Here is a 144,179-nt window from a genome sequence, read left to right on the forward strand (position 1 = left end):
CCTAATTGTTCAGCTCCCCACGAATTACAGAAAGAACTTTCAACTATCAAACATCACATGAGTGTAAATAGCTTCTGCCAAAAAAATCTACACAACATCTGTTCGATTCCTACAATCCAATCACGAACAACAAAGAATCAATACGTCGAGTTCCAATTCCATGTATTTCCGGAATATCAGAACCAATTTCAAGAATTCTTTATAAATATGATTTAACAGACACTTATATCCCTATTAACAAAATATCCAGGGCCGACGGAAGCGGACTTGCAGAGCATGCGGGCGCCGCTACGTTGGGGGCACCGCCGCCAGGGAACGGTTCATAAGTTAATTTTTAAGAAACAAGATTTTTATCATAAAAACAAAAAAAGATCTTAGAATGATCAATATTAAAATAAATGAGGCCTTATGCACTGAATAAAAATTAAAAAAAAATGTGTATTGCCGCCTCTTTGATCAGCCGGCTGTTTACAATTTTGCAGCGAGAGCAGGCTAAATGCTTGCCTGCAGAATGTTGTGTCTACTGCAGTCTATCTAAAGTGAAACGGTGAACAGTTTTTATGCGCAGAAACGAATTGTCGTACAAAACATTTGTTGCTAGTTAACCAGTCATATGGTACGCATCTCAGTAGGCTACTGACAGTAGCGCAGTGCGGACTATTATTTCGTCTCTTGTGTTTTGTGTAATAATTTCTTGTGGATATAAAATAGAAATAGAATCTATTTTATAATTGATTTTTACTTGCATTGATCTATTCTGAAGATATGAATGGATTAGATGAACCATTTATAGTGAGATACCGGCTGAGATAAGTTTGTGTAGGAGTCCAAAATGCCAGATTTTGTCAAATGCTTTGGATAAGTCTAGGAAAACAGCGCCTGTGCACTGGTGCCAGTTGTAGCTGGTAGTGATGTATTCCACAATTCTGTGGATTTGCTGAGTAGTACTATGGTGTTGCCTAAAACCAAACTGTTCTTTAGGGAGGATGTTTAGGTCATTTACTGAGGTTTGGAGTCGTGACAGGATGACCTTCTCTGCAACCTTACCCAGATTTGAGATAAGACTGATTGGACGATAATTTTGCGGTAGGTGTGGGTCTTTGCCGGGCTTATGTATAGGAATTACGTCAGCCAGTTTCCAGGTGGAAGGAAAATAGTGAAATCTTAAAATTGCATTTATTATACTAGTCAGGTGCACTACTGCATTTCGGGACAGAAGTTTAATCACCCGATTAGTAATGCCGTCTGGCCCAGGAGCTATTTTGTTCTTTAATTTTTTAATAATGTCATATACCTCAGCAGGTGATGTTGGTGCAATATGGTCAGTGCTGGAGATAGGAAGTTTGAGAGAGTGTCTGACCTTGCTGTGAATCTTATATATGTGGTCAAAGTCAAGGTTTCCATACGAAGGCCTGCATTGCTCCTCTAAGTTGTGTGCTATAACTTCTGTCTACATCTGTGTAAGAAAGGCCCTGGTCAGAGAATATTGGGGAATCTCTCTTTGTTTTTGATATTTTTCAGTAGTTCCCAGATGGAGTGATCAGTAAGTGAAATGGAGGATAACTTTTCATCCCATACTTGGTCTCTGTGGGCTTTGAGTGCATCTCTTACTGCCCCATTTAATCTGTTTAGATTTATTTTATCTTGTGGTACACACGTGTTACAGAATCTTTTCCTAGCTCTGTTTTTGTCTCTGATCAAGTTCATGATGTCATCAGGCAAACGATCTGGCTTGTGGGCAGATTTGTAGGAGGAAGCTACCTTTATAGCAGAATTAATTTGTTGTGTGAGATTTGTAACTGCAGTTTCTACTTCTTCTTTGTGCGTATGTGAGGAACAGGTCCAATATAATGCTTCAGTGCTGCTGACAGTCTTTCCCACGCAATGTAGGAGTGAGAAGGAGGACATAGGTATTCTTGATTTCCCAGCTGTAGTAGAATTGGATTGTGATCGGATGATAGTTCATCCATAGATATGATGCTGAATTGAAGTTTAATATCCTGAAGGATAGCTATATCCAGGATATCAGCAGTGCCGAACGTACTGAGATGAGTTGGTTCGGTGGGGCCTGCCACAACAGCGTTGCTTGATCCTAAGTAATTGTAAAGGATGCAACCATTCTTCTTGGTGGTTGTACAATTCCACGCAGGATGCTTGGAATTCAGATCCCCAGCAATAATGGTGGGCTCTCTGGTGGATAAGATGGCATTTAGATCAGAGCGAAGTAGAGATTTTTGTGGAGGGTTGTAAGCTGAGTAGATTTTCAGTTTGCCAGTGGAGCTGGTGACTACTTCCACTCCTGTAATCTCAAGGTTAGTGATTGAAGGAATGCTCACAGAGTGGTGCTTAATGTAGTTTTTAATGAAGATGGCAGTGCCGCCACCTCTGTAGAGTAGTCTGTCATTTCTGTATAGGTGATAGCCCCTTATTGTAGGATTGTCTGAGGGTTTTAAATGAGTTTCACTGATTAAAATAACATCTGATTGATACCTAGATGTGAAGTGTCGGAGTTCCAGAATTTTAAGGCCATTTGCGTTCCAAGCAAATGGCCTTAAAATTCTGGAACTCCTTGAGCTTGTTACTATTCATTTATGAGAGCTGTGAGGATGACCTGTGTTTCACGAAGAAATCTTTTAGTGGAGGTTTCAGTAGAATTTGATAGGCTGAAATTTTGTAGCATGTTTGCTAGTGAGGCCGTAATAACAGCTGTTAGGTTTTTAGGTGCTGTTGGTTGATTTTGTTCTGGAATTGGTCTAATTGTAGTGGTCACATCGGCATAACTTCTTGTTTGTTTTTGGGTGTCTCTATTATTGGAGGTCTCCGACTGTGGCCGCTGTGTCTCCGGTTTTGACGCCTGGGCCTCTGGTGTTCTTGTGCTGAAGGAGGAGGGCTGATTGATTGCCTCCATCCGTCTGTTCTTTGGGTGCTGAGTACATCCTTTGTAGTTCGCAGGATGAGGGCCACTGCAGTTGGCACATTTGGCCGAGGTAGTCCTCGGCTTTGTGCAGGTATTGGTTGGGTGGCTGTCTCCACATTTTAAACATCTATATTCCGCTCTGCATAGATTCTGGGCATGGCCAAACTTCTGGCACCTGTGGCACTTCCCAGAAGATGATCTTTTACGCAGTGGTTCCGGTGTGACGATGAGACCACAGACTGTTTTTAAGTTGTAAATATCCTTGTATATTTTATGAATCTCGACAAGGACTAATGGCATGGGAGTCTTGTCTGCTTTGTACATTCTGCTGACTTTGACTGGAGGCAGATCCCGGATCTTAAAGCTGCCCACTTATGCTTTTCTCTAAGGATGATCGGAGGCACCTTTTTTGGGAGAAATAGCGGCGTCCGAACCCTGAGAATCCTGTTCCATTTCAGTATTGTCATTGTGCGGTTCATCTGTTGTTCTTCGCTTTTTGCGTGCGCGCACTTCTACAAAGTCTGGAGGAGTAGATTCTAAATTATCTTCAGCGACAACGTCTGAGACACATTCGGGGGGAAACGTGTCATACAATTTCACTTTTCCCGGCCAATTATCACTCAGCAGCTTTCCCAGTCTGAGGAATTCCTTGTATACTTCCTCGAATTTGGTTTCATTCACATATCAATCAAATTCACAATTCATCATCAATAATACACGACACTAAACACTAACACACGAAATAAATTGACTTAAAGGGGCGAAGCATGTATGCTTTTCATCTTCCCCGTTATCTGTAGATGACAGTGTAGGGATAAGGTGTTATTGAGCTATTAAAGCTCTGATCATGGCAGTAGGGTAACAGCAATAGCCAGGCCTCAGTTAGAACTTCATTGGCTACAGCATTGCCATCCATTACCCTCCAAGGGTATTGGTTTGAATGAATCAATCATCGCGTCTCATCGGTCGATTGATCACCTAACCTATCCAATTCTCGAATCCAAGAATATGCAATTACAAACTTATTATTATTAATCAACGAAAGTTATGTGAGTAAAAATAAGGTGTCTCTTAGCAAAGCAGAAGACACTTAAAATATTTGTTTTATTTGAAATTTCATAAGTATAATATTTTGCATAAATTTCAGTTATATATATTATAAAATAATTAGTTTTTAAGAATATGATTTCATGATTAACTTTCTCGGTGTAGATTCATCAGAAGAAATATTTAACACTGGATTAAAATGTTTTTGGGCTTTTAAACTCATCCTTTCTCCCCTATGAAGAATGTTCATTGATTTTCAGGAGAGAAGGTTTTTCCTTTTTCTAAGTAAGACCGAATTTCTTTTAATCGTATGCACTTTGTGTCTTATATGTTAAATTCGAAATATCTTAACTCGTGATTGCCTTTATAAGTATATGTTTTCGCAAGTGATTTCTTAGAATCGCTTGACCACACTAAATTGATAAGAATAATAAATAGTTTTTTTCGTTAAAATTAAATGATTCTTTGCATCTAATGAGGTAACTTGTTTATGTCGCACTACCAAAATATCCTTTTCCTATGAACAGATATTAATCCGCTTATCCGTCGTCTACTGCTCAGGCATTTATGATGGTGCTCCCGTAAAGCTCCCTAAAATAGTCCACGCAATAAAGAAGAGAAATATTCTGAGTCATCAAACACCGTTTAACGACTCATCTCTTACCAAGTCACTCAAATCACACAGTCGTCTACTGAATGCATCTTCTGTAAATATTTCCAAGATTAATGTTCTTCAGGACTGTCATCAATAATTCTCTCCACGAAATCCATTAAAGCACGTGCAGTTGCCATCAACTCCATACTCATACAAGTTTCTCTTCCTCGTCTTTCTTTCCTGCCGCACTCCTCTACATCCTCCCCTCCCTTGTGTTTCACAAGGAATGCAAATCATTTACAGGCCTTCAAATCTAACGTGAACACGTTCCTCCTTTCCAAACCTCATCCCATACGGGGGACTACTGGATCTTTGACTGAACAACCAGCCAATCGAGTATGGGCCAAGGATAAGAAAAATCCCGTGATTAGTCCGATATCAAAAACGACGCCCCTCTTTTATCGAGGTGATCTAATAAATGGAAAATACCAATCCAAAACTAGGGGGTGGGCTTCATTATGTTAATAAACACAAGCGGATATTAGTTTGTGTGGGGCGGATCCATTTCTTTTCTGGGAGAAAACAAAATAAGTGTCAAGATGCTAATCCTTATCATATCGGTCTCCTTTCAGAATATTTTTTTTTTTTTTTTTTTTTTTTTGCCACATCCTTGTGATAATTAATGATGTCGCGTTTTCTTTATTACGCAATCGCAAACTGGTTTCTTCAGGAGATTTTTATTATTATATTGGATCCATTGCAGGAATAAGTCAACATCAATCCTAGCAAAAAGTGATTTCTGTGTTTTCTATCTCCACTAGTTAAAATGCGAAAGAAAAAAAAAAAAAAGAAACGTTTTGCATTTAAATAAATATCCCGCAGGTCCATTCCACAAGAGGGAATTGCAAACACTGTCATCAATGAAAATAATTTGCGTTTAATGAAACATGAGTTTAAAAGAAAGAAAGAAAAACAGTTACTACGAACGAAGTTAATAATCATCATGCAGTCTTTCACCCTTTCCTAAGTTTATGTGGGAGAAACCTCTTCTCATGTCTAAAGATTTCTTCTACGAAAGTCAAAGAGTGAGGTTTGTTTTCTTTGGCAATTTGTTAAAAGTTCCTGGGATTTTCGAGTAATCATTTAGATCCGGGTCCTGAAGATTGCCGAGTGATTATGTGGCAGTCTGTGAGAACCTTCTGAAAGTCGGAAATCAGTTTTACACTTCCGGCACTGAGAAGGCAGTCGCTTAACGTGCATCCCTCGCCTTTATACCTGATGTCACGAGATTTTTCACTAACACTCATTATTCAAAACAAACAAAAATTGATTTAGAGATCGACGCTTCTGTTTTGCATACAGCGAAATGCAAATTTTAAATAAATCTTTAAAACGACACTAATAACGATATTGCTCCTATATTTCTTTAGTTTTCTCAGATAAAGATTAATTTCAAGAGAAAGTCAAGTAATTATTTGGTTCGAATTGCTTACCGCAATGAAGAAAAACAATTAAAAAAATAACTCAATACTTTGAAAATATTCCAATACGAAGAGCTGAGTCAACCAACACTTGAAAAACGAGACATAAATGAATGTTCATCGTCTTTCACTTGACAATATAAACCAGCTTTCTGGTGAAAAGTATTGTTGTTTGAAATGTACGGAGGCTTTTACAGAAAGAATCAATTTGCAAACTGGGTTCAGGCCTAAGGAAATAAGCACGTTCAAGTAGAGTACGTTTAAAGGAAGTTTGGAAAACGTTATCATCAGAAATAGTTCACGTCTTTCACCTCATCATCTGCATCTCCCATAAAAGCGATTTTTCTGTAATTAAGGAAACTTATCTGGGATGTAATAAGTAAGACGCTTTGATCATAGCGATGTGTTCCTAGTTACAACATACCTTACTTTACCATTTCTTTCCTACCTGGTTTTCATTCTACAAATATGATTAAACATTTTTAAAACGAGTTCCTGGGACACACCCGTAAACGGATTTTTAATCTATTTTTTTATTTTGTTTAAATATCAACGACATCGCAATTCCCTCCAATATTCTCTTACTGACTCTCTCGTATAGACATTCCAGTTGGATTCATGAGTCAAGATCACGTTATGATACTCTTAATTATACGGAGTTCGGCCGTAAATCTTGCGTCACCTTTCAACCACATTCAGACAACGTTATTTCTGCAGTAATCTGCTTCAATCAGTTTTAGTCTCGTAGCCATGGAGATATTTGATTGCTTGAGTTACGTGATTTCATTTTAACAATTAAAACTAAATCACGTGGAATCACTCGGGCTGCCATTTCAGCGATTCAAACAAAAAATGTACACGCTGGATTCGAAGTTACAAAATAATCACTGGGATTAAAAGATAGTAAAAAGTAAAAGCTAGTTGAATATTTTTTCTTTCAATACCTGCAGGGAGACATAAAATTTTAAACTTTAGAATCCAAGCCATAATGTAAATTTTGCAATAATAAAATATGTATTTTGTACGTGAATTGATCGCTCCAAAATTCCAGGCGTATTTTAAGTTTTTTTTCCTCCATACAAATACCGCAACCCACAAGAAAGGACGGAGTTCTTAAGGTGTATTCAAAATATCTTTCAACTGAACTTAACATGTAGAAAACACGAAGATGGAAATAGAACTCGACGCTTCAATCGACATCGTCCTGAGGAACACTCAGGTAAGAATCTCACTTAAACCACCCTGCTTCACATTTCAGGATGCAATAGGTCGCCTATTATCGCTCAGGAGGTCATTTACGTATTTCAAAAGGGATGACAATCAATTTGTATATCGACGAATCAGCATTGTCAATTACGGTTAGGTTTAGGAGATTAATTTCTTCTACTCCATAGAATTGGTGTTGCTAGAACACCATCTACAAGTAGGGAACTATAGGGATAATCTCGAAAGACTAGTTTCCACTTTTATTTCGTTGAAGGTCCCTAACAAACTGACGGATCTAACGATTTCCCTCACGGGTTTAATCAAGTAGAAACGAGCTAAAATTCTACTCTGTTGATCGGTCTGTACTTTCGTTTTGTGATGCTGTAGTATAGTTACTTATTTCTATTCCTACATATTCATCTTAATTGAAATAATTGCTATTTACACATTATGGTTTTCTTGAAAACGAGAACTTTTATTATTTCTTGGAGATATTTCCATTTCCGCATACACTTTTTGCTGCATTACTGAATTTTGTAATCGTTATAATAGCTACTGAACATTTACGTCAGGCGTATGCATAATTATCAACCTGAATAAAGTACTTTTAAATAAAGTTAGTAATTCAAAATTTATGTTTTAAGACGATAAATTGTATTTTTACGATATTATCAAAATTTTAAGGTATTCGGTTAGTTTTAACAATATCTTTTATTTATTACAAAGCAAATTATACTTAATAACAATTTATTAAAATAAATCTTAATTATTTGCAGATCTTTTTGATCTTCGGGTGATAGTGACAATATCTGCTCCTATTGCAGAGCAATTTGAAACGTACTTCGTATAGCAAGTGAGATTAACGCATCAAGTGAAGCAGCGAAGTTAAAAGGACTTCTGATGGAAATTCATTTTTATTTTATGACTGAAGCTTTGCGATTGCAGCCACGAACAAACTAAAGTATACGATGCGAAAGGTTAGCTATACTTTCAAAGTAAGTGACGGGTGGGTGTTTGTAAGTGACTGCCTTCAAACAACTTCTCGAGATATTAAAAACATCAAAGCGAACGGAATTGACCGTTTGGATTGGGAGATAGGAAGCATTAAATATCTTTCTAAGAAAGAGTATTCCTATTCAAAGGAGCCTTTCTACTAACAATTTCTGAAGTATTATGAGAAGAGAAAATATTAAAAAGTTCTAGTTTTGGAGTCATCTCCTCTATCCCCCCTCCCTTGCTTTCTAAGCCACCCCTCAGTTTAGATTCTGTATAAGATGTATTGGTATAAAATCGACTGCTGTGACAAATCGCTTTTCCACAACATCGAAAAATGCAAGTTAATTCGATTTAAGAAGCAAAATGTCTTCACCATGACGGACCCACTGAGCACAAACACTTAAGGGAAAAAGAGAAATCTTAACTTAAATAACAATATTCTTCATTTGATTTATTTCATAAATTAAAATTAATTTTTATAGAAATAATAAAACAATTACGTAATTATATTTAAATTTTTTCATTGATATAGTCAAATTTAAAAGTACACCTTTTATTTGCTAACATGACATTTATATTATAATATAATTTTCCTCACATCGAGGGATTGGGAGTAAATATTGGATTCATTCAATCCAATACCCTTGGAGGGTAACTGATGGCACTGCTGTAGCTAATGAAGTTCTAACGGAGGTTTGGCTATTGCTGTTACCCTCCTGCCATGATCAGAGCTTTAATAGCTCAATAACACCTTATCCCTGCATAATCCTCTACAGATAACGGGGAAGATGAAAAGAATTCTTGCTTCGCCCCTTTAAGCCAGTCCTTATAAGGACTATCAACATAAAATTACATGATATATCATGTATTCCCGTGTGGTTGCCGGGATAAGGATAGCTCCACCGCAAATCCATGCGTGTCGTAAGAGGCGACTAAATGGACGCAGAGATTCGAGAGTTTGAGTGCTCTCTTAAGGTTTTTGAGGGAGCAATTTAAGTATCCGGGAGGGTATTCTCCAGCACGGACCGGTGAGGGGCTTTGTCGGTGATGGGGTGAGCCTTCACCGAGTTGGACGGTCTTTCGGTCACTATGGAGTGGTCTAGGAATCGTCCTAATTTTTTGAGGGTGACTTTTCTAATAATCTCACCCCACTGATTTGATCACGCTACAGTTTCTGCCACAATAAATCCAAATATGGATACTGTATAAGGAATATTGACCCAGGAATAAACGTGGCCTCTGAAGTGAGTACATGATATACTAAAATGTGGACCAAGAATTTTTTATTAATTTTTAATAGTACGGCCCCCGTGCTCTAGAGACCAGCCATGGAATATATTTTAGCCACTGCAGGTCTCCGAATAAATGGGACGATGATCTAACACCGGGCGATAAAAATCATATACCATACAAACGCCATCACAAACATCACTGCACTCGTCGGGATTCGAAGCAGTAGCCTGTTGGTTGGTTGGAGAGTGGATACGCACCACTCGACCAGCGAAGCTTTACACATACAGGTGATAACCTTGAAACCACGTTAAAATTTAAGAAATAAAAACCTTACGCCAGTAGTTTAAGCAAATCTTAATGCTAAATTAGTTCGTTTCGTTCAAAAATAAATCTGAATGTCAATTACATGCCTGCACATTTAAACAATGCTTCTATCAATGAGGGCGATACCAAGGCAAACTCGTACCAAAGTTGGTTAAAGAGGAGTGCATTTAGCAAGACATTTAACGTCGATTTCTTATATTTCTTTGTTGAAGAAACGTGTATTTTTATTTTGACTGAATATTTTGTAAAATCTATTGAGCTGAAGTCTTCTTCGCATATTCTTTAAACAAATTCTTTTGAAATCCCTTCGGAGTGAATCCCACGAAGTTGGATTCACTTCGAAGTGAATAAGCTTCGAACTCTCGTTTTGAAACGAAAAATAAACAAATCGAAATACATATTCTCACTTAAAATTACAAAAATAACAGATACTTACATAATTTCATTATTTAACAGCATTTAACATACTTACATTATTTCATTATTTAATTTTAGCAATGTGTAACATGTGAAAGCGCTACGTTTACTAATTTATAATATTTCGTAATGTTTAAACCTTTATCTAGAATATAAATAGGGTAGTTAGTCTAATGAAACATGCATGTCTGCTGTTAAGTTATTTGCTATCTGAAACTATTATATCCTTTTACTGAGTATATTAAATATCAGTCATTATTTTATAGCAGAATAAGAGAAACACGAAAGTTTCGAATTTTATCAGAAACAGTTATGTTTTATCAGCCTTATCAAGGCGACAATATGGATACCTGCGAAGTGCTTGTGTTTTAAGTAGTGCAAGCTAAGGCACCTCCCTACAGAGGTTTCTATAAGCTCTGTGGTCAATATTTATAACAACTAATTTTATATTGACTATAAAATACGGATGGATCTTTAATATTCTTCACTTTAATGTAATTTAAAATGGCTGAAATAAACCTTTGGCTCTAATTTCGATTATTACGTATATCATATGTTTTGTATGCTATTGAGCATGACATATTAAATATTCAAATCAAGTTTATTAAAGTGATGTACACTGATTAACGAATAACATTTACATAACATAAGAAAAGTATATATTTCATATTGAATACAAAATAAATTTATTACTGATTAAAATTTCTAAAAAAACTTTTAATATGATTACATTTTTGTTATTAAAGACTTTTGGAAGAACACCTTTTTTCATAAAACAAATGATTAATATTAAATTGAAGTGTGAAAAGTGATAACTATGTTGATCAAACATTTCAAAATTACAGAGAATCCAAAACAAATGTCTTAGGATGATCTTGGATGCACCGTGGTTCGTCAGAAATTCACCGAGAAACCGGACATCTCCTCCCTTCTTCGTGATCTTGCAGAAAAATTCTTCGTGAAGTCAAGCTCACATTCAAACCCACTAATAGTACAAGCTGTCAATTACAACGAGACTGATCACTATGAACACAAAAGACCGAAGGCTATTCTTCTCTCAATTGATCATAGCTAACATAGCTGCCCTCAGAGGGCGAGCTTAATTACTCACAAATCTCCCATTCCCAAACAACTCTCATTACAGATAAAGGGGAATATGAAAAGCACTAGTGCTTCACCCATCCTGTCAGTAATGTTATTGGTGGTATTGATAAGTATGTTTTCTCTTGCCTACTCTACTCCCATCTCATGGGTTAATAAAGAGAAAGAATTCTCGTTCAAGCATTATACGGCACCGGCTTGTTTTTATGTCGACCTTTTCTAGCACGAATATTATTCGACCTCTCTCAATTATTAGTCGAGAGGGAGTCATTGAAATACAAAAGAAGCTCATCAGGTATCGGAGCAGGCCTGTCATCATCGTGTTTGACACGTCATTCAAACATATCTGCGGAACTAATAAACGAACGAAGTATTCAAGGAATGGAAGGAAAATCCCAACACATCATACGATCAATAATCATATACAGAATCGGCATATCATAAAGAAATCTCCAAACTTAAATGTTTATATTCGTACGTCATCACCCTTAAATGTACTGATCGAAATCTTTGCTAATACGGAATTTGGTATGAAAATAACATGTTCGCATTTTCGACGTCATAGATAATTGCAGTGTCTTTAATATACAGTATATATTTAACTCTTATAGTCCTTATAATGACTGGCTTAAAGGGGCGAAGCAAGAATGCTTTTCATCTTCCCCGTTATCTGTAGAAGACAGTGTAGGGATAATGTGTTATTGAGCTAATAAAGCTCTGATCATGGCAAGAGGGTAACAGCAATAGCCGAGGCTCAGTTAGAACTTCATTGGCTACAGCATTGAAATACATTACCCTCCCAGGGTTTCATCAATTTTTTTTTCATGTATATTTAACCAATCATTTATTTTCTTATATAATCAATAGATCCAATATTTAAAGTACTGTTTTAGTATAAATAATGATAAATGAAAAGAAAATTATATAAAGTAAAATTAAATTGAATTTTTAAAAACTAATTTGTGATGTAGGAAAGTTTTTTAATTTTATTTAATAGAAACTTGAAAAGATTAAAAAATTCTAGATTAATTTATTTTGTTAATTTCGTTTTCGAAGTTTAAAATTCAGAGAATCCGAGAAATTTAAACTAAACAAAAGAGAGAAGAATTGAGATTGTATTGTGTTTATGTTTAAATTGAATTTTATTTTAACGCTCCTCCCACAGAGGAAAGGTTTTTTAAACCTATAGTACATCACTATCTCGGGAGGGGGGGGGGGATAATTTTTATATCTTTGTATTGTTAGTATTTTTACACGACCTGGAAAGTTTGCACTAACGACCAAACAGGCTGCTGTATCGGTTATGCAGGCGAGTCACACTAAACTGAAAAACCAATTAACCAACTAAAAACAACCAAATTACAAATAGAAATCCTAAACAAATGCATTTCTGTTGCAATAAAAAACTGCTCTTTGGAATCTCCGGAATCAAACAATCCACTGCTTTACCCTGAATATAAATGTCATCGTACAGCTTGTTATGGAGGTTCACCTTTTAAATTAAATAGTTTATTTCTTGTATATTTAAGGATATCTGCAATTCTGAAGGAAATTAAAGCACCTTTTTTCTTTATCTATAGAACACCACGGCGATTACTTCAATTACAAGAAAGTACATTTTACAGTCATAACAAACTCCGTTTTGAAGGCAAACATCGCTTCTTTTTAATGACAGAATTTGCTATTAATAATAAACAGTTGGGGAAAAATATTTTCCCCTTACTAATCTATCGTAAATTTCATTTAAGTGGTAGAATGCTTCCTCTTAATTTTCGTTTCATTCTTAAATTAAATTTCTGTTCTTTACTAAATCACTGTTGCATGAAATTTAAGGAAAATCCCGGTTCTTTCTTTGTTTATAAAAAAATCTATCTTTTTTGCCACAATTAGACTTCGCGATAAACTCCATACTAAACTTCTATAACATCCTAGAGAAGTTTAAAGTGTCGGGGGATAACATCAAACCCCGATAAAACCACGATCAAAACGTATGGAGCCTGGGACCTGAACAACATCCCTGCAGGTCTCGTCCCTACTACCGACCCACTCACCACCTTGGGGGTCCAGTTTGAAGAACAGTCCGTGCTCAACATAGAACATCTCGACAACAACACCTTCGTGAAACTCAAGGACTGGAAAAATGGACAGCGGTCACTTTCCTCCAAGGCATATGTCATCAAGACCATCATATACCCTGAGCTTCAGCACGTCCTGAACATTACCAACATCAGCGAGGATCAGGAAATCCGGCTTTACAGGAAGCCCCTCAAGTTCTTCTGGCGCAATCAACGCCAGGAAGTTGACATCAAGATCCTTCGACTTCCGGAGAAGCTGGGGAGCTGCGGCCTCCCCTCACTTAACACCAGATACCTAAGCAACACCGCTTTCCATCTAAACAGGGTACTGCAGACTAAATATCCCTGCAGTTATCCTGTGCGGTATTTCTTGGGTTTCAAGCTTCCCCTTTTTGGGATCCCAGTCCACCAGGGTGCCAAGGCGGACATTGTTCCAGAAGATTACAACAGACTGTGCCAGCTTATGCAACAACTCCGCTCGTCGGGTGTGAACATCGCCGGGATCCGGAATAGTTATACATGGTACGAATATTTCTTTAACATCCTTCGTACCGACGTTCCGGTACGAAGGATATTAACATCCTTCGAAAGATGTTAAATTTTGAGGATCTGGGGATCAACAACAACGAGATCCTCTTCGGCCACCTCTCCAGACATCGAGCTACCCGTCGAGAGAGGACCTGGCATGGAGGATTGCGTATGGACACCTTCCAATCAATATCTGGCGGTTACACAACACCCGGAACCCATTTAGTAACTTCTGCGGGAACCTGGACACCGTAGAGCACGCCTTCTACCGGTGTTCTGTTTCCATCTTCATCTGGAGGAGACTAAGCGACGTGCTCCGCATCTCCCTCCTACTGCAGGAGCAAGCCATCTTCCTGCAGTTCGCTCCCCCAGCTAACAACAAGCAGAAGTTAGTGGTATTTTTAATTAATGAGCTTAAATACCACATCTGGAAGATATGAAAGAAATTTTCTAATCTTCCCAATCTGTTGGATCGCTCTTGGATCGTTTTAACAAGTTCTACGGTTCCTTAAGAAGGTTTTTACATCTCGAAAGGGAGGCTCTGGGTGACAACACATTTAAGAACAAGTGGTGTTCACCTCCAATCCTGTTCAATGTCAGAAATATCACCAGGTTCTGCCTGCTGCTGCTTTAAGATCTCCATCTGCAGCAGCAGCTCCACTTCTAGTCATTTCCTTGGTCTCTGCGCCCCCCCCTGAGGTCTGTTTTGTTCCCTGGTCTCCCACGGAGGTAGTTCGGACGAAAAACCCAGGCAGCGCAGGCCTACTCGAGGCGGGCTGCCCTGAAAGGGTAGGTCACCTGGGCACTGGCTACCTCCGTGGCCTTTTCGATCTTGTGAGCCAGGCGGTGCGTAGGGGTGAAAAGTTATCATCTGATAGCGTGGAGCTAGCAAGATGTGTGATATGAGCTGAGGCCTACATTTCCTTTTCCCTACTCCCCACCCGCCCTTCCCATCCTATTCCCTCTCCCATCCCCCCCTCACTTCCTCACCTCAACCTCTCTGTCACTTCCCCTCCCTTCTTTCTCTTCTCTACTGTGGCACTCTGACCCCGACTTTTTTTTACAGTAGGCCAATGATGAGATCCTCTTTACTTTCACCCCTTACGTGAGCCCGCTTTGTTAGTCAAACACTATTATCGGCGGAACAATAATGTGAGTGCTTGTCTTTGTGATTTTCGGCCTATGAAAAATTTACGAAAAGGACCGATTAGCGTAACAAACGAAAACTGATTCGGCGATTTGAAACTAGTGGAACTCTAGCAGTGCAGGTAGGCAGGGGACGCAAACCAATCAATCATTAACAAGTTGCAACTGCTATTGTGGAACAGGAAATGACGAGTGTGCAGGGTACCCAGCAGTGCACGAGCAATATCCCGACAAACGGATATCGCATACACAACGGTGTGGAAAATCCTACTTCAGATGTTGAAATTTTACTCCTATAAAATCAGTCATGTTCAAGAATTGCGCCCTGGTGATGCCACCACACGAATCGACTTATCTTTGAGATTCTTAGCGCGCATGGAAGTGGATGATGCATGGCCATGGCAGATTTTATGGAGTGACGAAGCGCACTTTTATTTGAACGGCGATATTAACACAGGCAACTGTCGCATTTGGGCTGCAACTAATCCACACGTGTCTCTGAAGATGCCTATCCACTCGCCCAAAGTCAGTGTGGTGCGGATTTACGGAATCTTTTATCATCGGCCCATACTTTTACGAGGAAAATCGCCAAAATGGACCAGTGACCTGTTCCGTCAATACTAACAGATATGCCAATATGCTACAGAACTTTGTGGTTCCACAACTGCAGCAAAGTGGATGTCTCGATTTCACCATCTTCATGCAGGATGGTGCGCCACCCCACATCGGACTTCAGGTGCAGCGTGTTTTGCGACAACATTTCTCTGACAGAAGAATCATTAGTCGTGCATTTCCCACGCCATGCCCACCGAGATCGCCTGATCTCAATCTTTGTGACTTTTGGCTGTGGGGATTTCTTAAAAGCATTGTGTATCAATGACATGTACCCGATATTCTAACTTTGAAATATCGAATAACGTTACACGTGAGACAAATCAATTCCGATATGTTGCGAGCCACCGTGGAAAATGTCGTGCACCGTATGCAGTTCCTGGAACATCAGAATGGTGGTCATATTGAACCTCATTTGTAATTAACAATAAACGTCATGAAATCGATTTGTGCTGTCTCTCATTTGCCATTTAGTCATTTATTAGTCACACCTACTAAAATTAATTTGGCAGCTCCAAACTTTCCCCTATTGGCGACTTTTGGTACTATTGTTTTCAGTTGAATCGAATCCCCATGTTCCACTGTGTACGTCTACCGAATATTGGTGTGTTTCGTCCAATACATTACTCGCTAGAGGGCTCTGAACACGTGACGTTATTTTATAATCACCCTGTATATCATAGCTCCTGACACTTTTTCCCTATATAATTCGATCTTACCTAATCCGAATGTTGAAGTGACGTCATTACTTGTTTTTAATAAGAAGAGCAAAGAATCCTATGACTGTCCATTAATTCCACTTACAAACCACGTTCATTCTCTCAAATGGGAACTTGCATCCAACACTTCTTTGAAACGAATCTCTCCGGAAGGATGTTTCATCCAACTGGACTACATCACCTGTCCTCAGTAATCCGCTACGAGAAGTGACATTCGGTAATGGCGACAGCCCAGTTAAAAATCTCTGCTCGTCACTTAATCTTCCTTTTCGATATTAGGGGGGGGGGGTAAGGATGAAAGAAATAATTCAAGCAGAATCCCTCTCTTTAGGGGGCGACACGAACAGACTTTTTCTAACAATCGGAAAACTGCACACATCGTTTCTCGCACGTGCTCTGCTGATTTCCACACACACACCAACCGTCGTAAAATCTTTTAGCCACGTGCGCGCGCGCGTTTCAGCTATACCTTACGTTTCCTGCCTGTTGAGGGAAAGCAGAGCTAATGTGGATGAACTTTCACAGAGGTGACGTTTCGGAAGCTTTCTGTCCGTAAGAGATTTTTCACAGGATTATGTTTTTTTTTTTTTTTTTATCCCAGACATAATCTCGAGTAAATGCATTTTCTTAAGAATCGAGATGATCTGTATGTATGATATTTTATATTTTGTCTTCACTTGAGAACCCGACTCCCCTACTCTTTTACTTTGTAAAAGAGTAGGGGAGTCGGGTTCTCAAGTCCACCCCCTCCTGTGTGGACTTAAAGACTGTACAAGGAATTGACAAGGTCTACTTCCTCTTGTGTGTTGTCAAATATTTCATCTGCCAACCTACCACCCTTGGCCAAAGTTATCATGTGGAGAGTTCTCTAGAACGCTATTCCTGCCTCTTCCTCTATATCCAGAACTCCTGTTATCTGTTCTGGAGTGACCTCACTTATGTCTTCTATGTATAGGTCACCCCATTTCACACTCACAATTTTAGATCCTTTTTGGCCTGTGAGCATGAGTACAGGATCTTCTATTTTTGCTATTGCATTCTTGAACTTTTCTGATAACACAGGGGTTTCTTTTAACAGATGCCTTAGCGTCTTTCCTGCTTTCGCATTAGGGGGATCTTGGTGGGCAATATCTGATTTTGTTTTTTTCGTTTCCATTTCCTCTGGACTGATTAGTCTTTTGAAAGGGGAGGTGTTGTTTCTCCATACTTTCTGTTTCATCTTCTTTCTCTTCTTCTTCTGCATTGGTTTCATCATTTGTGGCAGCTTGTTTTTTGGCTGTTTCTTTTTCGTGTGTGCCTCGCTTCTTTTCTTCCTTAGGTTTGGATGCTGAGGTTTCTGTGGAGGCTGTCTTCTCTTCTTCGGCCGTTGTTTTTCCGTATGACTCTTTTAGATTTGGAAAGTCTGGGTTTCCCGACTCTTGTTGGCCTTATGATACCTCCCATCCTTTCTGCGTGGGTTCTGGATGGGCAGGTGTCCACTTTGTGGTCTACGGTACCTCATTTGAGGCAAACTGCTTTACATTTATCTAGTGTATGGCCTGTTTTAAGACAATTTTTTTACATTTTAGTTGATTGCATTCTGCCCCAAGATGACTGAAGGCACCACACCTGAAACATTGCTTTTTCACGCCAGGGTAATTTATCATTACCTTGGCAGATCCTATGAGAATGAAGTTGGGAACTTAAATTTTCATCTCAACGGAGATGTTAATAAATATACTCTATATCTATAACAAAAAACGAAATTTGAAATTTTTTTATATGTCACGTTATTTGTTGTCTACTCTATATAAAATAAAAAGGTGTTAGAAGATTTATTTAGTTTATTTATGATTATGCAGGATTACAAATATTTACTGTACATATTCATGAAATTATTTTTCTTTGTTTTTCTTTCTTTATTTATTTTTCTTCCATTAAAGTTCTTTAAATTAGAGTTTCCCAGGAATTTAAGATAAGCCGAAATTTGAAACGTTTTTATGTCACGGATGTGACATAAAAACGTTTCAAATTTTCAAAACGTTTCAAAAGGGTTGCGTCTGTCCGACAAGGGTCGTAATAAACGAAAAGGGTGCTCTTGTAAACAGCATTTCCCGTCCGTTCAATTTTGTTGACAACGTTTGATTGGGGCAGGAAACAAAGTTATTCAGAAAGTCGTCTTGGAATAAATAAGAACTCTAAGCTATTTAAAAATAACTTTACAAATAAAATATTAATAGTTTAAATTTGAGTTAGTCGTAGAGAAGTAATCTATGATTATTTCAGAGACGTCAAACGTCAGAAGGATTCACGTGATTAATATGGAATGTACTGTCTTGACGTTTTCATAACGAAAAAGTGCGACTTGCTCTGAAAGTACGAAAGAAAAAAAAATCCATGAAAGTGGCCTGTGCTTAATCGCTGTTTTTTTTTCATATTACCACATATTTGAAACACAGCAAATTACACAAGAAAAAAAGATTGAAAAAAAAACACAAGAGAAATGCGATACAAATTAGTCTGAGAATTCAACCTTAAGAAATATTAAAAACCACACAAAATGTGTCTAAAATAAACCTTTACGTAAAAACCCGAAGAATGAAATCGGCTCGTAATCTCGTATTTGAAAACTAAAATTCTACTTATCGCCAACAGGAATCCAGATTTCACTTGCTAGACAAAAGTAGGCCGCTCAATCAACAACTAATAGACTTCCAGATAACGAAGATTAGATTCTCTCGAATGCAAGCACGTTCAGGTTAGAATAGGAAATAAATCTGATGAACAGAATTTGATTTGATCTAAATAAGATAAATCGAATTCATTCGTATTCATTTAAAAAATGCGAAGTTTTAAAAATTATTTGATTCATTTTGGGAAAAAAGTATAAAAGTAAAAAATACAATTTTCGTTTGTGATTATCCAATTGTAAGATTTCGATATGAAATATTTAATGGTGTTTACTGCATTCTTCAATTTATGATAAATGCAAATGTGCGTATTGCATGTATATATATAAATCAACTAAACAGCTATAAAATCATAAAAAATGACTCACGAAAAAAAGATAATCTACAATTACAAGACCCTCCACAAAAGAATGGACCAATCACTACACCCAGCTTCTAAACAATAATAATCAAATTGAAATAAAACAAGCAGTAAGTCAAGAAACAAATGAAGAACCAATACAGTTAAATGATCTAAAAAATATTGGAAAAACTAAAAAAAAAATAGAAAAGCTACAGGAAAAGATGGAATAAATTCAGAACTATACAAATACAGCTCTAAACCATTTCAATTAAGATTAATTAAATTTCTGAACAGAATATAGGAAGAAGGAAACATCCCACAAGAAGGGAAGACAGCAATAGTCAAACATATCCTAAAAAGTAAATAAAGGACTACAGAGGAATATCTCTATTAAATACATGCTATAAAATACATCTAGATATAATTAAAAGTAAATTAACACCACGGGAGGAGGAAATTATTTGAGAAGAACAATGGGGCTTTAGGAATGGATGATCCTGCACAGATCCCACATTTACACTCAAACAAATTATAGAAAAAAATAATAGAATTTAACCTGCCAACATATATGGTCTTCCTAGATTATGAGAAAGCATACGATCAAATCAACAGAAAACAAACTTAATCAATATACTGTACGAATTAAAAGCTCCTCTCATACCACCAAAGCAATAGCAAATATAATGGAAGAAAACTATATTAAAATTAATAATGAAACAACCGAAAATATCAAAACCAATAGAGGTCTCATTAAGGGAAGTGGATTATCATCAATACTATTCAATACATATGTGGGAAAAAGTTTTTCAAGAGAAACAAAATCATAGGAATTAAAATAGGAAATAAAGAATTAACCAGCCTATTGCTGACGATGAAGTTATTTTTGCTGAATATGAAGACCAATTACAGAAAAATCTGCACGTATTGAACAAAACAATAGAACGGTATGATATGGAAATCTCAATAAATAAAACTAAATCAATAACATTTCAAGGTAAAGAATAAAAGATGCAAACTAGTCATCCACAACAAAGTAAAAGAACAAGTGAACAAATTTAAATATCTAGGAAATTACATAAGCCCCAATGGAGAAATTGACATTGCGTATAAAAAGCAAAAATTCCTAGCAGTGATTGGAACTTTGAACAGACACTTCAATAAACAGATGTCTAGAACAACCCAAATAAAACTATATAAAACAAGAGCCAAACCAATTCTGAAATATGGCAGTGAAACTTGGACTTGGGGAGAACGAGATAATAGACAAGTGGAAGTTGCAGAAATGAAGTTCCTAAGACCCTTTGCAGGCTATAAAATAATAGACAAGATAACAAATAAGAAAACAGTTATCAATAATTAACATAGAAGATATCCCAAACTATAGAAAGAACTGGAAAAACCACATAAAGAATGAATGAAGACAGATGGCCAAGTATTGTCTGGAAATATAAACCAAAAGGGACACCGATCAAGAGGAAGACTCAGGAGGGGATGGTCAGAAGACTTTCTAAACCATTGAAAACGTTACAGGCAAACAATTGTCTAATACGGGAAGCCAAGACGACGATATATATAGATATATATGAGAGAGAAAGAGAGGGGGAGCAGAAGAAACAAAACGCAATGAAAGAACATTAACATCGAGTAATGCTTTACTAATAGAAGAAAATCAATGAAAGTGTAACACAAATCTTAATAGAAAATTCGCTTCCCTCGTTAGTTAAAGTTAAGAATTTGATCGCAGCAGGCCAAAAACGTTTTTTTTTTTAATTATTTTATTGTTATAGAAGAGACAAACTAAAGAATTTAGTAGCGCAAGTGAAGGATGCTCAAAAACATATTGGAATTTTTCGACAAGTCGGAATTAGGGGAGAAGCAATTATTTTCAGGGGACTATTGCGTGCACTTTCTGATGGTTTTGTGAATTCTTTTGGAATGAAAATCAAGTGAGAAAAAAAATATTCCCAACTTTCGGATGGACTTCGAACTCGGTTATAATCCGTCTAGGATATGAATTCATTCCTCCCTCAACGCTATAAAGGCATTTTGTCGATCTAAATCTCCTTTGAGTCGCGAAATATTTGATCCGGTACAAGGGGGACAACGTGCATGTGAAGCCCTCAGGACTTTCCCATATTCACCAACTCCTGGTTCTGTTCTGCCCTACTACGCACGCACACCCACCTAACATTACGAAACCTCCCTCTGGTTTGGAGGGATACCTGAGCGATGAAGCATTCACAGGCTTATTCACGAAGACACGCGTTTTACGTTTTGTATTTTTCGATCGGGATCTCACTTCCTCTGACTTCTCGTAGTTAATGAAATATCCCCTTTCCTGACCACAATATGAATTCTTTCACGTCATTTACAAGCGGGAAATAGCACGAATGAATGAAACATTACAGAATTTATTAATTCAGAAAACACGATGTAGAAAAATTAATTTGAACATAGCTGAACATTTGGTAACAACATCGACCGCATGGTGGCGTCCTTTGCTCGTGGAAGAAGAATAAAGCAGAAGCGAACAGAAGAGCAGTTTGGACGTTCTACTGGTCATCCCACTTCTCGTCGGTAAAATTAATTCAACGTGTATCAATGTAAAATAGGCCATTTATTTTAGCGCAGTGTCGGCGTCTTGGTTCGCAACTATGTTTAATTTGCTATACAGTAAAAGTGAAGGCTTTCACCCCGATTTTAAAATTGATTTTCAGTTTATCTCGAAAACGATGTAAAGTTCCACTAATGGAATATGGAAAGCAAAATAAATCTGCATTTCAATGCATTTATTCCGTATAAGAAGGGCATTATTAGGTGTAATAAATCTCACTGGAAAGTACCAACATGAAAAGCTAAAAATCCAAGGTTTCATTCGATTATTATATCGTTTAATGGAACCTTCATTATATGCTGGATGTTTCTAAATATTATCCTCTCTTTGAAAACAATTATTCAGAGACGATTAAAACTAAAATTAGAATATGATTTTACGTGAGGCGTCGTCGATTCTCCAGGGCTTGATGTTTCATGACCGCCAGCATACACAGGCGAATATTATTGGGGTTCTTGTAATTTAAAAGAATTATTTAATACATTTATGATTCAAAATTACTAAACCTTTAATATAAGAGTTGGACTTGTATAAAGAAGTCTTCTTTTATACTATGAAGATTCCCATGACTTATTTTATATACTCATATCTTTCAAGTCTTTGTTACTGTCGAAGAAAACAATCCACTGTAGAAGAAGTGTCATCATCCGATCACAAAACTGGAAGATGTTATTTAAAAATTGCTCTAGAAATTCTTATAGCATATCTCCGAAAAACTCTTAACAGAGAAGCAAGTATATATATGACCTATATGACCAAGAAACTTTGCATACCACATATGTAAATATGACCTATATATATATATATATAAAGGGTGTCCCAAAATTCACACAAGAAGTAATTTTGATAGAAAACACAGGTTTTTAATTAAAAATTGTAATTTCTTATTGATTCATAAAGTATACAGTATAGGGTTATGCATGGAATAGCATAGCGGGTAAATGGCCTCCACGGCTTTGCTGGCACATACGCACTCTTTTGTCGAAATTTTCCATGCCCGTTTTGCATAAATGTGGCTGAATTTCGTTGATACAGCGCTCAATTTCCTCGGCATGGGTGGTCGTGGGCTTGTTGGCCTAAACCTTAGACTTCAAAAAACCCCAAAGAAAAAAGTCCAACGGCGTTAAGTCACATGATCTGGCCGGTCAATTCTGATCACCAAAACGGGAAATTACACGACCAGGAAATGACTCGTGCAGTAATTGAATTGTTTCTCGGGCTGTATGGCATGTGGCACCGTCTTGTTGAAACCACATGTCGTCCACATCCATATCTTGCAATTTAGGCACAAAAACCTGGATTATCATGTCGCGATAGCGAGCACCATTAACTGTTATTGCCTTACCAGCCGCATTTTCGAAGAAGAATGGACCGATGATGCCTCCAGCCCAAACTCCGCACCAAACAGTGACACGTTGTGGATGCATTTGTTTCTTAACAATCACTCGTGGATTTTCTGAACCCCAAATGCGACAATTCTGTCGATTAACGAAACCATCAAGATGAAAATGAGCCTCATCGCTGAAGATGATTTTGTTAGAAAAATAAGCATCCATTTGTTGTTGTTCCATAATCCATTCAACGAACTCTCTTCGCTGTGTGTGGTCAGTAGGCTTCAGTTCTTGAGTCAATTGAACTTTGTAAGCATAAAAATGCAAATCTTTCGTGTGAATACGCTGTAGAGAGCTTCTCGAAATGCCCAATTCAAGACCACGATGCCGAATTGATGTTCCTGGATTCTCGGCAAAACTCTCACGAACTGCTTCGATGTTTTCTGTTAAACGACTTGTTGAAGGACGGCCAGAGTGTATAAGATCACTAATTGATCCAGTTTCCTTGAATTTTTTAATTAATCTTTTCACAGTTGATGAAGTTAAATCACTATTCCGACCATATTGTGTACGAAAATTGCAAACTGTAGCTGCCAAACCTTCATTATTTTTAAAATATTGCTCAACAATGAAAATGCGTTGTTCTTTCGTGTAGCGCTCCATTTTTAATAACCCTGAACTGTCAGCTGTCACGATGTCTTTTTTTTCCTCGTTGGCAACACTTACCGCACAAATGGCGCTAAATTTAAATCTTGCGTGAATTTTGGAACACCCTGTATATATAACCAAGAAACTTTTCATACCACAAATGTAAATATGACATATATATATTACCAAGAAACTATACATATGTGACCAAGAAACTTTGCATAGCACATATGTAAAGCACCAAGCATCTTATAGTCCTTATAAGGACTGGCTTAAAGGGGCGAAGCAAGAATGCTTTTCATCTTCCCCGTTATCTGTAGAAGACTGTGTAGGGATAAGGTGTTATTGAGCTATTAAAGCTCTGATCATGGCAGGAGAGTAACAGCAATAGCCGAGCCTCAGTTAGAACTTCATTGGCTACAGCATTCCCATCCATTACCCTCCAAGGGTATTGGATTGAATGAATCAATCACCGACTATGTAAGTAAAGGTGAAATCTCAAAAATACGGACGATCTCTAGGCCACTCCATAGTGGGCGAAAGACTGTCCTAATCTCAGTGTTGGTTCCACGCAGTGACGGGCTCCCCGACCACTGAGCAGAACCGCTCAAATTCCGAGGAAAATAATTCACCGACAAAGCCCCTCAGCGGGCCGTGCCGGAGAACACCTTCCCCGGAGACTCAAAGTGCTCCCTTAAGGGAGCGAACTCAAAAACTCATCGCCCAAGTGGGTAACAGCAACAGCCGAACCTCAGTTAAACTTCATTAGTACAGCATTGCATTGTTGCCATCCGTTACCCCCAAGGGCATTAATGAACCAATCGACCGCATCTCACGGTCGATTGATTCACCACCGCTCAGCACCAAGCATTCCTTTGCTGAAAATTTTTATATCTTTACTTTTTAAAACTTTTATGGTGTTGAAATGAAATCTGACGATAGTTTTTGAAATTTGCTTAAATTACTTTATAATTATTTAAAATCTCTTAGAAGTTTTAATTTAAAATTTATTCTTAATGAATTAAAAAATATTCCAAATATTATTTCTTTCTGTCAATGTTTTTAAGACACAAACCCTGTATTTCCATAACACTGAATGATTTATCAATAGAATTAATGCAACACTTCTCTCCGATAAATTCATCTTTTCAATCCTGAGTTTCTCGCGTTAAATCAACCATCGTCTTAGAAAATGATTCAATTAAGTGATCTTATATTCGATTTAAACATAAAAAAAGGAATGTTCGATAGAAATTATTCGATGATTTGTGGAAGTTCAAATAAAGGAATATTTCTGTTAATAAGAACGCACATCGGGTGGAGATTGAAGGCGAAATGCGATTCTCAACGGAAAACTGCAAAATCCCAGTATGCGATGTACAAAGAAAGGAATAATCGGGAGATTTCGTGTTTGAAAGAGGAAAAAAAGAGGAAATATATTGTGGCAGTAAGGAGAGATAAGAATGCAGGACAGAATAGAACTGAAAAAGAGATTTAAGAGAAAATTTATCGTATTCCCGATCTATAAATCAGTTGCATAAAATGGCAAAGCGGAGCAAACAGTGTAATAGATTTCGAACTAGAATTGCCCAAAGAAAAAAAACTTGGGGGCGAATGAAATACGTCAAATGGATTATTCTGTCATGAATCTTCTCCAATGAACTGTGAGAAGTGTTGCGGAGGGCAAGAGTCCGTTGCGGTAGTTCCTTCATCTGAAATGTCAATAAAATAATAAAATATAAATAAAATAGCGACTTATTTATACGCCATTTCTCAACACAACGTTCCCCCATGCTTTCAATATATTTTCTCCGTATTTGACCTGCTCGCCATTTTCAAAACGGATAACCTCGATTAGAAGTCTGATGAAACCATATTGTTGGAAAGAACGGAATCGCTAAAATCTAATCAATCCTTACAAATCACTCGAATATAAATGAATCAAGGCGAATGAATTGCAGTTCTCACATTCTCAAAGGATAATTAAATGCTGAAGAAAGTTAACGTTGGAAAACAGAATAGAAGAACAAAGCGTGTAGTCAGCATCCTGAAAGAGAAGATGTAATTTTTTTTCTTTTATGTTGAGCCCATACGCGAGAGGTTGGTTGATCAACTTATAGTATTTTATTATCGTGTATGGGTGGTGGGTTGGGAAAGGAGAAACATGTTCACATTTGATTTAATAGTCTGTATATTGTATTACTTGGGAAGCACATCAAGGGGAAGGAGCAGGTAAAGAAACTCTTTCTATGGGTTTCAAGATGCATCGTGAAGGGATGTTGAGCAGCAGCGACAAGTGTTCCAACGAGCTTAGTACTGGGTGGCGCAATTCTTGATGCTATTTCAGATGAACATTTCTCCCCGAAATATTTGTAGAAAACACGGTGCAGAGACCGACCGTCTGTACGAAAGTGCGGTGGGGGAGGGAGTTAGGTCATTATTAAGTCTGATTGATCTCCTCTGTATTGAGTCGAACATTTTGAGGAAGCTCTTAAGGGCCCCACTCCAAATGTAAGAGAGCCGTATTCGATAGATGGGCGGATTTGTGATTTACATAAGGTTAACAGCTGTTCAGAGGTGAAGTAACTTCTTGAATGAAAGAGAAATCCTAGTGTTTTAGAAGCGGAGGATGCAATGGTTGTTAAATGTTTAGCCCAGGAGAGGCTTGATGTCAAGGTAATTCCAAGATGAGAAATCTCGAGTTGTCTGGAAATGTGGGTGTTGTCGAAAATAATACTGGGAGAAAATGGCTCTTTTTATGAGAAATAAGACAGAACTGGGTCTTATTGGCATTGAAATTGACTAGATTATCTGAACCCCCATTGGAAGATGGTTTGGAGATCACAATTTAGGGCTGTGGTGGGTGATGCTCTGTAGGTTGAGGTGAGTTGTGGAATAAAGTTTGTCATAAGAAGGGGGGAGTGCAATGTGGTGTCGTCTGCAAAGCTATGTATTGGGTAAACTAAAGTAGGTCATTGATATGGAGAAGGAAGAGGGTCGGTGAGAGAACTGAACCTCATGGGACACCAGCATTAGTTGAATGGTGATAAGATAAGGAACCATCTACCACCTCACATAGTGTTTGTACAGACAGAAAGCCAGCAATTCAACTACAGTGGTCTTGAGATAGACCAAACGATGGCGGCTTTCCTAGTAAGCCTTTGTGCCAGATCCAATTCGAATTTCGAATTAGTTCAGATCCAATCTGAACTACTTCGAAAGATTCCGAGGTCTGTGATCTAAAAATAACTCGATAAAAATAAAATAACGATTCCCATAACTAATGTTTCACTTGTAAATGGCGGTTGATGATTTTCACCTGCCCGTGTGAGACCATCACCCTCTTTTGTAGAGATTCAATAATATGAGAAAAAGCGTGCGTACCCAAGATGATTAAAAGGTAGGTGTACGAGGGGAAGTGGAAATTTCTGATAAACACCGAGAACAAAAGTGATATTAAAGCAACTGACAGAACCACAAGAAAGAGGATATAAGAACAAGTTACTTTCATAACTCTTCTACTAGTGTGTTCTTTCTCGTGGTTCTATCAGTTGCTTTAATATCATTTTTGTTCTAGGGGTTTTATCAGAACTTTACGTACCTCCCTTAATTAAAGAGTGCAAGACTACTAAACTCTTAAAGATGAAGAGATACGAGTCCATGGCAGAAGATATTTAACTTTTCTGATTGATTCTAATCGTGTTAAAATTCGCTCTTTCATTTTATTATTTTATTTTACGTGCAGTCCTCGGCGTCTCTCTGGTATCCGACTTTGCGAGCCTTCTGTGATCTCGTATTGACTTGCCGGAATACATTCCCGTCATTGCTAGCCAAAACACATGAACGCATGCGCAAGGAATACATAATTTAGAAATATTAAAAAAAAAGAAAAACAGATTCTTGTATAGATAAGTGGTGGTGGTAATCTCGCTTGATAATCTTTACTGTTTGTTTACTTACTAATTTCTGTTTTTGCATCTGTAGAAATCCTTTGGATTAAAGTAATTACATATTAATATTGTTATTATTCCGATTAACAATTTTTAATTAAACCGTAAAATTACATGAAAAAGAACATTTTCATTAGTAGTTTTTCACCTTCTTTTTAAATGATTTGAAAATAGTCAGTGGGTCGTCTGTGGATGTTTCCCCTGATGTATATTAATCCCCACACTCTTGTTAGCAGTAAATATTTGCAACAGCGATAGTCGTGAGATATCAAAAGATTTTATTCTCGACACTTCCTTTGTAAAAGGAAATAAAAATTCAGAAAGTTTCTAAATATTACACGAGAATACCTCATACTGTGTTAACATAAATTTTGTGGAGAAAATGAAATTTCTGCTTAAATACAACTGTTGGGAAAGAATAGGCCTTTGGAACATTTTGTAAGCTTTCCTAATGAAACGATGACGAAGTTGAAGAAAACGTGCTTATAATACTAAGAACTAAAGAACCAATTATTGGTAACAGTACTAAGAATTTCGATGAATCAGTGTAAGAAAGTTAAGCCGTTCCTCCATGCAGATGTCTGGTGAAATCTTCAAATTTCAAAAGGCAAATCCGGGTATCCTTAAGTACAGCTTCACTGCGTCTAGTGAAGCAAATGTGCACTCTCGTTCTTAAACTTGAAACTATATTCCTCCAAGGATACAGCAAAGAAGAAATATCTCTGCTACGCGTGCTGTAAGTATTATGCATTTCCTTCCCTTACATGGTTCCAAGGTAACCAAGAGAAATATATCCTCAAAAGAAAACTTAATTTACTCTTTTCTATTCTCTTAAAGCACGTTTGGTTTCATGATTCCCCTTTTGAAAGAAGTAATTAGTTTCACGTCATAGTTAATCACAGCAATGATCCTCACTTCTATTTTAAAATCAGCCTTTCATACTATTCTAAAAACCATCATCTTTCTTCCTTACATAAAAACTGATTTGTCTTTCCCCTTTCCTTCTGAAACATTCTGGACACGAATAATTCATTTGTAGGCCGGTAACCTCCGTAGGCTGACAAATGATATTCTCACTCTTAGCAATTACGTCTCTGAACTTCGGTACCAAAGCAAAAAATTGAGTAAAATCGAAAAAAGTAACAAAACGATGAGATTCTCTTTTACTGACAGTTACGCACTTCACGATTAAGCATATATCACAGTTTCCAAAAAAATAACTGAACGTGTAAATGACCCATTGGCTGGCAGTTGTAAATTAAGATAAAAGTAAAATAAAACTCGTACATGTCAAACAGTGTTATTTGTCATAAAAGTGTCAATATAATCATTCTTATAAGAATGATCTTATCTTCATTTAAAATTATATCACAGCAATGATAAAATAAATGACACCAAATAAAATAAATATGACACAAACGATCAGTTCTTAGCTAATTAAATCATATACGAATGCACGTGGAGACGAGAGAATAGTCTCCAAGTTGGGAATTATGAGATCCAACCTGCTGGACAGTGTTGATAGTCCATAGCTTAGGATGGGATATCGGAAGAAGTTCAACGCCTTCTCCGCAGGATGAGTTCTACTAGCAGGTCATAAGGCATGATACACGGCCCGCGTGAATGTGTAAATGAAATAATAGAATGGAACAGCGCACATAACTTCTGTTTTCCTACACCCTATTGCAGTATTAGTACGTCTGATTAAAATAGGTTTGCCTCGGAAGCGATTTCACTAATTTCTCTACTGAGTGTGAACGATGATCGAAAAAGTAATTAGGAAGAAGATTTAGTTCGTTAGAAAGATAAGGCAATGTTTAAATTAAAAGAAAATTAAATTCTTCCTGACTGACGTATAAATGGTGTTTGTTTTGTACTCCACACAAGCTACCAGGGGATTCAGTGGAATTACCAAACTCATGGCAAATTCTCAGGCTGTTTTTAAAGTATTCTTCAAAGAACAAAAGACAGTACTTGGTATTTCTTCGTACAGTTTTAAAATCCGTAAAACTCGCTTTCAATTCAGGGAAATCTTTTCTCTAACATTCGCAAAAATATCAATTAAACGACCCTAAAACAAATCTTTGAAGAATAAGCAATACAAAACAAATTCCGCTTTTAAGTTATTCTGAGGACCACCAGTAATAACGTCGAATGTATAATTTCGTGTCGGGGATCAAAGATTTCAGTGCTAGCTCCGACTAACATGAATTTAAGTCAAATTGTTTGGAAGAACGACCGAAGCAACTTAATCTGCATGCAACGCATGGCAGATGTTTTAATGTTTTGAATTAAATTCTTCAAAGCTCATCCGTTTTGAAAATAACATTTAAAGATGAATTTATCTATGAAAAATTGTGTTTGTGACATCACTTATTTTTATATTTAAAACGTTTCTAAACATCGACGTGTTTGAGAATGTAGTAGGCAGTAACGGATCACTAATTAGGAAAAATACCTAGGTCATCCTATTATGACCTAGGAATTTTTCCGTGTCTTTCACAGAGGGGAAACATTAAGTCAATGATAATAATCCACCATTACAGCATTTGGTATTATCACACAATATATGATCCACTGAAGGCAACATTAATATAAAAACAGTCATCGGTTTTCTAATGTTCCTCTATTTTCTGCAATGCGAATAAATTTGTTTTTCTTTATCGAGTGCTTGGAAAGTGATTGTCTTGAGTTGTGTTCGGTCGCTACTGCAGTAAAGGATCGAAGAAGCTGCTATATCACTATTGAAATAAAAAAGTAAGAAAGATGAATAATTAATAAAATTACAGAAGAGGTAACAGGAAGAGATAGTACAGCTTTATGCTTTTATTATAAAGTGATTTTATAAAGTTTTAAATATTCACCATTTGATACTCCACTTTGCTGAATTCAAGATTTGTTTTTGTTTGTAACTTTCGAAATTTGTTTAATATTGTTTCACCTTAAGTTTTTATCTCAGTGCTTTCATCGATTTCTCTAATTGCTGTAGTTGTTGCGCATGGTTCAGATGCACATCAGTACGCGGGGCGATTACTCCTTTGTAGGTTCTTAGTTTTGTTTCTTTATGCTCATCAATGAGCATAAAAATCTTCTCGATGAGAGGTTGAAACCATCGGATATTTTACCACATTTTATTGCTTGTTCTTTTACTTCATTTCCTGCGATGCCACAGTTTATTTCTATTCCCAGAGTATTTTATCTTCCTACCTTGGTCAATTAGTTTCCCTTTCAGTACTAATTTTAGATCTTTTGGGTTCCTTGGGAGTTCACATTGTTTTACGTTTTGTTTTTCCGTTGATATCTCTATTCTTTTACGCTGAATTATTTCAATTTAGTAATTTTAGGTCGTCTTCATTTCTTGATAGTAAAATTACATCACCGGCATATCAAATTCTTAATTTTTTTTGTATTTATTTTGAATCCTTCATTTTCTCGTCGTGTCTAATTCCTTTGGTTATTTTAAATTCTTCAGTCTTTCTTTACTCTGCATTTATTATAGAACTTATCTGCATAATATATTCTTCATTAGTTCTAAACCCAACAAGAAAATGTTTCGAATATTTGGTGAGAAATCGCTTTTCTGAAGAGGGCTTACAGTTCCGTATACGGTCATCTATCTAAGCTTTTGCTTCATTGAAGGTCTTTCTGGATAGGATTAGGTAATTGTTTGAAGAAAACGTCACGAAAAACGCGAGAATTGGCGATGATCCTGAACGAGGTGAGCATTTACCTCAAAGTTTATGAAAATTGTAACAAATTAGGTACGAGATAACTTTTAACTTTAACTAAACATCTAACTAGACCATCCTTCCTTCTGTACTAAAGCACGATAGCCTTAGCCTTTCGTGGAGAGAAAATCGTTGACATTAAACTCGTATGAAACGACCTTTGCTTGGAGGGATTATAAAGAGGTGTGACTTTTTTTTCTGATGTGAGCTGTACTGAGTAAAGCTCTCAAGAAATTTCCACATTGCAGATTTTGTTTTAAATATAGGGAACTTATAGTGGCTGTACGTAATTATAGTAATACGATTATAATTACTCGTTTTAATCGAAACTCCACGAGAGAAACTATTGTAGGATAACTGTCAACTAATTGAATTGTTAACAGTAATTTTGCGACACTAATAATAAATTTACTTCGAGTTTCTCTAATAATTCCAATGACGACGCAAGATCCGCATCCAACTCTCGATAGAAGAGAATTTGTCTTTTGACATTTACATTTGCTGCTTGCAGTAGAACGTGAACGTCTGTTTGTGAGCTATTTGCAGATGTCAGAGGAGTTTGTCCACACGTGCCTTCTTTTAATTCTCGTCGCTAACAATTCAGGAAATTGGAGTGTACTGAAAATGTAGGCTTTCATATGAGAGAGGACAAGGGAGCTTTTGGATGCGAAGCAATAAAATCGGTGACTCATTTCTTCAGGTTTAGCTGATCTTCCCTTTTCTGGAAAAAAAGGAAAAACAAATAGCTTCGTCATTTAGGAGTAATTATAATCAAGAGACGTCGAGCGACTATTTTCACATCCGATTAAAATTATAATTGTCTTTAAATCTATTTTACAGTTCAGGATGCTCGCAAAGAGTAGTCAGTAAGACATCTTCATTGTTTTTGAAAAGTTAACGAATTGTACATTAAAAGAGAACCTAATTCTTCCGTTTGACGGTGCAGCATAAATCCTGCTTGCTTTTTACCCCGAAATGGCTACGATGAAATGTTTTAGGAATATCTTAAATGCGTATAAAGAAATCTTCTGAAAACAAGCGTACTTGATATTTTTCATGCAGTTTAAAAAATTGCAGAAAAACGAATGCATTCTTTTAGTGGTATTCACAAGAACGTCACTTAAAGAGAGGATCCTGAAGATGAATCTTCTTGTAGAAAAGGTTCTATTGAGGAACCACAAATTCACGTAAATAATCTCCCAAATAAAGAAGATTCTTTGAGGATCACGGATTTGAGAGCTATTTGCAACTAATCCGAGTTCAATTGGACTATTCTGAATTACGATCAAAGCAACTGAAGATGGGAGAGACGAGTGTTTTGCTTTTAAGGAGAATTCTCGTGAAAGGCCTACGAACATTTAGTACTGCGGATTGGTTTGGAATTAGACAATGTGGAAATCTTCTACACTAATCCGATGTGGAGAAATGCAACTCTCTCCCCTCAAGACAACCATTTATACCACTGAGGGACCAGAACCAAAAACCATCTGAATCGAGGGATGATAGGACACGCACTTGAACAACCTTGTAAAGCACTTTAATTTTTCGCTTGCCAGACGGGACTCGAACCAAGATCTTACACACCACACGGCATTTTCGATACCTTCTGCTGAGTCCATTAATCAACATGTTCCGGTTTCGTATTACAGAGCGGCATCATTCAAAGGGGCTCGCATTTTGGTCGTGAAGTATATTTGAAGGATATTTAAAGGATAATACAGCTGAATGCAGTTTTATTAATTTCTTTTTATCATTATAAAATGAAACTGGTCCTGAATTACATCGTTTAGTTTACCTTCAAACGAGTGTGAAGATCAAACTGAGAGTAACATCAGAAAGGCGCGACAACTTGAGTTTCACGCGTTACAAGCATCGAATCTTCTTTTCTGTCTTTTCTGAATGATCAATTACTCTGTTAGCGGATTTATTTAATGGAAGACTCCTTCAGTGACACGCATGCTGCATTCTCTCTCTCTCTCTCGAATTCGGATAACCGTGATTTCATTTGTCGTACCTTAAAATGATTCAAGCTCACCACACATCTAATTGTTTCAACTCTGATCTCCTCAGTATCCCATCAATGGGGAGGTGGGGACTGGAAAGTCGATGCTATCAAAATAGAGGTCTTATTTCCTAAGGAAAAAACTGACTTCACATCCGCTGAATATTAATATCCAATTAAGATTTAGAAAGTCTGTTGTGTCTTATAACAAACTATAACTTGCGACAATTGGTGGAAAAGTTAAAGAGAAACTGCGGGAAACAAATCATAACGAAGCTCCTGTAAAATTGGACTTCTTTTGGAGTGAGAATAGACCTTTTAGCGTTTTGAATTTGTAATTATTAAAATTACTAAACAAAACAGTAGCGGGAAAATTCTAAGGCTAACGTTAAAGATATTTACTTATATTTTTCCTTAAAAATTAACGTACGAAGGAGTAGAAAGTCTCGAACAAACGAACAAGTCATTTTAAAATACAAATGTTTCCCATTGACGAAATATTATTATTATTATTACTATTATTACGGGCAACTCCAGGGAGTCATTAGACTCATCGAGGGAGGCCCCAAATCATATTCATCACAACTATTTGACATTCATACAGCATCTATCATACCTCGCCTTAAACTCATTCACTGTCACAGCATCCACTACAGGCTCAGGGAGCGCATTCCGCTCATTCACTACTCTAAAAGTAAAGAACCAGCTCTAACACCTTTACTAACCACACTTTTGCCCAGTTTCCATGGATGTCCCCTAGTCCTCCCACAACCAGCCCTGTTCTCAAAAATATCTTCTGAATTAATTTTATAGAAACCCTTCAGTAATTTGAATGTCTCAATCATATCTCCCCTCCTCCGCCTATCAACCAATTTTTGCAACCCACAAATCCTCAACCTGTTCTCATACGGTTCATTCCACAGACCTGCTATCATCTTGGTCACTCGCCTCTGGATCCTCTCCACCTCCTCCCCATCAAGAAGAAACCTAGGTGACCAAATCTGAGCACAGTAGTCGAGATGGGGTCTTATCAAGGCTCGATACAGAGGAACAATAACCTGCTTGTCTCTGCTTGTCAACGTATTCTTCAGCAACCAAGTGATTTGATGAGCTGTTTTGGTCACTTTTGCAATGTGTCCCCTAAATTTCAATTTCTTATCCACCAACACTCCTAAATCTCGTGCCTCATCAATTTCCTGGAGCAGGGTTCCACCAATGCAGTAAACTGCCGCCAATCTTTTCACCTCAAAATGCATAACCTTACATTTTGCCACATTAAACTGACATCCATTCTCCTTAGCCCAGACCTCCAATCTATCCAAATCATCCTGCAAAAGTTTGACGTCATCTGCATTCACTATTGCCCTACCCAACTTCGCATCATCCGCAAACAAATGAACTGTTCCTCTCACATCATTTCCTATATCATTTATGAACAAATTAAACAGCAGTGGTCCAAGAACAGATCCTTGTGGCACACCACTAGTCACAGGCCGTCTTGTGGACTCCACTTCCGAGTAAACCACTCTCTGATATCTCTCCGTCAACCACCCTCCTATCCATCTCGCCAACCCCATGTCCATTCCCATATGCTGCAATTTACTGATTAGAATTCCATGTGGAATCCTGTCAAAGGCCTTGGCAAGGTCCAGCAGAATCACCGTAAACCCATTACCCTTATCCAGTTCAGCCGTCACTGTGTTATAATACGTGAGCAAGTTACTGAGGCATGACCTACCCTTCACAAAACCATGCTGTCCCCGATACAGTATCCCATTTTCTTCTATCCAATCTTGTATTTTCCTCTTGACTATTTTCTCTAAGACCTTGACAATGATTCCTGATATGCTAATCGGTCGGTAATTTACAACAGCAGTCTTGGAACCACCTTTATGCAGTGGAACTATTTTCCCCCTCTTTCCACCCGCTCGGGACTAACCCAGACCCGAGACTCAAATTAAACTAAAATATCGCTAAAAACGAGCGAAGTTTAGAATTCTGTATTGAATTAACGTTATTCTGAAATAATCTGCGAATAACTGTTCTCTGAATAAGGTGACCATCTAAAGAAAATGGACTTATTCAACAAATAATTCGCGAACTTCCCTTCTGTTTTATCTAGATATCGACAACACGAAACCTTTGAGGTGATGAACTTCATCCCTTTAATTCCAAGATGCATCGTCGTAGCAGAATAATTCGGAGTGAGGCCGACAGAATTCTTTCTTAGCATTCATTTTTCAGTTCTCCGGATGTATGTTATAATAACACACTTAGTGAGAGAGAGAGAACGAACCAATTGGAGTTTCGCATGGAATGCCAGTCTAAATTCTACACAAAGACGACATCCGGGTGCTATTGATTCATATTCTCTGTCGAACGTAACTTCGACAGAGAATATGAATCAACAGCAACCAGAATCAACAACTGGACGTAACTTCGGTCCCTGGTTGTTTGCGTTCGGGGATTCAATAAGATTAAACAAGATTTGTTTCTTCATGTGTCTTCTCAGTTGCTGGCGCTCAGTACGTCTCGTATAGCAAAAAAAAAAAATAAAATAAAATAAACATTTCAAATCTTTAAATTCTAAAACAACCTTAAACTAAAAAAAAAAGTAAACATTTCAAATCTTTAAATTCTAAAACAACCTTAAACTAAATTCAATACAAGTCTTTCTCCTTTTCCAAAAGTTTATGTAAGATTAAATCCCGTCTCCTTTCAGAGTACGAACTCAAACAGAGCACTACGAGAGGGTCTTACAGTGACAAATACTGTTCGTTAAAGGTGTCAGAGAACGACTTGACATCTTTTGACTATTACAATATCTTAAAGCTGAACGAGAGATTTTTCTTTTAGATGTCCGATACATTTAGAGGGATAACGTAAGAAAAGGCGAATGACAAAGCAATACGACTTAAGGGCAAGAAAAACAGTATCTTTGGAGGGCACCAAAAGTAGAAAGATGAGATTTTATCGCTAGCAAAGTGATTTGTGACCTTCACACTGCATTAAATTCGCGCTAACTGACAGGACACGTGATATTAAATTTCCAAGGATGAGGCAAAATCACTCTGTCGACGTGCCTTATTGGCAAAGAAAGCCCCACGCGTATCCTCTCTTCTCCCACGAACAAAACAGTTACATCGCAGGTGTGGGCGGTTGCTGTTGACGTGAATATTAAGAAAATGAGCAGGGCTTGGAGGAAGCGACAAAAGATTTAAGAGAACCAGCTAAGGAAGTGAACAGTGAAGATGTTTTCTGGGAAGATGATTTTCGATTTTTTTCTCCATATACATTGACCTTTCTTTGCGCCTTTTGGGACTTCGAAACGTTTTCTGTTAAAAAAAGCTACCAATTAACATTGCAAGCGACTGAATAAAGTGGATGAGAAACAGACGAAGGATCTGGTTAGTACTAACACCCGAATTCGTGAAATCTGCGTGTTGTACTAAGTTCTTCCAAGGACGTTAATTCGGGTTGTCACACAACGGCCTACTTCGAAACTTCTCACCCACCCACCCACCATTTGCAACTAGAATGCCGATTTCCTTTCTGTTCATTCTGAATATCATGCTGGATGACTTCGATATTTCTCCACCAATACAAGAGCATCCCAGCGATCCATTCTTACACGCACGCGCAAACACAGTTTCTCCTATTCGTAAATGACCTTTTACTAAACTCAAAGCTTGTCCATTGTTTTTCTGATAAGTTCACACTCTTCGTATTCATTCAGCAATTCTTGCAATGTCCATGCCGCCCAACTACACGATCTTCCATAATTAGTACTTCTACACATCAATTTCCGTACTATATTTAGTGGGATGATGAAAGACCATCAACGTCAATGGCATCAAAACAAACTCTTGTCTTATTTCGCCCAAGAAAAGTAGCAGACGACTTCACACCTCGCCTCTGATAAAACCCAGTTATGGACGCCAAATTAGATTCCTTCTTACACTGACTCATCTGTAGTCTCTGCTGCCATCCCATTCCTAGGTCCTCCCTTTCCAAATAACCAGATTCACTTTTCTATTTAAGACTTTTTTTCACTTGTGCACCTCTTAACAAGCCCCAATTCTGCCATACCCAAAATTCTGTTCTTACATATGGGGATGGTGCAGAAAAATCTCCGTGAATAATGCTCGATGGTTCAAGACAGCAACTGGGAGAATTCGCGACTTAACTCTCACAGACGCACTGTTTTCGCTTCGACTCCTTGCACAAGAGGCATCTTCATTGAATACTTCCTGAAGTAATGGCTACCACCATTCAACATTCCTTCCCACAAACACACGATTAGCTGCTATCAACAGGAATTCATTATCTAAATCCAAACGTACCTAAATAGTTTCTTGTCCTCATCCTTTGCCATTCATCATCATCATTCATCACCATCATCTGCCGGAAGAGAGATCAACCAACGTTTTTGCGATTCTTACAAATTCATTTTACAACTGACTTATAGATAAGTTCAGTTTTATCCAGGAAACTGTTTTTAACCTTGAATCCGAATAACATCAACCGTATCATACTTTGGGAGAGTTTCTTGTCCTCATCTGGGAGTATAAGATGGAGACATTTGCTGCTCCTACGAGGACTGGTTCCGATTCAGAACTTAGCATCGCTCGGTGCGCGAATATACTTAAGGAGATTGAATCGTTTCGTATGGGAGTTTTCCCTCTCCCCTTCTGTTTTCTCCAAGAACTGAGTCTGTACAAGACTGCTCGACGTGGATGCAGTTTGTTTTTTTGGACATGCGATGCGAGAAATCCAAATGTTAATTCATTTCTCTTTCACCGAAAGCAGAAAAGGAAACTTGATCCAAACAAAACCAGCAACTCCATCTGTCGACACTACAACGAACTGTGATAATTGCAACGGTAAAGAATAAATAACATAATCGGATTAAAACTTCCTGTAATACCACTGAGGTGATGAATTTTCTAACATCGCTTCCCTTTCAAGCAGTTAGTTTGAACTTAAATGTATTTTTCCTCGAGTTAAAAGTTGGTAAAAGAAGACATAAAACGACAAATTAACGACACCTCTTCCTTATCTCAAAGTCACGCTATCGGCAATGTGTCAGTCAAGTGAAAGATTCTTAAAAGGATCTTTTGTTTAAGTGCAAAGGAAGGGAACAAAGACGTGCGTTGTTATAAATGAATTGATTAAGACATCCGTAGGCAGCAGATGACCCATTCATTTGAAAGAAAACCGCTAACAGTTTCTAATATAAGCTATCCAAGAATAGGTTCATCTTTTTAATCACTTAAAAACAAAGTGACGGGGATAAAAGAGGATGTCGTAGGCCTCCAGTCATTGTTATCACAATAATTACTGACAATGCATTCACACAAGACAAGAATGCAAAAAAAAATGGGATAATGTTAACACCAAACGGCTTTTTTAAACAATCGCACAAAATATTCAGTCAATGTATTCATTTGTTTTTATGTTCTGTAGTAGTTGCAGTATAACAATTGCGTACCAAAACTCACCTTGCTGACGAAAAATAATCCTCGATTGTTAAACTACGCAACAATACCCTATCTTCATGTCATTGATCGCAGTAGACAAAGCAGATAACTGTTCTGCTGACGTAACAATATCGAACTTGTCTGCAGTTGAACGCTGTCATTTCACATATCGTTTTGAATTGTACAATTTATTGTTTAAATCTATGTTCAAGTAGTTAAACATATAAAAACAAGCGATTTTCATAAGAAAATCCGACTTAAACCGTGCATTCCGATAATTCTAATTTTTTTTTGTTTATTCATTTATTTATTTTTAAAATCTATTGAATTTGTGGTCACTGCTGTTGTATGCATGAATTTTACGTACTGACTTGCAAAATTTCAAGATCTTACAGTAAGCCGAAGTAATCGAACAATTCCATTAAAATAGGAATTTTTATATTTAAGGAAATATAAAAATTCCTTATTTAAGGAAATATGTTCGGTATTTATTGCAGTTAAAGACACTGATGTCATTACAACAATAAACAAAATATTACTTCAAGGCAATCACTTGACCTATGGTACATTATTAAACTGAGCATTTAAAAGTTTAAATAATGCTGTCTTAAAACAGAGGAAAACCGAAACCAATTATATCAGTCGTAATCAAATTAACGTTGAAAACAATGAAAGTTGGTTAACATCGCAACCAAATACTCAAACAATGTCGAGCCATTAAACCAATCATCACAGACAACAACTTACAGTATTTCACACCTTTCAGACTAACATCAATCGTCAATAATCCTTCCCAATAAATCATTGGTTTATTTATCGGTTTTATTTCAAAATTACAAACTTAATTCGGAATAAATAAGGATATTAACATGGAGGCGTCTTTTGTTCATTCCATTAAAATATAAATGTATTCTTTAATAAAAGGATTCAAATATTGCTTTACACGCGCATGCGGCAGCTGACAATGCTCGTTGAGATTCCTCGGAAATGTACTTCCATGAATTTTACAGGAGAATGAATATTGGATTTTCCACTGTGTCAACTTCTTTGTTACAATTAAAATAAAAGCAACAATTAAAATCCATGTCATGTTCAAACAATCCTCAGCGAAACGATCTCGTCATTGTTTAACGTCCGCATCAATGGCAATTGCGTTCTATTTGTAACTGCGAGATGTTCAACCCCAATGACACTTGAGAAAATTATCGAAAGCAACCGTGGGGAGGACATCAAGTGTTACAAACTTATTTTGATATTATTGCACGCGGCAATAATTAAAATAAATACACTGCACTATATTGGATGCAATTGTAAGGAGAGATAAACAGCATGATTATTTCAAATTTCTAAAGTGACAAAACTTGTTTTTATTTTGTTTTATCGTAAGAAAGCGTTGCTGTCAGATGAATTCGAAATTTACGTCATTATCAAAGAAACGTTTTCATTATGAAAATTGGGGGAAAAACTCGTGAAATCAAAAGGGATCAGCAGCGGAATATGCAGAAAAAAATATCCACAGCTTTCTCATCTCCAAAAGAAAGTCAATTTACAAATTAAACTGGCGTAAGTCTGAAACGAATGTTCGGGATTTAAAAGCTACTTTAAATCTTGAACTGAACAAAATGACCTTCAGTTAAATAGTCGCATGCATTTGGTATATCAACTGTCTCGATTTTACTATCGGAAAACAATAAAACATGAATGTGACGTCAACATGTCAGAGGTTGATCAAGTGTTAGGTACCCTTCCTTCTCTTAAATTGGCGTGGATAGTCCCGTCAAAGAATGTCGCTTTGAAAGGATTTTTTTAAGTAAACCCACCTCTAATAACTAAGACGAAACCCCGGACCACTCCCTACGAGTAGCCGAAAGACCGTCCAACTCAGCGTTTCTTCCACTCAGTGACGGGCTCACCCCACCAATGAGCAGAATCGCTCATATTCCAGGGAAAAGTATCCACCGACAACGCCCCTCACAGATCCTCAAAATGCTCTCATGGCAACATCCCCGAAATCTAAGCCCCCCCCCCCCCCTAACCGGAAGCAAAATTTCTGAAGAAACCTAGGAGAGCGAAACTCGTCCCATTTTAGTCTTCTTACGACATGCATGAGTTGCAGTGGAGCTATTATTACCGGCCACCAAAAAGGCTGAAACCGGTCTGGGTAGTGACCTCCCTCCATAATGTAATAACAGCATACATTTCCTAGGAAATGAGTTTTTACATTATGGAAAATACCTAAGAATAGCGATCAGAACTTCACCACCTTTGCAACGAGTTGCCGGAGATTGTACTACGCACTAGGACTACTTGCATTTGCTCACGCTAGTAATCGCCGATATTTTTATAGTTGACTATATTCGGCAAGGAACTCTCTGATTCCAATCTTCGAGTTTCTTATTTGGTTTTAAAACAATGTGGGATTTAATATCCCCTTAATTTAAATAATATTAAAATACTATTAAATACTCTAAAATAACAAAAGAATATTAACTGTTATAAAATAATTGTTAAGTATATTAAGTATTGTTATTAATAACAATAAATTTTATTTCTTATTAATAATAATATTTTTTCTTATTTATATTTAAAATTATGATTTCCATTAAACTGGGGCAGTATTATATTTCGTTTATTTCCAATTTAATTGACATCCATTTAATAATGAACTGGAAGACAATGCACAAGCTCAACGTTGCAGGTTTCTTTACACGACAAAAAAAATCTTACAATACGATAATTTCTACGAGTTTTTTTAATTAATTTTTGTCTTTTTTTTTTTTTTTTTTTTTAAATTCCGTAATAATTCTTGGGATCAGATTGAATTATTTATCCACAAAATATTTCAGATTGGAGCTTGAAAGGTAAGAAGAGAATCGGTGCATTAAGCTGACAAGTGCGAAACTAAGATGGCCGAGAATGTCTTCGGCATTTTCCTTTCTTACTCGCTGCTTGCTAATAAATAATCTCTTAACTCCATCTTGTCTGTTGTGCAAGATGAAAAAACGTTTCTGGAAATTAAAGCCTTGTGAAACTGCAGACGTTGATTTATTAAAACTATTCCAATACCAAACTCGACTGTTTTATTGCTGACTTCAAAGTACACCATCGGATAATCCGATTAGGTAATCGCAGTTTCAGAGACAATCTGTATTTTCCAGATCCCATGTCACATTAAATTCCGTGTGTCCTTTTCAAGAACTAAAAAAAAAGAGTCTTCGTGGGAAATTGGTATTTTTTCTGTCTGAAGGAAAAATGCAAAGAGATGAGAAGATAAGCGAACACTTCCTTCTTGAATCCCGTTTAAGAATGCACTTTTACAAAGACGAAAATTTCTTTATAAATAAAAAAAGACATCTTCCGAAAATGCATTATTTTTTCATTCTTAAGTTATGAAATAATAAGTTAAAAATATTCCTTTTATCGAAGGCTTTGTTGAAGATCTCGTTAAATTCATGTTTTTCCAGGCTATCATAGTTAGGATTAAACATGAGAGTTCACTGCTTTCGTCTGATTGCAGCTTTTATGATCTAACAATATCCACCGAACAATGAAATATTTGCAATAAATAAAATGAGCAAAACAACGAGAAAGCTTTTCCAGTAGGCTGCTGTTCTTTCTTCCATAGCTAAGAGTAAACGCGCCTCTGTTCGCTCGGGTAATTCAGAAATAGACAGGACATCAAGTCGGGATCGTCTCAAAAGTAACCACGTGTCTATTCAATCAATAACAATTTGTGGAATGCTTAAAGAGAGACTAATTTTTATATGATGAAGTAAATTGAGAACATCGTCGAATTCCTCAGACTTACATTCGTGTGTGTGTGTGGGGGGGGGTCTTTTAACACTGGTTTGCTGTTCGGTGTGAGTATTCTTGTCACGTGATTTTATCCTGTGTTAGAATAAATGTCGTGAGGTAGCTTATACCCATTGAGTAGCAAGTGTAACCCCACAAGTGTTCTGACGGTGGGGCTTTCCGTGTCCCTTTCACGAGTGTCATGTTTACGGATCAGCTTCTTACGAAAGCGTTTTTAAATTTAAGAAAATTTAAATTTAAGAAAATGTTAAAAGGAATTATGTTTAAGAACAATACAGCTTAATCTGCATGAATAGAATCGTTTTGATTGGTTAATTTCAGATGGATGTGACGTAATGCTTCATGTTACCATAGCAACAAATTACGTTGTCGGGAACTGAACAAATGATCCATAACTGACAGGCTGTCACGATTCTTAGAAAAGCTACGGGTTCGAGTCCAGTTTACGTGAGAAATGAGTTGGAATTAAGGAACAGAAATAAACTGCAGCGAATTCTGCGGCGAAACTTGAATTGAAAAACAAATGCTCAAATGGGGAACTTTTGCGCTATACGGAGTGGGAGGGTGGCTGAAAGGTTGTGATAATCACCTAGAACGTAGTTCTACCTGAACTCCTTCATGGTGATTATCACAATATTTCGGTACACCTTCGTGTGCCTGAACTCGAATTTCCTTCTAAGTTTTGAAATATAAAATTCCGAAGAATCAACTCGCTGCTTTCTCTCTACCATGAGGACTCTCTAAGAGTTACGCAAGTGGGAAGAGAATGGGGGATTGTGTTCTTCAGTAATTATAACGACCCTTCGGATTCAGAGAAACTAAAACCGGTTATCTGAGTCCGTTTCGCAACACTTGAGAACGATCGATTGCGAATGTTTATTTGCATGTATTAAAAAAAAAAAAACCGAGTTCACTTCTTGAATCATGACGTCACTATACAAGAATGCGATTTGCATTGTTGGTCGACAGACGATCGTCTTACTGATCAGTGCAAAAACGATACAGCAAATAGCCAAGCCTTTTCTTCAGTTTCATAAGATCTTGAGAATCGCTCGCTATATTGCAGAGGTTTTTGTGGGTGTGAAATTGCGACCCGACGCAAAAGGTTATCTAACAATAAATTGGATAAAAGTATAAAAAAAGAAAACTTTTTTGATAATATTAGGAGGTTAAGCAGAAATTTTTAAAGGGATCGAAAAAGTGATGATCCCCGATTATAAATTCATAAACGTATTCAAATATTTAAATAACCTTAACAAGTACATTCTAACTGGTGTAATGACTTTGGTCCTCGCCTTAATTTGATGACCAATTTAGTGTAGGAGAAGTTTCTTTCATAATTACATCATTTGCAACAACGACGAAGGGTTGTCTTCCTTCGTTAGTGATCCTTCCTTTCCGTGTGATGGTACAGTACCCCCCACCCTTTTTTGCGGGAATGTACAGCACCATCTGACTCCCCCCCAAATTTTATCCGGGCTCCGAAACCGGCATAGGCTGACGAGTCAAGCCAATGGTTGGGTCAATATTCGATAAAAATGGGAAATAAAACCGTGAGCACAAAACTATCTACAAATAGAACTTGACAAGCAATTCAAACTTCTACTTTCCCTTGAACCCATAAAATTACAATCAGTTTACGCCTTCTTACCTCTAATAAACAAGGCATTCACATAAAGGTTTATATTTTTCTGCCAACATCAGGGTTCGATTTCTGATAGAAAGATCTACCTGGTACAAGAAACGCGAACGAGAGTTCTACACAGCTGTCTCTCATCGAGGGTCATAACACTATGAGTGGGGGACTGGGAGGAGTGTTATAATATTAAAATTACACAGTTTACCGTTAGAGCGCGCTAAACAATGTCACTTCCCCTCTCTAACAAATCAAAAGAATGAACACATTGTTACGTCAAATACGATGACGTAAAAATTACCAGCAATAATAATCATAACAGATATTCAACGCACGATTGACGCTGTTTTAAACAAATTGTATTAATGAACGATTGTAATTTTGAAATTTATCAATTAAAGAAAAAATTACAAATGAAAGACGAATTAAGAGAGAATTCTGTACACTAGTTTTTAACTGTCGAAGATATCGATTGACTTTGCTGTATGTAAAAAGAAAACGATGAGTAAAGAACTACGTTTCGAAGACTTAAAAAAATGTGCATCTTATTTCCAAGTAACGGGAAGGACTGTTAATGAAAAGGAGAATATAAACAATAATTAAAATTAGGGGGGGGGACTTACTGAACAAGGTTTTAATCAAAAATTGAGTATTTTTTTAGGAATTTGATCTGGATGTGGAAAGTGGATTTATTTCAAAGTGAATTTCTTTTCTTCTTAGAAGTGAGAAAACATAAAAATATTTAATTAAAATAAAAATTATTAAATATTTAAGACATAATTAAATATTTAAAAGAAACTTGCATACGTAATCAACTTTTGAGAGAAATGTTAATACACCACTATTAAAATCTCATATTCTTAATTAAATTATTTCTGTGAGAAAAAAATGCCATATTTTGGTTTAATTTTTTTGTGAGAACTGTGGAAAGCTCAGTGGATAAACTACTTTTAACTTACATTTTAAAAATGAAATAAATAAAACCTATTTTCTGTAAATTTTCAATGAAATAATCCTGTTTATTGGAATAAAAGTCTCAAATCCACAAGTGAATTGTAGGCGAATTTTTATTTAATATTTTCATCCATTATTTAAATAAATCCCATGATGTCTTTTTATTCCTCAATAGTTTTTCCTCAGGAAATTGGAAAGCATCCGATATTGACCTTTAATCACCACCCCAGCTGAGGTGGTGTGCGAGCTAAGAAAAACAAATACCTAAACCTATCTCTTTTTATTTATTTATTTATTTTATGTAAGAGTAATGGTATAGCGGGTGTATGGTCTGTTCTTTTTAAATGTAATTATGAGCTCCACTAAGCCTTTTTTTATGTAGAAAAGGTTTAATATTACGATCCATTTACCTAAAGACGTTCTCTTAAATTCAATGTATATTAATTCGATTAATAACAGAGAAATGTTTGTGCCAATTTCACTTTACATCACGATAAAAAAAAAAGTCAACATCTGAGATTCTAGAAATCGTTTACTGGGAGGATTATAAACAGGGTGAAGGTATAGACTACTCATACTGGTTGTTTGAATTTTATCCCCGCTAATCTCGAGGTTGATAGTTTACAGATTCGCTGTGCGCCATATTTACGCTTGGCACAGCAGTGCCTTCTCCGTCCGATCTACGTTTCAGTTGATCCGCATTACCTTCGAGTTTTTCGTAAGGTTTCAGCCGTAGGTATGAGAGGGATGTTCCTGTCATAAAATAATCGAAACTACGACAATCAGACATCGTTTAAGGTTGACTGCAAATACCTCATATCGATGTTGACCACAAATAAGTTCATTTATACGATTATTAATAACATTTTCTACTTCTGTCCAGCAACCTTTCACTGGTAGAATGAGGTAGGCCTCCGCCGTTTTCGTCTTTTGTTGTTGTTGTTCTGCTGACCCGTCGGAAACTTTCAGTCTACTTCCTTCCTTTGGTTTGCTTCAGAAGTGAAATGTGGTGAGGTTTACAATGAACTACTTTGGATATCAGTAAGTAGAAAATGCGCGGATTGGGAGCTATTTGACGTCCCATCCAGCATCGGTCCAGACACTTGGGTTGAAGCGACTCACCGAGTTTTTTTTTTTTTTTTAAGTAGGATGAGAGGCTGTTCAAACTTACCAACTTTCCTCTGCATCTAAGATTTCCCATTAGATTCCTTGAGAACAAAATCACACTAACCTTGGGAAAATAATCTCACCTCAATAATAAATTACATTACAAATATTTGTGATGAAACATCTCGCACACCTCAAAAACTTTAGCAACAGTGCAAAAAAATAAATAATCACTAACCAGAATGACTCATCGATCGTAGCCACGCAAAAATAGTCCTTATAAGGACCGGATTAAAGGGGCGAAGCAAGATTGCTTTTCATCTTCCCCGTTATCTGAAGAGGACAGTGTAGGAATAAGGTGTTATTGAGCAATTAAAGCTCTGATCATGGCAGGGGGGTAACAGCAATAGTTGAGCCTCAGTTAGAACTTCATTGGCTACAGCATTGCCATCCATTACCCTCCCTGGGTACGAATTTTAGTCGCCTCGTACGACATCCATTAGCTACTTTGGTGCTATTCTTATCCCGGCAACCACACGCGAAGCCACGCCAAAAGTCCTTATATAAGGACTGGCTTAAAGGGGCGAAGCAAGAATGCTTTTCATATTCCCCGTTGTCTGTAGAGGACAATGTAAGGATAAGGTGTTATTGAGCTATTAAAGCTCTGATCATGGCAGGAAGGGAACAGCAATAGCCGAGCCTCAGTTAGAAGTTCATTGCTATAGCATTGCCATCCATTACCCTCCAAGGGTAATGGATTGAATGAATCAATCACCGACTATGTAAGTAAAGGTGAAATCTCAAAAATACGGACGATCTCTAGGCCACTCCATAGTGGGCGAAAGACCGTCCTAATCTCAGCGTTGGTTCCACTCAGTGACGGGCTCCCCGACCACTGAGCAGAACCGCTGATATTCCGAGGAAAATAATTCACCGGCAAGTACCCCTCAGCGGGTCGTGCCGAAGAACACTTTCCCCGGAGACTCAAAGTGCTCCCTCAGGGTAAAACCTAAGAGAGCAAACTCATTAACCCAGGATAACAGCAACAGCCGAACCTCAGTTAAACTTCATTGGTTCAGCATTGCCATCCGTTACCCTATATGGGCATCTTATATAAAATCAATCACCGTATGTGTAAGTAAAGGTGATATCTCAAAAATATCGGACGATCTCTAGGCCACTCATTCGTGGGAGAAAGACCGTCCAAATCTCAGCGTTGGTTCTACTCAGTGAAACTCGAGTACCGAGCAGAACCGCTCACTTTCCGAGGAAAATAATTCACCGGCAAGTACCCCTCAGCGGGCCGTGCCGGAGAACACTTTCCCCGGAGACTCAAAGTGCTCCCTTAGGGTAAAACCTAAGAGAGCGAACTCATTTACCCAGGATAACAGCAACAGCCGAACCTCAGTTAAACTTCATTGGTTCAGCATTGCCATCCGTTACTCTATATGGGCATCTCATATAAAATCAATCACCGCATCTCATGGTCGATTGACTCATCTTTTGGGAATTCCAACCACGCGAGAGTTCTTAAAGTTCTTAAAAGAACTGGGCGATGGACTGAGTCCTTGACTCTTTATCCCGTCATCTGAATGAAGAATATCTGTGTGGATGGAGTGTTATTGAGCTAAAAAGCTCTAGTCATGGCTGAGTAACGGCACTAGCCGAGCCTCAGTTAAAACTTCATTGGCTACAGCATTACCATTTGTTGCCCTGGAAGTCCTAAAAAGGACTTTCAACCACGCGAGAAATGCAATTAGAAATTTAATCAATGAAAGTTATGCGAGCCAAAATAAGGTGTATTAGCAAAGCTGAATACGCTTATGAGATTTCAAATGAAACAAAAATTTAATTAAAATATTTTGTATAAATTAAATTTATATATTATAAAATAATTAGTTTTTAAGAATATCATTTGATATTATGATGAGATTATGGTATGATAATATCAACGGAAAAATCAAAAACTGTGGTCTTTAAAGGACAAGATCCAGCAAGAACTAAAATAGTAATAGATAACAAGTACTAAAATAGTAATAGATAACAAGATCTCAGAACAGGTGAATTCATTTAACTACCTAGGATGTGTGATCACATATGAGAATGAAAAAGATATAAACGAAAAATTGCGAAATATTTAAAAATAACAGGTGTAATTAACTCTATATTTAAACCAAACCTAGTTCAAAAACAAACCAGACTAAAAGTATACAATATATTAGCCTTACCAGTCTTAATGTATGGAAGCGAAATCTGGACAATAAAACAAAAAGACAAACAAAGATGAACAGCAGAAATGAAGTTTATGAGAAAAACTGCAAGGTATACCCTATTTGATCACAAAAGAAATTAAGAAATTATGAAAGAATTAAACCAAGAACCAGTAATGGAAAAAATTAAAAAATATAAACATAAATGGATGGAACACGTTCAAAGAACGAAAACAGAAAGATTACCAAAACAAGCCTTAAAGTACAAGCCATTTAGGAAAAAGAAAACCAGGACGTCCTCTTAAACGATTCAACGATAACTTCTAAGGCTGGAACAGGCCATGCTGGGCCTAAATCCTTGATGCACATGATGATGATGATTTGATAATTAACTTTATCAGTGTATAATCATCAGAAGGAATATTTGATCCTGGATTCAAATGTTTCGGCGTTTAAACTCATTCTTTCTCCCCTATGAAGAATGTTCATTGATTTTCAGGAGGAGGGTTTTCCTTTTTCTTTTTAAGAAAGACCAAATTTATTTTAATCTTCTGCATTCTGTGTCTTATATGTTAAATTTGCAATGTCGTAACTCGTGATTGCGTTTATAAGTTAATTTTGTTTGCAATTGATTTCTTAGAAATGTTCGGTAACTAAATTGGTGATAAGAATATTCTGGTTTTTTTTTCGTTAAAATTAAATGATTCTTTGCATCCAATGAGGTAACGTTTTCATGTCGCACTACCAAAATATCCTTTTCCTATGACCGGATATTAATCCGCTTATCCATCGTCTTCTGCTCAGGCATTTATGACGGTGCTCCCGTAAAGCTCCCTAAAATAGTCCACGCAATAAAGAAGAGAAATATTATGAGTCATTAAACACCGTTTAATGACTCATCTCTTACCAAGTCACTCAAATCACACAGTCGTCTACTGAATGCATCTTCTGTAAATATTTCCAAGATTAATGTTCATCGGAACTGCCATCAATAATTCTCTCGTTCTACGAAATCCATCGAAACACGTGAAGTTACCATCCCATTCCATATTCATAGAAGTTTCTTTTCCTCTTCTTCCATTCCTGCTGCACTCTGGTACATCCTTCCCTCCTGCGTGTTTCGCAAGGAATGCAATCATTTACAGGCCTTCAAATTATTAGTAGTGTTATTGGCCGAACAACCAGCCAATCGTGTGGGAGCCAAGCATAAAAAAATCCCGTAATGAGTCCAATAGTAAATATGACGCCTCTTCGTTTATCGAGGTGATCTAATAAATAAAAAATATCAATCCAAAACGATGGAGTGTGCTTCATTATGTTAATAAATAAACACAAGACTATTACTTTGTGTGTGTGTGTGTGTGTGTGTGTGTGTGTGTGTGTGTGTGTGTGTGTGTGTGTGTGTGTGTGTGTGTGTGTGTGTGTGTGTGTGTGTGTGTGTGTGACACATACTGATTTTCTATGTTTTCTGTCTCCACTAGTTAAAATGCGAAAAAAAAAAAAAAAAAAAAAAAAACGTTTTGCATTTAAAATAAATACTCCACAGGTCCATTCCATAAGAAGGAATTGCAAACACTGTCATCAATTAAAAGAAATTTGCGTTTAATTCAATACGAGTTTAAAAGAAAGAAAGAAAAACAGTTACTATGATCGAAGTTAAAAAAGTATCATGCAGTCCATCACCCTTTTCTAGTTATGTGGGAGAAACCGCTTCTCATGCCTGAAGATTTCTTCTACGAAAGTCAAAGAGTGAGGTTTGTTTTCTTTGGCTTCGGTTTGTTAGAACTTTGAGGGCTTGTAGTGAATTTTCTAATTGGACAATCTTTAAGATGATTTTAATCTTTCTGAATGTGCACACCGCGCCAGTAAGTATACAAAAACCGAATGATTTGAGGTAAAAAAAAAAGTGTTTTAGCAACATTCCTGTATGTGATAAGGAGTGACGTCAGCCATCCCTCATCGCAACAGCTGAGGGTTTTGCTCACCCACCCACCCAGTCATTTATAAACGTATAATTCTAAACATTTCCTCTAATTTCAGCAGTACAATCAGTTACGTAAAAGCCAAAATTCAAATAACTCAGTTGAGAAAATCCATGAAAAGCGAGGTTGTGCAGTTCATCACGAAATATTCTGCCAGGAAATCTGTTACATCAGTGAATGTCCACAACTGCTGATTAAATCTACGGCTATCATTTTAATTTCGTTTCTGTGGTCTGATTCTTTTCACCGAACCAGACTTCCATATTTAATTATGTCATTTGCCACTAACCTTGGATTCTCCAATAATCCATTACATCCGGGTCCTCAAGATTGCGGAGTGATTCACATGTCAGTCTGTGAGAACCTGCCGGAAGTAGGAAATTACTTTTACACTTCCGACACTGAGAAGGCAATCGCTTAACGCGCACCCTCGCCTTTATACCTGAAGTCACGTGATTTGTCACTAACACGCATGATTCAAAACAAACAAACAAAAAGGATTTAGAGATTGACGCTTCTGTTTTGCATACAGCGAAATGCAAATTTTAAATAAATCTTCAAAATGACACGAATAAAGATATTGTTGTCGCATTTGTTTAGTTTCCTCAGATAAACATTAATTTCAGGAGAAAGTCAAATAAATCTTTGGTTAGAATTGTTTACAGGAATGGAAAAAAATTAAATGCACAATAAAGAAAAGCAAATCACTGAATACTTTGAAAATATCCCGATGCGAAGAGCGGAGTCAACCAACAATTGAAAAACTAGGCATAAATGAGTGCTCATCGTCTTTGACTAAACAATCTAAATCAGCTCTTTGGTAGAAACTATTATTTGTTTGAAATGTACGGAGGCTTTTACAGAACGAATCAATTTGCAAACTGGGTTTAGGCCCAAGGAAATAAGCACGTTCAAGTAGTGTACGTTAAAAGCAAGTTTGGAAAACTCTTTATCTTCAGAAATAGTTCTTTCCTGTCACCCTATCATCTCTCCTAAAACCAATTTTTACATAATTGTAGCATGGGTTCTGGGATCTTATAATTAAGACGTTTTTATGATAGCGCTGTGTTAACCACTTATTTTTTTTATCTCGTAACCATGGAGATAAAATTTTGATTACTTGAATTACTCGATATCATTTCAACAATTAAACACATGGAATCACGTGTGCTGCCATTTCAACAAATGAAACAAGAAATGCACACGTTGGATTCGAAGTCACGAAATACTCACTTGGAATAATAAATAACGATAAAAGATCACCGTAAAAAGCTAGTTGAATGTTTTTTTTTTTTAAATATCGACAAGGAAGATACAAAATTTGAAAGTACATAATTTCTTAATATTGCCTGGAATACAATTGAGGAAGTGGGCCCTGAAAGGGAGGAGGAAGTGGGCTCTTAAGGAAGTCAAACACGACATTTTTGATTGCTGGTGAAACAAACATCATGTTTGAAGCGTCAACCATTCGGCCCCAAATATCAATCAGAGCACCCTGTTTTTTGATGCACGGCGTTGGTATGTTCATGCGGATAATTCAGCAAGACAACAATCCAGATTGTAAACCTCAGTTAACAATCGGTTCCAATATTTCTGGCTGCGCGCGCATATCAACAATGTGCATGTATTTCTGTTCATCATTAACATACTATACACATTGAGCCACCTCATTTGGAAAGTTTCAAAGATAAAGAAGTTTACGCCTGTGTGTGTGTTAATTCTTCTCAATAGTATGCAAATTACTTTAAAAACAACCTCGTGATGCTGTACCCACGGGAATATTTTTCCCTTTGGGAAAATTACATACAAGAAAGAAAGAAAGAAAGAATAGAATCTGACGTTCATGGAAAGACTATCCAGGTATTTTAGTTTAGTTGAGATATAAATGAAATGCGACTTAGTTATTATTATTATTATAAAAACAGTATTCCAGTAAGGTGAGCACTACACCGACGATCTTTGATATTGAAATAGCAAACACAGCTCACAAGGCAATGCGTCTTAGTGCAGAGCAAGCTAACATTAGAATCGTGATCTTTATAATCACATCAACGTAGAAAAGGCGCAGAATCCAGTCAGAGAGATATCAAAAGAAACATCCGTAGAACCGTGATTGCTTTCTTGTAAATTATGAGACTATGAAGATGAGGGAAGAACGCACGGGAAATTAATTTTCCCGATAGTTCCTTTTATTTATAAAAAATTGAGGATTCAAGCCTACTGATCTCAGACTTTATTGCAGAATAAGAGTTGGGATTTTAAATTGATCTAACGACCATGAAGGGCAATGGTAGTGGTGTGGAGTTCAATGTTTCCAATACTGACAATCCGGTCCCTCAAAAGAGATAACAAGAAAGAGCAACAAACGTGCTTTTCCGTAATGTCTCTCCTGCAGATGGCGACACTTGACTGTTAAGGCATTCAAAGCGATATTCCCTTCTATGAGGTCTGCGAAAGGAACAAAGTGACGAGTATTTCTCTCCGTCAACATACTGCTTGAGACGAACGTCACCTTGTGTGGTATTCTGAGACCAGAACACCTTTCATTGCTTCTATGGTAGACGGATGCAGACAAGAGATCCCGTGTTCGGAATACCGCAGTCGATGCACTGATGAAAAATGTTTTATTATTATTATTATTATTATTATTATTTCTTTCAGAGGCTGAGGACACTGGTCTCAGGCACAGGGTAAAAGACAATGGAATCAGCATAGAGAAACACAGGCTATTATTCATTTCTTTAACAAAAAAAATAAATAAATAAACAGAACCATCCGGAATTTGTGTTTTTTTCCACAAGTTATACGTAGATGGCGCTTTTGTGCTCTTCATATAACTATTCCACGTTATTCCTTGAACAAAATCAATAATGTTTATTACAGGCATCCTTCATAAAACTAATTCATCTCTCACAATAAATAAATAAAATCCTAAAAGCACTTTGAACGTTTATTTCAATGAAATAAATTACTCCAAACCTTCTTCATTCTTTCGGTTAGACCTTTCTCTACATTAAACATACCGATGGCGAATGGACTTGTTCAAAATGTTCACGGACGTACACACAAATATTTCACGTTTATTTTTAGAGCGAAGTCCTTTTTAACAAATGTGCGAATTGACTTCAGTTTTGGGAAGTATATGAAAGGAATTAAATTAATCAACCCGAAATACAGAATATGTACTGGGAGAAGTGTTAACATCATCATGAGGAGGTAATGAAATTACACGACTGGAAAAGATGTCGGACATCAACTGCCATTAAATTCTTTCTTGCAACGAACTTAAATTTCTGATTCGCTTTTATGCGTGGGTTCTTACTGGACGTTAGAATAAGTGCGTCTCAATAGGATTCAACCAATACGACTAAAATCTAACACAAAAGAATGAAATTCCTGTGGAAGAACTAACACGCATACCAAACACATCAAGAAAGAAGTTCTAAGCAACGAGCTTTGAAAAGGAAGACATTTTTATTCACGTTTCATTTGCTTTAGAAGAGACTCGTGACGATGTCCTGATCACAGGTCGAGCACACGTCTTGATACGATTATTGTACAGCGTGGCAGAAGTCACTCCGGGCATTCGACATCGCCTTTGTCTGCGATAGCCGAGAACTGTTGCTGTAAAGAATTACAGGTAACGATTAACGCAGTACTTATACAACGAGGTCTAAAAACTGTAGTAACCCTTTATCTTTTCATATATTTTTCGCCGCGTGACTTAAAAATCAAATTTTATCTTCGTTAAATTTGCTTCAGTCCGTATCGCTCATGTAGTTATAAATAGCGAATTTATATTAGGGGAAATACCCTTTAGCACGCATGTACGTCAATTGTTTACTAAAGTGTTTATTGTTGAAAATTGTCTTCGTTTTTTGCCAGGAAAGCTCACTAAAAATCATAAGTGGGTATGTTAATCTCAAGCTCAGCACTTTATTTTCTGATGAATTACATACAATATGTAATGTTTTTTTATGTAAAAATTTTATTTTATAGTAATCGACATTTAGAGGTCTTCTGCGATATGGTTGAAAACGAAATTAGTGAATTAATTGATGGGGAAATAGATTTAAATTAGGAGGAACTGGTACAATTAATAGATGACGTCGAACCAAATGGCGGGGAAATATACGCGATAATTATCAACCTGATAAACTACATTTAAATGAAATTGGAAATTAAAAATATAACTTTTAAGAAAAATAATGGTGTTTTTACTATATTATCAAAATGATAATTATTCAGTTAGTTTGAACAATTTTTTTAAATTTATTACAAAGTAAATTACACTTAATAAAAAATTTATTATAAAATGTCTTAATAGATATTAAATAGCTGATGATCTTTTTGATCTACGAGTGATAGTGACGGGATCTTCACCGATGCATTAATCATACTTCGTATAGCAAGTCAGATTAACGCATCAAATGAAGCAGCGTAGTTAAAATGTCTTCTGATGAACTCTGTGAATTTCATGTGTGGAGGCCAGACATGGAATTTCTTTAAGCACTTCCAAATAAATGGGACCCTGGTCACACACGGACGATGAAATTCATCTACCACCTAAACAATCACAAACATCCATGCATTTGTCGGGATTCGGTTGAAGAGTGGATACGTTAACCAACCGACGCAAGCTATTTCACAACAATGATGTATCCCAAGGTTTATAAATTCCGCGCAAAACTACACTTTTCAGCCATTCTGTCTGTTTGGTTAGTGTAATAAAGTCGAAAATAAAGTTATAATTGTCTCATATTGAAAAGAAAACTTAATAATTCAAAATATCTAATGTCATTGAAGATGCAATTATAACAAAAGCTATATAAATCCATTACTTCCCAGTGACATTATTATATCTTTTTAATTTTATTTATGTTTGAACGCTACAAATTTCTATATTTATATTTATTTATATTTAGAAATTTAACCTTTTTGTAGTTTTGAAATCTTTCCCTAGCATTCAAATATTTAAATTTTGTACTTTATAAACAGGAATCAAATTACCCTAGTAACAGGTATGGAAGGTCGACATACAGCAGAAGTCGATAGTTAATAAAATTCACCATTCAGATTAATATAAATGATTTATTATTATATTTTTTTGTTCTTTTAACACTAGTTAAAATCAAGCCAAATAAATATTTTATTTCAGCAATTCTAAATGAAACTAATAAAGGATATTAAAGATCCATCCTTATTTTATAGTAGAAATAAAAATGATAGCTCCGAAAACTGACCAGACAGATTATAGGAATGCAAACCTCTGCATAGGGAGTTGCCGTAGCTTGCACTACTTGAAACAAGATTTAAATTCGGTTAAAATTCGAAACTTTCCAGTATCTGTTATTTGACTATAAAATAAGTATGTAAAATATACTCAATTAACAAGGTACAACAGCTTCATAAATAATTAAATACTGGATGCAATTTCTTTAAAATGATGCACATTGGTCAAGAAATAGCATAAGAAAATTATATTTTTCATATTGAATACAAAATAAATTCATTACTGATAAAACAATTATATAAAAATATTAGTATTGGAATAAACCTTTTTGTTATTTAAAGAATTTGAGAACACTTTTTTATAATAAAATATAAATGATTTATATCAGTCTGAACTGTGGAATTTAATGATGAGGATTATTTGATAAGTTTTCGTTCGTTTTTGAATGCGTCTGTTTTTCTAAAATATTCACCGACGTACATATACACTCACAGGGGAAAATGCTGGTCTTGAAATTCACGCTTGCTCTTGTCATCATTCAGGGAGTGAGAGCTGTGATTGAAGTCTGATTAGCGGAATAATGAATTACTGACCATTTAAAACTATATATTTAGAAATTTATGTACATTTAATCACACAAATACAACATTTATTTTACAAATGATATTCTATCTTTTTCAATTTAGCTACTTGAATGCAAATTCTACTCTACGGTTCTTCTTTATGAACTGTTCAATAACATCGTAATAAAAAGTTGGTTTTTACTTAATTTTCCCAAGCAACACGCACACTTGTAAAGGTTGACTGAAACTCACTGGCTAGACCTACGTGGACTGCGTATGGCCTGTGTTTAAGAAGACGTGAAGGGAGCGGAAATGGCTATGCGCGCGCATGCAATCACAGTGCTGCTACGAGGACCTGGAAGCTCCGACAACCGAGCAAGCCAAGGTAGCTTTGACTAGCCGAACAAGCATTGGCCTTCGATACACAACGCAAAGCTCAATTATTGCCGCGCAAGCTTAAGACGTCTTCTGTCTACAAAAATAAAAGCCTAAATGGAATGCTTATAAATGCATGCATTTATTAACAAATAAATATTACTTCTTTCTCAATTAATGAACTTGCGTAGCAAGCATGGAGAATACGCCCCTGTACACACACACATGTATATCATTTGTCGTTTATTTTTATGGAGAGAAATCAGTCCGCATTCGACTTTCTTTGGGACAGCAAGGAACTGGTGCTGTAAAGAATTTAAGATTAGTGTTTGGGGAAGCTGAGGATCAGTGAATTGATTTTGTTTTATATACCAGTCGGAATTCGCTTTAGACGTTTCACGTGCTTCTAGCTCAACCTGGTTTTAAAGAGAAGCTTCGAAATAACGTCACACTTACATTCTTTCACTCCCCACACCTTTTCTTGGATCATTTCAATTGGTGAATAAAATGGCTGACAGACCATCCGTTTTTAGAAATGCTTTGATTCCTCCATCTCATTTTTGGAGTTCTTGCACGTGTTTCTGTAAAGTATGTTAGTGCTCGTGGTTTCTACACGTTTTGATTCTTCCGCATAGACGACACCGTTGAGCCATTAATATATTCTGCTATTTTTTATTGTTTGTTCTCTTATTTCATGTAGTGTGACGCGATAGTTATTTGGTTTTATTCTTGAACTTATTTATATTACTAATTCGATGAATTATTTTTCTATTCATTTCTATTGAAATCTTATACGTTTACGTTTTTCATCATATTCTTCACTGCAAGGAAGATAGTCTTCACTAAGAATATTCGAATTATTAATTCAAATTAATGATCTATTATCAGAAGACTTGTATGGACTTTTTTGGGTGGAAGGAGATGGACTGAGTCCTTGACTATCCCTTCATCTGATTGAAGAAAATGTGTGGATGGGTTGTTATTGAGCTATAAGCTCTGGTCATGGTTGGGTAACGGCTAATGGCCGAGCCTCAGTTAATACTTCATTGGGTACAGCATCGCCATCCGTTACCCTGAAATCATCTCTACCGACCAGTCTATTATGTATGGACTTATTTTTTTTTTAATTTTATTTATTTATTTATTTTTATTTTTTTGGCTATATGGGTGAAGCAAAAATGCTTTTCATTTTCCCCGTTATCTGTGAAAGTTCTTATATGTAAACGTTTGCGTAGATAGGGCGCTGAAATATTGCTAATTCGCAACATTCTCCATTAAACGATACCTACCATAGGAAAATCTCGCTTAACGCGCTCTAAGCGAAATCGCGCTAAGCGAATACAATAACCAATAGGAATAATTACAATTCATCCATTAGTTAGCGTAAATTTGGAAAACAAAAATAAAAGTATAAGCTATATTGGAGGATCAAATCATCAAAGTTAATAAAAATCAATTGCTTAAATTTTTATTTAATGTCTAAACATTTGATCGAGCTACTTTTTCCAAAAAAAAATTGAGTACAGAGGTTTGAATCTGCTTAACCTTGTCATCTTGTTATGCAATTTACGACTGCTGGCGATCGCTCTATCAAGATTTCGGGGGTTCGTTCCATGTCAGAATCAGCATCAAATAAAATTCCCTTAGCATACTCAATCTGATTGAAAACTAGCTCAAGTTCTTATGCAGTTAGCTTCTTAGTCGTAACATTCTCTTCTTATTCGCACTCCTTATCTTCTTCATATGCATATTGTTCGTCTTCTGAATGGGAATCGAACAAGTTTCTGATATCTTTATTATCCAGTTCTTTTTCAATTGAGCCGATTTCTTCAATAATGTTAGATCTTGGATTTTGCGCACAATAAATTAACATAGGCTTGAGTTTAAAGTCGCCCTTCTGCATTGCCTCCTTATAAAAGCGTAAGACGATCTTTAGATATTTTGTATCCTACTTGAGATGATTTCGTTTTAGCTAGGAAAGTTTTTGTCAACATACGCTTCGAAAAGAGACCAATTTCGTCGAGGATGAATATTTGCCGATCGTCATTATCACCTTCCTGAATTATTCCTTGCAATTCTTCAGGAAACTTGGCTGCAGAATCTTTATCAGCACTAGCAGATTCCCCAGTTATTCTTACGTTATGCAGTCCAGTTCTATTTTTAAAACGGCGAAACCATCCTAAACTCACAGTAAAGCTTTCGCATTCCTCTTGAAATTTGGTCTCTTTCGATGACGTAAAAATATTGAGAGCTTTTGCCTGAATATTTCCTGTATCGAGAGGTATTCTTTTTTGGGAATAATCCTCAATCCAGAGGATTAAAGACGCTCCATCTCGATCATTAAATGGCTTCTATTTCGAGTGATCTGCATGTTTAAAGAACCAGCAGCAACTTTCCTTGTTCTTTGTATGCTTTGCTCTTATTTAATAAAGTACGAAATGTATACTCCCTCTATTCCAGGTCTCGCACAATCATTGTATTACTAGCAGCACTTTCATGTCTCTCAATGACTTCCAGCTTTTCCGTTCGCTGCAGATAGGCGACAAAAATATTCGCATAGCGAAAAATTCCGTAACGTAAAAAATCGCATTAACCGATTAATCGGCTTAAAGCGGGGAATAGTATCGTTTCGCTCAATTGCGCTAACTGATTATCGCGTATATCGAATTCGCGTTGAGCGAGGTTTTCCTGTATGCCTAATAATAATTGAACTTTTTTTTTCTTGGGAGATGGACTGAATCCTTGACTCTTTATCCCGTCATCTGAATGAAGAAAATCTGTGTGGATGGAGTGTTATTGAGCTAAAAGCTCTAGTCATGGCTGAGTAACGGTAATAGCCGAACCTCAGGACAACTCCCTACGCCTTAGGTGATCTCCCGGACAACTTCCTACGAGTGGCCGAAAGACTGTCCAACTCAGTGACGGGCACCTCCACCACTGAGCAGAACCGCACATGTTCCAGGGAAAAGGATCCACCGAGAGGGCCAATCTCGTCTCAGGCCACGTCGGAGAACACCCTTCCCCAGAGACTCAGAATGCTCTCTCGGGGCAAACCTCCGGTAATGTAAGCCCCCACCTCACAGGGAGAAACATTTCGGAAGAAACCTAAGAGAGCGAAACTCCACTTCCCAGGGTAACGTCAATTGCCGAGTCTCAGATAAAGCTTCGTTGGCTACAACATTGCCAACCGTTACCCTCTGAAAGATTGGGTTACAATTGAACTTTTCTTTCGTCTTGATTCCTATTAGATTATTATGATAAAATATTAATGAAGGTGGCTGATATATTTTAAGAATTTTCTAAATAATGTAATTTATTTTAGAAATATTTCATATATATTTAAGAAGATAAAAAAATATTGTATTATTTCTTATAGAAATAAAATTTTATTAAACCGAGAAAAAGCATATGCATTTTAATCCAACTGACATTAACGAAAATAAAGGTTTGTGTTAGAAATATAAAGTAAATGTCTTCATAAACTCTTCGGAATTCGATGTTGAGTGTTTTGAATAAAAAAAAAAAAACGATTTTGATGATGATAATAAAACATTTTACAATGAAAACGGGAAATGCTTTGAGTATCTCATTTCGAAATCTTTCGAAATCCAGCAGTAGAGTGGATGTATAATCAAGCAAGACCAACATTGTGACATCTTCCCTTCTGTCTCAATTCATTTCTTTAGCCGAAGACTCCATCAAAGGAGGAAGAAGTGAATTCTCTCTGATTTCACATTGAGACTCTTGACATTTCTTGATCACTTGCTTCAAAGTGTTCTGAGCAAAAATCCACCACAATTACGATCTGTTAAGTGAAAAAAAAATTATGAAACTATTTCTACTCCCGAGTTAAAGTGTTCAGCGGGGAAACCTCCTCAAAGGGGAAAATCAGTTTCTATGGCTGCTTACTTCAAAATGCTTTCATTTGAAGGCCTAAATAAATAATTGGTGTGCCTCATTTCTAGCCATGCACGCTTCCTGCTTGAAGGTGGTGTTGTTTTCAATGAATGCTATCACCAAGTTACAGCCTCTTCCCCCCCCCCCCCCCAAAAAAAAAAAAACTGTAATGTGGAAAGGGACAGCGCCTCAATTAATGAATCGACAGATCAGAACTTTAGACAGAAGAATACAGGAAGAGCGCCACCACTGGTTATGTGCTGAACTACGTCATTAATATGAAATTAAATCATGCATGTTGACATCTTATATCACCCCGTTTGGAATTTGATAATAAAGACGTGGAATAAGAATAAAAAATAAAATTTAAAAAAATGCATATTTAAGCTGCGCACGCTATTATGATCACCACTTTATTAAATTTGTCCAATTTTCTATGCTTCTGTAATGAAAACATGATTCAAAAAATAAGAACTGGATCTTAAACTTCATCCGTAAAAAGAATCCAGTTTAGAGATTAGTATGGAGGCAACTAACGAAAGAAGAGTTCAAATCTTGCCACGTTTGTGTAGATATTAAAACCGGAGGATCCAGAGGAAACCACCATACAAAATGGGTTATTACATACTCAACGGGAAACCTGGGTCCATTTCCTTGCTTCTTTCACAGAAGTTAAACCCAGGTCTTTATGATTCCCGGAAGATTATCTCAAGTTTCTTAGTTACTCAAGGGCTCCTCCGAGGTCATAAGGCCGTATAGCCTTAAGCGCAACAGTAGCGATAGAACCTTCTGGCTCTGTGTTGTTAAATTAGTGGCATTTATGGGGATTTTTTTTACTGACGATTCGACGGCAGTTTCTCCTAAATATGAATGTGCAACTTCCGCTCAACGTACTCATTCAAAAACCATCACGTGTCCTGACCGAAGTGGCGTTAGTACATCTGTCGGGGTTAACGAGTGTTCAGAAGCCTACGGAAGAGAAGAGGGGGGGGCCCTCGCCGTACGTGCATGTTGACAAGCCAAAGTCTTTTGTTGCATTTAATGAAGACCCTGAAGTGGAAAGGGAGGACGGACGGAAATCTGCGAATGAACAAGATCGACACCCATCGGCTGTTGTGCTGCTGCTGACGGAAATTATTCGTCGCTAAACCTTCCGCGTTTCACTTCGGAAATGTGTCAACACAATCCCCACGCATTCAAGTTCCGTTATCTTATTTTATTCTCACCTTCCCCCATGCAAGGAAGTTTGAAGCTGCAGAGCGAAGTGGGGATGAGTTCACGAGTGTTCAGAAGCCTACGGAAGAGAAGAGGGGGGGGCCCTCGCCGTACGTGCATGTTGACAAGCCAAAGTCTTTTGTTGCATTTAATGAAGACCCTGAAGTGGAAAGGGAGGACGGACGGAAATCTGCGAATGAACAAGATCGACACCCATCGGCTGTTGTGCTGCTGCTGACGGAAATTATTCGTCGCTAAACCTTCCGCGTTTCACTTCGGAAATGTGTCAACACAATCCCCACGCATTCAAGTTCCGTTATCTTATTTTATTCTCACCTTCCCCCATGCAAGGAAGTTTGAAGCTGCAGAGCGAAGTGGGGATGAGTTCACGTTCGTCCTTTTCGGTGCGATAATCAAGAAATGGAACGGAAAGGTCAGTGAAAGGTCATGAATCAACTCTTTTGTTGTCATTTCATGCGACTGTTCCACCCGTGTTGGTTCGTCCCAAATATTTAATCGCAGCGAAGCTTCCATTCGCGGTTTCCTAAAGAAACTTCTTAAAATAGCGAATCAATTTTAAGTCGTTCAAGCGAATAAAGAAAGCAATTTGACGATCCCAAAGTCTCAAGGATTTTTCTTTCATTTAAACTGCGTACCGCATGTTGCGAAGTCTGGTGCTTTGCCTCACGTACAAATGTGTTGCATGCAGTTATCCTTAAGAGGTGCTCTGGTCTCAATAATGAGAGCAATTACTTGCAAAGAACACGATTTCTAGAACCAGTTTGTGTGTTCGTTGACAGCACACTCGATGACAATGAATGCGTGTTTCAACTATGAAGTAAACAACACTACATCTGACGGTGATCAATGGGTTATACTGGGCAGTGTGGACGGATCGGAGTTCAATGTGCCTGTTTCGGATTGTCATGTTGTCATGGCAGTAACGAATAATTTGGATAAGGGACAGGCAAATGGTGCTCTTTTTCAAGGGGTTCGGAATAACATTCTAACATCAAGATGGCCGAGAGTGTTCTTTTATCCACTGTTGCTGCTCGGTATTTTCCCCGCTCTCTTTCAAGAACGCGTCATCTTCGAAGCATTGTCACGATCCCTGCAATCTCGAGAGATTTGAACTTGAATGCTTGAACTGTTATTAAAAACATTTCGAAGTCGATTTCCGGGATGCTCAAAATGTCTTCGTCCATCTTCATTGGAAAGCCTTAACGTTTTATTTCGAGCCGAATTTTGTTCAATTTCAATGCAGGCTGTCATGAAAATCGAATTTTACGACTTCATTAAGAATGGATCTTGCGATATATTTTTTCTCGTGTTTTTATTTATTATTTTTTAACTGTTTCTTTTCATTGTCAACTACAGCTTAAAGCTGCTAATTTTCTAGTGACGTTATTTTCAGATTTGAATCGTCGCTTCTTTTGCACTTTATTTTTTTTCTTCGTTTCTTAAAGTGCAGAGAAAAAACAAAAACAAAGGGAAGACGAGAATCCCCGATTAAACTTACAACCGATGTCTGCAAGATAATCTCGCAAATAAAATACAAAATGAAAGTCGAAGGTCAGCGTTACAAAGTGACAGCTCGTGGTGAAAAATATTCCAGATTACAGATCAAAAAAATACTTGAATCAATCACGTGTCGTGTTCCATAATCATAAATGCTGTCACATCAATAAATACTTCGAAAGAAGCCACACAGATTTTTTTTCTTTCCTTTAATCCCGCCTGAAAAACTTTTCTTCTTTCATATATTCTGAATTAATCCTTGAATCTTTGAAAGCGTATTAACAAAGAAAGTCGTTGTTCTCCTATTTAGTGACTTTCTTCTATTAAGAAAAGATTAATTTGAAAGGAAGGTGTCACAATGGAAGATGTTTAAACCACGATATGCACTTAAACATGAGAAGGTAGAAATCTGCGGACTGGGAAGGTCAATCAGACATCTTCCTCTTTAAAACAATGCTTTAATTCGAATAACAGCTTAAGGGACAGAAATAAAACAAAGCTGGAAAATGTGTCACGCTAGCGTAATCAGACTGCTTTAGATAAATGCTTAATAAGTTAAATTAGCTCGCGTAATGATGGCTTAGAGAAGACTTCATTAGTTTTCGCATTTTGAACAACTTCAGTGATCAAATGAGGGACAATCGGGTCAAGCCTCTTCCCGATAAAATATAGTTTTCCAATGCTGGAAAACTATATATTTTCATATTCCAAGTGTTGCGTCTGTCCGACGCAATGAGATCAATATTCCGTAATGAACAAGGAAAAGGGTGTTCCTGGACAGTATTTTTACGTTCCTTCAGTTTTCTCGAGAACACTTGAACTTGCTATTCTATGCGGATAATAAGATGAAATATTTTCGACTTCCTCGTGCGATTACGAAAATGTTTCTTATGTTCATCTGATGCTGTAAAATTGTTAAGATTTGTTTTGAGAACTACAGATCTTAAGATATGGAAAGGGCACCTCACTGCACATGCCAAAATACAGCTGGGTTATTGTTTAGGAAACAAACCAGAGTTGTTAAAGAGGTCGTCTTGGAATAAATAAGAATTCCAGCCTATTTTAAAAATAAAACAATACTTCAATTGTGAGTTATTCTTACAGAAATGGTACGTTCTACGATCAATTTATAAGCGCTAATTATAAATATCAGAAGATTCGCGTTATTAATATGCAGCGCCCCGTTTTAACATTGTTATAATGACAAAGGGCGATATGTTCTAAAAGGACTTAGAAAAAATTCCATAACATCAGCCTGTCTTTACAGTCTGGGTTAGCGCAAGACCACTGAGCACGCTAAACGGTCCCAGTATGCCAAAGAAAATGTAAATCACGGTATACATAAAAACCAGACCAGAATACGCAAGATGAAATTCCAGATAGACCGATAAAATTCAACATCTTATCTAGGCATCTATCTAGGCCTGGTGTTTTCCCGAGCTTTAGTACTTCATAAGTCCGAGTAACCTCTTCCAGAGTTTTACTGCTGATTATGAAGGTAACCCAAATAATACAATATTACAAATGTTTAATTTTCATCGTATCAAAACTATGGCAAAAGTACTTGAAGCACACAAACTGAGCAATATATTATTGTGGAACACCAAATCTAGCAAAAAAAACATCAAGGAAATGTATCAGCTTTAATTGAAAAACCAGAGGAAACCAATGGACCGCATGGACTCGCTCCAAATAAGTAAAAATGAAATAATTTCATTTCTTAAGACATACGATTTTCTTCCTTTTAAATTTCTTGAAATTCCCAACTAAAAGGGTATGTCGGTCGTATAATTTGGCCTCACATAATGCTGAATGCCTCAGAAAAATGAATTCTTTCTCCGAAATATTACCAAGCAATGTTTCTCTTTGCTTACTAATTAGCATTTTTCCTTGCTGAAGGATTTTGTTGGGTTTGCTATTTTACAAGCGGGATTTCTATGCGAACCGAGTCGAGTGGCGTTGGTTTTATTTTAATTCCCCCCACCACCACCACCTTCCTCAGCAGGAGAGGAAAGTCGTCTGAAGAGAGTTATAACATCGAGTTTTCCTGAAGCGAAAATTAAAAATTTAACGCAAGTAATTCAAAAACAGAAACGAAATCGTATTTGTTGTAGGTACGAACGATTTAACTGGCGATAAGCTCAGTTTGAGAAAGGACATGAACCGTTGCTGAAAGAGTGAGAAAGTGAAAATCGTTAGTATTTTAATTCGCTATCATAAAAATGAATTAAAAAGAAGGGCTTTGATGGCAAACGATTCGATGTGTAGGCTGTGTAGAAGGAATGGATGCGAGATTTTGGATGTGTGGAGTGAGTTTGAGGGAAGATTGGATTTGTTTGAGAAGGATGGCCTACACCTGAATGCGTTTGGTATCAGGAGTCTGGAAAAAGTAATATCTGGTAGGAGAGCTAACAAAGAGAGTCAGAGAAACTAAATTATAAAGGAAGGAATTGTGTGAATGTGAGTGTAAGTGCCACAATAGTATATAGCCGTGTTAATGACTGATCATTTCGTGTTGTTCGTGGAAATGTTGAAGAAGCGAGAACGACTCCGGGTTTGTGTTCGTCCAGTTCGGACCCATCATATCTAAGGCATTAGAGAAGAATGGAGATCTGCAAGTTGTCCAACTGTGTCAGGCAGACTGCAAAGAATAGTATACAAAAGACCATGCAGGTAGATTATTATATCGATATACGAATGCTAGGAGTATCAGAAACAAAGAGATGGAGTTTGGTACCTTAGACCAGGGATTCTCAACGTATGGTACGCGTACCACTGGTGGTACGTGAGTCACTGCCTTACTGGTACATCTAATATCTTGAATTAAATATAGTGGTACGCCACTGGAAAAGGTTGAGAACTCCTACCTTAGACAATATGTTGCGATCTTAGATTGTAGGAATTAGTGAGAGCTGGCTATCAGAATCAGAGCTACTATCTGGTATAGACTGTCATGGATACTGTATTTTTAGGAAGGATATAGTGGGTAGGAGAGGGGGGGCGTGCTGCTAATGGTATTGGATGGCTTGAATCCAATTAGAGTTGAGACCTATGAATGTAGTAATACTACTAACAATATTTCATGTGGCAGTGAGTTTGGAGCCATCTGGTGTGAGGTGGAATCTAACAAGACAAATTACATACTGTAGTGGGATGTTGTTAGAGACCTGGTGGATCGGTTGCTGGTGATGAAGAAATGCATCACCAAATAGAGAAGGTGAGCGAGAAAAGAGTAATCATAATGGGAGACTTTAATTATTCAAATATTGATTGGGTAGAAGTAGAATCTCATGAGAAGAATGAAAATGCTTTTATGGAGCTGTTGCGGAACAGCTTCCTCAAGCAGCATGTGACAGAAGGAACTTGAGGTCAAAGAGTGTTAGATTTTTTTATAGTGCCAGAGGGCGTTTCAGTTAAAGACGTAACTATTCTGCTACCAGTTGACGACAGTAATCATGCGGTACTCACTTGCGAAGTGACTAAGTTTATGAATGTTCCATTCAGAAAAGGTTACATGCTGAACTAGAAGGCAGGAAATTATGACCAACTGGGGAGTATTCTGAGTTCAGTGGAATGGGATCAGTTGCTGGATGGAAAGAATATCGACAGTGTTTGGGAAGCATTTAAATAATCTTTAATGATGCCATATCAGAATGTGTCCCGAGAGTTCGAAGAATAAATTGAGTAGGAGTCAAATGGAAGTGTAATGTTATTAAGCAAGAGATTCGTAAGAAAAGGACGATATGGAAGGAATACCGTTTGCATAAGGATGGCGTCCGTTATGAACGTTATAAGCAGCAGGCTAGAATAGTCGCAACTGTTGTACGGAAAGCAAAGTCTGATTATGAAAGGAAACTGGCTCTGCGTCTAAAGACAACCCACAAGAATTCTATCGATATGCCGTAAGTAAAAGAAAGAATGAAAATGAAAGAATAACTCTTCTAAATCCAGATGCCGTGAGGGTTACAGATGCAGAAGAGGTTGTTCACTTAATGAGTTCCTATTTCGTTAAAAGCTATCAACTTGGTAAAGGCAACGTTGGGCTCACTGGTACCTCTTCACTGGATGAAGAAACGCAGGTGTTGCACAAACTGAATAAGAATTCAGCAATAAGGACTAATAGAATATTAGCACGTGTGCTAAAAGGGTGTTCAGCTGAACTGGCCATTCCTTTGACCAGGATGTTTAATATGAGTCTCAGAACACGGAAGATTCCGAAGGAATGGAAGAAAAGTACGGTAGTTCCATTGCACAAGGGTGGTGCAAAGACCGACGTATCCAACTATCAACCAATTAGTATCTCAAGAGTGGTGGCGAAGATTTTGGAAAAATTGGTTAGGGCCCACATTCAGAAATGGGTTGACAGTGAATCCCAACTTTGCAATGAACAACATGGGTTTACTAAGGGAAGGTTATGTTTTAGCAACTTGCTCACATTCTATGACAGTGTTACCATTGAACTAGACCAGAAATGGATAAACCAGGGGAATGGATATACCACGACACTTTTGGATTTTGCTTAGGCTTTTGACAGAATACAGCATAGCAGACTGCTGCATAAATTGGAGAAAATGGGTTTGGGTTATACAATATTAGCATGGATAAGAGGATTGTCGACTGACAGATATCAAAAAGTGGTATAAGGGGAACCGAGGCTGCAAGGTTTAAGGATTTATGGGAATCCGAAGCGTTGTTGTCTTGGCTTGCACATTCCCTGAGACACTTCGCAAGTGCGACGGTAGGCGGCCTCCTAGGGGCGATTCCTGGACACCTTCGGGTGACTGACTAGCATGCTACGCTATTCCTCCCTTCCAGGGATAGCAGCCCTGGTAGGGTTAAGTTTCCTTGCTTGCAATAACTCATCAAATGAAGGCTCCGAATCTTATAGGCCGGAGCCAGGAAACTCGTTGAGTGTGAATCCAGAAGTATGTTTCTTGCCTGGATGTGATCCTGCCACCCGTCCCAGCGGCATCCTCAGGAAGAAAGTTAAACGAAAGCTCTGCAAAAACTGTCATCAACCCATTTATTCAAGTTCTCATCATGCTTGTTCTGGCGGTCAAGGAGTTCCCAATCTCAGACACTTCATATGTCAGGTCTGCGATCGTGCATTCTCTACCGCAGTTAGCCGAACAGGTTCTCCGTTCACAACACAGTTGACATTTTCAACGATTCTGCCTATTTTAATTGTCTTTGTCTTTTTATTGCTGACCTCCATACCATATCTATTACAGCAGTTATTCAATTTAGTCAGAGACTCTTCCAGACTTGTAGCGGATTTATTTAGAAGTATAACATCGTCCGCATAAAGCAAAGGGCTGACATTAACATCTCCAATTTTGATATCATGTGTAATACCACTTTCCTTCATAATGTGATCCATACAGATAATGAATAACAGAGGGGATAATGTACATCCTTGTCTCACACCAGATTTAACATTAAACCATCTCCTTGTATTTCCTTCAATTCTAACTGCTGACTTACAACTCAAATAAAGACTAAGTATTGCTTGATATAATGCCCCATTGACACCATATAACTGCAGCGTATTGAATAGCTTCTCTCTTGGCACCTTGTCATATGCCTTTTCCAAATCTACAAAACTTAAATACAGATCTTTGTTATATTCCCATGATTTCTCGACTATTTGTTGTAAAGTGAAGATCTGATCTGACAGCCTCTATTTGACCTGAATCCAGCTTGTTCTTCACCAAGCCTTTCTTCCACAATTCTTCTCAACCGTTTCTCAAGTATACTTGCATAGATCTTGCCAGGAACACTCAGTAGGGAAATACTTCTGTAATTCTCATATTCAGTTTTATTCCCCTTTTAATATATGGGTACTATGAGAGCTCTACTCCAATCATCGGGAATTCCTCCCTCTGTCCAATCTTTCTGAACTATGCAGTGAAGCCACTGTAAGACATTTGTACCTCCATACTTCAGCATTTCTGGTCGAATATCTACTCCTGCTGCCTTTCCATATTTCAAGCCTTTGATGGCTTTTTCTACTTCAAGTATGGATATGTATTCCTGACTGCATGCCTGGTCAGTGTTTTTTTATCACTGCTTGTTTCATTTAGCAAATTTGCAAAGTAATTACTCCATACTTCAAGGATATCTTTTTCTTCCGTTTTCATTTCACCTTTGTCATCTCTAACTCCTTTTACAGCACTCTTTCCTCCATTCCTAAGCTTCTTCAACAACTTCCAGAATATTTTCCCACCTTCTTGATATTTATTTTCTATGTTCTTGCCAAAGTCCTCCCATGACGTTTGTTTAGCTAGTGTTATACACTGTTTAGCTAGTGTTACACACTGTTTAGCTTTCTTACATTTGTCTCTGTATTATCTAAGAGCACGCTGACTTATTTGCCAGGAACTTTTGATATGCTTTCTTCTTTTCCTTCACTGCCTCTTTAACTTCTAGTGTCCACCATGGAGTTCTGATTTTTCTATCCTTGCAGACAACCTCACTACATGCCTCTCTGGCTGAATCAATCAATGTTTTCTTCAGGACTGCCATTGAATTTCCAAGGTTTGATTTCTGTTATCAAACTCTTTCATTTGTCCTTCAATAATATTTTTGTATTTTAGTCTACAGTTCACATCTGAGAGCTGCTCAACTTTTATTCGCTTTGAAACTTTCTTACATGCTATTCTTTTCAATATGAAATTCAAATTTATCCTGCTCAAGACTAAATAGTGATCGCTTCCAATTTCATATCCTCTGTACACTCTGGTGTCCTGCACCACAGAGAAAACATTACTATCAACAATAACATAGTCGAGACTTTTCTTATTCCTTGCCTCTTCCCTCCATGTGAATTTGTGCACATTTTTATGTTGGAACATGGTGTTAGTAATAACCAGTCCATGTCCTGAGCAGAAATCCAACAGATATTTGCCATTATTATTAGCTTTGCTCTTTTCTCCAAATTTTCCCAGAATATTTTTGTATGTCTGACAATCACTTCCTACTCTGCTATTTAGATCCCCAACAAGGACCAACTTTTCCTTTTTCATTGTGTATGTAGCTTTCTCTAGAGCCTCAAAAAATTCCTCCACTTCTACCTTAGTAGAACCTTCTGTGGGACCATAGGCACAAATAAGTCTTATTGTCCAGTCCCCCATTCTGATATTTGCCCAAATCACTCTACTTGACACTGCCTGCTGCCATTCAATAAGATGAGCCTCATAGGGTAATCAGGAATGATGCTGATGTGCAGTACTTGCAGAATGATTTGAATAGGCTGGAATTGTGGGCATGGAAAAATTTGTGTCAGTTCAATGTCAGTAATTACAAAGTCATTCACTTTGGCATTTAGATATCCCATGTCGTGTTATATTGGCGGGATTAGGCTAGAAGAAACTGATGAGGCTAGGGATCTTGGAGTGTTAGTAGATAGGAAGTTGAAGTTAAGGGGCCATGTGGCAAAGATGGCAAATACAATTCAAATGATAATTGCAATGCTAAAACGAACGTTCACATGTAAAAATAAGGATGTCATTTTGCCTCTTTACAAGGCCTTGATAAGACCTCACTTGGACTATTGTGCACAGGTCTAGTCTCCTGGTTTCCGTTGTGATTCTGATATATTGGAGAGGGTACAAACGCGAGTGTTAAAAATGATATCAGGATTGCGGAATACTGATTATGAAGACAGATTGTAGACTGCAGATACTAGCAAATAGGAGAAAGAGGGGATGATATGATTGAGACTTACAGACTTCTGAAAGGGTCATACAGGATTTCAACTGATGGAATTTTTTAATTTATGTAGGGTGGGGAAAGGACGAGAGGGCATCCTTGGAAGCTGAGAATGAAGGCAGCTAAGAAGGAGGTGAGGACTAGAGTTTTCTCTCAGAGGATGGTGTGTGATTAGAATGGATTGCTATTGGATGTTGTGAGTGCAAGCAGTGTGAACGAATTCAAGAATAAGTATGATAGCTGGTGTGTGTAGTATGTGCCCTCCCTCGATGAGTCTCTGACTCCCTGGAGATCTTACTTAATAATAATAATAATAAAAACACAACAACACGATGTAGCTATGATGTGTTAGAAATTATCACTGCGTTACGAGCCACTGCGTTAATCTTTGAATAACATTTCGCTACAACGGGACTACAAAACAGTGAAAAATAAAACTGCGACTACGTGAAGATGCATTTCAGTTCGATTTCCTCCGGTGTTACTCAGAAAAATAGTCCAAAAATAGCCGAGTAAAGACGGAACAGCTCAGTCCATTGATGTCGTTTGTGTTAATTGCCAACTCTGAAGACACGCGAATTTCAAATGCACTTCATTCAGCTTTCATAAAATGCATGCACAAAAGTTGAAAGGGCGCGTGATTATTTTAATGAAAAAGTGGAAAAGCGTTTGAAGATAATTATTACTCTTTGTTACTATCGAAGAAGACTGAATCTTCTTTGGAATAAATGTTATTACCCGATCATAAAATTCGAAGATATTACATAAAAATTGTATTACTTAAAAATTGTACTTGGCATTTAGCACATCATAGACGATTACATACCACGTATGCAAACAAATACACCTTTCTTTCCTCGGAATTGAATTTTATAGCTTCACTTTTGAAAATTATTATGGTGTTGGAATGAAATCTGGCGATAGTTTTTGAAATATTCTTAAATTACTTTCTTCATAATTAAATTCACTTAAACGTTTTCTGTTATTTGTTATATAATATGAATATTGTTTGGAATATTAATTATCTGTCAGTGTTTTAAAAACATACCCCTGTACTCTCATAACACTGATAAGTGAATTTTCAATAAAATTAATAGAACTCCCCTCTCTCTAAATTGATCTTTTCAATCCTGAGTTTCTCGAGTCCAATCAACCATCGTCTTAGAAAACAAAACCAAATGGTCTTCTTTTCGGTTTAAATATAAAAAAAGGAATGTTCGATAGAAGTTATTCGATGATTTGTGGAAGTTCAAATAAAGGAATTTTTTGTTAATTAATAAGAATGCCCATCTGGTTGATATTGAAGGCGAAATGCGATTCGTGTGGTCCCGAAATAACCTTTCTCAAGGGTAAACTGCAAAATTCTAGTACACAATGTAAAAATAAAGGAATTATCAGGAGATTTCGTGTTTGAAAGTGCAAATATATTGCGGCGGTAAGCAAAGATAAGAATGTAGGACCGAATGTTCTGAAAAAGAGATTTAAAACAAGGGTAACAAGGGTGGTAAGAAAAGCAAAAGCAGATTACGAAAGGAAATTGGCCATGCAGGCTAAAGAGAATCCCAAACAGTTTTTTCAATATGTTGCAAGTAAAAGGAAAAATGCTCATGGTAGAATGATCTTAAAAAATGCTGAGGGTAGGGAGGTAACTGAATCAGTCGATGTTGTGGAATTACTGAGCGAGCACTTTGCAAGAGTATATCATCCAGGTGGTGGCTTTGCGGAAATGGAGGAACCAACAGCTTATACTGGAATTGTGATGAATGAGGTAGAGGTAACTAGTCTATTACAGAACCTCAATGTCAATACATCTGTGGGATTGGATGGTATACCAGCTCGTGTCGTACGTGAAGCGGCCAAAGAATTGTCAGTGCCCTTGACCATTATGTTTAATTTGAGCCTCAGGACTGGGTCAGTCCCAAGGGGGTGGAAAGAGGGGAAAATAGTTCCACTGCACAAAGGTGGTTCCAAGGCTGCTGTTGAAAATTACCGCCCAATCAGCATAACAGGAATCATTATCAAGGTCTTAGAGAAAATAGTCAAGAGGAAAATACAAGATTGGATAGAAGAAAATGGGATACTGTATCGGGGACAGCATGGTTTTGTGAAGGGTAGGTCATGCCTCAGTAACTTGCTCACGTATTATAACACAGTGACGGCTGAACTGGATAAGGGTAATGGGTTTACAGTGATTCTGCTGGACCTTGCTAAGGCCTTTGACAGGATACCACATGGAATTCTAATCAGCAAATTGCAGCATATGGGAATGGACATAGGGTTGGTGAGATGGATAGGAGGGTGGTTGACGGAGAGATATCAGAGAGTGGTTTACTCAGGAGTAGAGTCCACAAGACGGCCTGTGACTAGTGGTGTACCACAAGGATCTGTTCTTGGACCACTGCTGTTTAATTTGTTCATAAATGATATAGGAAAGGATCTGAGAGGAACAGTTCATTTGTTTGCGGATGATGCGAAGTTGGGTAGGGCAATAGTGAATGCAGATGACGTCAAAATTTTGCAGGATGATTTGGATAGATTGGAGGTATGGGCTAGGGAGAGTGGATGTCAATTTAATGTGGCAAAATGTAAGGTTATGCATTTTGGGGTGAAAAGATGGGAGGCAGTTTACTGCATTGGTGGAACCGTGCTCCAGGAAATTGATGAGGCACGAGATTTAGGAGTGTTGGTGGATAAGGAATTGAAATTTAGGGGACACATTGCAAAAGTGGCCAAATCAGCTCATCAAATCACTTGGTTGCTGAAGAATACGTTGACAAGCAGAGACAAGCAAGTTATTGTTCCTCTGTATCGAGCCTTGATAAGACCTCATCTCGACTACTGTGCTCAGATTTGGTCACCTAGGTTTCTTCTTGATGGGGAGGAGGTGGAGAGGATCCAGAGGCGAGTGACCAAGATGATAGCAGGTCTGTGGAATGAACCGTATGAGAACAGGTTGAGGATTTGTGGGTTGCAAAAATTGGTTGATAGGCGGAGGAGGGGAGATATGATTGAGACATTCAAATTACTGAAGGGTTTCTATAAAATTAATTCAGAAGATATTTTTGAGAACAGGGCTGGTTGTGGGAGGACTAGGGGACATCCATGGAAACTGGGCAAAAGTGTGGTTAGTAAAGGTGTTAGAGCTGGGTTCTTTACTTTTAGAGTAGTGAATGAGTGGAATGCGCTCCCTGAGTCTGTGGTGGATGCTGTGACAGTGAATGAGTTTAAGGCGAGGTATGATAGATACTGTATGAATAGGATTCGATTTTGAACTGGAGCTACTGAGAATTGTCGCGTAATTAAACAACAAAACGTTGTAGGTGCGAGAAGTAAGTAAAATTGATGATAGATCCTACTGACAGAATAATGTTTTCTCCAATTTTTATTTATTTATTCATATGGAGCTTCCTCCCTTTTCTCCACTGTCCGTATTGGGGCGAGTTGAGCCCCCCCCACGGGGGTTAAGTATTTATGGCTGTAGATCCGTGTGTGTTCACCTGGCCGGTTTGCCTGCTTGCGGGATGAAAAACCTCAGATAAACTGGGAAAAACCCTGCTGTCTACCCGAAGACCGGCTAAATTGGCTATGGATGAGGAAGATCCTTAAGCTCCTTCCCCAGGCATATTGTTGCGAAGTGCAAAGCCACTAGGCTAACCGCGCGGACTTTTCTCCAATCGATTATGAGAAGTGTGACGGAGGTCAAGTCTCCGTTGTGGTAGGTCGCTCATCTAAAATATCAACAAAATAATAAAATAAATAAATAAAATCGTTACTTATTTACACGCTCAACACAATCTTCCCTCACGCTTTCAATATCTCTTCCCCGTATTTGACCTGCTCGTCATTTTCAAAACGGATAACCTCGATTTGAAGTCTGATGAAACCATATTGTTGTAAAAAACAGCATCAAGAAAATCTAACCAATCCTTACAAATCACTCGAAGATGAATGAATCAAGGCCATATGAACTGCAGTTATCATATTTCCAAATGATAGCAATTAAGTGCTGAGGAAGGATAACGTTGAAAAACAGAAGAGAACGACACCAATGCGTGTGGCATCCTAAAGGAGCGGATGTATTCTGTTGCAAACATTAAGAATGAAGCAACAATGGAAATTACGAAATGGAATTTATAATTCTCTAACACTGATCGCTCATTCCTAAATATTACAAGTTCTCTTCGTATTTTTTAGAATAATTTCACGCAAAGCTTCACCTCTGCTTATCTTTCGTTAAACTGGTTTGCTGTTCTTCCTCCGACTCTTCTTGACACCCTTTCGGCTATACACACCAAGCCGTCAGATGGGTTGGCATTAACCACACGTATCGGGCTGGTACTGTCTTAACAAACCCTCTCAGAATCCAGTAGAAAAGTCATACAGTTTTGTAGAAGTTAAAGATCGCGACGATCAATTGACAGCGACAAACGCTTTGCTACTGATCAGGAAAGTCTTGAGTTATTAAAGACAGAAGGGAGATATTTCGATGCATTTTTGTTCCGTAAAGATTCAAAAAAAGTTTCAAAAAACGCGGGTCATATTAACTTGTTATGAATATCAATTAATGCTGCATCATTTATTGCTGAGATATACTGGAGGGGGGGGGGGGGAAATTAGATTAACTGTTGCTTCCGACAACTTTTGCATTTGCTGTCTGTCTCCGCTGCATATAATAATTAAGACCAACGAAACTGCAGTGTCAAGCAAGGGTGGGAAAGACATGCAATTCTGATTAGGGTCTACTTCGGAAATAAGGAATCGTATTTTCTGAAAGAAAGAAGATCAAATAAACACAGTTACACCAAATTCATTCGTCGTATTGGAGAAGGTAATGCGGGGTGGCTGTTTGAAGAAAGAATTGAAACGTTCGTACTTATTTGGGAATAACAACAGTTTATTTATAAACGAAAACCACTCTTACTGGTTTCGGTATAAATCGACGAGCCGTCATAGTGAAATCCATTTCAAATTCAAAATAGGGAATGCATTGGTCCGAAATTTTCACAGTTCATAAGAAAGGCTTCTTATTCAATGATTACGGAATAAGTAATGTGGTTTCGTATATCAACTTTCACCTTATAGGAAAACATCACGTTAAATCCAACTATACCTTTAAATTTACTCCTTATTATAATATTAAGATCAAATAAATAAAAGGGTGTGTTTGGAATATTTTTTAGAAACGCATTCTTTTGAATTCAAAATAATGCGTTTATGAATGGATAATTGAAGGCGGAACAACGCCAAGAAACACTGTAGAAAGTATTTTTAACTTGGGTAAAGTTATGTTAAAGATACCAAGCAATTTTAAACCTGGTTTTACTCAATTTTTTCCAAGTAAGCAAACAGACAATGTCAAGTTTGCGCCTGCAATTTATGCAAGACTAGCTGATCCCATAGGTAGTGCAAGACCAAGGCAAATCGTGGTAAAGGTGGAGCAAGCTCTGATCACTAATCTTAATATTTACATTTAATGCCAAAACACATCAAGAAGGGGATGTATGATGTTTTGTATTAAAAGCAAGGGGCCACTACCCAGACCGGCTTCGACCTTTATTGAGGTGGGTAAGAGTGAAGAATAAACCCATCATCGGCCTATTGAAAAATAAAGGGGTCAGAGTGTCCCCGAAGAGAAGTAAAAGAGGGGTAAGGAAGTGACAGAGAGGTCAAGGTGGGGTGCTGGGGGGGGAGGGGAAGAGAAGAGGAAGCGGAAGACGATGGGAAGGGCAGGTGGGGAGGTAGGGGTAGGGAAAAAGAAGAAAAGTAGGCCTCAGCTCATTATTCTCATCTTGCTAGCTTAAGGCTATCAAGTGATATTTCCTCACTCTCCTCGGAGATTTGCCTCAAGAAATCAAAAGGACCACGGAGGTAGCCGGTGCCCAGGTGACCCGCCTCGAGTTGGCCTGCGCCGCCTGCGTTTTTCCTCCGAACTACCTCCGTGGGAGACCAGGGAACAAAACAGACCACAGGGGGGACGCAGAGACCAAGGAAATGACTCGGAGTGGAGCTGCTGCTGCAGATGGAGATCTTAAAGCAGCAGCAGGCAGAACTTGATGGTGTTGTTTCTGACAGTACACAGGATTGGAGGTGAACACCACTTGATCTTAAATGTGGTGTCACCCAGAGCCTCCCTTTCGAGATGTAAAAGTCTTCTTAAGGAACCGTAGAACATGTAAAGTACGATCCGGGAGAGATCCAATAAACTGGGAGGATTAGCAGAGTTATAAAATTTTTTTCTTACCTTCCAGATGTGATACTTAAGCTCATTTATTATGAAGATTAGCAACTTCTGCCTGTTGTTGGCTGGTGGAGCAAACTGCAGGAAGATGATCTGCTCCTGCAGCAGGAGGGGGATGTGGAGCACGTCGCTTAACCTCCTCCAGATGAAAGGGAAATGGGACCCCGGTAGATGGCGTGCCACACGGTGTTCGGGCTCTGACAGAAGTCACATAGGGGGTTCAAGGTGTTATTGAACCACCATCGGTTCACATTCACTGGAAGGTGTCCATATGCTATCCTCCATGCCAGGTCCTTTCTAGACGGGTAGCCTCGATGTTTGGAGAGGTGGCTGAAAAGGATGTTGTTGTCAATTCTTAGATCCGGAACGTCGGTATGAATGATGTTAAATAAATGTTCATAACATGATGAACTGTTCCGGATCGCGGCGATGTTCACACCCGACGAGCGGAGTTGTTGCATTAGCTGGCACAGTCTGTTGTAGTCTTCTGGAACAATGTCCGCCTTGGGACCTTGGTGGACTGGGATCACAAAAAGAGGAAGCTTGTGACCCAAGAAATACCGCACAGGATAGCTGCAGGGATGGGTGGTCTGCAGTATCCTGCTAAGATGGAAAGCGGTATTACTAAGGTATCTGATGTGAAAGGAGGCGAGGCCGAAGCCCCCCCCCCCACCCGCTTCTCCGGAAGTTGAAGGATGGAAATTCCTGGCGTAAACTGCCCCAGAAGAACTTCAGGGGCTTCCTGTAGAGCCGGATTTCCTGATCCTCGCTGATGTTGGTGATGTTCAGAAAGTGCTGAAGCGCAGGGCATACGATGGTTTTGATGACAGTAGCCCTGGAGGAGAGTGACAGCTGTCCATTTTTCCAGTCCTTGAGCTTCTCGACGGTCTTGTTGTCGAGATGTTCTATGTTGAGCACGGGCTACTCTTCAAACGGGACCTCCAGGATGGTGAGGGGGTCGGCAGTAGGGACGAGGCCTGCAGGGATGTTCTGCAGGTCCCAGACTCCATACATCTTGATCTTGGTTTTGTCGGGGTTGGATGTTCACCCTGACACATTGAACTTTTCTAAGATGGCATAAAAGTTCCGTATGGAGTCGTTGTCCCTAAGAGTGCCCAGCACGTCATCCGCGTAGGCGATTACCTTGGAATCATCCATAGTGAGAGGAAGTGGAATTCCTCTAACCGCATGAGAGTTGTTCACAGCACGTAGGAACGGTTCAAGGGCTAGAGCAAAGAGCAGCGGACTGAGGGGACACCCTTGTTTGACCCCTTTCTGGATGGTGATGGGGTCAGATAGGTGTCCGTTGATGAGGAGACGAGGGGAGCTGTTGTTGTAGCCTCCTCTAATGATGTTGAGGAGTCCACTGCTGACCCCCGACTTTCTCTAGGATGTTAAAGAGAAAGGAATGCCGGACGCTGTCGAACGCTCGGTTGAGATCAATTGTCAACAATGCCATGGAGTACTGTTTGATGTTAACCAGACGTAGCACTTCTCTGATGAGGATGAGATTGAACTCCATCGATCGACCAGGAACACCATACACTTGTGTGCTTTTGATGCTGTACCTCATCCCGATCTTCAGTCTGTTGTTGAGAACACGGGCGAGGATCTTGTAATCCGTGTTCGACAGACTGACGGGACGCCAGTTCTTGATGATGGATGGGTCCCTGTTGGTCATCGGGATGAAGACTGTATGGCATTCCAGAAATTTCCGTGGCAAGTTTCCGGTGGTAAGGAAAGTGTTGAAGATTGCCACGAGAATGGGGAGAATGTAGTCCCAGGCCTCTCGGTAGAGTTCCGTGCTTAAGCCGTCTGGCCAAGGCGCTTTCTTTGTACGGCACTGTTTGAAGGCTGATGTTATTTCGGCCGCAGTAAATGGTGCATCCAACCCTGCTTGGATGTGCGCAGGGAAGGAGTCAATGTTCCAACAGGAGTAATACTGGGGGCACTGTTGTCTAGATAGAGTTGACTGTAGTACCCCCAGAAGGCATTCATGATGTTATGTGTGGTGGTGTGATCACACCCGCCTTCTTTGATGGTAGTGATGGTTCGCTCCTGCCGGAAGTTGACGAAACGCCTGTTGTAAAAAACGGCCGATTGCCTATCTTCCGAGCGGAGGTGGAGACGGATCTTAATGTTCTTTTCTTCCACCTGCTTCTGTCTCTCCGATTCGATGTCGAGATTAATGTCACGGATGGCGTTGTGACATGGAAAACCTTGGCGTTGGCTAGCCACGTACCAGCTCCTCTCCTTGTGAAGGTCACGGAGCCGAGCTCTTCTGAGGAAGGCACGTTCCTGGCCCCATTTTATCATATTTTCTTTGATGTTAAGTTTTAGTCGTGCCCAGGCGTCCCAGTCCCAGCCAGCGGTGCACCAGGTGGGGCACAGTTGGTTAAGCTTGGCTGAGAACAGGGACGGGAAGTCTGGTGGTAACTTCCAGGGGCCCGGACCAACATCTACGGCTTCTAATGGAGGGTAACTGAGCACGACTAATTTGTGGTCCGAGATGGAATAATTAATTGGAACGTGCCTTAAAGCTTTGGCTCTGGAGACAAGGAATGATGACAAGTAGAAGCGATTGAGCCGGGTGCCGATGCCATGGCCTGTCCAAGTATAATCTCGACAGTAGGGGTTGTGAGCCCTCCAGATGTCCGACAACTGGAGATTCCTGATGTGGGTTTCCAGTTGTCTGTAGCCAGCAGTACCTGTATTCGGATTTCCCCCTATTTTATCGTAGGCCAGGTCCGCCACACAGTTAAAGTCCCCCATCAAGATGACGTGATGGGCGCCGTACAAGTATGTACAGAGCGACTGGAAGAAAGTCGATCTTGATGTTGGATCTGCCGGGGCGTACATGTTAATGTATCTAGTGATACAGCCCCGGTACTTCCAGTCGACGGCAAGGACTCTCCCTTCTGTATCCCTCTGGATGTTATGGAAGGCTCCGAGGAGGGGGGCTAGCATAAGTACCCCAACCCCGGCGCTGTTACGTGTGCCGAAGCTCCAGAAAGACGTGACGGGGGTACTTATGGCTCAGTTCCTGCATATCTTTGTAATGGAAGAAATGAGTTTCTTGCAGGAACAAGAGCCGGATGTTAAAAGCTAGCATAAGCTTCCACACCTCCTCTTGTTCGGATGGTGAATGGAGCCCTCCGATGTTAAGAGAGGCAACACAAAAGGGGGGTGGCGGCATTTGATGTTTTATACCCGGCCTAGATCTTTAATACGTAGCTGTCTTACGTATTGAATTAAGCTGTCGATCTGTAGGGGGTAAGTAGAATATCCCGCTTCCTGCAGACCGGCTTCCAGTTTATCGCACGAGCTCGAGAGAACCTCGAACTCGTGGTGAATGTTCTTGATTTTAAAGCTGAAGGTCTTGTTTCGGTCTGTCTCGTAGTTACATCGGTTGAACTGGGAGCCGGTTAGTTTCTTTATTTTTTGATTTATGCTGGAACGGTAAGAGGAGGTTTCCACCTCCATTTCGGACTCCGATGTTGTGGAGTCCGTACTCCTCTTGGAGCGGCTTCGATGTTTTTTTTCCAGTTTGGGGGAAGCCGCTTCCTTCCTTTTCTTAGGGGGTTCTTTCGGAGGTGGAAGGTCTTGTTCCCCCTCTTTCACTACAGGGAGAGGGATGCTAGCTACTGCAGGGGAAGTCTCTGAAGCGTGAATAGAAGAAGCTTCCTCTGATGTTGTTGAGGGGGGGGGGATAGCTGTTGTTGTTGCACTATCCATTGCTTTTTCTGTACTCCCCTCGACTGTAGGTTTTTCTTGTTCCGATGGTGGTGGTGGTGGAACACTGGAAGTTGCCGAGGGGGGGACTGTTTCCTCAGCGGATGTTGTTGCTGGGGAGAAAACAGTTCCTTCTGCTGTGTTGTGCCCATTGAGGCACTCTCTTCGCAGCCTGCCCGAGACGCTGCACTTCCAGATCCACCTACCAACAGCGGGGAGAAGAAGTTTACCCAGACCATCTTGGGTAAAATACCGAAGCGACAATCTGCAGCAACACCAGCAGAAGGAACTGTTTCCTCCCCAGCAACAACATCCGCTGAGGAAACAGTCCCCCCCTCGGCAACTTCCAGTATTCCACCACCACCACCATCGGAACAAGAAAAACCTACAGTCAAGGGGAGTACAGAAGAAGCAATGGATAGTGCAACAACAACAGCTATCCCCCCCCCTCAACAACATCAGAGGAAGCTTCTTCTATTCACGCTTCAGAGACTTCCCCCTGCAGTAGCTAGCATCCCTCTCCCTGTAGTGAAAGAGGGGGAACAAGACCTTCCACCTCCGAAAGAACCCCCTAAGAAAAGGAAGGAAGCGGCTTCCCCCAAACTGGAAAAAGAACATCGAAGACGCTCCAAGAGGAGTACGGACTCCACAACATCGGAGTCCGAAATGGAGGTGGAAACCTCCTCTTACCGTTCCAGCATAAATCAAAAAATAAAGAAATTAACCGGCTCCCAGTTCAACCTATTTAACTACGAGACAGACGGAAACAAGATCGTCAGCTTTAAAATCAAGAACATTCACTACGAGTTCGAGGTTCTCTCGAGCTCGTGCGATAAACTGGAAGCCGGTCTGCAGGAAGCGGGATATTCTACTTCCCCCCTATAGATCGACAGCTTAATTCAATACGTAAGACAGCTACGTATTAAAGATCTAGGCCGGGTATAAAAACATCAAATGCCGCCACCCCCCTTTTGTGTTGCCTCTCTTAACATCGGAGGGCTCCGTTCACCATCCAAACAAGAGGAGGTGTGGAAGCTTATGCTAGCCTTTAATATCCGGCTCTTGTTCCTGCAAGAAACTCATTTCTTCCATTACAAAGATATGCAGGAACTGAGCCATAAGTACCCCGTCACGTCTTTCTGGAGCTTCGGCACACGTAACAGCGCCGGGGTCGGGGTTCTTATGCTAGCCCCCTTCCTCGGAGCCTTCCATAACATCCAGAGGGATACAGAAGGGAGAGTCCTTGCCGTCGACTGGAAGTAACAGGGCTGTACCACCAGGTACATTAACATCTACGCCCCGGCAGACCGACTATCTAGGCCTGCATTCTTCCAGTCTCTTCACAACTACTTGTACGGCGCCCATCACGTCATCTTGATGGGGGACTTTAACTGTGTGGCGGACCCGGCTTACGATAAAGTAGGGGGAAATCCGAATACAAGTACTGCTGGCTACATACAACTGGAAACCCACGTCAGGAATCTCCACTTGTCGGACATCTGGAGGGCTCACAACCCCTACTGTCGGGATTATACTTGGACAGGCCGAGGTATCGGCACCCGAATCGACCGCTTCTATCTGTCACCATCCCTTGTCTCCAGAGCCGAAGCTATAAGGCACGTTCCAATTAATTATTCCATCTCGGACCACAAATTAGTCGTGCTCAGTTATCATCCATTAGAAGCCGTAGATGTTGGTCCGGGCCCCTGGAAGTTACCACCAGACTTCCCGTCCCTGTTCTCAGCCAAGCTTAACCAACTGTTCTCCACCTGGTGCACCGCTGGCTGGGACTGGGACGCCTGGGCATGACTAAAACTTAACATCAAAGAAAATATGATAAAATGGGGCCAGGAACGTGCCTTCCTCAGAAGAGCTCGGCTCCGTGACCTTCACAAGGAGAGGAGCTGGTACGTGGCTAGCCAACGCCAAGGTTTTCCATGTCACAACGCCATCCGTGACATTAATCTCGACATGGAATCGGAGAGACAGAAGCAGGTGGAAGAAAAGAACATTAAGATCCGTCTCCACCTCCGCTCGGAAGATAGGCAATCGGCCGCTTTTTACAACAGGCGTTACGTCAACTTCCGGCAGGAGCGAACCATCACTACCATCAAAGAAGGCGGGTGTGATCACACCACCACACATAACATCATGAATGCCTTCTGGGGGTACTACAGTCAACTCTATCTAGACAACAGTGCCCCCAGTATTACTCCTGTTGGAACATTGATTCCTTCCCTGCGCACATCCAAGCAGGGTTGGATGCACCATTTACTGCGGCCGAAATAACATCAGCCTTCAAACAGTGCCGTACAAAGAAAGCGCCTGGGCCAGACGGCTTAAGCACGGAACTCTACCGAGAGGCCTGGGACTACATTCTCCCCATTCTCGTGGCAATCTTCAACACTTTCCTTACCACCGGAAACTTGCCACGGAAATTTCTGGAATGCCATACAGTCTTCATCCCGAAGACCAACAGGGACCCATCCATCATCAAGAACTGGCGTCCCGTCAGTCTGTCGAACACGGATTACAAGAACCTCGCCCGTGTTCTCAACAACAGACTGAAGATCGGGATGAGGTACAGCATCAAAAGCACACAAGTGTATGGTGTTTCTGGTCGATTGATGGAGTTCAATCTCATCCTCATCAGAGAAGTGCTACGTCTGGTTAACATCAAACAGTACTCCATGGCATTGTTGACAATTGATCTCGACCGAGCGTTCGACAGCGTCCGGCATTCCTTTCTCTTTAACATCCTAGAGAAAGTCGGGGGTCAGCAGTGGACTCCTCAACATCATTAGAGGAGGCTACAACAACAGCTCTACTCGTCTCCTCTGTAACGGACACCTATCTGACCCCATCACCATCCAGAAATGGGTCAAACAAGGGTGTCCCCTCAGTCCGCTGCTCTTTGCTCTAGCCCTTGAACCGTTCCTACGTGCTGTGAACAACTCTCATGCGGTTAGAGGAATTCCACTTCCTCTCACTATGGATGATTCCAAGGTAATCGCCTACGCGGATGACGTGCTGGGCACTCTTAGGGACAACGACTCCATACGGAACTTTTATACCATCTTAGAAAAGTTCAATGTGTCAGGGTGAACATCCAACCCCGACAAAACCAAGATCAAGATGTATGGAGTCTGGGACCTGCAGAACATCCCTGCAGGCCTCGTCCCTACTGCCGACCCCCTCACCATCCTGGAGGTCCCGTTTGAAGAGCAGCCCGTGCTCAACATAGAACATCTCGACAACAACACCGTCGAGAAGCTCAAGGACTGGAAAAATGGACAGCTGTCACTCTCCTCCAGGGCTACCGTCATCAAAACCATCGTATGCCCTGCGCTTCAGCACTTTCTGAACATCACCAACATCAGCGAGGATCAGGAAATCTGGCTCTACAGGAAGCCACTGAAGTTCTGGGGAAATCTACGCCAGGAAGTCGATCTCAACATCCTTCAACTTCCGGAGAAGCGGGTGGGGGGGGCTTCGGCCTCCCCTCGTTTAACATCAGGTACCTATGTAATGCCGCGTTCCATCTAAACAGGGTACTGCAGACTACACATCCCTGTAGTTATCCTGTGCGGTATTTCTTCGGTCACAAGCTTCCCCTTTTTGGGATCCCAGTCCACCAGGGTCCCAAGGCAGACATTGTTCCAGAAGATTACAACAGATTGCGCCAGCTAATGCAACAACTCCGCTCGTCGGGTGTGAACATCGCCGCGATCCGGAACAGTTCAGCATGGTATGAACATTTATTTAACATCATTCATACCGACGTTCCTGATCTAGGAACTGACAACAACATCCTCTTCGGCCACCTCTCCAAACATCGAGGCTACCCGTCGAGAAAGGACCTGGCATGGAGGATAGCATATGGACACCTTCCAGTGAATGTGAACCGATGGTGGTTCAATAACACCTTGAACCCCCTATGTGACTTCTGTCGGAGCGCGGACAACGTGGAGCACGCCATCTACCGGTGGCCAATTTCCATCTTTATCTGCAGGAGGTTAAGCGACGTGCTCCGTCTCCCTCTCCTACTGCAGGAGCAGATCATCTTCCTGCAGTTTGCTCCACCAGCCAACAACAGGCACAAGTTGCTTTGCTAATCTTCATAATAAATGAGCTTAAGTATCACATCTGGAAGGTAAGGAAAAATTTTTCTAACTCTGCTAATCCTCCCAGTCTGTTGGATCTCTCCCGGATCGTACTTTACATGTTCTACGGTTCCTTAAGGAGGTTTTTATATCTCGAAAGAGAGGCTCTGGGTGACACCTTATTTAATAACAAGTGGTGTTCACCTCCAATCCTGTGCAGTGTCAGACATAATAACATCATGTTCTGCCTGCTGCTGCTTTAACATCTCCATCTGCTGCAGCAGCTCCACTCTGAGTCATTTCCTTGGTCTCTGCGTCCCTCCTGAGGTCTGTTTTGTTCCCTGGTCTCCCACGGGGGTAGTTCGGAGGAAAAACCCAGGCAGCGCAGGCCTACTCGAGGCGGGCTGCCCTGAAGGGGCAGGTCACCTGGGCACCGGCTACCTCCGTGGTCGTTTCTATCTTGAGAGCCAGGCACTTTAGGCGGGGTGAAAGAGTATCATCTGATAGCGCGGAGCTAGATAGATGTGAGATATGAGCTGAGGCTTACACTTCCTTCTTCCTACTCTCCACCTCCCCACCCGCCCTTCCCATCCTATTCCCTCTCCTCTCCTTTTCCCCTTTCCCATCCCCCCTTATTTCCCCACCTCAACCTTACTGTCACTTCCCTCCCCCTCTTTCTCTTTTCTAATGGGGCACTCTGACCCCACTTCTTTTCAGTAGGCCAATGATGGGATTCCCCTCACTTTCACCCCGTTTTCAGCGGCCCCGAGAGAAAGCTCTATGTTCCTGTCTTCTTTTGGATTCCAGTTTCCAGATCCCGAGAGAGAGCTCCTACTCCAGTATTGTTTGGTAAGAACCCTTCTAGTTTTTTTCTTTTGTTGGTTTTTATTTTTTGCGGTCTCGTTCCAATCGGTGCAGGTCCGTTTTAGGGTATTTCCTTTCGGGGACTGAAATTTGCTTTTAAACAATGTCAAAATTCTTGCCAAGAGTTCGTACTCTCGGGATCGAAATTGACCCAAACATCGACAAAGCGACGTGTGTGAGCTCTTCTCAAAGTAGTCAAAGCAGAAAGTATTTACGGGCTTACCCCTTACGGGGGGGGGGGGGGTAGATTCCAAATAGTAACAAACAACATAGAAACAAGAGAAACGCTCCTTAAAAGCTTAGAATGTGAAGGGGAAAAAATATCTACCCTTCCTAGTCGGGAGTATTTTAAAATCCGTAAAAATTGACAGGTTTCCACTCGAATATCTAGAGAAAGGGGAGGAAATCATTAAAACCATTTTCTCCAAATGGGGGACTGTCCGAAACGTAACAATCGGACAAGACGCGGATATCCCAGAATGGAAATCAGGGGAAGTGAGCATTTCAATTGAGATGAAAACCGCGGTCCCCAATTTGATTTTTTTAGGATCAGCAAGTAAGAAAACAATGTTTTCGGTGCACCGCTTTGGGTCACCTTAGCCCTCACTGCCCGAAAAACAACACATGCCGCAACTGCTTATCGACAGAACACACATTGAATCAATGTGAGTCACCATGCCGTAAATGTGGGAACATATCCTATAAAATAGACATTTGTCCTTATAGAACCCTTGAAGAAAGTGCAGGAGGCGCCATAACACCTGCGGCAGTAGCCATTCCTACGCTCACAACACAGGACTCTCGAGCTACCGGCCAAACAGTAAACGAACCACAAACAACTGAACCAGAAGAGTTTCCAGCCCTCCAACCGCCAGCTATTGCATCGACTACATTAGGAAATCGGGCAATAACTGGGAGTAACGCAGAAGGGAGAATTAGGAAGAAAAAGAAACAGAACACTAAGAAATCGGAAGGCAACAATGACAGCACAGAAACAGAGGAAATGGAAATCAACACCAGTACAACTAAACGACCCATCACGCCGGAAGAAGAAGGAGAAATGAAACGAAATAAGCAGGACACTGAAAGCCAATTAGAAGCCTCAAATTCAGATGAGGATGAGGAAGGAAATGAGTTAATATCGCGAAACAACACAGAAAATGAGAAAGAAACCTTATCCGAAGAAGAAGACAGAGAGCAAGGAAACAATCCAGAAACTAAGGAAGGAACAAGCTTTGTTAAAAGCAATACTCCAAACGGCTCTGTCATTTTGAAGAACTTTAAGGGATCTCCTAAAACGGCAGATAAACTATTTCAGATAATGACCACAAAAGGAGAGCCAACTTTCTTGTTCTTTAAAAGGAGCAATAGACTCATATGGGGAGAACTCTATGTAAAGGATATAACCAACGTCGAGCCCCAGCAACTGGACGGTCACCTGGACTTAACAGAAGAAGAAAAACAACACCTATGCGACACATTGAAGTCGCTGACACGAGTAGATCTGGAAAAGAGATACCCAGGGATGATGAAGGAATTTGAAAAAAGAACTTTACCAATAGATACAAACACAGGTTCTTCTCACCCCATTACAAAACCGGTAAAAAGAAAAGAACCCCTATATGAATATTCGAATGTAACAAAACGAATCCTATTCTATCTTAGGAATAAACCCGAGATAAAAAACAAAGTCCACACAGCTGTACAGGAAAAGGGAGACGTGGCTTTGCAATGTGAAGGTGAGCTAGAGAGTCTTAGAATATGGCTCAAGTTTGGGAAAGTCACTTACGACCGAGCGGAATGGAATGAATGCTTGAAGAGAATATGGCAACTTAATGATGAAGAGTCAGTACACGTACTCACAGTGATGGAAAACGTGGTAAAAGACTATGAGGAAGCGGTAAGAGATAGCAGGGCAAATATGACATAAAAAAAAAGCCCCTTCTAAGTTTCTTGGTTCTGTTTCTGTATGTTCACACTTAATCCACATAGGATGGGGCAGACCTGAGAACCCGAGCGGCGAAGACTTACAGCGAGGCGGTGCAGCTCCTTGCGAGCTGCATCACTCGGGCCAGGCTCTTCCCCCGTTCTTGCAGTACTTTTCTGTTAATTCACCGACTTTTGTTGTTCTGTTTATGCGTGTTCTAGCTCCTTTGTTGTTTCTGTTTATGCGTGTCCTAGTTCTTTTGATTTTCAATTTATGTGTGTCTTCCTGCATTTGTTTTTTCACTTCTTTCATCGGCCAGACATCTGAAGAGGTGGCTGGCCGGAGAACGCGGAGGAGAACGGATGGAGGGAGATAATGTCGGAGATCTGCTTGGTGCTGGCATTTAAGTCAGGCCAGGTGGATCGACTGAGGCCTCTTTTAACTACCTACTACTATCCACTCTATCTTTCTTCTCCTCTCTCACTATCAAGCTGACTCTCAGCACAACTTTTTTAAATCTAAAGAGGCCAGTGATGAAAGGCATGAACTCCCATTCTACCTCAATAAAGGTCGAAACCGGTCTGGGTAGTGGCCCATTGCCTTTAATACAAAACATCATACATCCCCTTCTTGGAGATGTGTTTTGGCATTAAGGGTAAATATTAAGATTAGTGATCAGAGCTTGCTCCACTTTTACCACGAGTTGCCTTAGTCTTGCACTACCTGTGGGATCAGCTAGTCTTGCATAAATTGCAGGCGCAAACTTGACATTGTCTGTTTGCTTACTTGGAAAAAATGGGTTAAAACCAGGCCAAGAAACACTGTTCGATAAGATAATACTTAAGGTCACGGTGGAAAATAATTCGATGCCGATAACACTCCAGTTCCCAATTGATTTCTGCTTGCTGAAACTGAAAGATTCTCACATTATATTTCTGACTGCAATGCAGAATTTCTAAAACTAGTTTATAGCAAATATTTTACTTTGTATCCAATAATGCACATTAGCAAAGCAATAAACGAATAAGTTAAAATGATATGATGGGAATAAACACACAAACTCCGATGGAAGCGAAGTGAACACGCTGCAGTTCAATCACAAACAACTCTCGCAACGTTAATGAGAAATACGTTGAAGCATTCAGAAGGTGAATGTCAAATTCAGAAGGACAGGAGGAGGAGGAGGAGGAAGAGGAGGCGAACATAACGGAACTACGTATAGCTGAGGTGCAGTCGGCAGTTCTTAGTAAACTAAGATCTTCCTTCTGTACATAAATGATGCCCATCAGTGTTTATAAATGTGTGCGGTCAGCGAGGATGAAAGAGCAATGGGATGGATGTTGTAAGGAGATGCTCAGGAGAAAGATGAAATATTATGGAAGCAACACATTACGTAGCATCTTATCGTAATCTTCATTTCATATGGAATACATGTTTGGGACATCTTAAAATACACTTATTCAATATTAACGACGACAAAACCGACGTTTCGTTTCTCAGCAATTCAGTTCAGGTGAGTCCAATCAATTTATCTTTTCAAAAGTTCGTAAAAGGTAAGATTACTGATTAGCGTATAATATAACGAATAGCGTATAACAACGAGGTCTTCATAGAAGCTTCCTCAATCACACACGTAGATTAAAAGGACATTTATAATCCTTCATCCAAGCATTACGCCAAACAATTATTTTGTTTCAAAAGCTAACAGCGAGAGAACAGCAGCGATGTTGTGGGTGTTTGTCTTCGAGGGAAATAAAGATTAATGAAAACACTGAAGCAGAACTTGAATGCCACGCACTGATATTTAGGGGGGGGGGAGAGAGAGAGAGATGTATTCCGTAGAAGTGGATTCTATCATCCTTAAACTGCTTTCAAAGAGTTATTAACTATCTTAATAATTCCTAAGAATAATAACTTGTGACTTCCTCTAAATTATGTCAGTTAACGAAGTTCTGTATTAGTGTTTATTCCGATATTTCTGCTTTACCTGCTTTGCATTCACTCTGCTAATCTAATCGATCTATTTCATAACGTTCGCAATAGATTATCGAGCAAAAGGAGGAATGGTGATGCGCACATCTTGCATAAACAAGAATAAGTGATGAGCACGTGACCTGCTGTGGCCAGATAAAAGCTATTACCTGTCAGAGCTAGGGGCCACGAGACCGAATGATTTCTCTTATTATGCAGTCGAATCTGACCCGTGTAATAAAACTGTATTACAGAATCTCAATCAACATGAAATCGAACTAATCCGTTTTAGAAAGCAGAGTTCGTCTATAATCATTGAAGAACTACAAAAAAGAACTTACCTTAATCCTCTCAAAAGAGGTGGGGATGATGCTAGTCAAGCCACTGGTATTTACGGCAATATTTTTAGTTCAACTACAGTTTATCTGAAATACGAACTTCTGACTTCTGCTGTACGAACTTATTCAGAAAGTCGCGCGCGTCCTCACTAAGGTTGCATTGGTTCATCTCGAGGGATTTAATGAGGGCTTAGAAGAAAAGAGGAGGGGCGTTGCTGGTGTTAATGAAGACCCTTACATAGAAAGGGATGGAAATTGGTAAACGAAAGAATAGGCAACCTGTTCGGTATTGTGCTGCTAATGGAAATTATGCGTTGCTTAACTGTTCCATTTTGTAAACATCTTAAACCACCCGATCACATTCAATGTTCATTTTTCTGTCTTTGTGTCAAATCCCACGATCAGAAATGGTTCCAGGAAGGAAACTGAAGCGAACATATGGAGGAGTGAATTGGGGATAAGTTCACCTTCGTTCATCATGTCATTGCATGCAAGTGTTCGACCAAAGTGCTTTAATTGCAGTGACATTTTTCCTTTCAAGCGCAGTTTTACTAAAGAAACTTCCTAAAATAGCGATCGAAGTCGGTTATCCAGAAAGTAATTTGAAAATTCCTAAATCACAAAGAAGCTTTCCATGTAAATATGCGAAGTGACCAACTCTGGCATCACAGAACAGAAGAGGGGACAGAATATATTTTTATTTCCCAAAAAGAACACTTTAAAAGGGCTAAAATTAAAAAGTTATCGTATTCGCAAGACGTTTCTGACTATAATGGTGAAGCAAAATGCTTTTATAATCCCTGCTATCTGATAAGGTTGCTGTGTAGGGAAAAGTTTATAAGTGCTCTACCTGAGTGGAGCACTAATCTTCTTTAAATCTTCCAAATGAAGATTTAAAGATCTTCATTTGGAAGTATGGCCTTGGGTCTCCTATATTTGGAGAAGTCTGTTTCATCATAATTAGTTATCATATTCATCCTTATTAGGACTGGCTTAAAGGGGCGAAGCAAGAATGCTTTTCATCTTCCCCGTTATCTGTAGAGGACAGTGTAGGGATAAGGTGTTATTGAGCTATTAAAGCTCTGATCATGGCAGGAGGGTAACAGCAATAGCCGAGCCTCAGTTAGAACTTCATTGGCTACAGCATTGCCATCCATTACCCTCCAAGGGTAATGGATGGCAATTGATGGATGGTAATGGATGGCAATTCAATCCAATATTCATTCAATCCAATGAATGAATGAAAAAGTACACTATTTTTTATATTTATTGGTGTGTTATGCATATGGATTAAATTATTTTTAATAATCATTAACTTTTAAAATGTTTTTATGTTATTCTACTGAATAATAATACTTTCTATGATTGTGTTTAAAGATAATGTTTTTTTTTAAGTATTTTTCGTATTTTTCTAGTCATTTGATTGGCTTCATATCCAGCCTTTCGTATTCTACGGATTTGTTTTGCTATGAATAATTAGAACACTCCGAGAGATAAGGGAAATTTGAATTGTGTATGTTTTGCTTGCTTCGCTGATTGAGGGGAATGAATTTTTTGAGATCGGAGGAGGTTCTTGATTTACAGAAATCGAGAGGAATTTTGCCTAAATACACTTTATCATCATTTACAGCTGCTAATCTTCGTTCAATCCTCTGAGTTCATTTTCACGGTTCTTTGATTTAGATGGTGTAAACTTATAGTAAGGAAAAACGTATTTCGTTTCTGTTCACATTCGTTAAAATGGGGGAGAAAAAGGAACATTAAAGGAATGACTGAGAATTACAGACTAAGTTTGCAATCAAAACGAGTCGGGGAAGGTGTTCAACATTATTTAAGATCAACATTACAAAAAAGGCAATTGAGAGCGAACAAATTCCAAATTAATAAACAAAAATACTCGAATCAATCATATCGAGTGTGCACGATGCTTATTGTCGTCTCATTAATAAATCAATCGAAAGAGGCCGCTCAGAAACACCCCACAATCAAAATCAGGTCGCCTTAACTACTTTGAGTTGCCCTGTATTTGTGGATGCAGGGCAATTTGAATGTCACTGACGTCACATTCAAACGGACCAATGAAGAAACTTTTCAAAAATCGTTTAAGGGACGCAGTTAATAGGTTTCTTTTCGATAGAAATATTATTGTAGATACAGAGAAAAGTGACTCGGAGGTGTGTACTAACCAAATAAATCTGTAGCCATCGAAGTTTTCTGTCGATTTGTCTCTTGCGCATAGCAGAGATCTTTCGTGTTTTTTTTTTTTTTTTTTTGCTGATCATGAAAAGTATCTCAAATGAAAAACTTACTTGTTTTTCATTTGAGTCACTTGTCCTCAAATTACTTATCCATTTCCATTTGTAGGAGTGAATGTTTTTCTTATCTTTTAAGTACGAGATAAATCTTAAGAAAACCTCCGTCCGCTTCCGTGTCATAATTAGCGAGGTCGCATTTTCTTTATTACGCAATAAATATCACCAGCAGGTTCTAGATAGGCTTTTTTGATGCTGACTGTGTATCTGCAATACGTCGACACCAATCCTTCCAAAAGGTGATTTTCTATCTCCTTAAAATGCGAAAGGTTAAAAAAAAAAGGAGAGAAAAGTTTTCCATTTAAATAAATATCCCACAGGTTTGTTAAATAGCAAGAAATTTCAAACACTGCCATCAATTAAAGGATTTTGTGTTTATTCAAACAGCAATCTAAAAGAAAAACCTAACAACGTGAAAACAGTTAATAAAATAAAAATCATAAAATGTCAATTCTAGGTTCATCTCGGAGAAACTGCGAAGGTCAAAAAGTACGGTTCGTTTTCTTTAACTTCGGCTCGCGGTGTGTTACGTAATTGGACAGTCTTCAACGTAATTTTAATCTTCCTAAATGTGCACTCATAAAAAGACAAGAACTGAATGATTTGAGACAAAATATACTTTTAACAATTTCCTGTTATGCGATAAGGAATGACTTTAAACATCCCTTTTAATGCCAGTTTGGAAAACATCTTCAGAAATAATTCTCTCCTTTCACCCCATCACATACATCTGCAATAAACCCAATTTGTGTATAAATAAGGCATCTGTGGGATGTAATAAGTACGACGCTTTGATTCATAAAGATGCCACTTCCATGTAACAATACATCTTACGTCGCCTGCTTTGCTTTTATTCTACGAATATGATTAACATCTTTAAAATCAGTCCTTGGGATACACAGGCTTTTCACGTTTAATTTTATTTACATGACAATCACAGCACAATTTCCTCCAATATTTCATTATTGACTCTCTCCTGTAGACGAAGTTGGCTTTATGAGTCAAGATCACTTTATAATACTCGTAATTATACGGTGTTCGACCGATAAATCTTAGGTCACCTTCCAACAATATTCAGACCACGTTATTCCTGCAGTAATCTGCTTTAACCAGTTTTTGTCTCGTAGCCATGGAGATTTTCGACTGTTTTAATGACGTGCTGTCATTTGAACAAAACTAAAAACACGTGGAACCACGTGGGCTGCCATCTCAACAATTGAAACAGAAAATATTCACGCTGGATTGGAAGTTACCACTTAAGCCCATGGAACAATAAATCACGTTAAAATATCACACGGTAGAAATAGTTAATTATGGTTAAATATTAAAAATTAATTAATATAAAAGTCAATCATCCACTAAATTGTATTAATTTACGTTTCTAATTCGAGTAGTAGAGACGATAACGAACATTTGTTTAAATTTCGACAATTTGACAATTAAAATGCGCTTAATACATAATTTAATTACAATTGAATGCAAGCACATTACAGCCTTTTTTTAGGTCTTTGATGTGCTACTGAATAAACGGGATCAAAATAACTTTTCGATGTCTGATTCGTGTACGTCCAAATGGTGATTAATAACCTGGCAGAAAGAGAACCAAATGGTTCATAACGTTGACTTTCACTTATATAAACAATGTCCCTCCCCAATTCCATTGTTCAAGACATTTCTTCTTGGCATTGTAGAGTAAGAAGCTAATTGATAGGTGGATGTGTAACGAAACAGCCAGAGGGGAAGATCTCATGAATTGTACTTTTTAATTTCATAAATATTCTTGGTGAAACGGGCTCTGAAGGAAGTCCTACACAACCTCTTTGATTGCTGGTGAAAAGAATTTCCAAAGTGTGTGTGTGTGTGTGTGTGTGTGTGTGTGTGTGTGTGTGTGTGTGTGTGTGTGTGTGTGTGTGTGTGTGTGTGTGTGTGTGTGTGTGTGTGAAGCAGCCATAAATATCGAATCAGAGCAAACATCGCGTTCTTTGATACATGAATGAAGTGGATTGGTTCATGCAGATAATTCAGCAAAACAACAATCCAGATTGTAAACCTCAGTCAACAATTGGTTTCAATATTTCCGTCTGCGCGCGCATTTAGCAGCAGACCAGTCAACAATGTGCATGCATTTGTGTTCATTATTAACGTACTATACACTTTGAGCCACCTCATTTCGAAAGTTTCCAAATAAAAAGAAGCTTGCGCTGTCGTGTGTTAATTCTTCTCAGTGGTATGCAAATTACTTTAAAAACAACCTCGTGATGCTGTACCTACAGGAATATTTTTCCCTTTGGGAAAATTACATGTAAGAAAGAAAGTTAAACCATTCAAACGATGTTTCCCTTGTATGTGATCGGCGAAAGGAACCATGAAGTATGACAATTTTGTAGTCCTGAAATCTGGATTCACTCAAATGATCTTTGACATTGTTCCGTCCGTTTGCATTTCTCTCGTCAGTTGCTTCGTGTGAAGAGTATTTCTCTCCGTCCACACGCTACTTGAGACGAATGTCGCTTAATGTGGTATTCTAAGAGCAAACCCTGTGGCACACTTCATGTATTTTATGGTGGATACAAAGGGATTCCGTGATTGGAATACCCCAACAGTCGATGCATTGCAGGAACATTTATGGTCTTTTTTTTATTTATTGCAGAGGTTGAGGTAATTGGTCTCAGGCACAGACCAAACGTAGACCGTTTTGTATATTAAACATTCAGATAACGAATGCGTTTGTTTTAAAATATTCACGGACGTACATACAGATTATTTCACGTTTAGTTTAGAGCGAAGTTCTTTTTCAGACTAAAATATTTTTTTATTGGAGATGGGATCATAATTGAGGCAAAATTAGCGATCTGCGTATAGAAGTTGAACACGCATCAATCAGGATAGTTTTCAATTCGTAACAAAGCTTTCAACAAATGTCCAAATTGACTTCCCAAAACTGAAGAATATGAAAGGAATTGCATTAATTAATCCATATAGCGAATATGTAGCGAGAGGAGTATTAACATCATTATGAGGAGGAAATGAAATAACACAACCGGAAAAGATGTCTGACATTAACTCCCATTAAATTCTTTCTTCCAAGGAACTGAAATTTCTGATTCCCTTTTATGCGTGGGGTCTTAATGAACGTAAAAATAAGTGCTGCTCAACAAGATTCGACTAATACGACTAAAATAAACTACAAAAGAATGAAATTCCTGTGAAAGAGCTAACAAGCAGTTCAAACACATCCATGAAGAAGTTGTAAGCAACAAGCTTTGAAAAGGCAGACACATTTTATTCATGTTCCATTTGCTTTAGAAGAGACCCGTGACGATGTCCTGATCGCAGGTCGAGCACTTGCAACACACGTCTTGTTACGACTAATACATAGCATGACAAAAGTCACTCCGGGCATTCGACATCGCCTTTCTTTGGGATTGCCCTGACCTGATCCCCCGAAGAATTAAATATTAGTTTTCTTGTCTGGGGAAGCAGAGGATCAGTGGGCTCATTTTATATTCTACAACAGTCGGAACCTTCGCCTTAGGAATTTCACGTGCTTCTAGATCTTTGGTCCATTTCGGCTGGAGAATAAAATTATTATTGAAATTTAGCTGGTATCGAGATTACTCTCATTGAATCCAAGCTGAAATGCAAACCTCTTAATGATAAAAAGTTTATTTTATACGTAAGTTATTGTTCCAAACTTCCAGGGGTATTTTAGGTTTTTCCTCCACACGAATACTAGAACCCACAAGAAAGGATGGTGTTCTTAAGATGTATTCAAAATATCTTTCAACTGAACCAATGTTGTAGAAAACACGAAAAAGATGGAAATAGAACTCGATTCTTCAATTGACATCATCCTGAATAACATTTAAGTAATAATCTCACTTAAACCACCCTGCTTCACATTTGAGGACGACAAGCAATTTGGATATCGAAGGTTCAAGCATGTGTCAATTGCGGTTAGGTTTAGGAGATTCATTTCTTCTACTCTATAGAACTCGTGGTGTTACCTCGCCGTCTACAGGAAGGGGCCTCGAATGACAAATTGCCTATACTACTTTGGACCTTTACTTCGTTGAAGTTCCCCAAAACGGATTTATCTAACGAGATACCTCACGGGTTTAATCTACAAGAAACTAGCTAAAATGCTATTTTGTTGATCAGTCTATCAACATATTTATTTAAAAACATATATCTTTTAATCTTTATTCTAATCATCTTTAATTATCTGGTGCTAATATCAACCATGGTATTGAGCAATATCCGTCATCAGTAATTTATAACAGTAACTAATAACAGTTATTTTATAACAATGATGTGTCCCAAGATCTGTAATTCTCCGCAAAGCTACGCATTTCTGCAACTTTGTCTGTTTGGTTAGCGTAATGTAGTCGAGAATAAGCGAATTAAATCCCGAATTGAAACGAAAAATTAATAATACGTAAAGTCACGGAAGATGCAATTATAACAACAGTTATATAAATCCATTATTTCACAGTTCAATTATTATACCTTTTTGATGTTATTTATTTTTGAACGCTACGCAAATTTCTACATTTAGAAATTTAACATTTCGTAATTTTTTAATCTTTTCCTAGTAAATACGATAGTAAAATGCAAAAGCTATCTACATGCGGCAAAAGCCGACAGCCTCTTAAATTCCACAATTCGAATTGATATACATAATTGATGTTTTATTACAAAAGGTGTTCTTCTAACACTCTTTAAATAGCAAAAATATTTATCTGATACTGAACTTTCTTAACAAAATTTTATTTTTTACTAAGTTTATTTTGTATTCAATATATATAATTTTCTTATATTATAAAAATGTTATTTGTTTATCGTAATTTTAAAGAACTTACATCGAATATTTTAAATTCGTTTTCAATAGCATTCGAAACATGCAAAACACGATTAATCAACATTAAAGTCAATGGTTTCATTTCAGCAATATTGAATAAACAGGAATAAAGAATATTAAAGATCCATCCTTATTTTATAGTTGAAATAAAAAAGAAATTCAAGAGTTTCGAAAATTGACCAGAAAACTTATGGGAATAAAAACTTCTGCATAGGGAATAGTTGCCGTAGCTTGCACTACTTGAAACAAGGTTGAAATTCGAAACATTCGCGATTTGGTATTTGGCTATAAAATAATGACGGATATGTAAAACAAACTCAAGTAATAATGCAGAACAGTTTCATGAATTATAAAATATATAAATATAAATATATATATATAAAATATTTCTGCTAGTGATAAATTCCGCGCGGTTATCCTAGTGGCTATGAGCTTCGCAACCATGTGCCTGGGGAAGAAGTGTCCTAGGTTCGTCGACGACGTAAGGAGCTCAAAGATCTTCCTCAGTTTTTCCCAAGTTTATCTGAGGATTTTCATCCCGCAAGCAGGCAAACCGGTCCCCCTGAACACACATGGGTTACAGTCATGACTATTGCCCTTAGGGGATGCAACAGAGGAGTGGCAAACCGGCTGCATTAATACGCCAGTAACCCCCTCATTAGGAGGGGACTCAACCCGTTCTAGGACGAACGAAAGCGACAGGATAGATAGATAGGATAGTGATAAACTGGAATTGTGTTTAGATTTTTCATGATCTAATTGTATTATAAGTGCTAAGAAGGATAAGAGAGATTCAACATCAGAAATCATTTTTTTTTACAAAAGATCACATTGGTGAACGCTACTACAAAACTGCCAATCGAGGCAAATTCTGGTAAGAAAAAACATTTCTGATCTCTACAAATAACACCACTAATAGACATGGAAAAACTAGTAAACGAAATCCGCCGACGAATATCAAGAATTTTATAAGATTAGGGAAAGTACTTAGTAACAATTGGCCAGGTGGAATAAAACTCTATGAGACATCCCCCCCCCACAATCTCAACAGAAGACACAAATCGAGAGAACGTGATAGCATTAAACATTATTCAACAAGACTCAGACCAATCATCTCTGAGGATGCGACAAAATTCAAAACCAGAATACAGCAGAGACATAGGAGGAATTTCAAACAAACAAATAAAAAAAGGAAAACATCCGTTACTTGAGAAACACCCAAACCAGTGGAAATGGAGACTGATAATGACACAAACCCAAAAGAAAGAGAACCCCTGTCACCCTAAGAGATAAAAATCACTGGACATCCGTTGTCACTTCACTCCGAACATTAGAAGCCACCAACACAGAAGAAGGAATTCGCATCCAACCAAAAACCTCCATCGATTACAGAAAACTAACAAAATTGCTTGATGACAGCAACCTACCCTACCCACATATTTGCGCTCAACAGCAAGAAAAACCTTAAAGTAGTGTTCAGAGAGATAACAGAATCAGTTACAACAGATGAAATCGCATCAGACCTCCAAAACATAGTAGGCTTCAGACCTGTTAAAGTCGGCTTCATGAACAATTCCGACAGAACATCATACCCCCCCCCCCACTACTGGAAGAAATCAGCAAGGACTAGAAGTACTACGATCTCCAAACTCTCTGCGATTCAGTTAAAGACCAAATCATTAAAACACAAGTCAATAACGACGCTATGTCATCGCTCCAAAACGTCTGGCCACGCACAACGCTGTTGCAACGTAGAAGAGCAGTCGTTTTTGGTCTCTACAGACCAAAAAGACTGTTCTGTCGATTATTCAGGCGAGTCACACTAAAGCCAGTTAACCAACTGAAAACAAGATTAACCTTACAATTTACAAAAGAAATCCACAAATGCATTTCTTTTGCAATAAAAAGCTGCTATTTGGAATCTTCGAAATCAAACAATACACTGCTTTACACAGAAGATAAATATCCTCGTATAGCCTGAATGGAGGTTCACCATGTAAATTAAATGGTTTATTTGTAATAAATTCAAGGATGTCTTCAATCCTGAAGGAAAATAAAGCATTTTTTCCATTATATATCGATCCACTATGAGGATTATTTCAATTACAAGAAAGCACATATTATAGTCATAAAGAATTCAGAAGAACTTGAAAGCAAACATCGGTTCTATTTTAATGATAGAATTAGCGAATTATAAACAGTTGGAGAAAATATTCTCCCACCAATTAACCTATAATGCATTTCATTTAAGCGTTTATGCTTTCTCTTAATATTCGTTTTCATTCTTAAACTTCAATAAATTACTGTTGCATAAAAGTTAAGGAACAACCTGGTTCTTTCTTTCTCTATAAAAATCGTTTTTTTTTTTTTTTTTTTTTTGGCCACAATTCGTGATAAACTTAATTCTATAGTTCACGACGATCGCCTCACAAAACAGCAAATGATACAAACGGATAACGGCACTGTTTCAAGTTTAACGCTTTTTATGTTCCCCGCAGAAGACTTTGGTAATAATAATTTATAAGCATTTACCTCGACTGTGTGTGTGTGTGTGGGATGGTGCTGAGAAATTAAGTGATATCATTGGAATGTAGAAGGATTTAGGTCTTCTATGCTAGGAAATCGTTTTCGCTGTAGTCTGCAGCATGTTGGATCAGTTGATAGTGCGTGGCCGCTTTTGAAAAGAACTTGACAGCCGGAGAGCGAAGGAATGAGGAAATATATGGAACATTGGTATCGCGGTGAATCTGATTATTTCTGATTCACCGTATCATTGGCAAACATTTAGTTTGCACTCGTTGTATTCTTAGTACGTTACTTTTGCATATGTGACTCCAAGCTAAAGAGTAGATAATTATAAGACAATCTGTTACATCTGTTACACTAAATCGAGAAAGGCAAATTGATAATTCCACCAATCAATGCGATACCGCTTCTCATTTCGAGACGATAAATACTGTTATATATGAATTAAATAAAAGGTGTAGGAAGATTATAGTTAATTACTTAGTTTATTTTAAAAATACTGAGAAATGTTTAAACTCCTTTTGATATATTTTTATATACATTGCTTTACATAATTCAAAATGCAAATTCTTGCAATATTTTGTCACAAAATCGAAGCTTCTTTGCTTTCCGGTCTACAGCGCCACTGACTGAGGAATTATATATAACGCGCGACTTTTAAATATTCCAATGATGAACTGCTGAGATTAAATTAGCACGCGATGCTCGCCGAAACATCATGAATACGTACACGCTGTTGACTGCAATATTTAAATCAGCATCTTTATCATAAGGCAAACGTATACATTATCGACTAAATATTCTCTGGACATAGAAAGGCGTCGGGAAATAAATTAGGAATTAAACTTTGTAGTCATAATAACTGAAAAAAATCAGAAGGAAAAAAAAACAAGCAAACGAATCGCAGACGACAATACAAATAAAAGATTAAGGTCACTTGTAACGAAGAAACAAGATTCTCAATCTTTTATGCTTTTCGTATCGATTGTTTCTGATTGATTGATATCTTCTTTTTAGGATAAAACTGACAGTTGGTGATACGAAGTTCGTTAAGAACTGGTGTGTCACGTGGTATCCTATTTCAACGACCAGCTACTAGAAGCAAAGATAAATGTTATGGAAAGCAGCACATTGTGAGCTATTCCTATCCCAGTTTCAAATGAAGGTTGGGGAGGAACACTGCGAGTACAAAGCGAGAAATTATCTGATTACCATTCTCAGTAATCCTCTGTTGGTAATTCTAGCATTTCAGGTACGGAATGATGTGTCAAAACAGGTTTAGTCAGTTGTATCACGTGAAGAGATGAACAAAAGACGAGCTGTGATGTTTTGACGGCAGGAAGAGATCGGAATGAAAATGGAATCCCCAAATTCATTTGTGTCGATGGCAGAAGTTCGCATTTCCACAATGAGGAAGCATCGATAGAGCTGTGGGGAAATAAGAACGATCTGAAGTTAAGGAAAAATATAATTATTAAGCGCTTTTTTTTAAAAAAAATTAAATATTAGGTTATATAGTGGAATAGTACAATATACTGTTTTTCTCTTTTATTTTGACGAGGTTGGAACTATAGCATGTTATATATATATGCAGCTGAAGTTTCCACCTGCAGACTTGTCAGCAATTTATTAACTGAATCAATCCACTTAGACATCAGTCTTCCTCTGGGTCTATTTCTTGCCATTAAACAGTATTTTGCTGACATTTCTTCACCCATTCTGTTTAAGTGGCCCTACCACCTTAGATTAGCTCTGCTGACACATTCTTGAATGCTAATAATGTCAAGTTCCTTTCTAATATCTTTAATATGATTCTGCCATCAATACTATCAGTTCACTCCCCCAATGTTTCTCAGAACCCTCATACCTGTGGTCTCCAGTGTTTGATCAGCTGTTTTATTTGTACAACTCTCAGATGCATAACTTAAAACTGGGTTGAACACGGTCTCGTATTCTGCTACTTTGATGATGTGTCTAATTAAATATAAATTTATTCAGCTGACTACTCACCATTCCACCTTTTCTTATCCTGTTGTAGACTTCCAAATTTAATTTATAATCTTAACTAAAATCTGGCCCGACATATTTTACTCGTCCTATAGATTCTTTATTGAGAATCAGCTAAAGTTTCCCATGCTTCTTCTATTTTTATACTTTATATTTTTCTCAGTACATCAGACGAATATTATGTAACAAACATTAGTCACCCAAATAGGAGAGTGACGATGCGTAATATTTCTGTTACCGAGCTCAGTTTGGAGGGCGTACAGAAAATAGTGACGTCACGTAAGCATTAAGTTATACCCATGTAAAACATTCAATGCATAACAATGTACATGAATTTATGCGTACATAAAAATTCATATTCTGTGCACAATAAACTTAAAATAGACGAATGGATCTTTTCCTAACCATAAGTCCACCCCCACAAAACCTTGAAGAGAGCTAAGCAGATGCCTTCAGCACAGTCACACTAGTTTCCAAGGCAACCTTCTAGAAATCAAAATAAAGATTTATCTATGTTAATGATGGATATAAAAGCAAATAACTTTTGTTATAGGACCGAACACGTTGAAAGCCATCCGAAGAGAATACTTCGCTAACTATAAATCATTTTCCACGAAACAAACAAACAACGTGTGTTTGTTTCGTGGGAACAGCGTTGTGCGGACGTAATGCTCAGACTCACGTACATACAAACACACAGGCCGTAGGTTTGCCTACTATCAGTTTATGTATTAGACAGAAAGAAAATTTTGAACAGCTTTTTGGATTCTACGGAGCGATCAGAAAAGCAAATTCCTTAATACTGTAGCTCACAAATTATACATTTCACTGATTCCATCTGGAGGAAAATTCAATGAATGCTAATGTCATGCAAAGTTTCCTAATCCTGAGCTGGAAATTTGTTTTGGGAATCATATTAAGTAAACAATCATTCATACAATCACCGAATCACCCTATTTCATTTCTTTCTTTACGTATTTTCGTAGTAATACGAAGGAACTTTACTTCTTTCAACCCTATTCATAATAATGATGGACAGATTCAGTGTCGCCCCTCAGTGCGTACTACCGTCAGGGTATCCCTCATCAGACATGGAATTCGAACCCAGTTCTTTCGATGAAGAGAGTTGTTGCTGTAAAATATTGTACCGTAGGCAAACAAGAAATTTCTTGCTAGGAACTGATTCACTTCTGTTTTTTTTTTTTTTAATTATACTTTGGAGAAAGAAGACGACTTACGTTTTTTCAAATATAATTTAGAAATATGACCAAATACAAACGAAGTTATTTTGTGCGAAATATTAAATTCAAAGGAAAATCACGTATTTACCAGGGGAAAAAAAAAGTGTTGCATTACAAAATCTGATAAGGTTTATTTGTGCAAGATGACTGTTGCATCTTGGTGTGAAGGAGGTGTGGTGCTCTGAAGCAATTAGATTGCCACATGTAAGAAGAATACCTTTAAGTAACTGCACACGCGTCTCTTTCGAGAAAGTTATTAATTCAATTTTGTGTTCATTAATGTAATCGCAATTAAAACTAACATAATAAAAAAGTAAAGGTTAAAATAAATATAATCACTTGCACCACATTCATTCATTGTACTTAAAATTTCGACGGTTCTTTTTCCTTCTCTGAATTATTTGAGACTGCATCGCAGTGGATGTCTTTTTAAGAAGATTTTCCTTAAATGGTTAATCTGTTTATGAAGGAAAAATTCTAAAAAGCTCCTTCTTATTCGGATCAGCAATAAATAGATGATAAAAGAAAAACCTCACTAACGTCGATATAAATCGACGAAACATATCATGGAAAGTCGCTCAATTTAAAAATAAAAAGGGGGGGGGATTTGTGATCCTAATGCATGCCTGTAGTTTTCCCAATTCAATAGCAAGCGCTTATAATTCGATTACTATAATTATACGTTGGAAGATATCTTCAAAACATGTAAGCAACAGCGTGCATTTTGGAGGATCTAATTCTTAATCTCATCTCTAAGCACGAGAAATCATAGACAGAATTTATCAAAAAAAAAAAAAAAAAAAGTCAGCCGTTTTGTACAAACTGACTTCACAACACATTTCATTAATAATTAAAATAAATAAACCAATAACATTTGGGAATCATCCCAAATCGAAAACAGATCGATAATCTCAGAATTTACTATAGATTTTTCTTCTACCTCTCGTACGCGAGATAAATATACAAAAAGAAAATTACCGGAGGCCTGAAGTAGCTTAAACAAAATTTCCATGTTTAGTCTCTAGAACAGAATTCCTAGATCATAAAAAATTAATAAATAAAAATATAATAAACCTAAGCCTGCCCATAACATGGCACCAGCACTCCTTTTCACCTGACAGCTACTAACAAAAACCAGTAAGTCCAAGCATGAAATGATACGTTTATTATCTAATAATAATTGAACTTTTAAGATGTAATGATTGTCCTTAAAAGCACTGGCTTAAAAGGGAATATGCTTTTCAGATATCCTCTACAGATAACGGGGAATATGCTTTTCATATTCCCCGTTATCTGTAGAGGATAGTGTAAGGATAAGGTGTTATTGAGCTATATAAAGCTCTGATCATGGCAGGAGGGTAACAGCAATAGCCGAGCCTCAGAACTTCATTGGCTACAGCATTGTCATCCATTATCCTCCCTGGGTACCCAGTTTAGTAGCCTCGTATGACATGCATGAGCTGGGGCTATTCTTATCCCGGGCACCACACGGGATGCGAAATTTTCATTCGTCTTGATTATTATTAGAATATTATGATAAAATAGTAATAAAGGTGGCTAATATATTTTAAAAATTTTCAAAAGAATTTAAATTTTTTAGAAATATTGCTTATGTATTATATTTAATAATATAATAAATATTCTATTCTTTTTATATAAATAAAATGTTACAATTTATTGAACACAGAAAGCATTTGAAACCAACTAAGATTTTAAGAAAATAAAGGTTTGTGGTAGAAATATGCAGAAGATGTCTTCATGAACAATGGACGCAACGAATTGCTCTTTGGAAACAGTTTTTGATGCTCAGTGTTTTGATCAAATAAAAAACAATTTTAATGATGATAAAAAAAAAATTATAGTAAAATCGGGAAATACTTTGAGGATCTCATTTAGAAATCACGCGAATGCAGCAGTAGAGTGGATAAACAATCGAGTATGACGAATATTTTGACATTTTCCTTTCAATCTCAATTCATTTCATTAGCCCAACAACCTATCGAAGGAGAAAGAAATGATATATCTCTCTCTCTCTCTCTCTCTCTCTCTCTGATTTCACGTTGAAACTCTTCACATTTCTTCATCACTCACTGCAAAGTTGTGAGCAAAAATCCACCACAATTACGGTCTGTTAAGAGAAAATTTTCTGAAACTCTTTCTACTCCGACGAGAAGGAAGAAACTAATTTTCCCCTTTGAGGAGGTTTCAACTGGGAAACCTCCTCAAAGGGGAAAAATCGTTTTTATGACTTCTCTTGCTTACTTCAAATGTTTTCAATTGAAAGCCTCAATAAATAATTGGTGTACCTCTTTTCTAACCATGTGCGTTTCCTGCTTGAGAGTGACCTTCTGTGAATTAAATTCTATCACCAAGTTGCTTCCCCACGACTGCAATGTGGAAAGGGACAGTTCTTCAGTTAATAAATCGAGAGATCAGAAATTTAGACAGAAGAATACTCAATGAGCACCACCATTGGCCATGTAACGAACTGCGTCCTCATTATAGGATCAAATTATGTATCTTGACATCCTCTCCCCCCCCCCTCCATTAGGCATTTGATCATAAAGACGAAGAATAAGAACAAAAAATTAATAACTAAAAAATACACATATAAGCTGCACACACTGTTATGATCACCACTGTATTAAATGTGTAAACTTTTAAAGCTTCTCTAATGAAAACATGATTCAAAATATAATAAGTGGAACGTTTACGCAGATATAAGGTGATATTTAAGGTAATATATATCTCTTTATGAGTTCGAAGGAGCCCCGTAAACTTCTTGGTCACTCAAAGGCTCCTCCGAGGTCATAAGGGCCTTAATTGCATAGAGAAAGTGCATTCTGACTATCTATCCTTACAGTACTTGACACTTACTGCAAACGAAGAGATTTGTGTGCACCACGCCTTCTCGGGGTGGTGAACACAAATTCATCATCTGATTAGATAGATGGCAATGAACACCATTTCAACAACTGCTGCATCTGTTATGACCGTAAATACAGCAACGCAATAAACGAGGAGGTCAAAAAGATACAACCAGACGAATACTGAAAGAGGCGAAGTGATGTAATGACGTCACAAACAACTCTCAACCCCAATGAGCAATTCCGAAAAGCATTCACAAAGTAATTGCTAAAAGGGTAAGAAGATAATAAAGGGACCGCATGTAGGGGCGATAAAGTTGTCCGTTTTTAATACGACAACCTCTTTCCCTCCGATAACTATTATTCATATTTCAAAGAAGCCTAGGGAAGGGATGAGGGGCGTCACCGCACGTGGCTGTTAACACGCCAAAGTCCTTTGTTGTATTTAATGAAGATCCTGACGTAGAAATGGGCGGAAATCGGCGAATATTCGAGACGGAAACCAATTTGGTGTTGTACTACTGACGGAAATTATTCGCCGCTAAACCTTCCTTGTTTCACTTCGTAAATATCTGAACACATTCCCAAGAATTCAAGATCGATTTTCTTATTTTATCCTCTCCCCCTTGCAAGGAGGTTTGAAGCTAGTGTGAAGTGGGGATGAGTTCACGTTCGTCCTTTTTCGCTGCGGTAATTAGTGAAAAGGAAATGGAACAGAAAGGTCAGGGCAAGGTCATGAATCAACTCTTTCGTTGTCATTTCATGCGACTGTTCCACCCGTCTTGGTTCGTCCTAAGTACAGGAAAAGCTTCCATTCGTGGTTTCCTAAAGAAGGTTTCCTGGAAGAGCGGAAAGAACTCTTTCTCTGCAAATCGCTTTCTTTTCAATTATTTTTCTTGTTCTTCTGGGATTCGTCTGCATTGATCGCTGTTTCGCAATTCCAATTTGTTTCATCTACTTGTCTACAGAAGCGAATGAATTTCATGAAGCTTATTCTATCAGAAGACTGTTATTTCAGAATAATACTCCGTTTGAATTCCAATAATTCTTTCTATCAAGTCCCCAAACGATCTTTCCTTATTTAAACTTTAAAGATTTAGAAAATAATAATTCACAGTCGTTACTTACTGGACTGACCACAAAGTGGTTTTGGACTGAATGATGAATTTATGTCCAGCATTCTCATCGCGCGCCCAAGCTGAAAATGACTCGTTTCCAAAGACGAGGAAAGATGATAAACACCTGTTTTACAATACAAATCTATTATTACATAGTTTAAGAGGATACGTGAAATTTGAAATCAAATTCTTACACATTCGCACTTGATTTTGTTTGACTCTTAGCAGATCACTAATATTCTCTAATAGAATATGAAATAATGTCCCTACCAATAATGTAGCTCGCTCGTCATTTTAAAACGAGTACCGGCCGTCGTTTTAAATATAGAAGAGATGTCCGGAAATAATTCGGCAAATGTGTTCCCACTTGGAACACGATGAGAGGTGACGGAATTTAAAGGATGAATACTTTCATCTCTTAATCTTCATTAGAGGCGAGATGAGACTCGGAAAAATGTCTCCCGTAATTGTGTCATTTGTGACGTGATTATCTTTTGCGTTCTATAGTAATCATATAAAGAAAGCGCAAATAGACCATCCCTCACAATCTGAATGTGAACAGTCGCAAGAAAAGATCGCCCCAAACTGCATCCCAGTGATTATCAAGAAATACAAAGACGATATGTTTAATTCACCTTATGATTAATAAAGATTTTGAGCTAAAAATAATTCGATAAATAATATTAACATTTGCCTTTTCATTATAAAACAGGGTAAAGAAAAAATATATAATATATAATAAAATCAGTTGAATGAAGAAACAATGAAAATCGAACAACGGGATGAAAATTACAAAATGGGATTTGTAACTTTTGGCTTCGATCATCATCGAATCCAACCATACTTTTAAATTTACATCATATTATAATATTTAGATGAAATATAAAAAAGAGTGTATTTAGAATATTTAATAAAATTAAAATTTAGTTTATTAAATTTAGAAAAATACTTAAAATTATAATATGCTTTTATAAATAATAAAATATTATATAGAAATAATAACTGATTTCAAAAAATAATTTTGTAACAAATATTTAGGCTTTCTGCTAAAAATATATACGTCATATTACACTGAATACAGAAGCTGGGTTTTCTAAAGCAGCTAGAAGAATACGTGTTTTATAATGATAATCAGAAATTGAATTTTGGATTTCTAAATCAGGTAAATGCATCAAAACTCTATACGTACAACCAACCATGACTAACGTCGAAGTATCTCTTCCTGTTACCGTACTTCCCTCGTCGATCTCACTTCATTTAATTAGCCAAACAATTATTCTCTCTGTGGAGAAAGTGTAGACACATCTCGTCTCAATCTCTACATCTCTCGTCTATCAATTTCTTATTGGTAGAATTTTACCAAACTCGCCGTCCATGGTCAGCCATACAAACTATCACCTTCCATCCGTAATAACATCTCGTGCTACGAAACTATTTTTACTTCTAAAGTGTTCAGTTGGGAAATCTCTTGGGGAGAAGACGATCTGTTACAAGACTGTTCGTGATTACAAATGGTTTCTTTCGGCTTAAAGGTCAAAAGGGATATTTCAAGTGCCTCGTTTCTATTCGTTCAGCCCGCAGGTGAGATGGCCTGCCTTCTGTTGATTGAATCGCATAACCAAGTTACCTTCCTATTTCTTAAAGGCCAAAATCAATGGAATGCCACACTAGCCCTACTTTATTATTTTAAAACAGCAATACTCTCAATTTTAAATTCATTAGTTTGAATTCAATGGATAATTCAATTTCTGCTTGCTGAAAGTATCTCAAAATATTTTGACAGCTGCGAAACTGAATCTGGTCCGTGCGGTTAGCGTAGTGGCTTTGTGCTTCGCCACCATATGCCGTGGGAAGTAGTGTCCTAGGTTCGATTCCCGTCGACGACGTGAGGAGCTTAAGGATCTTCTTCAATCATAGCGAAGTTAGCCGGTGTTGGGCGTGGACGGCAGTGTTTTTCTCCAGTTTATCTGGGGTTTTTCATCCGGCAAGCAGGCAAACCGGCCCCGTGAACACACACGGATTACGGTCATGAACACTACCCTCAGGGGATGCAGCAAGGAGGGACGAACTGGCCGCATTAATTTCGTCGTGAACCCCTAATTAGGAGACTCTACCCGTCCTTAAGGGATGATGAGATCAATCAATGCAGAATCTGTTATTAACCCTGATACGATGTCCAGAGAGAGAAAAGAACTTCAACGTGAAATACGATCGCCTCTTATTTCAGCGTATTTGAAACCCTGATAGCAGATTAAAAATATCGGAAACTTTTACTTCGGTGTTATTCTTATTGTAACAGCGTTTATAAACTTTTAACAACAAGGAATATTTTTGTTCCAAATTTTAAAACCGAACAAAATATTAAATTCACTTTAGTTATTAGCAATAAGGAAAGAAGCACGTTATAAGAGTAAATAAATCGAAAGATCAAAAATAAAGACATCTGAGGCTGGTATGAAAGGTTCTCCGCCTAACAATGAAAATACGAATTTATTATTTCAAAATTATGTTTATTTTTCAACATAATCTCCCTTAAGACTAATGCATTTATTCCAGCGCCATTATCCGTCCCTGTAGTGGTTCACTACAGGGACGAATAATGGGAAAATACTTTTGGCAATGGGAAAATACCCCTCTACAGCTGCAATTCCCTCTTGATTCGAAGAAAGACTCTGACCAGCGAGGAAGAGTTTTAGTTTCGGGAAGAGATAGAAGTCAGAGGGAGCCAAATCTGGGAAATAGGGTGGATGTGCCAACAATTCATAGTGGATCCCTTAATTTTTCCATTGCCAAAACACCCTTGTGGGCAGGTGCATTGTCCTGATGAAAGATGATTTTTTTTTTCTTCTGCAAACCTGGTCTTTCCTGACGAATTTTTTCGTGTAGTCTGGTTAAAGATCGGAATAATATTCCCCGGTTATTGGTTTACCCTTTTCAAGATAATTAATAAACAAAATGCCTTTAGTATCCCAAACCGATGCCATAACCTTTGTTGCTGCTGATGGAACCTACTTTGTCTTCTTTGGCGCTGACCAACCGGCTACTTTCCACTGTTTTGACTGCTGTTTGGATTCTGGTGTGTAATGGTGAATTCACGTCTCATCTGTAGTAATAAATCGACGCACAAAATCAGTTTTACTCTTGTTAAAACGCTCCACGCACTGTTCGGAGATTTTCATGCGCGTGTGTTTTTGATATGCTGTGAGCAAACGCGGCACCCATCTTGCGCAAAGCTTTTTCATTTGCAATTCTTCACGCAAAATATATCCTACACGTTCTTTTGAAATGTTTGTAGTCTCAGCAATTTCACAAAATTTGACTCGCCAGTGAACGAATATCATATCCTGCACTTGATCAATGATTTCTGGTGTTTTACACTTTTTAGATGTCCTTCACGTAGATCATCTTCAAGGCTGGTAAACTAAGGAAAACAGTGCCCATAAAGTTTTATGAACTTCGAATGAATTTCTTTTGGCCTTCTTTTATAAAGAATTTTATAACCTCACGATACTCAATTTTATCCATTTCAAGGGATGCAGACAACACTCTTGCTTCAGACAGCTGTGTAAAATCATGCCGATAGTGATAGTGTTGCCATCTATGGTCGAAGCCGAGAACTTTTCAGACCCTTGTAGATAAGCGCTACCATCGGCAATGTGTTGAACTACACTGCCATCTTAATAGAAAGATGAAATAGTATGGAGGGAAGACATTACGTACCGTCTTGTTTGCTTTGGGCACCCCTGCTTCATGCGAAGAAGAAGAATATCTGCGATAGCAAATCTTAAGTCAGAACCTTGTTTTGCTAATTTATCTTAATTTCATATTGAATACATCAAGATTCCTGATTAGGTTATAAGTCGTATGTACTTTCTTAGCATATTATAAACGTATGGTTAATATATCACACAATGAAGTCTTCATAGAAGCTTCTTCAGTCACACACGTAGATTAAAAGGACATTTTTCATTCAAAATCCTTCATCCAAGCATTACAGTTTAAATACGCCAAACAATTATTTTGTTTCAAAAGCTAACAGCGAGAGAACAGCAGAGATGTTTTGAGTGTTTATTAGTGAGAAAGAAAAATGAATGAAAACACTGAACCAAAACTTGATTGCATCGCAGAGGTATTTAGAGAGAAATTCAATCCCTAGAAGTGGATTATTTCAACCTTCGTAAAGCACTTGACGGATCTATCTTAATAATTCCTATGAATTAATAGCTCGCGACTTCCCAAATTATGTCAGTTAATCAAGTTCTTTATTAGCGTTTATTCAGATATTTCTCGTTCACCTGCTTTGAATTCACTCTGCTAATCTAATCGATCTATTTGCCCAGCTTATATCGGATACAGCAGACACACAGGAGGAATTCTAAACAAACAAATAAAAAAAGGAAAATCTCCGTAACTTGAGAAACACCCAAACCAGTGGAAATGGAGACTGAAAATGACACAAACTCAAAAGAAAGAAAACATAGTCTCCCTAAGAGATAAAAATCACTGGACATCCGTTGTCACTTCACTCCGAACATTAGAAGTCACGTTTACGGAAGCCACCAACACAGAAGAAGGAATTCGCATCCAACCAAACACCTCAGTCGATTACAGAAAACTAACCAATTTCCTTGATGATAGCAACGTAACAAACCACACATTTGAACTCAAGAGCGAGAAAAACCGTAAAGTAGTGCTCAGAAGTAATCACATCAGACCTCAAAGCATAGCAGGCTTCAGACCTGTTAGTCAGCCGCATGCGCAAGACCGACAGAATACCATACCAGCCCCCCTTACTACTGGAAGAAATCAGCAAGGACAAGAAGCACATCAACGATCTTCACACTCTCTGTGATTCAGTCTTTATGACTAAAATTTTTATGACTAAAATAAGATTATTAAAACAAAAGTCAATAGCGACGCTATGTCATCGCTGCCAAAACTTTGGCCACGCACAACGCTTTCGCAAAAAGGACTGCTCTGTCGATTATTCAGGCCAGTCAGACTAAAGTTAAAAGCCAAGTAATCAACTGAAAACAAGATTAACCTTAAAATAAATCCACAAATGCATTTCTTTTGCAATTAAAAAAACTGCTAAATGGAATCTCCGAAATCAAACAATCCACTGCTTTACCCTGAGAAATGTCCTCATTCAGCATGTTGTGGAGGTTCACCATTTAAATTAAATAGTTTATTTCTTATAAAGTTATGAATGTCTGAAATCCTTAAGGAAAATAAAGCACTTTTTTTCCATTATACATAGAACACTACGAGGATTATTTCAATTAAGAGAAAACACATTACAGTCATAAAGAACTTGAAAGCAAACATTTTAATGATAGAATTTGCAAATAATAAATAGTTGCAGAAAATATTTTCCCAGTAATTAACCTGTAATGGATTTCATTGTAAGTGTTTTCGCTTTCTCTTAATATTCGTTTTCATTCTTAAACCTCAATAAATTACTGTTGCATAAAAGTGAAGGAAAATAGGTTCTTCCTTTCTCTATAAAAATCCTTTTTTTTTTTTTTTTTTTTGCCACAATTTCGCGATAAACTTAATTCCGGTGGTTCACAAAATTTGTGGTTCACAACGATCGCCTCACAAAAACAGAACAGCAAATGGTACAAGTTAACGCATAAAAGGTACTGTTGCAAGCTTAACGCTTTTTATATTCCCCGCAGAAGACTTTGGTAATAATAATTTATAAGAATTTACCTCGGCTGTGTGTGTTTGTGGGGGCGGGGGGGAGGGCCCTCAGGAATTAAGTGATATAATTGGAAGGTAGAAGGCTTTAGGTCTTCTCTGTTAGGAAATCGTTTTCGCTGTAGTCTGCAGCTTGTTGGATCCGTTGATTGGAGTGCGTAGCCGCTTTTGAAAAGAACTTTACAGCCGGAGAGCGAAGGAATGAGGAAATATATGGAACATTGGTATCGCGTTGAATCTGATTATTTCTGATTCACCGTATCATTGGCAAACATTTAGTTTGCACTCGTCGTATTCTTAGTACGTTACTTTTGCAGATGTGGCTCCAAGATGCAGAGGAGGAGGTAATTATAGGACAATCTGTTAGACTATCTCGTAGGGTAACAGTTTGTTCCTTGCGTTTAATTTGCTGCGTCGATTAATCAAGGGAGAGAGAGTTGATCGATTGTTTTGGACACTTTCACACAGATGTTCCTGAAACCCAATCTTCTGTCCAGTAGTAACCGACGATATTTAGTTTCTATTTGCCATGGGATTTTGGTACCAAACAGAAGAATGTCCCCTTTGTGCGGAATCTTTATGCTTTTGTCTGTATTTTGTGCCCATGAGTAGTCAATATTTTAACCTTTAAGAGTGATATAAGTGACGTCCATTTGATTTTGTCTCGTAGGATGATTGGAGGCAATCTATTCCATATATTGCCTCCAATACAGATACTGCGAGCACTGTTAAAGTGCTTGCAGTATCTGTAATATTTATCTTGTCTTCTAATAGCTTGTCGTTGAATGGAATACCACGTGACACACCAGCTCTTAACGAACTTCGTATCACCAACTGTCAGTTTCATTCTACAAAGAATGATATTAACACAAACAATCGATACGAAAAGCATAAAAGATTGAGAATCTTGGTTCTTCGTTACAAGTGACCTTAATCTTTACTCGTATTGTCGTCTGCGATTCGTTTGATTGTTTTTTTTTCTTTCTTTCTGATTTTTTTCAGTTATTGTGACTGCAAAGTTTAATTCCTGATTTATTTCCCGACGCCTTTCTACCACCAGAGAATATTAGGTATCTGTTTCAGGGGTGTCATCATCCTTTTTGTCACATCTGCGCACCTCTTTAGTTTCGCGTTTTTTACTAGCATTTACTTCTTAAAATTCTTTAGGTGGGGAAACAACAAGTCCATCTTTTCCCCCGTTGCTCCTATGGGATCTTCAATGTCACTAAATAAAGGTTAAAGTAACTCGGCCAGTCAACTTCAAATTTCTCTAATAAGTTTTTTAAGCAAATCGAGCGCTAGGTTCCACTTTAAAATTTCGTTTGTATTGTATATATATATTAAAAAGATTTAGTTGAACAGCTATGACTACTTTTTAAAAGTAAAAAGCAAGTCATTGTGATTTGTGATACAACTTTCAACTTTATTGGCTTAAAGGATGAAGTAGATGCTTTTCATATTCCCCGCTATCTGATGAGGAAAACTATGAGAGGGAAAATATTAACGAGATTGTTGCTCGCCCTGAGTGGGCCTGAGGATTAATCGTTGAGGTTGCAGATTACAGCCTTATCCTTATAAATACTGGCTTAAAGGGGCGAAGCAAGAATGCTTTTCATCTTACCCGTTATCTGTAGAGGACAGTGGAGGGATAAGGTGTTATTGAGCTATTAAAGGTCTGATCATGGTAGGAGAATAACAGCAATAGCCTCAGTTAGAACTTTATTGGCTACAGCATTGCCATCCATTATCCTCCAAGGGTATTAATCAACGCTGGGATATAGACGGTCTTTCGCCCACTATGGAGTGGCCTAGAGATCGTCCGATTTTTTTGAGTAAAGGTGAACTCTCAAAAAAATTGGACGATCTCTAGGACACTCCATAGTGGGCGAAAGACCGTCCATATCTCAGCGTTGGTTCCACTCAGCGACGGGCTCCCCCACCACCGAGCAGAACCGCTCTTATTCCGAAGAAAAGCATTCACAGACGAATCCCCTCAGCGGGTCGTGCCGGAGAACACTTTCCCCGGAGACTCAAATTGCTCCCTTAAGAGAGCGAACGCAAAATCCCCTCAGCGGGCTGTACCGGAGAACACTTTCCTCGGAGACTCAAATTGCTCCCTTAAGAGAGCGAACGCAAAACTCTCGAATCTTAGCGCCAAAGGGGGTAACAGCAACAGCAGAGCCTCAGTTAAACTTCATTGGTACAGCATTGCCTTCCATTATCCTCCAAGGGTATTAATCGATCACCACCTTATCCTGCAGATTACAAACTTTAAGATTAGAGCCCTTATATAGTCCTTATAAGGACAGCTTCTCATTTCAAGACTATAAGTACTGTTTTATATGAATTATATAAAAGGTGTAGAAAAATTATAGTTAATTACTTCATTTATTTTTAAGGCTATTAAAAATGTTTAAAAATTCTTTGATATATTTTAATGTACATTACTTTGCATAATTTAAAATGTAAATTTATGCAAAATTTCGGCAGAAAATTCAATCTTCGTTGCTTTCCGGTCTACAGCGCCACTTACTGAGGAATTACACATAAAAGTGCGACTTTTAAATATTGCAATGATGAACTGCTAAGATTAAATTAGCACGTGATGCTCACTGAAGCATCATGAATACGAAGACGCTGTCGAATACAATATTTAAATCAGCATCTTTACCATAAGGCAAACGTATATATTATCGACTAAATATTCTCTGGACGTAGACGGGCGTCGGGAAATAAATTAGGAATTAAACTTTGTAGTCATAATAACTGAAAAAAAAAAAGAAATAAAAAAAAAACAAGCAATCAAACGAATCGCTGCCGAAATTTTGAGTAAAAGATTAAGGTCACTTGTAACCAAGAAAAAAGATTATCAATCTTTCATGCTTTTCGTATCGATTGTTTGTATTTATTTGACAATTGGTGGTACGAAGTTCGTTAAAAGCTGGTGTGTCACGTGGTATCCCATTCAACTAGAAGCTACTAGAAGGAAAGATAAATATTATGGCTGCACATTTAGAGTTATTTCTATCCCAGTTAAAAACAAAGGTTTGGGAGGAAAGTTTTCTCCCAAAAGAAAAAATTTCACAAAAATTTTCTCTTTTTGTGAGTACAAAAAGAGAAAATATTCGCATTTCCAATCCGCATCGATGCTTCCTCATTTTGGAAATGCGAACTTCTGTTCGCATTTCCCAAATGAGGAAGCATCGATGGAGTTGTGGGAAAATAAGAATGAGTTGAAGTTAATTAAAAATATAATTATTAAGCGCTTTTTTTTAAAGAAAATAAATGTTAGGTTATACAGAAATTATGATGGAATAGTAAAATACACTGACTATTTTTTTTTCGATTTGTTTCTGAAGAGGTTGAAACATACGATACATGCAGCTGAAGTGTCGAACTGCGGACCTCTCGGCAATTTATGATTTATTAACTGAATCAATCCACTTAGACATCAGTCTTTCTCTGGGTCTCTTTCTTGTCATTAAACATCTATTTTGCTAATATTTCTTCACCTATTCTATTTAAGTGGCCATACGTTTAGCTCTGCTGACACATTCTTGAATGCTAACAATGTCAAGTTCCTTTCTAATGTCTTCATTTTTAATATGATTCTGCCATCAATGCTGTCAGTTCACTCCCCTAATTTTTCTCAGAACCCTCATATCTGTGGTCTCCAGTGCTTGACCAGCTGTTTTATTTCTAACCCAACTCTGAAATCCATAACTTAAAACTGGGTTGAAGACGGTCTTGTACTTCGATACTTTGGTGATGTGGCTAATTAAATATTAATTTATTCAACTGACTACTCACCATTCCAGCCTTCCTTATCCTGTTGTAGATTTCCAAATTTAATTTGTAATCCTAACTAAAAACTGGCTCGAAGCAGCTGAAATATTTTACTCGTTCCTTTTTGAGAATCAGCTGAAGTTTCCTATGCTTCAGCCTATCTTTATACTTTTTATCAACATATCAAAGTACATCAAACGAATATTCTGTAGCAATTATTTGCTCACCCAAATGAGAAAGTGATGATGCTTAACATTTCTGTTACCGAAATCAGTTTGGAGGGTATACAGAAATTAGTGACATCACAGAAGCACGGCGTTATACCCATCTAAAATGTTCGATGCATAACGATGTATATGAATCGATAGGTACAGCGTACATAAAAATTCATATTTTGGGCACAGTAACCTTAAAATAGACGAATGGATCTTTTCCTAACCATAAGTCCTCCCCCCCCCCCAAAAAAAAACCTGAAACAGAGCTAAACAGGTGCCTTCAGCTCAGTCACACTAGTTTCCAAGGCAACCAGAAATCAAAATAAAGATTAATCTATGTTCATGATTGACACAAAAGCAAATAACGTTTGTTACAGGACCGAACCCGTTCAATGTTTTCGGGAGCGAATATTTCGCTAACTTTAAATCCTTTTCTAAGAAACAAACAACGCGTGTGTTGGTAGGTAGCAGCGTTGTGCGGACGCGATGCTCAGACTCACGTACACACACACAGGCCTGCCTAATATTAGTTCATGTATTAGACAGAAAGAAGAGAAAATATTGAACAACTTTTCGGATGCTACGGAGCGATCAGAAAGGCAAATTCCTTAATATTGCAGCTCACAAATTATACATTTGGGTGATTCCATCCAGAGGAAAATTCATTAGTGGTTACGTCATGCGAAGTTTCCTAATCCTGAGCTGGAAATTTGTTTTGGGAATGATATTAAGTAAACAATTATTCGTATAATCCGAATCTCCCTGTTTCATTTCTTTTTTACGTATTACTACTATGGAACTTCTTTCAATCCTATAGTAGTAATGACGGACAGAGTTCATGTTTTAATGTTCTGTAGTTATCTACGTGGTTTAAATTTCTTGGTAGGATGTTGAGTAGTGTGGGTATCTGATGTGATCTCACAAAAGAACTGTATGAGTTGTTGTAGGTCGTGTTATACGATATGTGTCTCTGTTGTTTCGACAGGTGATGTTGAAGTAATTCCTTGTTAATGTCATGTAGTGTTTCAGGTTTTTAATGCTCAGAATTCTGTGTATCGCCATGTGCTTGTCGGATATTGGTTGTTGCGTGTAAGGTGTCCAGATCACTGTTGACACGATTTTCCTGTGTAGTGTTTCTAATTTTGTTAAGTGGCTGTTTGATGAATTTGTATAGACTGTTATTCCTTATCTAAGTAGGGATTCGCAGATACCGTGATATAGGAGTTTTATGTTAGATGGAATAATGTCTTTTACTTGGAAGAGTTTTGCTGCGATGATCCGGAGTTTGGCATGTAGGTATTCTATGTTTTGTTCATTTAAGATGGAAATGTATGTAGAAACCAAAGATATTTTGCGTGTGTTACCGGTTTGATTTCGGGATATTGGCAGGTTTGTTTGTTGTTAATGCAGCGGTGTGTGCGACAGTGTATCGATAGTGGTGCGGGGAGCATGATTCTTGGGTTGTGTATTATCAACATCTGTGTTTTGGTGCCGTTGATTACAATTGCGTTTTGGTAGAAGTATGATGTGATTTCATTTAAGTCTTGTTGTGCTTTGGAGAGAGCTGTGTTGACACCACACAGTGTCATCTGTGTACTGAAATATTTGACTTCTTATGGCCATGTTATGAACATGGTTAATGTATATGTTGAATAGAGTGGGTGATAATATGGCGCCTTGAGGAACACCGTGTTTTATTGGTATACTCCGACTGTGACATGTACCTATTTTTGTTACTTTTGTTCAGTTTGAGAGGTAGTTCCTGAACCAGGTATGCAGTGTTCCACTTATACCTATTGAGTATAGTTTGGTGAGTAGTATGTCATGTTCAAGTGTATCAAATGCTTTGGTTAGGTCCAACAGTATAAGGACGGCGTACTTGTTTTTGTCGAGAGCTTTGTTTATTACCTCAGCGATGTCTTCTAATAAAGTGATGGTGCTTTTTTTTTTTTCTGGAAACCGTATTGGTTGTGTGAGATGATGTTGTACTTCTATAGATAGTTCTGTAGTCTGGTGTGTGTGTGTGTGTTATTTTTTCTAGAATTTTTGAAATGACTGGTAGGGTAGCTATTGGTCTGTAGTTCTGAGTATCGTTTCTTTTACCATGTTTGTAAATTGGAATACTTATTGCAGTTTTTAGTTGTTGTGGAATAATGCCAGTGTCGAATGTGATGTTCACGAGTCTAAAAAGTATTGGATTTATTTGTTCAAAGTGTATTGAAAGATTTGCGAGTCTTATTTTGTCTATTCCTGTTGTGGTCTTTGGCTTAGTTGTAAGAGTGTTTTCAGTTCCTGTTTTTTTATGGGTGGAAAATATACCATTTGTTGTTGACTTTGTGTCGGTAGTTTTTTGTTGATCGCTGACGTCTTTTTTGAGTTGTGTGATATTGTTTGTGAAGGTATGGTTGAATGAGTCTGCTAATCCCTCTTGGTTTGTATCCTGACCGAAACGTTTTGCAATAAAATCTTGTGCTTAAGTTTTCAAGTTACTAATTCGTTGAATGTAGCCCATGTTTGCTTCATGTTGTCGTTATATTCCATGAATTTTTGGAAGTAGTGGTGTCTTTTTGCCCTACGCATTTTTATTCTTAGTTGATTTCTTGTGTTTTTCTATAAGGTTTGTAAATGTGTATTACTGGGAGAAATGTTTAGTTTTTTTCCATAGATTTTCTTTTTCAGTAATGCTATTTATTATGTCGCCATTTATCCATGGATTGTTGTCTGTTTGTCGCCTCGTTTGTGTAGGCTTTGTTGCATTTTTGTATATTTCTGTGAACTTTCGTTGGAAATTCTCATATAATGTTACAGGATATAATGTTTCATATATTTTAAGTAGGCAATTATAATCTGTAATTTTTACGTGGTTATCGACAATGCGCTTTAATATGATCGAGTTTTGTCGACTTTTGTGGTAGTGGGAGGGGGGTGGGTAGGTCACGTAATAAAACGAAGTTGAGACAAAGTGGTGATCGGCAATTTTGACGTTAATTACTGATGATGGATATGTATGGATGGAGCCCGTATGTTAATATGATCAGTGCATGATTTTGTTAGTGAGATGTTGAGTATTTCTTCTCTTGTTGGGGAGTTAATGGTAGATTTTATGTTGTACTGACTTAGTATATCGAGGTATGTGTTAGTGGTTGAAGAAGCGTGGTCAAGAGTATTTATATCAATATCTCCTATTAGGATCAGCCTATGTGTTGTAAGGGGTTCGATGCCACTTTGCCATGCTTCTAACTCATGAAGAAAACTGAGTGGATTATTATCTGGGGATCTGTATATTGTGTTTATTGTGTATTTGATACTCTGTTTGTGGCTATTTGTGATTTCCAAAATTAGTGTTTCCGCATGTTCCAAATGAGTTTGTTTTTCAGACACATTGTATTTTTCTTGGATAAGCGCCACGATGCCACCTCTTCTTTTGTTTGGGCTACATAAGTTGTAGGTTTGGTAATTATTAATGTTGTACGCTTAAATTTCTGTGTTGTTTATTGCAACTTCGGTCAGTGTTAGCACATCTATGTTTGTCATGGTGTAGTTGAGCAGTGTTATCAATGTAAGCCTGTGTTGTTTTATAAATCTAATGTTTGTGTATACGATAGTGAAGTTGGTATTGGTGGAAATGTTGTCTGACCATTTCTTCAAAGTGTCAAATACCTTGAAGTTTACATTGTCTGACTGGATATGTTCGTCTTATGTTTGAGATCTCCATTATGTAGTTTTTTAAAAGTGATTTATAATCTTGTTCTTAAGGATGTCAAAAGTTAGTATCTTAAGTTGTTAGAAATAATATATTACCTAATCATAATCCAACTTTTCCTATCTCTTGATTCCTATTAGAATATTATCATAAAATATTAATAAAGGTGGCAATTGTATTTTAAATATTTTTTAAAGAATTTAAATTTTTTAGAAAGATTTCTTAAATATTTAATAATATAATAAATGTTACATTATTTTTATATAAATAAAATTTTATAATTTATTAAACATAGAAAAAGCATATGCATTTCAAGCCAACTAAGATTTAACGAACATAATGGTTTGCTGTTAGAAATATAAAGTAGATGTCTTCATAAGCAATGGATGCAGAGAATTGCTTTTCAGAAGCAGTTTCGATGTTCAGGGTTTTGAACAAAGAAAAAAACGATTTTGATGATGATAATGTATTTTATGGTGAAAACGTAAAATACTTTGAAGTTCTCATTTCGAAATCGCTGAATGCAGCAGTAGTGTGCATATACAATGAAGTATTACCAACATTGTGACATTTTGTTTTCAATCTCAGTTCATTTCACTCACTGCAAAGTTGTGAATAAAAATTCACAATTACGATCCGCTAAGAGAAACACCTTAATCTGTTTCTACTCCCGAGGAAAGAAAGTGTTCAACTGGGAAACCTAATCAAAGGGGAAAAATCTGTTTTTATGACTGCTCTTGATGCTTACTTCAAATGCTTTGATTTGAAGGTCTAAATAAATAATTTGTGTGCCTCATTTGTAGCCATGCTCCATTTCTGCTTAAGGGTGGCCTTCTGATAATTAAATTCTATCACCAAGCTACCGCCACACCCGACTGAAATGTGGAAAAAGACAGTGTCCGAGTTAATGAATCGACAGGTTAGAAATTTAGACAGAAGAATACTAAAGGAGCATCACCATTGGCCATGTAATGAACTGCGTCCTTATTATGGGATCAAATTATGCATCTTGACATCCCCCCCGTCAGGTATTTGATCATAAAGACGAAGAATAAGAACAAAAAATGAATAACTTAAACAAAATACATATATAAGTTGCACACGCTATTATGATCACCATTGCATTAAATATGTAAAATTTCCAAAGCTTCTTTAATGAAAACACGATTCAAAATGTAAGAAATGGATCTTAAACTTTATCCGTAAAAACAAAATCCAGCTTAGACTTTAATATAGAGGCAACTAACGAAATTGCAATTCAAGTCCTACGTTTATGCAGATATAAGGTAATATTTAAGGTAATAGATAATCTCTTTATGACCTCTAAGGAGTCCCTTAAGTTTCCTAGTCACCCAAGGGCTCCTCCGAGGTCATAAGGGCCTTAATTGCAACAGTAGAGAAAGAGCCTTCTGATTATCCTTACAGTTCTTGACACTTACTGTAAACGAAGAGGCCTTCCTTTCTCGGCGTGGTGAACACAAATTCATCATCTGATTAGATAGATGGCAATGAACACCATTTCAACAACGGCTGCATCTGTTATGACCGTAAATACAGCAACGCAATAAACGAGCAGGTCAAAAAGATACGACAACCAGACGAATACTGAAAGCGGCGAAGTGATGCAACGACGTCACAACTCTCAACCCCAATGAGCAATTCCGAAAAGCATTCACAAAGTAATTGCTAAAATGGGAAGGAAAGGGTAAAAAGATAATAAAGGGACCGCATGTAGAGGCGATGAAGTTGTCCGTTTTTTAGTACAACAACCTTTTTCCCTCCGATAAATATTATTCATATTTCAAAGAAGCCTAGGGAAGAGAAGAGGGGCATCGCCGCACGTGGTTGTTAACACGCCAAAGTCTTTTGTTGCATTTAATGAAGACTGTGAAGTGGAAATGGGCGGAAATCGGCGTATGATCGAGACGGAAACTCATTTGGTGTTGGGCTGCTGACGGAAATTATTCGCCGCTAAACCTTCCGTGTTTCACTTCGGAAATGTGTCAACACATCCCCACGCATTAGAGTTCAGTTTTCGTATTTTATTCTCACCTTCCCCTTGCAAGGAAGTTTGAAGCCGCAGTGTGAAGTGGGGATGAGTTCACGTTCGTCCTTTTTCACTGCGATGACTAGTGAAAAGGATGTGTGAATTGAACGGAAAGGTCAGGGAAAGGTCACGAAGCAAATCTTTTGTCATTTCATGCAACTGTTCCACCCGTGTTGGTTCGTTCCAAGTATTTGAGTGCAGCGAAGCTTCCATCCGTGGTTTTCTAAAGAAACTTCTTAAAATAGCGAATAAAGAAAGTAATTTGATGATCCCAAAGTCTCAAGGATTTTTTTCTTTGAACTGTGTACCGAATATTGCGAAGTCTGGTTCTTTGCCTCACGTACAAAGATGTTGTACGTAGTCCTACATAAGCGGTGCTCTGGTCTGAATAATGAGAAAAGTAAGAACGACAAGCGAAAGAGGAAGACTTTGCTTATTCCAAATATTCGGGAAAGAACTGAAGTGCTTGCATTATCCCATTTCAAATTTTGTCCTCTGCTACACTGTCTATAAATAAATAACACATATGCTGGTAAATATTTCCTATAGAAAATTTAGTCTTTTTTTTCCTTCACTAAACTATTTAAGGATGCCCCCCCTCCCTTAAAGTAATGGGCGGAATAAAATCAGGGACGATTGGACATTGAAAATATTTATCAACTTTAAACAAAATAAAGTGCATCACGAGTATCCAAATTTAGTACATTCCGATGGAAAACGTAGAGAGGAAAACCAAGCATTGCTACATTATTACGTCACACAAAATTGTTGTATTATCTTTTATCTCGTGTGTCCACGCGTGATCACGAATATCTCTCTGAAGCTTAAAACGTCAAACTCTTGCTTGACCTGTGAAATAGTTTTATCGACGGAAGTGGTGAGGGAAGCCTGCACGGTAAGACAGACTGCTGAGGAATAAGGTGGAGTCCTTAAGACAATATGCTTTGTTCAGGCAGTGATTTTACTTAACATGATACACTTAATAAATAATTAAGTATTCTGTAATACTACGGAACAATGCGTCATCAAAAGTATGCGAGCACTCATTTCAGTGGTTTACAAATCTTTTTTCTGGTGTCAGTGTTTTATTTCGCCACCAGGTGTCCATGTTTTAATAACGTCATCTGCAAGTAAATCTGAGATTTCCAGGTTGTGTCCTAAGATTGCAGAGCGGCTCATGCGGCAGTCTGGGATGACTTGATGGAAGCTTGAATTGAAGTCTCCTCTTTCAGTAGTCATTCATGGAAATGCGAAAAATAGGATATGCAAAAGGATTTGTTTGACGCTCGCGAAACGCAGTGAATGATAGAAAACAACTTCTTCTCCATGGGGTGGGGGGGGTTCTAATTCAAAAGCCACAGATGGCAGAACTCAAACACACTCGCTCGATATCGGAATCGACCCACAGCAAAAGGGGATCGGGGGCTAAGAAGGTCGTTCGGCACGTTATACTGAAGGTTGGCAAACTTTCTTAATTTAAGTCTCCTTGAAAGAATTTCTCGGTGTTTAAGAAAAGAGATCTCAAGGAGCGGTTTCCACATTAAGTTAATTATTGGGAGAAAGGTTTCACGCTTTCTATTAAAAGACTTTGAAGCTTTGCAGGTTAAACGTCGATTCACTCACGGTGAACATCACCAACAGAGCAAATAAACTCAGATGACAGAATTAATCCTGTCTGTCATCATTTTTTTCATTCCTTTAATCCCGTCTGCAAACCTTTTTTTCTTTTGACATTCTGAATTAGTCCGTGAATCTTTGAAAGCGTATTAACAAAGAAAGATGTTGCGAAAAGATGATGACTTTCCTCTATAAAGAAAACATTAACTTGAGGGGAAGGTGTCGACGTAAACTGTTTAAGCCACGATATGCACTTAAACACGAGAAGCCACAAAACTCTGGACTCGGAAGGCCAATTGGATAATTGGGATTTTAATAGGGAAGATCCATGTTAAAACAACGCGTCGAATAATAGCTTAAGGTATAGCAATAATCCAGCTGGAAAATGTGTAACTCTAGCGTAATCAGACGGCTTTTCATAAGTGCTTAATAATTTTAGTTGGCACGCGTATGATGGCTTAGCGACTTCATTATTTTTCACATTTTGAACATCTTCAAGTGATTAAGTTATAGATGTGCAAGTCTCTTCACAATAAAATATATTTTATCAGTGCGATGGTGAAGTGTTTCAGAATAGTTCGATCGCCATCATCTAAATCCTTCTTCTCGGAACATTTCTTGTGGAGAGCAAATTCTTGTTTATGACAGAAAACGTAAAAAACGCACAAGTTTTCATACAGGATGCAACTTCTAATCTAAAAGTTTTTCAAAGCAGTTCAAGTGATGCAAGACTCCCCTTAAAATGTAAGCTGTTCCATTCTTAAACCCCCCTCTGCATATTCGTAGCGTAAATTGAACTCGTTCCTACAGTATTAGAATTGCTATGGAAGCGCGAAAGCTAAACTCTTACTATTGAAGTAAACAAACCACAATTTATTTCTAAAGACAAACATATTTGCAATTTACTTTCAAATTTCTCTAACCAGCATTGGGATGGTCTTCTGCAAATTATTTCAAAACAGAACACACTGTGAGAAACATTCGCCTTCCGTAATTAACTCCTGTGATGTGTTCGTGAATAAATTGTATCTGGTATTATAATTAGTTCTTCATGTTCGATGAGGCGTGAGGGTTTGGGCGTGTCCACATGGTGATTAATAACTTGCTACTCATAGGAATAAGAACTGGGACTTCCACTTAGGACAACTTTATCTCCCTACATTGGTTGACAACCTCACCTCCAGGCATTTCTTCTTGGCAGCATCGACTAAGAAGCTAATTACCGGATGTGCAACCAAGCAGCTAGGATTGCATAAACGGGGATATGCACCATCCATCTTTCTTCTCTTGAAATGTCCTCTACTCATCAGGACATCGCACCGCAATTAGTATTTATGTAAGTAATTAAAACTGAAATAAATTTGTGTATTAAAATCAGAACGAGACAACTTGAAGGAATACAGAATTTCTTAACCTGGTTTCCAATGCACTTCTTAACCGGCTCCTAAATTTGGCAAGAAATAGAAAGTCATTCGCAACGCCTTTGATTGTTCGCGAAATGGTTTTTTAAATGGTGTGTGAAGCACCAACTAATCAATTCCACAAAAATATCGAATCAGGTGATTATTCTATCAGCAGTGGATAATTCAGCAAGGCAATAATCAAGGTTATTATATCCTCGAATAACAATCGGGTTCATTTTCGGCTGCGGCGCGTTCAGCATATTTCGAAAGGAAAACCTTTTTCTTTATTACTCATGTTATGTACTACTGTTTCAAGCCACCTCATTCGTTCATAGTTTCAAAACGGGTGTTCAATACTGCTAGAAGGTTTACATTAAAAAATTGCTCTCTTGTTAATTGTTCTCATTGGAGAAAATACAATCAGTACAAATCAAATTACGGTGTTTTTTTTTAATCTTTTAATGTCAACCAGGGTAATCAAATTCTTTTTTTCCCTTTAGGAAATGAATGTAAAATAAGGGGGGGGGGATCTAACTTCCATGGAAAGACTGCTTTTGGTGTTTGTACATCGTTAAAATATAAATGAAGTGCAATGTAGTTTTTTCTTTTCGTTCAACCGATAGACTTTTTGGTGAGCATATTTTCTTCTTAATATATGCACTAAAATGAACACTGCAATATAAATGGCAAATGCAGCTGAGTTCGTGATGTTTGAATTTATAATTACATCGAAGCTAAGAAAACCTGAGAACACGTGTTGGAGAATCCGATCGACGTGTTGGATACACCAAAAGAGATATGCAAATGGCATTTGAGGAATAAACAAGAACGCACTAATAGAACTCTGATTGCTTTCTTGTTTGTTTGTTTGTTAAGTAAGTAACTAATAAGACTGATAACGAAGATAAGAAGACAGGAAAGCTATGACAGCACGCCCATCTCAGGAATATTTTTGCTTCAAAGTGGCAAAGTATTATGGAAACGAATTTCCCCTTTAAAACTGAAAATTAGGTCTGCTGACCTCAACCTTCATCACTCACCTAATAGTTGACGTTTTGGCGCGTGCTATGTAATGGCCACCATAAACAGCACTGATAGAAACAGGATCAATAGTGTCACCACTGAAATCCGTTCTCGCAAGCATATTTTATTAAAACCGAGGCTTATTCCACTTTTTTCGGTGGCCCATATTTGTCGCAAATATCCCCAAAATTATAAATTTCGAAAGCAATTAGTCGAAAAGTCTGGAAATTTGTTTATTTACCACGTAACGGTTCGAAATCCGTCAATTAATTTGCCATTTTTCTCCAGCAGGTGGCAATACTAATTCGCTGTTAAGGCATTCCAAATATCCCTCATCTGTATGTGATTTGGCCAGAGAAAAAACGATTTATGAGAATTTGGTTGTCTCAGAAATGTCCTCATTCACATGAGAGACTTCTCCAAGCGATTAATGGCGTTCTTTCGTCCTTCTCTCTATTCCTCGCACAATAACCAACTTACTAATTTCAAATATTCTCTGGGTACACAGCAAACACTTCAGAAGTGCCACCTGGTGTGGTATTCTGAGATCAAAATTTGAGACCCACATGACGGATACAGACAGAAGACGCCATGTCAGGAATGACAAAACAGTTTATGCAGTGCTGCCGTCTTTCGGAAACTCAGGAAAGACTTTTTTTTTTCCGCAATGTTCATAACACTAAATGTATATTAAAAAATAAATAAAATGCTGACAAAAATTGTAATATGTGCTGTGGAGCAATTCTATTTGATTGTGCTTTTGTGTATTTTCCTTAAAATATTTCAGACAAGAACTTTTGATAGGTTTGAATCCCGGAAAACACTTTCTTCACTTTTCAATAAAATTTCGGTACTTGGTCGCTCGATTTGGCAAAAATTAATACGAAAACAACAATAACAAAAATGACCGTGTATTTGCTACTTGATAGAAACCACAATTTACACACAGATGGCGCCTTTGTATTCCTCCTTCATAAACTATTGCGCATTATTCGTTGATTTAGAAGACAAAGCCAATAACACTTAGAACGCGTATCCTTCAGGAAGCTCAGATCATCCTTCGGAATAAGCAAACACCACTTGCACTTGAGAATATTTATTAGAAGAAAATAAAGTATTATTTGATTCTAAATAAATCAAGTAAATCTTATTCTTTTGGTTAGACCTTTAATCGTTTATTTTTTAGAATAAAGCCCATTTTGAGATTAAACCGTGTTATTTATTGGAGATGAGATCACTTCGGATTAAATTTCTGGTCTGCGTATAACAATAGAAAAACACAAGATCGCTATGCCCAAGCGATCATCTCTCCTATAAGGTCCTGCTAGGGCAACTCGTAAATACCGGGGAGTGTGTTCCTGTAAGCTATCTGGTCAAATTTCATACGAAACTTTTATAGTTTCTACATTCGGCTTGAAATAATGCTGGATTTAATATTCATTTAATTTTTATAAACCATTGACTTAAATTTACACAAAATAAATTGTGTGATTCGTCCACGTAGGTAGCCTAGTGACTGTGTGCTTCGCAACCATATGCCTGGGGAAGGAGTGTCGTAGGATCGATTCCCTTCAGTGACGTGAGGAGCGGAAGGATCTTCCTCAGCCATAACCAAGTTAGCCGGTCTTGCGCGTGTATGGTTTATTCCCCAGTTTATCCGGGGGTTTTTCATCCCGCAAAGCAGGCAAACCGGCCTAGAGAACTCAACACTACGGACATAGGATACACCTGGACGTAGCGCTGACCACCTTATTCTGTAAATGGTTTGAGATCTGATGATTAACAAACCCTCGACTCCGCATAGTAAAAAATGGCAAAGAGATATTAGACTAGATAAATTAAGTGAAGTTCTTCCAATATATATTTGCGTATCATTTGAGAAATTTAATGGTAGATTTGAATTAATATATATATATTTGCATTATACTAAATGCTATTAATAAAAGAATATTGATTTATAAATGGCATTTATTTTTCTTTATTATTCTATATTAAATATAACATACACTAAATAGAAATAAGAAACACTAGGAATTATATTACTATTAAATTGTGAGCGATCAAAATAATATCCAAAGGTAATATTGAATGTTGTGCAAGAGAATGTCAGGTATTTAGTTGACGTTTCGATTCTTTCAGGTGTGACTAAAGAGAAGGCCCTGCTCACACTTGACTCGTTCATTCTTTCCCCAGTCAACTTATGCATGCAAAAGATCGCCAAAACAGCAGCGAGAGGGTTCGTTTCGATAAGTTTTCACTTAATTAAAAAGCAGAGTATACCAATAATGCATTTCACAAGTGTTTGAAAATATTTCCACCAAGTCCTGTTAAGCGATCATCTCGAGGGATTGAGAATTATGAATACTTCCTACACTGATTAAAAGTATTAAAGCGTCTGATTACGTTCAGATGGATTTATACGAATAAGACTTTTTTGTTTCATAATTCCCGCATTAGAAAACTGCGATTATAATCTATAAACTACACAAATCTATTTTTTTCTTGTCATCATCGCAGTCTTAAAATCAGGCCATGAGGCTAGTGCACGATTTTCCTGTTCAACTGGATGTGTTCTAAAGCAAGTTTATCATCTCTGGAGGGAAAATGCTCTGTTGCCGGACTTGAGCGAAAATCGCAAAAGATTCCTTTGCATCTCAGACGGGAGTCGAACCAGAGTCAGTCAAAGCGAAAAACAAATATCAATCTTCTCTCGAATGTACTCCGTCCTGCAACTGTGATTGCACCCGCATCGAATCCGAGATGCGCTCCCAAATTTTTTTTGAAGGAATATTCTAAGTTGGCAAGATTGCTTTAATCTCTCATTTCGAGCACTTACAACGAATTCTTAATTTTTTTCGAGACGCAATTAAAGGAAATTTGAAAGATTTAACGAGCAGATGCTAATGTGAAATCCAGATGGCAATTGCTCTGTGAAACTGTACGTCAATTTGCGACACGAACAGACGTTTGAAAGTGAACAAAAGGTCAGAATACATTGGAAGTGGAATAATTAAAAAAAAATACGAAATTAGAAGAAACGTTCTTCAAAACAGCTTTGAAAATATCTCACATTGACTTCTCTCTTTCTTTCTTTCTCTCTCTCACACACATACACGAAATATTCCATTCATTTAGTACACTATTCTACCTTAATTGTTTTTTGTTTAATTTAAAATAAAATTCTGCTTTGTCTGATTTGTAAATTAAAACTTCCTTTGTATTTTCAAATGGATGTGCTTTTATTTTCCCCATAACAATTCCCCATAAACTATGCGGAATTTTCATGGGGAAAATAAAAGGCGAAATTTACAGTTGGAAAAAAATATCATAGTTCCAGACACTTTCTTTTTCTGTAAAATTCGATCTTACCTAATCTGGATACTGAAGCGACGTCATCACTTGTTTTAATTAAAAAGAGCAAAAAATCCCATGAATTCCACTGATTTCTCTTGCAGATCAAGCCCATCATTCATCAGAGAACTTGCATTCAACAGGTCCTTCCAAGACATCTTTGAAACGAATCGCTAAGGAAGGATTCTTTTTCCAACTGGGCCACATCACTTGTCCGGACTAATCCGCTACGAAAACTGATATTTGATAATAGCGACAGTCCTGCTAAAAATCCCTGCACGTCACTTAATCTTCCTTTCCGATCTGGGGGGGGGGGGGGGGTCAGGATGAAAGAAATAATTCATGCAGAATCTCTCTTTAAGGAGCGACACGAACAGATCTAGCAACCCGAAAACTGCACACAGCGTTTCCCACACGTTCTCTGTTAGGCGACGATTTCCACACACACATACACCGACCTTCGTAAAATCCTTTAGCCACGTGCGTGCGCACGTTTCAACTATCCCTTAAGTTTCCTGGCTGTTGTTGGAAAGCATAGCTAACGTGGTTTTGGAAGCCTTCAGTCCGTAAAAGATTTTTTTACAGGATTTGCATTTTTTTAATCCTAAATATGATCTCGAGCTAATGCATTTCCTGAAGGACAACTCCGATCCTCATTAAAATGAAGATGACGTGTATTTATGATATTTTATATCTTGTCTAATTTTCCAGCCAGGTTATCCTTATTAGCCGAACAAATGACTCGCAGTGGACCAGTCGAATGAGTAATTTAGATGATTTAAAGGAATAGCCTGTAGAGATTCAAATGTTAATCACTTACATTAATATTTGGTTTCCCAGTGATTTATGACCATCAGAAACTTAATCTAGATGTACAATCTGAAGTAATCCCAATGCTTTTCCCGCCAGAAATTGCAATTCGTTTTCCGTTTTCTAATTCAGTAAAGTCAGATCGAGAACTGACAGCTTTCATTGCATGATGTGTGCGTGTTTAAGAGAGATGCTGAGGAAATTAATAACCCAGGAGGGTTCCATGAGGACAGTTCATCTCCAACTTTAGGAATATTAATAAGTTTTTTTTTTAATTATGACACATCATTTTAATAACGAGTGTTATTAAAATGATGCTTTAGCACACTGAGAGTGAAGGTTCAAGTCATAAACTGAAGAACGTCGGGTTAATAATAATAAAAAAATAAAAACTAATAACACCAAAAAGGTTATTATTAAGATAACTTACTTGACTTACGTAAATATTTAAGATCATATAAAACGATAAAACACCAGGAACATCAGAAAAGATCTTCTGGTGAATTATTTCCTGATGGTCTTCTTAACTGGTTGGGGGGGGGGGGGGCTAGTTCGCGGATACTTCGCCAAATCGAGGATTCCATAACGCGAAGTGATTGTGCTTAGAAGGGAGTAGGATTTCCTCGCCCGGAGCGAGGTCATCACTCCCGCTCATTGACTGAAATGACTTTAAAATGGTCCATGTATAGTCTTGAAAGACAGATTTCCTGATTCTGTCAAAAATAAGTCAATTACCAAAAAACAATAAAATTAATAAAAGTAGCAAACTCGTCCCATCCGCGGTACTTCTGTTCTACAGATTTACAGAAACGTTTCGTGGTTGGAAATCGCAAGGAATTGTGGTACTTTTATCCGCCTACTAATTTTATAGATCACTTCAACATTCAGTTGAAATTGTTTAAGATATTTTTACATCGTCGGCCGGATTCTGAACCAGGTTATCGCTATTCGAAACTAGCCTATCGCAATTCTTAATGTTCAGGGAAGAAGCTTCCAACAAATGGAAGGTCAAGTGCTTAAAGTTTAGGGGATTCTTTAATTGGAATTTAAATGTAACATACTTTACCCTTTAATACCATGTTAAGTCGATTTAACATCCTGTTAAAACCACTCTTAAAAACTAACACAGTTACATACGTACGTCATAAACAGTTACTAGGAGTTCGTACAGAAACGTGCTGATTAATCGAAAAGATGCTTCAGTGGTGGTGGTGAAACCAATGAACAGAGTCGATATCCTTATCCTAAAGGAAGGAATCATACCCCAACGGGGTGTATAAAATGCATTTCAGGAACCCGGTCATTGTTTAGGAATGCAAATCTTGTGATGAAGGCAGCGTTGTCATAGAAACAGTGTAAAATTTGTTTATATTTCTTAAGTGTTATTTCTTGAGCTGATCGAGTGGTTCTTTGTTAACCAATTAGTGCTATAAACTAAAAGCAAATGGAAAAGAGATCCACTTAAGATTTAACAGGTCTTAGAAGCAAAATCCACATTGGCTTTTTTTATATAAATGGAACTAAATTGATGATAACAAACAGTACATCACACGAAAATCATAATTGCCAATAAAATCTTATCGGGAGATCTCCGGTTTTCGACGTTGTAAACCTCTCATTTCGCCGTCATTACACCCGTTGTGACCTCGCCAGGTGATTTGGGCAGATGACGCGTGAAAGGTAGTGAAAGACGAGAACAGCTGTTGTTCGCTAAACTTCTTTGTAAGCAAGCATCAAGGCTGTGAAACTCCCTGATTTATATAGGGAATGGAAGCAGCTTCATCGCTGTGGACAAGAAAGAAGATACGACAGAAGGAACGTAATAAATAAACGACACTGCTTATTGGTCATATACAGAAGGGAATGACGTATTTAGTTCCGTGTTTTATTGTTCGTTACGCTAAGTCACATTGCAATCCGAAACTCGGAGGGTAACTGGAGCATGAGTACTCCGATTCCAAATGTTGCCTCTGAACGACAAAATGGGATAACTCTCGTAATGAGCGAGGAAAAGGGTGTTCTTGGAACGCATTTTGCGTTCGTTCACTTTTGTTGACAACGTTTGAACTTACTGTCCTATGTGGAGAGTAAGTTCAACTGTTTTCTGCCTTCTCGTGCGATTACAGCCATGCATGCGTTACTTCTTGTGGTCAACTGAGTGCTGTAAAAACTGACTATAACATTTCCTAAGGGTGGGGGGGGGGGGTGAAGCAGTAAACAACCGCATTTAAAATTTGTTTTAAGATATCCGGATCTTAAGATATGGAAAGGGTACGTCAATGAACGTGTCAAAATACAGCAGTGTTATTCTTTATCGTGGCAAGAAAACAGAAATTTATCGAAAATGTCGTCTTGGAATAAATAAGAACCTTAAAATAAAAATAGTTTAAATGTCAGTTTATCGTAGAGACGTGATTTGTTTTCTGATTAATTTAGAGAAGCCATAAACATCAGAAGGATTCACGTGATTAACATGGAATGGACTATCTTAACGTTTTAATAAGGACAAAGTGTGATCTGTTCTGAAAGTACGAAGGGGGTAAAAAATCCATGAAAGTGGCCTGTGCTTAATCGCTCTGTTTTTTTTTTCATATTACCACATATTCGAGAAACAGCAAATTACATAAGAAAAGGCTGAAAAAAAAGAAAGAAAAATGCGATTGAAATTAGTCTGAGAATTCAACCTTAAGAAATATTAAAAACAACACAAAATGTGTCTAAAATAAACCTTTACGTAAAAACCGGATGAATGAAAGTGTTCCGTAATCTCGTATTTTAAAACTAAAATTATCTACAAGAAACGTTCTGTCGTGGCAGATTACACGTGATAATTGGAGCAATTAGCGCCATCTAGTTACATATCTAGGCTTAACCAAACTGCTTATTTTTTTTTTCCATCTCTTCTTCCTTTAAACACAACTTCCAGTTGAAAGCGTCCCCTTCACACTTTTAAATGTTCTTCGAACGACTTTTATTTTATGATTTCGTACACCACGTACGAAATTCGTATTACGTACGAAATTTTATTATTATTGTAATAAAAAAATGACGGATGTTTATTCGGAACATCCTGAAAAAACAGTATTACTTTCGAAACTAGTTAATATATTCCAATCTCTTCCTTTTGCTCACTAAATTGTTAAGTCGTGTTTTTTTTTTTATTAAAATATATTTGCTTCAGTTAGTAACCAAAATCTAATTTTCTTAACAGAGGAATTAAAATGACTAATTTCTAAGAGATTATGTTAATTTATTCAATGTTTTTATTTCTTTTAGACCACGGGACACAAAAAGTAAAAGAAAAAAGATAAAATTTCTTAATAAAATTCTTTTAACAGCAAGCATCACTCAGCATTCATTTGGGCAAACGATTTGTTAACCACTTCAGAGGTACCAAATTGGAAGAACGTTGAATTAAGGTATACATTTAGAGGGAATTCCTTCCCTCTAAATGTATGTATTGAAAATTAATCAAATTATTTACAAAAAACAGGAAGAGTAAGTGAGTGAGTGAAAAATCTTTCCCTAATCTCACTATTAAACCGGCATTTCTGTGCTATTTGTATTAATTAAAAGTAAATTGCCTTAACTATGATTGAGGTCCAAATTTTCCAAGGGTTATTACAGGCCAGAAGGAGTGTTTCCATAGAAACGTTCGCCATTAGACACACGAGGTGAGGATTATTTCCGCCAATATGAGATGATTGACCAGAGTGATATCTCTGAGGACTCAGAGATACGCAATCGTCCTGTGGTCTGTGGGAACCAAACTTACGATCGCATGGCGCCGTTACCAGAGGCAGCTCGTGCATAGGCACTGCGGAACCCCAATTTTTCTCGATACATAAATATATTCATTAATTTATTTATATTTGCTTGTAATATTTAATTTTATCATCAACAATCCTATACAATTTTCTTATTTTGTAAAAAAAAATAATAAAAATCCATCTTGTAGCATTTGGAGGACGAAGGACGCTAGCAGCACTGTGTTTACCACAGTGGCATATTGCTACGCGCGCAAGCATATGCATGTTATACTGAAATGCGAGCTATTAGGGCACTGTCCGTCGCGCAGTTCCACTGTTGTTTATATGCAGTTTGCGCCAGTAGTCGAGTGTTCGTAGTGCTTATCGTGTTTACTCCGTCTTTTTAAATATTTGAACATTACAATTAAAGACATAACATTTGTTACAGTTTTTATTTTAGAACATCATCGGCGTTATTGACAATCATGACCTCAGAATTTTAAAGTAATTTTGAATTATACCAAACAATATAATTTTATCGATAATAAACAATATGTTTCATGTTTAATTTTTTTTTAAATATTTATCATAATTTTGATACTTTATCCGAACACGTATACACTATACTTGCATTGTGTATGTATATTTCGAAAGTTGCAGTATCCCCACGATTTCAAGCCACGAGCCGCCAATAGTCGCTACTGTCAGGTAGGACTAATAAATTAAATACGACAGCTTGAGTCCAAAGCACTTGTGTCTTCAAACAGGAATCGACACTTCACTTATTAGGTAAAAGTAGGATGAGTAATTCACAGCTGATCGACTTTTAGACAGTCAAGGTTTGATTCTCTCGAATTCAAACACGTCCAAGGTTAGAATTAGAAATAAAACTGGTTAATAGAATTTGATGTGAACTAAATAAGATAAATCGAACTCATTCGCATTCATTTCTTAAATGCGAACTTTTAAATAACTTTTTGATTCAATTTAGATAAAAAAAGTATAAAAGTAAAAATAAAAAATTCCGAGATTTCATTTTTGAAATTACGCGATAAAATATATTAGACTACTAGAAATGATTGCAATTCTTGAGGGTTTTCTAATTACATGATACCGAATTCACGTGCTTTTGGTAGTAAATTCTTCAATCTTCACAAACAAAATATATTTTATGAACCTTAATGTAAACAATGCGTCACTTTAAATCTAGGAATGTGATGTATCGCATTCAAGAATAAATGCAATATTTTTTTTTTTAATTTTTGGCTAGATGGATGAAGCAAGAATGCTTTTAATATCCCCCTTTATCTGTAGAAGAAAATGTACGGATGGGGTATAATTGAGCTATAAGCTCTGGTATTGGTGGGGCAACAGCAATAGCCGAGCCTCAGTTAAAACTTCATTGGCTACACGCTACAGCATTGTCATCCATTACCCACTGGATAATTTCTCCTTTCAATTTCCGAAGCGTGATGTTTGTTTGTGATTATCCAATTGGAATATATTTTGATATGAAATATTTAATGGTGTTTACTGCATTTTAGAATTTAAGAAAAGCTAAGTATAGGTATGAGTCTCTCTGTATGTATATATATATATATATATATATATATATATATATATATATATATATATATATATATATAGAGAGAGAGAGAGAGAGAGAGAGAGAGAGAGAGAGAAGAAAAAAGTCATGATACTTCAATTAATGATTAAGCCTATTTGGGAAATTCAAAGGAAATACAATCTTAATAGTAAATTTGCTTTCTTGTAAGTTGAAGTTAAGAATTTGAATGGAACAAGTGAAGCATTTAAGAAATATATTTTATTATTATAGAAGAGACAAACTCAAGAATTTAGCAGCGCAAGTCAAGGATGCTCAAAAACAGATTTGAATTTTTTGACAGGTTCAGGGCAAAAGCAATTATGGTCACGTGATTAATGGATGCATTTGCTGATGGATGGTTTTTGTGCATTCTCGGGAAATGAAATTCAGGTGAGAAAAAACATTGTTCGCAACACCTCGAACTCGGTCGGTTCTGATCCGTCTTGGGTCTGATTTCATTCCTCCCTCCATGCTATAAAGACATTTTGTCGAGCTAAACCTGCTCTCTAAGTACCGAAATATTCGATAAAGTACAACTGGGACGTGAATGTGAAGCTCTCATGACTTTCCTTTATTCATCAGTCATGTTCCTGTTCTGTCCGACTACGCACCCGCCCACCCACCATTACGATACCTCCCTCTGGGCAGCATAGCTGGATGGTGAAGCATTCACAGGCTTATTCACGAAGACACGCGTTTTACGTTTTTTATTTTTCGATCGGGATCTCACTTCTTCCGACCCCTCGTAGTTAATGAAACATCCCCATTCCTCACCATAATATGAATTCTTTCACGCCATTTACAAACGGGAAATAGCTCAAATTGCTACACAGTAAAAGCATAGCAATTCGCTTTTTACCACAATTTTGAAAAGTCTCATTATGTTTTCAGTTTTGTCCGAAATGATGAAAGTTTCACTGATGGAATATCGAAAGCGAAATAAATTTGGTTTCGAATACTTCCAATTTATGCGATAATCAATCCATTTATTTTGTATACGAAGCGCATTATTAGATGTAATAGAAAGTGGCCGCATTTAACCAGTTTTAGCTGTTGACCCACCGGGTACTTCTAAACGGTTGTTTGACTTTTCACTCCTTAAAGGAATCTAAAAAAGGAAAAAAAAATACGGTAAAACCCTAACACAAAAGCAATCAGATAAAAACAATGTTAAAATACCATGAAAAACACCACTATATAAAGTTTAAAATCCTGTAAAACCTAATAAACCAATAAAAACAAATGAAGAAACTGGGGATACCTGGCTCGGAAGATCCCAACAAAACTAATAAAATCTGAGTGTAAAAGGTCATAAAAACAGTGATGTTACTAATATATGCACCCTTTAATTCCGCCTGTTTAATCTGACACATGGCTGGCCTACACCATCTCCTTAGGAACCGTTCTTCGCCCAAGAAGTATCTAATCCGATATTCTTCAATTTATGCAACGGACTTCCATGCTGTATTCTGTCAAAAGCCTTAGCAAAATCCCAAAGTGTAATGTTGAACCCATTTCCCTTATCTAGTTCAATCGTAGCATTATTATAGAATGCGAGCAAGTTTGATAAAACTTGACCTTCCCTAAGAAACCCAAGTTATTCGTTCAAAGTGGAGATTCTTGTCAATTCATTTCTGAATCCGAGCCGTAACCAACTTTTCGAAATCTTCACCACCAGTTCCTCTTGCTGAATTCTTATTCAGCTTGTGCAACAGCTCTAATACCTCGTCCTCATACACCCGAGTTTCTTCAATCCGGTGAAGAGTGAGCTCAGTGTGGTGCACACCACGTTGATAGCTTTTAACAAAATGGACGCTGATTAGTGGAACAACAACTTTTGCATTTAGAAGTCATTCTTTGACGTACATTCTTTCTTTCTTTTACTTGCAGCATATCGATAAAATTTTTCTGTTTTGTGTTTAGCTTGTAGAGTCAATTTCTTTTCATGCTCAGACTTTCGTACAATATTTGTGACTATTTTAGCCTACTGCTGCTTATAATTTTCATAAATATTTCAATTAATGCGTTATGTCTTCTCCACTACGACCCATGTTTGAAGTTGGGATAGTTCTTACATGCGTCTGATAAGACAGATAATACATCGGTTACAGAGAGTGGACCATTCCACGTTTACATAGGGTTTTACCGAACCTTCCTTGTTGAATATATAAAATACTGGTTCGCCGAACCTGTCGACTGCGGCGAGAAGCCTTTCCATTACACCAGATGTTCCCTGGAAGGATCTGATTGGGATTGCTGTTCCCCCCCCCATACATACACACACACACGCCTCTTGCTTGTACTCGGAATTAAAGGGGGTTTCACTATTGCTGTAACTTTTCTTCGGAGACGACATAACTGGAGGGGAAAGACAACTCTTTCTTTCAGGTACATTCTTTCTTGGCTGGTTGTTTTGATTTTATATTTTCTTCTTCTGTTTGATCTCATTGTCATTTAGTTTCTGCAGGTTTACTTCCACCTTTTCTGGAACTCAAATCGAAGACATACATATTGTCTACAATAACGACATTACGAATGCCAATTGACAATTGACAATTGACATTTATGTCTTTAAGGGTGAAGCAAGATGCTTTTCATATTCCCCGCTATCTGTCGTGGTTACAGTGAGGGTAAAATTTACGAGCAGTTTGCTCGCCCTGAATGGGCATGGAGATTATGCATCGTTATAGGAGGCTAATATAGTTTTTGGTCTTCTATATTTGAATATGTCCGTTGGCTCATATGCTGCAGCTTGTTGAATCAAATCATTGGGGTGTGTGGACGTCTTTAGAAAAAACTTGGAAGCTAAGGATTGTAGATAAGAGAGAATATATGGAATATTTGTGTCTCTATGGAGCTGGCTGTTTCTAACATACCACGGGGCGTTCAGAATCATTCTCAAGCACTTGTTCTGCACACGCTGAATCTTGATAATGTTAGCGTTAGAGGTGTGGCTCCAGGCTGGAGAGGCATAGGTGATTATGGGACGAATCGTCATCTGGTAAAGTTGCAATTTGATTCTGTTGCTGAGCTTGCTATTTCTATTAATTAGCGGGTAAATCTGAGCTATGGCTTTAGATGCTTTTGCACATGCAGACTTGATATGTTGGTTGAAAGATAGCTTTTTGTCGAGAATTACACCCAGGTAATTTGTTTCTGTCTGCCAGGGAATTTTAGTATTGAATAGTAACACATCTCCTGCAGGAGACATTGGCCTTTTTGAGAAAAGAACCGCTGAGCTTTTCAGGGGGTTGACTTCCAATCTCCACCTAGAGAACCAACCCTCCAGCTTTAGAATGTTTTCTTGAAGCTTTCTAGTAACGAAGTGGGGTCTGAGGGATCTGGTTAGTATTGCCGTATCGTCCGCATACAGCGCTAAAATGGAAGTCATCGGATTGTGAGGGATGTCTGACATGTATACAGAAAACAGCAATGGAGCCAGTAGAGATCCCTGTGGCACTCCAGCAAAGATATGGCGCTGGGACGATATAGAACCGTTAATTTTAACTTGCATTGTTCTATTCTGAAGATATGAACGGATTAGATTACGAATGCCAAAATTAGGTCAGGGTTTATTTATATTAACTTCAGATGAATAAATAATAGGTGTGTGAAGATTTGTAAAATTTTTCAAAGAATTCTTCAGCAAAAGAAGAAAATTTTTTTAAAACATATTTAATTTAAACATCCATTTCTTTTATATTAAATTATCAAAAAATCTCTGGATTTATATGAAGATTATTGAATTAAAGTATTATTTATGATTTTATCGATGTCATTAATGACAATGCAATCAACTAAGGTGGAAATTTTGAGTCAATCGAACTTAAGGACGTAATGAAATGTTGAAATATCTCCTCATAATCAAAAGATGAAAAACAATTTTTCATCTTTTGATTATTTCCCCCCGATTACTTGATTATCTTCGTGAGCAGATGGCACATCCTTTGCTGTAACAATTTTGCCATCCACGCAAATGTTGACACGAATTAAGCGACTGCTACGAGCTGGATTCTAACAATGGAGGATAAAAGTCGATTTCTAACAATGAAATAAGGCACTTGGAATCTTAAATTTGGATGTTTTAAATAACGTTGCAGTTATTTAAATAGGATGGGGAGTATCTCAATGCGGGTTTCAAATGCTATGAGAGAAACTGAACTTAGATTGTTTTCTTTATGTTATTCTGTCCGATTCAAAAACTCAACACGATGTAGCTGTGATGGTAACAATGTTACCATCACAGCTACATCGTCATGTGATAGGGATTATCACAGAAGCCACTGCGTTAATTTCAGAATACCATTTCGCTATGATGAGACTACAAAACAGTGAAAGATAAATCAACGACGGCTTGAAAATGCATTTTATTCGAAATTATTCGATTTTCTACCGATGTTATCCACAAAAATAGTCCAAAAATCGCCGAGTAAAGATGGAACAGTTCAGTTCATTGATGTGTTTCGTGTTATGTTAAATCCCCAATTTTGAAGACATGCGAATCTTAAATTCACTTCATTCAGCTTAAATTCAATTTCATTCATAAAATACATGCACGGGAAGTTAGGACGACTCGTGACTATTTTAATTGGTGTGCAAAAACGTTTGAAACAAAATTCGCATTCTTTATCGAAGAAGACTGAATCTACTGTGGAATTAATGTGATCATCCGTTTACAAAACACGAAGAAATTATTTAAAAATTGTATGTAAACTTTATTTAAAAATCGTGTAAACTTTATATGTAACGTAACGTTGTAATTTCATCATGCTTTCATGTATTTGTAAACCTTATTTCTTATAGTCCTTATAAGGACTGGCTTAAAGGGGCGAAGCAAGAATGCTTTTCATCTTCCCCGTTATCTGTGGAGACAGTGTACGGATAAGGTGTTATTGAGCTATGAAAGCTCTGATCATGGCAGGAGGGTAACAGCAATAGCCGAGCCTTAGTTAGAACTTCATTGGCTACAGCATTGCCATCCATTACCCTCCAAGGGTTTTCAATTCTTTCCCCCTCTCACCCCCACCTTATTTTTTTTCCTTAAAATTTAATTTTATATCTTTGCTTTTTAAAATAATTATGGTGTTGAAATAAAATAGAGTGAAATTTTTTAAAATTTGTTTAAAATGCTTAAATCAATAATTAAATTCTCTTAAACGTTTTAATTTAAAATTTATCCTTAATGAAATAAGAAAAATATTTAGAATATTATTTGTTTCTAATTGTTTTAAAAACACATCCCCTATACTCACCTAACACTGGTGAATAATTTACCAATAGAATTAATAAAACGCTTCACCGATAAATGGATCTTTACAATCATGAGTTTCTCGCGTTAAATTAACGATCTTAGAAAACATTCAACTAAGTGGTCTTATATTCGGTTTAAATATAAAAAAAAAGGAATCTTCTCCAGAAATTTACTTGATGATTTGTGAATGTTCAAATAGAGGAATATTTCTATTAATAAGAACACACATCGGGTGGAGATTGAAGACGAAATGCGATTCCTGTAGTCACTAAATTTCCTCTCACGGGGAAACTGCAAAATTCTAGTACGCGATGTAAAAATAAAGGAATAATCAGGAGATTTCGTGTTTGAAAGTGCAAATATATTGTGGCGGTAAGCAGAGATAAGAATGCAAGAAGGAATATGCTGAAAAAGAGATTTAAAAGAAAATTCATCGCAGTGGAGATCCACAACAGTAATCAGTTGCATAATCAGACAAAGCTGAGCAAACAGTGGATTCGATTTAGAACTGGAGCTACTGAGAATTGTCCAAAGAAAAAAAAAATTGCGGGCGAAGGAAATACGCAAATCGATTATTCTGTCATCTGGGTTTCTACCATCAGTCTTCTCCAATGGACTATTAGAAGTGCGGATTTCGTCTTCAACAAAATAATAAAAAAATAATTACAGTTGTAACTTGTTTAAACGCTATTTTTTAACACAACATTCCCCCACACTTTCAATATATTTTCTCCGTAGCGTAACAAGTTTTTCGAACCCGTCGTCGTACGTTTTGTTATTTGTGCTTTGACCTACTCGCCATTTTCAAAGCGGATAACCTCGATTAGAAGTGGGGAAGATGTTGAATCCAAGCCATAATGTAAACTTTGCAATCATAAAATGTTTATTTTGTACGTGAATTGACCGCTCCAAAATTGCAGGAATATTTTAAGTTTTTTCCTCCATACGAATACCACAAGAAAGGACGGAGTTCTTAAGGTGTATTCAAAATGTCTTTCAACTTAACATGTAGAAAACACGAAATAAAAGGATGGAAATAGAACTCGACGCTTCAATTGACATCGTCCTGAGGAACATTCAGGTAAGAATCTCACTTAAACCACCCTGCTCTACATTTGATGATGCAATAGGTCACCTATTATCGGTCAGGAGGTCATTTACGTATTTCAAAAGGGATAACAATCAATTTGTATATCGACGAATCAGCATTGTCAATTACGGTTAGGTTTAGGAGATTAATTTCTTCTACTCCATAGAATTGGTGTTGCTAGAACACCATCTACAAGTAGGGAACTATAGGGATAATCGCGAAAGACTACTTTTCACTTTTATTTCGTTGAAGGTCCTAAAAAAACTGAGGGATCTAACGATTTCCCTCACGAGTTTAATCAAGTAGAAGCGAGCTAAAATTCTATTCTGTTGATCGGTCTGTACTTTCGTTTTGTGATGCTGTAGTATAGTTACTTAATTCTATTCCTAAATATTCATCTTAATTGAAATAATTTCACCATTGCTATTTACACATTTTGGTTTTCTTGTAAACGCGAACTTTTATTATTTCTTAGAGATATTTCCATTTCCGTATATACATTTTTATGCATTACTGAATTTTATAATCGTTATAATAGCTACTGAACATTTACATCACGAGTATACATAATTATCAACGTAAATAAATTACTTTTAAATGAAGTTAATAATTCAAAATTTAGGTTTTAAGACGAAAAATGGTATTTTTACGATATTATCAAAATTTAAGGATTCGGTTAGTTTTCACAATTTTTTTATTTATTACAAAGCAAATTATACTTAATAACAAATTTATTAAAATAAACCTTAAATGTTAGCAGATCTTTTTGATCTTCGGGTGATAGTGACAATATCTGCTCCTACTGCAGAGCAATTTGAAGCGCTAAAATATACTTCGTATAGCAAGTCAGATTCAAATGGAACAGCGAAGTTAGAAGGACTTCTGATGGAAACTCATTTTTATTTTTATGACTGAATCTTCGGGATTGTAGCCAGAAACAAACTAAAGTATACGATGCTAAAGGTTAGCTATACGTTCAAAAGTAAGTGACGGGTGGGTGTTTGTAAGTGACTGCCTTCAAACAACTTCTCGAGATATTAAAAATATCAAGGTGGACGTAATTGACCGTTTGGATTGGAAGATGGGAAACATTAAATTCTTTTCTACGACAGAGTGTTCCTAATCCAAGGAGGCCTTTCTACTAACAATTTCTGAAGTATTATGAGAAGCGAAAATATTGAAAAGTTCTGGTTTTGGAGTCATCTCCTCTTTCCGCCCCTCCCTTGCTTTCTAAGCCACTCCTCAGTTTAGATTCTCTATAAGATTGCATTGGCATAAAATCGACTATTGTTACAAGTTTTCACTTTTCCACAACATCTAAAATTGGAAGTTAATTCGATTTAAG

This window comes from Typopeltis vanoorti, chromosome 13, assembly GCF_054136105.1.
Source record: "Typopeltis vanoorti isolate ZY-2024b chromosome 13, IOZ_Tvanoo_1.0, whole genome shotgun sequence".
Taxonomy (NCBI): domain Eukaryota; kingdom Metazoa; phylum Arthropoda; class Arachnida; order Uropygi; family Thelyphonidae; genus Typopeltis; species Typopeltis vanoorti.